Raw genomic sequence first — 112,150 nt, 5'->3', positions numbered from 1 at the left:
CACCTAAACCTGATAAACAACTTCAGTAAAGTGGCTGGATATAAAGCCAACTCAAAAAAAATCAGTAGCCTTCCTCTACTTGAAGGATAAACAGGCCAAGAAAGAAATTAGTGAAGTGACACCCTTCACAATAGTCACAAATAATATAAAATATCTTGGAGTAAATCTAACCAAGCAAGTGAAAGATCTGTATGACAAGAACTTCAAGTCTCTGAAGAAAGACATAGAAGAAGATCTCAGAAGATGGAAAGATTTCCCATGCTCATGGATTGGCAGGATTAATATAGTAAAAATGGCCATCTTGTTAAAAGCAATCTACAGATTCAATGCAATCCCTCTCAAAATTCCAAATCAATTCTTCATAGAGATAGAAAGAGCAATTTGCAGATTCATTTGGAATAACAAAAAACCAAGGATAGTGAGAACTCTTCTCAACAATACAAGAACTTCTGGGGGAATCACCATTCCTGACCTCAAACTGTACTACAGAGCAGTAGTGATAAAAACTGCATGGTATTAATACAGAGACAAGCAGGAAGATCAGTGGAATAGAATTGAAGACCCAGAAATGAACCTGCACACCTATGGTCACTTGATCTTTGAGGAAGGAGCTAAAACCATCCAATGGAAAAAGGACAGCTTTTTCAACAAATGGTGCAGGTTCAACTGGAGGTCAGCATGTACAAGAATGCAAATCATTCCATTCTTATCCCCTTGTACAAAGCTCAAGTCCAAATGGATAAAGGAACTTCACATAAAACCAGATACACTGAAACTAATAGAACAGAAAGTGGAGAAGACCCTTGAATACCTAGGCACAGGGCAAAAGTTCCTGAAGAGAATGCCAATGGCTTATGCTCTAAGATCAAGAATTGACAAATGGGACCTCATAAAATTGCAAAGCTTCTGTAATGCAAAGGACACTGTCAATAGGACAAAATGGCAACCAACAGATTGGGAAAAGATCATTACGAATCCTACATCAGATAGAGGGCTAATATCGAATATATACAAAGAACTCAAGAAATTAGACTCCAGACAACCAAATAACTCTATTACAAAATGGGGTACAGAGCTAAACAAAGAATTCTCAACTGAGGAAACTTGAATGGCTGAGAAGCACCTTAAGAAATGCTCAACATCCTTAGTCATCAGGGAAATGCAAATCAAAACAACCCTGAGATAGCATCTCACAACAGTCAGAATGGCTAAGATAAAAAAATCAGGTGATAGTAGATGCTGGCAAGGATATGGAGAAAGAGGAACACTCCTCCATTGTTGGTGGGATTGCAAGCTGGTACAACTACTCTGGAAATCAGTCTGGCGGTTCCTCAGAAAATTGGACATATCATTACCTGAGGACCCAGCTATACCACTCCTGGGTATATACCCAGAAGATGCTTGAACATATAACAAGGGCATATGCCCCACTATGTTTATAGATGCCTTATTTATAATAGCCAGAAGCTGGAAAGAACCCAGATGCCCTTCAACAGAGGAATGGATACAAAAAATGTGGTACATTTACACAATGGACTATTACTCAGCTATTAAAAACAATGAATTCGAGAAATTCTTAGGTAAATGGATGGAATTAGAAAATATCATCCTGAGTAAATTAACCCAATCACAAAAGAACACACATGGTATTCACTCACTGATAATTGGTTATTAGCCCAAAACCTTGAAATAACCAAGATTCAACTTACAGACTACATGAAGCTCATGAAGAAAGAAGACCAAGTGTGGATACCTCAGTCCTAATTAGAAGAAGTAACAAAATACTCAAGACAGCAAATATGGAGACAAAGTGTAGGACAGAAACTGAAGGAGAAGCCATCTGGAGACCATTCCACCTGGTTATCCATCCCATGTTCAGTTACCAATGTGAAACACTGATGTGGATGTCAGGAAGATTATGCTGATAGAAACCTTATATAGCTGTCTCCTTATAGGTCTACCAGATTCTGACATATTCAGATGCAGATGCTCACAGCTAACCATTGATCTGATCAAGGGATTCCCAATGGAGGAGTTAGAGAGAAGACTGAAGGAGCTGAAAGAGTTTGTGGCCCCATGAGGAGAGCAAGAATACCAACCAACCAGAGCTCCCCAGAGTCTAAACCACCAGCCTGGGAGCACATAGGGAGGGACCCATGACTCCATCTGCATATCTAGGAGAGGATGGCCTTGTCTGGCATAGGTGGGAGAGGAGATCTTTGTTCCCTTGAAGGCTGAACACTGAGTGGGGAAGGGGGGGGGAATTCCAAGGTGGGGAGGTAGGAGTTGGGGGGTAGGTGAAGGCACATCCTCATAGAAGCAGGAGAAGGGGTATGGGATAGGGGGTTCTTGTGTATTGGGAGGAATAGGGTAAGGGTAAAATCTGAAATGTAAATGTAATAGCCAATAAAAAAAGAAAAAATAGGCATGCGAGATGGAGGGAGGGAACTATGTGGGAGAGGGGGTGAGGAGGGGAATGGAAATGAGGGTCAAGTATTGGGAGGGAGTTGGAGAGGGCTTGGAGTGAGAACAGAAATTGGTTGGGGGCACCGCTAGGACTAGTGGGAGACTTGGGGTGGTGTAGGTTCCCAAGAGTCTATGGGAGTGACCCTAGCTGAGACTCCTAGTAGCTGGGGATATGGAGACAGAAGTGGCCACTTCCTGGAGCCAAACTGCCCAAGTCTGACCTTTGTTCTACTATTAGCTGTTCTATGACCTTAGCTCAATATAATCACTTGGTGCTTCAGTCTCTTTATCTGTCCACTGAAGCAAAATCAAATCTCGTGGATTTCGTTGAAGGTAAGTGAGTTATAACTAAATGAGTCATGTGGAAAGTATCAATTCCCTTAAACAAACCATTGGGAAGCTAACTACTCACCCAAGATAACTACTGACTTCTAAAACAAAATGTGGAATTGAGAAATAGCTGGACACTGCAACTTACTAAAAATAAAAGCATACAGTTTCAATATCAGCTACTAATGCACTTTTTAGAGGAACTTCAACAGGATTAAAAACTTCCAACATAATTCAAAGGACAAAAGATGTTGGAAAGGATAATGAAATACATCCTTTATCCATAGTCATCACTGTGCCTCTGTATTCTGTAAGAACTGCACCCTTAAAGTAACCTGCCAGCAGGATTTTGAGCACCTTCTCTTTTTTTCTGGTGGGGGAAAGGGTTGAAAAGGAGTTTCTCTGTGTAGCCCTGGCTGTACTGGATCTCATTATGTAGACAAGAAAGGTCTCAAAATCACAGAGATCCACCTGCCTCTGTCTCTAATTTTGGGAATTAAAGGCATATGCCACCAACACTTAGCTAAGCACCAAGCTCTTGACAAGGGATGGACTATCCACCTAGTCATATATCCAGAAGACCAGTGTCTTACAGACAGCACCAACTGCATTCCAGAATAGATGTGACCAGCAAGTGTCTCTGAGGGATCCAAAGATTGCTTTTGTTTCTTGTCTTTCCAAAAGAAAAGACAAATCTCAGCTAAATAGAAAATGAATTCTGGTCAGGACTTTTCATCTTTCTGGCCTGTGCAACTCTTTCAAAGAATAAGGTAAAATAATTGCACCAATCTTTGTATAGTTTTAAGACTCAAAATACAGAGACCCAGCAGGGAAGCTTTCTAGGTTCTATGTCCTTACACTTCCCTCCTTTAGAAATACCCCTCTCCATGCAGTAGTTGCCCACACCTTTAATCCCAGCACTCAGGAGAGAGAGGCAGGAAGATTTCCGTGAGTTTGGGTCTTCCAGGTCTACAGAAATCTCTTTCCTGTTCAAACACCAACTTCACACCCATCTTGGTCATTTATACCTGCCCTGGCCATTACACAGCCTCCAATCCTTTAATACTTCTACTCTGAAACTTCATAACACTGGTATCTGCTGGCTCTTGGTATAATTATGGTTTGGGTTGTTAAATCTCATTGGATTTTCCTTTCAAGGCAGGAACTACTTCCTACATGCTCTTTCCCACTTTCTTTTTACTTGAAACAAAGAGATACATAGTACCCAGTAAATAACTAGAGAATAGTAAATCTAATGTGTGCCCCAACCCTTATAAAAATATTAAGTCATTATGTTCTGTAGGGAGTGGTTCTGATGCTTTGATCAGGAATCTGCATGTGAATGCTGAAGTTCCTGTTCCCCTATTGGTTCTTGGTCAATCAATAAAGATGCTATCAGCCAATGGCTGGGTAGAAGAGGCAGGACTTCTGGGTTCCCACAGACACACTTGGGGATGAAGAAGGGGAAAGAAGACTCACCATGTTTCATATGGAAAGAGAGTCACCAGCAATGTGAGATCTCCTGTGGAGTGGCCCTGGCCACTTCCCTGACTGGGCCTGTAGTAGCAGGCAGGAGATTAGAAACACAACCAAATTGAGGGCAGATTTAGAGGTGTTTAGCTAGGACTAAAGGTAACTGAGCAACTGAATTGAGGCCAGATTTAGAGGATTAAGCTGGAAATGAAGATATGGGTACATTAGCCACAGGAGGCTTAGAAATACCTGACCATTGAACTAATCCTGCAGGGATCTCCTTAAGCAAAAAAGTAAACAACTCAAAATACCTTAGGAAGTTCCTGGAACTGACCAGAATCACAAGGCCTTTCCCTCCCAAAATAAGTGATAAGACTTCCAAGAGTCTTGTTGCCCTATTAATTAAGATCAAAGTGTACCATTGACTGGATAGCCTTCTGAGCTTGGTGAGCAATGGAGGACTCCCTTCACTGGCAGGACTTCCCCTTTTCTGTCCTTGTCTACAAAGTTCAAAAACAGAGAACTCACACAGACTTTGGTGGCATCTGTATTTTGGCCTGTGTGGATTCCCTATTTGAGGTGAGTGGACAGACATGTATAGTATCTCCTCTGGTAAAGTTTTGTCACACAACACCCACCAAAAATCTTAATAATGAGCCTTTTCCCTTAAAGTGTTCTTCATAAATTAACCCTGTTTTATGTGGCTCCAAATTTAAATCAGTATTTTCTCTTTCCAACTCCAGAGAAGCTCAAGTAACTAAAGAAGGTTTTCCATATTGTGTCCATATTGTGTAGACATAAATAAAAAGGTTTTCTGTCAAAAAAACAAAACAAAACAAAACAAAACAGGCCAGATTAAAATATAGGCAGGTTTATTAGATGCTACTTCCAGGTGGGTTTACTGGTCCCAAAGAATGGGGCAAGGGAGGTCTCACACCTCAGCTAAACCAAGGGGTTTCATAGGCCTTACCCAAGGACTGATGACATGTCAGTCAGGAGCTTGGATTTTGCCTTTATATGGTCAAAAGCTGATCCAATGTGTGGGCACTCTTTGGTGGATTACCAGAAATGCAGAGGTGATGGGTGATAATGTGTTAGCTCAGACATGCCAGCGGGGTTGAGGGAAGGAGATCAGCTGGGTTTTTCCCAGCTTGTGTGAGGCTGAGCAGGGGTTCCAACCAAAGAACACCTAGTGATGAACATGAAAAGGAAATGAATAAGAAGATGAGGAAGAGGAGGCAGGGTTTGAGGGGGAGGGGTAAGGGAAGAGAGAGATAGAAACAGGGAGACTGACTTAAAGGACATTATTCACAATTTTAGAGACAAATTTAGATGAATATATGTAGTCTCCAAATAAACTGAATAGAACAGAAATTGAACTTCAGAGTGTTCCCTAGAGTTTTTTTCCATGAAAAGAAATTAGGAGGAAATATTAATGATTTTAAAAATTCAAAATTTACATCGTAGGAGTCAGTACAGAGATTGGAATGTTGGCATAATGTTATTGTGCATTGTGTAAAGATTATTCTTGTGTTATTCACATGCTGATTTCTCTGCCACTATATCTGGTTGCAATTGTAATGATTATTGTAAGAAACTGTCACAATGTTGTATAAACATTACTCCCACTTATCTCTGATTGGTCAATGAAAAGCTAGTCAGCCAATGACTAGGCAGAGGAGTTAATAAGACAGGACTTATGATTCCAGCCAGGGAATGGATAGTGAGAGGGAAGAAGAAAGGATTTGCCACAAGCTGAGGAAACAGACACTACCATGAGAACACACATGGAGCAGAGAGAGCCAGATCAATCCTAAAAGGTAAGTATCTCAGGGTTTTGTTTTTCCCTTTTTTGTTTATTTTATGTATTGAATATTTTATTTACATTTCAGATGTGATTCCATTTTCCCATCCCCGCACCCACCCAGGAACCCCCTATCCCATCTCTCCTCCTCCTGTTTCTATGAGAATGTGCCACCACACACCCTTCCAATCCCACCTCCCCACCCATGAATTCCCCCACACTGGGGCATCCAACCTTCACTGGACCAAAAACTTCCTCTCCTACCTATGCCAACAATGCCATCCTCCCTTACATATACCTCTTGGTCCCCCTATGTGCTCCCAGGCTGGTGCTGTAGACCCTGGGAGTTCTGGTTGATTGGGATTGTTGGTCTCCCCAAGGGACCACAATCCCTTTCAGCTCCTTTAGTCTTCTCTCTCACTCCTCCATTGGGAACCACATGATCAGTTCAATGGTTAGCTGTGAGCATCTGCCTCTGTATATTTCAGGCTCTGGCAGCCCTCTAAGGAGACAGCTATATAAGACTCCTGTCAACATGCACTCCCTGGCATCCACATCAGCGTCTGTCTTTGGTGACTACACAAGGGATGGACAAGCAGGTGGAGAAGTCTCCGGACGGCCTCTCCTTCAGTTTTTGTTCCACACTTTGTCTCCATATTTGCTCCCTTGAGTATTTTGTCACTCCTTCTAAGAAGGACTGAAGCATCCACACTTTGATCTTCCTTCTTCATGAGCTTCATGTAGTCTGTGACTTGTATCTTGGATATTTTGAACTTTTGGGCCAATATCCACTTATCAGTGAGTGAATACCATGTGTGTTCTTTTGTGATTGGGTTACCTCACTCAGGTTATATTTTCTGGTTCCATCCATTTACCTAAGAATTTCTTGAATTCATTGTTTTTAATAGCTGAGTAATACTCCATTGAGTAAATGTACCACATTTTCTGTGTCCATTCATCTATTGAAGGACATCTAGTTTTTTTCAGCTTCTGGCTATTATAAATAAGGCTGCTATGATCAGAGTGGAGCATATGTGCTTATTATATGTTGGAGCATCTTCTGGGTATATGCCCAGGAGTGGTATAGCTGGGTGCTCAGGTAGTGTTAAGTCCAATTTACTGAGGACCTGCCAGACTGAATTCCAGAATGGTTGTACCAGTTTGTAATCCCACCAACAATGGAGGAATGTTCCTCTTTCTCCACATCCTCTCCAGCATCTGCTATCACCTGAGTTTTTGATTTTAGCCATTCTGACTAGTGTGAGGTGGAATCTCAGGGTTATTTTGATTTGCATTTCCCTGATGATTAAAGATATTGAACATTTCTTTAGATGCTTCTCAGCCATTCAAGTTTCCTCAGTTGAGAATTCTTTGTTTATCTCTGCACCCCATTTTTAATAGGATTATTTGGTTGTCTGGAGTCTAATTTTTTGAGTTCTTTGTATATATTGGATATTAACCCTCTATCTGATGTAGGATTGGTAATGATCTTTTCCCAATCTGTTGGTTGCCATTTTGTCCTATTGACAGTGTCCTTTGCATTACAGAAGCTTTGCAATTTTATGAGGTCCCATTTGTCAATTCTTGATCTTAGAGCATAAGCCATTGGTTTTCTCTTCAGGAACTTTTCCCCTGTGCCTAGGTATTCAAGGGTCTTCCCCACCTTCTCTTCTATTAGTTTCAGTGTATCTGTTTTTATGTGAAGGTCCTTTATCCACTTGGACTTGAGCTTTGTACAAGGAGATAAGAATGGATAGATTTGCATTCTTCTACATGTTGACCTCCAGTTGAGCCAGCACCATTTGTTGAAAATGCTGTCCTTTTCCCACTGGATGGTTTTAGCTCCTTCCTCAAAGATCAAGTGACCATAGGTGTGTGGGTTCATTTCTGGGTATTCAGTTCTATTCCATTGATCTTCCTACCTGTGTTTGTACCAATACCATGCAGTTTTTTTTTTATCACTGTTGTTCTGTAGTAGAGTTTGAGGTCAGGGATGGTGATTCCCCCAGAAGTTCTTTTATTGTTGAGAATAGTTCTCACTATCCTTGGTTTTTTGTTATTCCAAATGAATCTGCAAATTGCCTTTTCTATCTCTATGAAGAATTGATTTGGAATTTTGAGGGGGATTGCATTGAATCTGTAGATTGCTTTTGACAAGATGGCCACTTTTACTATATTAATCCTGCCAATCCATGAGCATGGGAAATCTTTCCATCTTCTGAGATCTTCTTGTATGTCTTTCTTCAGAGACTTGAAGTTCTTGTCATACAGATCTTTCACTTGCTTGGTTAGATTCACTCTGAGATATTTTATATTATTTGTGACTATTGTGAAGGGTGTCACTTCGCTAATTTCTTTCTTGGCCTGTTTATTCTTTGAGTAGAGGAAGGCTACTGATTTGTTTGAGTTGGCTTTATATCCAGCCACTTTACTGAAGTTGTTTATCAGGTTTAGGAGTTTTCTGGTGGAAGTTTCAGGGTCACTTAAGTATACTATCATATCATCTACAAATAGTGATATTTTGACTTCTTCCTTTCCTATTTGTATCCCTTTGCCTTCCTTTTGTTGTCTAATTGCTCTGGCTAGGACTTCCAGTACTATATTGAATAGGTAGGGTGAGAGTAGGCAGCCTTGTCTTGTGCCTGATTTTAGTTGAATTGCTTCAAGTTTCTCTCCATTTAGTTTGATGTTGATACTGGCTTGCTGTATATTGCTTTCATGGAGTCCCACAAGTTTTGGTATGATGTGTCCTCATTTTCATTAAATTCTAAAAAGCTTCTTTAATTTCTTTCTTCATTTTTTCCTTGACCAAGTCATCATTGAGTAGAGTGTTGTTCACTTTCCACATGTATGTGGGCTTTCCATGGTTTCTGACATTATTTAATACCAGCCTTAGACCATGGTGACCTGATAGGGTGCAAGGGATTATTTCAATCTTTTTTGTTATCTGTTGAGTCCTGCTTTGTGACCAATTATATGGTCTATTTTAGAGAAGGTAACCATGAGGTGCTGAGAAAAAAGTTTTTTCTTTTGTTTTAGCATGAAATGTTCTATAGATATCAGTTAAATCCTTTGGCTTATAACTTCTGTTAGTTTGTTTGTGTCTTGATTTAGTTTCTGTTTCCATGTCCTGTCCATTGCTGAGAGTGGGATATTGAAATTCCCCACTATTATTGTGTGAGATGCAATGTATGCTTTGAGCTTTAGTAAAGTTTCTTTAATGTATGTGGGTGCCCTTGCATTTGGGGCATAGATGTTCAAAATTGAGAATTCATCTTGGTAGATTTATTGTTTTGACCAGTATGAAGTGTGCTTTCTTATCTTTTTTGATTACTTTTGGCTGAAAGTCAATTTTATTTGATATTAGAATTGCTACTCCAGCTTGTTTCTTCGGACCATTTGCTTGGAAGATTGTTTTCCATCCTTTTGCTCCGAGGTAGTGTCTGTCTTTTTTGCAGAGGTGGGTTTCCTGTATGCATCAAAATTCTGGGTCCTGTTTATGTATCCAGTCTGATAGTCTACATGTTTTTATTGGAGAATTGAGTTTATTGATACTAAGAGATATTAAGGAAAAATGATTGCTGCTTCCTGTTATTTTTGTTGTTATTAGAGGTGGAATTATGTTTGTGTAACTATCTTCTTTTGGGGATTGTTGGAAGATTACATCCTTGCTTTTTCTAGTTTGTAGTTTCTCTCCTTGTGTGGGAGTTTTCCACAAATTATCCTTTGAAGTGCTGGATTTGCGGGAAGGTATTGTGTAAATTTGGTTTTGTCATGGAATATCTTGGTTTCTCCATCAAGTGTGATTGAGAGTTTTGCTGGGTATAGTAGTCTGGGCTGGCAAATTTGTTCTGTATGATGTCAGTCCAGGATCTTCTGGCTTTTATGGTCTCTGGTGAGAAGTCTGGTGTAATTCTTATAGGTCTGCCTTTATATGTTACTTTACCTTTTCCCCTTACTGCTTTTTAATATTTTTTCTTTGTTTTGTACATTTGATATTTTGATTATTATGTGATGGGAAGTATTTCTTTTCTGGTCTTGTCTATTTGGAGTTCTGTAGGCTTCCTGTATATTCATGGATATCACTTTCTTTAGGTTAGGGAAGTTTTCCTCTATAATTTTGTTGAAGATATTTACTGGCCCTTTAAGTTGGAAATCTTCACCCTCATCTATATCTATATTATCCTTAGGTTTGGCCTTCTCATTGTGTCCTGGGTTTCCTGGATGTTTCAGGTTAGGAGCTTTTTGCATTTTGCATTTTCTTTGACAGTTTTGTCGATGTGTTCCATGGTATCTTCTGCACATGAGATTCCCTCTTGTATCTCTTGAATTCTGTTGGTGATGCTTGTGTCTATGACTCCTGATCTCTTTCCTAGGTTTTCTATCTCCAGGGTAGTCTCCCTTTGAGATTTCTTTTTTGTTTCTATTTCCACTTTTAGATCCATTTTTGAATGTAACAAGAGGAGTGTTGTTGCTCTACATCCTTGCCATCATGTACTGTTACTCGTATTTTTGATCTTAGCCATTCTGATGGGTGTAAGAGAAAGCCTCAGAGTCATTTTGATTTGCATTTCTCTGATGACTAAGTATGTTGAACATTTTTTAAAAATAAAATATATTTATTAATGTATTTAATATAAAACACACACATTTGTCACAATGTCTTTTGGGGGAATGTTTCTGATTTATGACATATAAACCCACACACACTTCTCATTTCCACACCACCAGAAAACTGAACATAAGAGAAAGGACCCAAATAGAAGTTTTGTATTGGGAAAAGAGACATAATTTTGCTCCTTTTTTTTCTTATTTTATTTATATTTAAGATGCCATCCACTTCCCCATTTCCCCTCCCTAGAAAACCCCTGTCCCATGCCCCCCTTTCCTTTTTGCTTTTATACAATTTTTAAAAAAAATGTTAATCAAAGGATTTATAAGTTTGGTAATGCTCAATCAAAAGCGTAACCCAGTACCCAACCTAGATATAAAAACTATCTTTGACTGGTGGAGACCTGTGAACATCTGCCTCCATGCCCCCTCTCTCTTTCTCTCTCTCATCACCTAGCTTCTCCTCTCCTTCATCTTCTCTCCTTACTCCATCTCTTCCTCTCAATACTCCTTCCCACTTAGCTCCTCCTACATATCACTCTTCCTGTTAAAGTAAAACTTTTCTCTCAAAATACAGTTAGAGCATACTTATTCCTAATTGTACCAGTGAGGTACAAGATAGTCCTAATACCCAGTCCATCATTTTGTTGACTAACCAGAACCTCTGTCATCTCTTCTAACTAAAGCACTTACTTTTGATCCTGGCTTTTTTTTTTTGCTTTAGAATGAATGTCAGCTGAAAACTATCTACTCAGATCTTTTCTCTCAAAGTAAATAGCCAGGATTGGCTATGAGACTATGGGTCTTCAACCCCATCAGAAATCTGGAATGACTGAGTTAACTGAAGTTATGGGAAGCACTAAACATAGCTTCTAAAACTTAGCCAATTTATAGAGACCGCTGAACACCTGAGAAGCCCCTATACTACCAAACGTTCGAGCATCAAATCTTCAGCCTTCTGGCCCAGAGTCATCTGACAGACCTTAGTGATGCAGGATTATTAAGGGCTGATTACTCTGTCTAGGCAGATATAATCAGTCGACTATTCTGCATGTGTGTCCTCTTCTGGACAGTAATTTGTCTGTAGATGGAAAGAGGCAATTCTTGCCTAGTGGCTGTCTTACCACACAACTGGAGTAACTCCAAGATGCTCAATTTCTTCTTAGAATCCAATACAGGAAGCTGTCAGGAGCAGACAGTTCTCTAATCAGAATGGACATTAATATATAAATTTTTGTGGCATCAATTCTATGGACTTCTGACGTTTTGAAACATCATGTAAGTCATGTAAGGTCACCTGGACTGTTGTCTGTACACTCCTCTCAGCTATTTCTAAATAAAATATGGGAAACCTCCTAACAATAAACTCAAAGCCATAAATTTGCTATAGTCCCTTAACTCATAGGTTAACCATCCCAAATCAGTTAAAAAAGTTAAGGAAGGACTGGGTCTAGGCCTTGTATTCCTAAATGTGTTATACAGGCACAATGCCCATGAGAGTATCAATATTCATCTCACTTTTATATTAATAAGGAGCTCGTACCAATGAAAATCTTAAATTTGAAATCAAAGTAAATTTTGTACCATTTAAAAAATTATAACTTCATCTTGATAATAATTATACAGATTTCTACCAATAGGTTATGGCTATGCCATAAGTCCTAGCTAATCCTCCCTGTTCCAATAAAACCACTACTTTTCCCTAGAAAGACAGACCATTATTAACCACATTAGTCCCCAAGCCCAGGGAATAGGGGCGCTGACTCTTCTTTAACTTCTTCAAGCTGATTACGGCCGTTGAGATATTAGAAGAGGGGTGGGGGGAAGAGTAAGTTGATAAGCCTCTGATGCTGTGTCTTCACTGAATCCAGATGGAATTCCAGGACATCGGAGGTTTGGGCAGGTCTGCTCAGTATGCTTGATGAGTAGATACACCCAGGCTGAGTATTCTGCAATATACAATTCTCAGAACAAGTTTTAGTATCAAGAAAAAAAATTTCCCCCCACTAGGGGGCTTACATTTTTTTTTAAAAGATGTTGGTTCTAACAACTCTTCTTTTTTCCCCTCTTTCTAAAATTGGTTGTCATATTTACATTTCAGATTTTATCCCCTAACCCCATTTCCTCCCACCACCCAGAAACCTCCCATCCCATCCCCCTGCTCATGTTTCTATGAGGCAGTGACCGCACCTACCCCCCCCACTATCCTCTCCCCACCCTCACATTCCCCCCCACTCTGTGTTTATTTTTTTTATGGGACCAAGAAACTCCTCTTCCACCTATGCCGGACAAGGCCATCCTCCCCTACATATACCTCTGGAGTCTTCGGTCCCTCCCTATGTGTTAACTGGCTGGTGGTTTAGACCCTGGGGGGCTCTGGTTTTTGGTATTGTTGCTTTCCTCCTGGGGTCACAAACCATTTCTGCTCCTTCAGTCCTCTCTCTAAGTTCTCCATTGGGAAACCCCTGATCATATCAGTGGTTAACTGTGAGCATCGTCCTCTGAGTGTGTTAGTCTTTGGCAGACCTCTAAGGAGACAACTATATCATGTTCCTCAGATTATGTACTTCCAGCCATCCACAACAGTGTTTAGCTTAGGTGGCTGTACATGGGATGAATACCGAGGTGGAGTGGTCTCCTGATGGCCCCTCCTTCAGTTTCTGTCCCATGTTTTGTTTCCATATGTGCTCCCTTGAGCATTTTTGTTTCTCGTTCTAAGTAGAACTGAGGCATCCCCTCTTGGTCTTCCTTCTTCATGAGATTCATGTGGTCTGCTGGTTGAGTCTTCGCTAATCCTAGCTTTGGGGCTAACATCTGCTTAACAGTATGTTGAACATTTTTAAAGTGCTTCTTGGTTGTTATAGATTCAGGAGAAAGGGTTGTTGTCTAGGTTGTATGTGGAGAAGAGGTGTAAGAAGATGAATTTACATTAACTTGGGATTTGAATGATGTGCTTGGGAGCCACTGGGTTGGCTTCTGGTCTTCATGCCCCTGCAGCATTCCCTTGCCTTGAGTGTGTGTCAAGCTTTGTTATTTATTTCTAATGATATAGAACACAGCCGACATGACCATTTGTCACATATGAGATTGTGGTTAAAAACCCACATTATTGTCCTTGTTGCATCTGTTTTTCTTCCTTTCGAGTGCTCCCTCTCTTCCTTACTCTTTCCCTTTCTCTCTTGTCCTTTCTTCCTCACCCCCATGTGTTCTAGAAGTCAGCTGCTTTGTTGTAAGCTTCCCTATGAAAAAGTAAACAAGGCAAGAACAGAAGAGGGATACCTCCAGTTGTGACCAGCAAGGAACTGCTGTCTCCAGCTCAATAGCCCTAGAGAAATTAGATCCTGACAAGAACTACGTGTGACCTTGAAAGCAAGTCCTTCCTCATTAAGATTTGAGGAGACCTTGAGACTGAGTCAGCCAACTGAGCTGGATCTGGAGCCTTAGCCAGAGAAACAGTATAAAATACACAAGTGCTTTTGCTTCAAACCGTGTGTGTGCCTGTGTGTGTGTGTGTGTGTAGGGCTGGAATTGACTTAGAACATAAAAGATCTTCCTTCCTGTCAAATTTGTGGCTTGCTTTATTTGTTTTTAAGCCAAGCCACACCTTTAAGACACTGCCTCAAGCTCTCCCAGTCCAGGCCCTCAGCATCAATGTGTGAGGTAGGATTAATGCCTGTCTCTCCAGCAGGACCCAAACAGACAGGTTTGGGGGGGGGCGGGGAAATGAAGATCCTCCACATGACAGGATTCTATGTTGGTTTGTTTGTAAAGGTAAAATTTATGTTGCCGGTTTATGAATAAATGAAATACAAGTACTCAAATTATTCCTACCCTCATTTACTGATAACATTTCAATTTCTGAGTGTTCCTAGAAGAACAAATATCCACAAATCAACAAGTTGAGATCTCTATCTCATAGAAAGACTGAAGAACTTTGCATTCTACAATAACAATCTTCTCACAGAATACCATGATAAGTGAACTGGGCTTCTGTATTTCATTTGAAGTTAACTTTTGATTAGAGACCTGTCTGCTCCTGACAGCTTCCTGTATTGGATTCTAAGAAGAATTTGAGCATCTTTGGAGTTACTCCAGTTGTGGTGAGATAGCCACTAGGCAAGAATTGCCTCTTTTCATCTATAGACAAATTACTGTCCAGAAAAGGACACACTTGCAGAATACTCGACAGATTATATCTGCCAAGACAGAGTAATCAGCCCTTAACAATTCTGCAGCACTAAGGTTTGTCAGATGAACCTGGGCCAGAAGGCTGAAGATCAGATACTCCAAAGTTCTGTAGTATAGGGACTGTCTAGGTGCTCAGTGGTCTCTATAATTTGGCTAAGTTTTAGAAGCTATGCTTTGTGTTTCCCATAATTTCAGTTAACTCAGTCATTCTGGATTTCTGATGGGGTTGAAGACTTACAGTCTCATAGCCAACCCGGCTATTTACTTTGAGAGAAAAGATTTGAGTTGATGATTTTCAGCTGACATTCATTCTAAAGCCAAGAAAAAAAAGCCAGGTTCAGAATTAAGTCTTTTTGTTAAGAGAGATGACAGAGGTTCTGTTTAGTCAGCAAAATGATGGACTGGGTATTAGGCCTATCTTGTATCTTACTGACACAAATTGGTATAGTTATGCTCTAATTGTATTCTAAAAGAAGTTTTTTTTTTTTTTTTTTTAAACAGGAAGGGTGATATGTAGGAGGAGCTAAGGTGGGAGAAGTAAGGAGAGGAAGAAAAGGAGTAAGGAGAGGAGGAGAAGGAGAGGAGGAGCTAGGTGACAAGAAGTGGGGGGACATGGAGGTGGATGTTTGAGTGTCCCTGCCAGTCAAAGATTGTTGATATATCTAGGTTGGGTATTGGGTTACACTTCTGATTGAAATTGAGCATTACCAAACTTATAAAGCCTTTGATTAAAATTTAAAAAATAGTATAAAAGCAAAAAGGAGAAGTGGGGATGGGATAGGGGTTTTTTAGGGAGGGGACACAGGGAAAGGGATGGCATCTGAAATGTAAATAAAATATCCAATAGAGATTTTCACAAAAAAATAAAATAATAAAATAAAATAAAATAAGCCCCCCAAAACAAACAAACAAAAAAGAAAACAAAAAATAGGAACCTAAAAATAAAATAGTACAGTTGAAATATATTTGTGTTTTGTATGTCTGGAATTGGTGAGGTGCCACTAAATTGTGCCTTCTGTGTCTTTCACAGATGATTGTGATCTTACCCAAATTCCTTAAGAGTAAAGAATAAAATGGAGCCAATGATTAAAGCAGAGCTAAATCTAGTAGCAATTAAACCAGTTTTGAAGATCATATCCCCAAACAATTCCTATTTATGCTCAGAGACCTATTGGGGCTGGTCCAGTCAAAAGCCAAGTCAGCCTCTTGGGACTTGATGGATTCAAAGTAGGCAGGGAATTCTGCAGAAATGAGATGAAGGGTGAGAAGAGAGAAACAACCCAGAGTTCCAACTCCACAAACCTCCAAGCCCTATGTTCTTCCCTGGTTAAGGTGTAGTGGGAGAGAGCTGGCACATGGAAATGTATATTGTCCTCAGAGGAAGGCATGTACTCAGAGGTTCATCTTCATGGTTGCCAAGCCATTAGGAGGACCACAGCTTGAGCTTCAGTTAGTCTTGTGCTGAGTATGTAGTCCCATGTTCTTCCTGTGGATGGTAGAAAGGAAGGAGATAGGGGAGAATTGTCTGAGCTGCTGTGTTATCTAGACCCTGTGAATGGGCCAATGAATGCTCTTGAGTTTGGCATATCCTGAGAGGGGCTTTCTGGTGTTGAATCACAGATACATTGGATAATAGTTTAATCTCTTATAGCTAGCTAATGAGGAGTCACCTATTTTGGGTACAAATAGTAACCATCACAAACCAGTCTTTAAAGCAAACATCCTCCCTGCAAGCGACCAGAGGAGAGATCCATTTCTTTAGAACTGTGGTCAGTTCTTAAGTTCAGAAGATAATCAGAAATATATCCTCCCTTGAGGAATGAATGCTGTGTTGCAACAGACAGAAAACATACTGCTTTAATTTACACAGCTTCTAGGTTATGCAATCAAAATTGAATTCTGGGAAAAGGAGAGATTTGTAGATGATGCTTTTGGAAACATATTGGTACTGAATAGTGATACATCAGAGGATGACTTATTGTTAAGGTAATGTGAGAAGACGCCCATAGCTCACCAACCCAACCTTCAAGAGGTAGAGAATTGTGGAGTCACTGAGCCAGTCTGGGAACACCAAAGTTGGATGGCTGCCACCTGCAGCAGAAGCTCACAGTCTTTCACTCTTACTGTTTTACAAAGTCCTCAGAGGAGGAATGAGTCAAGCAGTGGAGCATGGGAGCTTTCTCAGTTATTCATTAATGCCTTGGACCAAGCCAGACAGCCAAGGGTAAGTTTTTATTTCTATGTTTATTATACTTTGGATGCTCTTCAAATTAAAATAACTCATGATGAAATCCCAATCTCCAAATAAAATACATAGGAAAAAAAGTAAAAAACCTGGAATAGAAATATGAATTTAATTTAAATTTGGGCCAAAGTATGTTTAATAATTGGCTATTAAGCTTAGTTTGGGTTTTCTAACAGTTATCACAAAAGGAAAACAAGGTATTTATTGTCAAGTTGGATTGCATATGTATGCATGTCTACTCAAAGGAAATGTGTGTGACTCCAGAGTGTTCTATAAACTTGTTACCTTGGCTCTAAAGTCAATGTGTGTCTCAAAAGCAAAACTACGATGTGTGGTGGTTCATGCCTTTCAATGCTACCAGTTGGGACCTGAGGTAACAAGTTCTCCATGAGATTGAGGCCATCCTGGGCTACATAGTTTCAGCCTGTCTGGGCTACATATTACAGAGTAAGAGCCTGATTCAAAATCAAAAATAAAAACAAACAAAACAAAACCAACCAAAAATTAAACACAATGCAAAACAAACAAGCAGCAAAGAAGTAATAAAGCAAGGAAGAGGAACACTGTGTGGTGTGTGAAGGAGAGGCTTGACACTCATCCTCTTAGTAGATGGCATTTGTTTACAGACATGAAATGCATCCAGGGTTTGAGTCCTAGGCATAGTCTATGTCACGATCCTTTCCCTCTTTGATCTTCTGAGTTTTGAACTTACTTGAAACATGTACAGAGGAGCCTGACTGAGGGATGGAGCTTCCTGGTGCTGAGGTTGAGAGAGCAGACTTAGCTTTGGGGCACAGGTTCCTTGAAGTTGCAGATGCCAGTGGGGAGAACTTGGCTATACACTGAATCAAAAATTGGAAGTCTTCCCGGGATTTCAGAAGGCTTGAGTGTTGACTTAAGCTTTGTTGGCCTTTTTAAAATATTAGTTTTTTCTTATTTTTTGAGAATTTCAGACATGCACACAGTCAAACACAATCATAGTTAAGCTTGAAATCCTTTTCACCATGAACCCCTAAATCTTCATGTCCTTCTTTTCCCATCAGTCCAGTTAGTGGAGCTCGTATATTCATGGGTGTGGAGCCATCCACTGGAGTATGAGATATCTATTAGTGGTTATACATTAAAAAAATCTCCCCAGAGGCTATCACTTGTCAATAGTTCCTCAGTAAGAGATAGGTTGTGGAGATATAGGATAGGAGGGCACCTTCTACATCTGTGCTAGAAGATTGCTTGGATTATCTTGTTCAGGTCTATGCGGATAGCTGTAGCTACTGTGAGTTCACATGTTCAGTAGGCAAGTCAATTCCAGAAGTCTGCATTTCATAGCACCCTGATTTAATTAAGTTTTAAAATAGTGTGCACATGTGTGTGCATGTTTGTTTGTGTTCAGGTGCTGTGTCATGAGTGTGGAAATGTGGAGACAGAGGAGAATTTAGGGGCTTTAGTTATCTCCTAACATGTGGATCCTGGAAATAATATTTAGATTCTAGTACTGGAGGCTGTGAAGTCATCTCACCAGGCCTGCCTACTTTGTGTGGAGTGCTGATTCAGAGCACATCCAAGTCTAAAGGCTTCTATAAAACTGCTGACTTGTTATGCTAGAATGAAAGTCCTGCAATATTATTCAGTGTTAAAGTGAAGACTGACTTTTTCACTGGCCCTAAAAATAAAAGAAGTCTATGTTCTCTCTGTTTTTGTCTCCTTCTCTGTTTCTCTGTCTCTGTCCCCTGCCCCCACCTGTGTGTATGTGTGTGTTTGTGTCTGTAGGTGTCTCTATGGGATAGGCTGAGGCCAGAGCAGCACATTTTCCTTCATCATTGCCTGCCTGATTCCCTTGAGATAGGATCTTTCCCATAACTGGAAGCCTGATGTGTTGGCTAGACTGTCTGGCCAAGAAGCTCTGAGTGTCTGTCCATCTCCGTTTCCCAGGGCTGTGGTTACAGGCTCAACCAGCCACACATGACTTCTTGTGTGGTGTATGGGATTCCAAATCCAGGTTCTCAAGCTGGCAGAACAAGTGCTTTAAACCACTGAGCCACCTCCCCAGGCCTTGTCAATACATCTCCCTCAGTAAGTCTTCAGTATTGTAGTGGTCGCTGCATGATTTAAGAGTGCTAGGCACTGGTTTATGCTTTAAGCATCAGTGAATGTCAAGCAAAGTCATTAATGCTGTTAGGGAGCTTGGAGCCACAGGGGCGTGACTGTAAATAAACAGTGAAGTAAACATGGCATGAAATGGGAAGAGAAACTCTTGTTAGATACAACAGTTCTCTTTATGGGCATTGACTGTTGCCTTTGTGTTTACTCACTGAGAGCAGATGCCAGGGGTGGAAGGTCTGCTAGTTATCCTCAGTGCCCTGCATACAGAGAGAGGGTGGAAAGTGTTTTCTGCTCACATTCAAATCCCGGTCCTCAAGTTTGTAGAACAAGAGCTTTAAACCACTGAGGAATTTCAACATTGGAACCCCCCCCCCCCTTCCCCCGAGACAAAACCTACCCATCCATGTGTTCTCCTATATTTCTTTTTGTAAAAACAAATTTAAGTATTCATACAAGTATATATTGTATGTTGAACATACATCTTCCCTACTTTTTACCTTCCCCCTTCTCACCTCTGTGCCTCTAACCTATATCTGTGTCTCCCTAGACAATTTTACTTCTGCTTTCATGCCCTGTGTACTCCATGATTTTATGTATCTCTATGAAGTCTAATAATCCCAAGAGAAAGCAGGGCATTTGTCTTCCCGAGGTTGATTCATTTAGTGTAATTGTCTTCCGTGGCATCTATTTCAAATAACAGAACTTCATTCTCCTTTATGGCTGAAAAGCTTGTGTTATGTATATGCACCATATTTTCCTCACCTATTCTGCTGTTATAGGGAGCCCAGGTTGGTTTGATAACTTAGCTATTGTGAGCAGTGCTACAGTAAACACTGGTGTGCAATTATCCCTACCTTATGTTCACTTGGAAGCCTTTGGAAATGTACCCAGGAGTGATGCAGCTAGTTCAAAGGGACATTTCCGATTTGTGAGAAAGCACCATCTTGATTTCCACAACATCTAGACTCATTTACATTCCTACCAGGAGTGTGTAAGCGTTCTCTTTGTTTGAGATCTCTGGGAGCCTTGTTGTGGTTTTCCTGCTGGCTGACATTGTCACTGGGTGACATGGGATTTCCATGCAGTTTTGGTTTGCTTTTTTCTCTGATGACTACTGTGGTTGAACATTAAAATTATTTTAAGTTCATTTTTATTCATGTGTGTGTTGTGTGTAGTGTATAATATGTTCACATGTATGTGAGTGTCCACAGGGCCCAGAAGAGGGCATCAGATCCTATGGAGCTGCAGTTACAGATGGTTTTGGGCTGTCCAGAATGGTTGCTAGGAAGCAAACACAGGTCCTCTGCAGGAGCAAGGAGTGCTGTTGATGCCAGCTCTCCCACCTTCTGAGCAGTTTTTTCATAATTTTTTTTTCTTTTCTAAGCTGTCTGTTCCCTTCAATGGCCCATTAATTAATTAATTAATTGGGTTGTTTGATTTCCTGTTGTTTAAGTTTTCTTTCATTTTCTAACTTCCTTACCAGGTATGGCTGTCCAAAATGCCTTGGCAGCATCAGGCAACAGCACCGAGGGAAAAGTCTTTAGAGAGCGGGAACAACACTTTTTCCAACATGGGCTTGAAGTCATATTTTATGACTATACCAAAATATAGAAAAATGTTAAAAACCAAAAAAAAAAAAAAAAAAAAAAAAAAGCTGCAGTCAGTACAAAAACTGTTTGCCCCGTTTTCCATGATGGAAAGAAACAATGTCCTTTCATCACTGTCACATGTACAAAGGTCATAGCATGTCTTCAGACAGGATCACAGCAGATATGGGCAGAGATGCATTCTTCTGGAGATGCTCCTGATACCTTGCAGAGCTGCACTGCTAACTCAGGGAGTGAAGTGCACAATCGTATTCTGTCTGCTATGGAAGATGGGATGCTTTGAACTGTGTGTCTCCATCCAGCCCTGTCCAAATGCTGGTGTTAAACTCTGCAATATGATGCTATTGGTGTGGACCAAGGAGGAAGTAGGTTTAGAGAGAATGTGGTCCTGAAAGCCTGTGGCAGAATTAATGTTGCTCTAGAGGTGGAAGTGAGTACAATTTCTTTTCTGCTATGTGAAGAAGAAGGCAGCAATCTGCCATCCAGAACATTCAGAATTCACTGTGACCCAACCTATGACTTCCTTGAACTTGGAAAATTTCATAGTCAGAATTCTGGACAATAGAAATGTGTAGTCTTGCTACTCAGTCAATGGTATTTTAAAATAACATCCGGAGTGAAGACACATATTTATATACTAGAGAAAGGACAGATAGATGATTGTTCTTGCTTATACAAGGGAAGTGGTGGTGAAGGTATGTGATTGCATATATGCTTCTGTGTATTTATAGTTGTCTATTTCTATTCGCCTAATTTGTTGTTGTAGATACCATGGAAATTTGCAATGAAGTCTGTTTCTATTAATTATAATTAGTTTGTGGAATACTGGGTATTGAGATTTTAAATTAAAACAAGAGATGTCTCTTTAAGCAGCCATTATTTATTCATTATAACCTGTATTATGTAGTTTACTATGGCCAGGCATCTAGTGTTGGGATTATTTACAAAAGCAAGGGAAGACTTCAAGTAGCCCATAAGGGGTAGTGGAGCTCTAAGAGGCAGCAATGGTGGGAAGCTGTTTCTATCTGTGGGACTGCAGTAACATCGTAAGGGAACAGAGTCATTAGAACTCAGTTGTACCTCCCACTATGGAGTTTAGGGCAGACACTCAGAGCTGTGGTCACTGAACCGCAGGGTCGGGGAGAGATGATAGTCTGTGGGAGATGAACACCCTACCTCTTATTGTATAGTTCTTCATTCTCCAGCTAGCTCCCATCTTTGTCTCTTTCCTATACCAGCCATTATCTACCTATTCTTTATTACAAGCAGATGATGTGTGGTTGTATTTAATCCCTCTACTTCTTGAGACCATGTTAATGAAGGTAAACAATTCAATTCCTGAATCAAATAGGTGGTTTTGAGTCCGTCTATGTTGCATCTACATCCATTGGCTACCCCCTTTTCCTGTAAATTCCTCATTTCTTGTCTCAGTGATACCAGTCTATCCTCCCATTTCTCTGGGCACTCCCTTTTCAGTACTTGGAAAGACTGCATTTCCTTACAACAGATCACCCAAGAAAGGTTTTAATGGATATTCAGGTGCTTGTCCTCAGAACTACTTTCCATCCTCCCATGTCCTGTGGAAGGCTGGTTTCTAAGAACTGCATCAGCAGGGCCCATCACCCTATGGCTTCCAGTTAGAACCATATGCTCAAATGTTCAAATACTTGACCCCATTTGGTAGATCTGTTTGGGAAGCATCAGGTATGGCTTTGTTGGAGGAGGTGCATCATGGGGGGTGGGTTTTAGATTTCAAAAGTCTGTGCCATTTCCAATTAGTTCCCCCTACCCTGTGTCTGTCTGTCTGTCTGTCTGTCTGTCTGCTCTAACTCTCTCTGATTAAAAATGTAGACAGATCTCTGTCCTCTCTGACAAAAAAAAAGGAGTTGACTCAGTAGATCAGGAATTGTTGGAATTGATAATACCACTCAACCTCTGGTGTTCCCAATCATAGAATGTTGTGATCTTGTCATGTCTAGTCTGTGTTAGAGATGGTGGACATCACAAAAGGTAGCAAGGTTACAGAAGCATCCAAGGAGCTTAGGATGGGTGTGGATTGGCAGAAGACTAAGAAGAGATGTGTCTGATGTCTTGATTGGATGGGATCAGGAGGGAACCCAAAGGAGACTTTGGGGGAAGCTGGAGGTATCAAGGCAGCCTTGAAGAGATAGAAGCAAACCAGAGATAGAAAAAATATTTTTAGGTTTTAGTTTTGCTCTTCATATATATGTTTGTGCGTGTGCACCACATTTGTACTGTGCCCACAGAGACCAGCAACGGGTGTTGATCCTCTGGGTTTGGAGTTACAGAGAGCTATTAGCTACTCCTACCACATTTCTCCTGACCACAGGTTCTCTGGAACAGCAGTCAGTATTCTTGACAGCTGATCTATTGTTCCAGCCTCCAAAAGAACAATAGTTTTCAATGATTATTATACATGTTCATGGAGATTTATCCACGATTTATAGACAGATTTATCCTCTTAATGTTTCTAAGAGTAGAGTCCTACTGTTCTTTTCCTGGATGAGAAATTAAAGCAGAAGGCATCCATAAGTTGCCTAAGGTCACATTGTTGATTTGTGTATCCTAACACTAGCACCTATCCAGACCAATTTCAGAGACTATCTTTTTGACTACCAGGAGAAGGATTAAAAATGTAGACAGACTTCTGGTATTCTCTGGCTTAAGATTTCAGTGCTGACTTGAAAAGCCACTGGTCTGCTGAATCGTTGCAACATAACTTTCAATGGCCGAGAAAGGGAGAAATTATGCATTCCTGATGAACTGATGAGTGGATAAAAATAACCATGTAATATACATACATGGACACACACACACACACACACACACACATTTCCTACATTCATTTCTTTATCTTTTTATTTTTATGCAATGAGTTTAATTATGTTTTCTTTTTTATTTGTTTGTTTGTTTTGTTTTTATACAAGATTTCTTAGTATAGTCTTGGTTGTCCTGCAACTTACTCTGCAGACCAAACTCACCTTATCTCAAAGACAGTTTGCTTTTGCTTTCTGAGTGTAATGTTCCTTGGACCTTGAAAGTAGTCATATAGATGTTGGCTCAGCACTCAACAGTCATTTAGTCTTAGTGCCATGACTAGCTATGAGTCTCTGTATAGCTACTGTCCACTGCAAAAGATGTTTCTTTGAGCAAGTCTGAGAATAGAACTTGTCTACGGATAGAACTATAAATATTGATAAGACAGGTTTACTACATGCCCATTTATTGAAACAGCAGTAGTAAATCATCCCCCTTCCCCCACACCCTGCCTAAAGAGTCTTTGGGTATCTCAATTGCAGGTTTTTGCCTTTCTGGAATTGTGAAATCTAGCCAGAAGGGAGGAAGCTTCCAATAAAGTTCCAGCTTAATTTCTCTGTGTCTTGCAATCAAAGAATGTGGTGTGTTTTCAGCAATAGGGTCTCACCACTATCTCTTTCTGGTAGGCAACAAAGAACCTGTACTGTTTTGAGAACCTCTGCATCCTCCTGAACCAACAACTCATAGGGAGATATCCCTCCCCTGGTACCGGGATTTTCATTTAAAAGCCTGTGACTTCAGGGAGCATCACCCACAAAAGGTACTTTAGTTCAAACTTTTTAAAAAATGTATTTTGATGTGGATATCCTTTGAAGGACTGTGTTTAATAAACAGAATAATTTCATGTGTTTTGAGGTACCATGAATAGGCAAATTCACAGAGACAGAATGAAAAGCAAGGGTCACTGTGACTCTGTAGAGGAAGATAGAGAGTTATTGTATAATTAGCTAGACTTTTGGGAAAATGACATGATGGATAGAAGTACAGTTATAAAATGAGAGTGTAGTTAATGTTTCATTCCAACAAAATCAGTAGTTAACTGTAATTCTTTGACTAGAAGAGTCACAGAATTGAGCTTCTGAATGTAGGCTAGGTGTAAAAAAACACTTGTATGTGATATGACAAGGGTGGTTGAGGGTAGGAGTCCAGCACATCATTCAGCAAGTGCATCAGGTCCTAACATCTGTCTATCCTTTTGGGGTGGGGGGTTGCTTGTGCCAGTGGAGGACCCAAAGCATTAAGTACATGGAAGAAGCAAATCAGACTCGGATGGTCCTCTTCCACTTCCGACCCTTCTCCAAACTCCCTGAGGTGCAGATGCTGATCTTTGTGCTTTTCCTCATGATGTACCTGGTCAGCATCGGAGGAAACATGTCCATCGTCCTCATCATCTGGATCAATCGGTGTCTCCACACCCCTATGTACTTCTTCCTGGCCAACCTGGCTAGCCTGGAGATCTTCTATTCTTCTACCATAGCCCCCCTGACTCTGGCCAGTACCATGTCCACAGAGAGGACTGTGGTCTCCCTGGCAGGCTGTGGTGCCCAGATGTTCTTCTTCATCTTCCTGGGCAGTGCTGACTGTATTCTGCTGGCTGTCATGGCCTATGACCGGTTTGTGGCCATCTGTCACCCTCTGCGCTACACCCTCATCATGAGCTGGCGCTTGTGTGTCCAGTTGGCCCTGGGGTCCCTGTTGCTGGGTTTCATCTTGGCCATGCAGTTGACTGTGCTCATCTTTCGACTGCCTTTCTGTAGCAGTAAGGAAATCAGTTTGTTCTATTGTGATGTCCTCCCTGTCATGAGACTGGCATGTGCAGACTCCCATGTGCATGAGGCCACTCTGTTTGTGGTCAGCGTCATTGTCCTCACCATCCCTTTCCTCCTCATCACCCTCTCCTATGTCTTCATTGTGGATGCCATCCTGAAGATCCGCTCAGCTGAGGGGAGGCACAAAGCCTTCTCTACCTGTTCTTCCCACCTGACGGTTGTTCTCCTGCAGTATGGATGTGGAAGCCTCATCTACTTGTGTCCCAGCTCCAGCTACTCTCCTGAGCGGGGCCAGGTAGTATCTGTGGTTTATACCTTCATCACTCCTGTGCTGAATCCTTTGATCTACAGCATGAGGAACCGAGAACTCAAGGATGCTTTGAGGAAGGTGGTGATAAAGTTCCTTCTGCTTGAAAAACATTGAGCATTCTGAATGATACTGTAGGGTGTAGTGATGCTGTGTTGATTTAATGAGATGAAGGGTGGGGCTTGCAGACTATAAGTTTGATGCAGTTTGATTTTCCACTCACTTTACTGTTCAACGATGGGGTTTGTTTTCTCTGCTTCAGGGTAGTCATTATTCAACATGGGGATGAAGACTACCTAAAGAATCTAAAAGTTGAGAGCTATGAGGATTAGCAGACATGAGTGCCATAACTTGTAGCTTCAAAACTGAAATGCCACAGTGAACATAGCTGTCCTTTCTCAGTTATATACAACATCTCTCTCATCTTGGGCTTTTCTCCAGATACTGGTCTGGGGTCTATGGAAATCCTGAACATGGGAAAGGTCAAAATTAGCAGCAAGAAATTAGCATTAGGCCCAGAAATTTTTACTCTGACCTCTCTCCCATGATTCCCATTTCAGAAAGTTCCTTTGAGTATTTCATACATGAGTACTGTATTTGCATCATTTCTATCTCTCCCTCTGTAACCTCCAACTCCTCCCATATCCTCCTGCTCAACCCATTCTCAAATTCATGAACTCTTCCCTAATTACTGTTTTACACACACACACACACACACACACACACACAGACACACACTCACACTCACAGAGTGGTTGGCCTCTGTGGCTGGAACGTAGAGAGGTCATCGCCTGAAGGTGGCTTGGTACTTGAAGATCTTCTCCATGGTTCCTCATGGCTGGTCCCAAAGAGGAGAGGTAGTCCAGGACTTAAGATATTTATTGTCATGGCAGAAAATGAATGAAGCTATACCCTGTGAATGAAGCTATACCTTGTATTCTCAGGGCTTCTGAGGTTAAATACCTTTTGCAAGGAGGAGGGTCTGGGAAGGAATCCTTAATTGGCTATGTCCTCTGGCCTTTAGGCCTCTCATGAATATGTAGATGTCTTGTGGCTCTGCTGCCTGTGTCATGCCCTGTACATGTGCTACATGACTAATGATCACAAACCTCTCTTTGGGAGGGGCTGGAGCTATGTGAAAGCAGCCAGGGGTCCAGGAGCAAGACCAAATTCCTCCCATCCCTGGAGGGTCTCTGGGGCTCAAGGCCTATGTGACCAGGTCTCCAGCTGCCTCTCACAGCCCACCACTCCACAACATATAGCCCAAAGCGTCCATTCCATGTGGCTGATTTGTTTTATTATGCAGCTCTAGGGTAGGCATAGTAGATGAATGGAGGTGTGTGATGGAGGGCTTGATGTGCAGTTGGAGCCAACGTTTCTATCTATCTATCTATCTATCTATCTATCTATCTATCTATCACTTTACTGCTCCAATCCTGGTCACCTCCTTCCACAATCCTTTCCCTATTTCTCCTCTCCTTCTTCTCTGACAGGTGGGGCTCCCTGTGTATCCCCCAACCCTGACCCCTGGCACTTCAAGTTTCTGAGAGGCTAAGCGCTTCCCCACCCACTGAGGTCAGACAAAGGCAGCCCATTTGTATTAGTCAGGATTCTCTAGAGTCACAGAACTTATGGGTAGTCTCTATATAGTAAGGGAATTTGTTGATGACTTATAGTTCGTAGTCTAACTTCCCAACAATGGTCAGCAGCAGCTGTGAATGGAAGTCCAAGGATCTAGCAGTTGCTCAGTCCCACAAGGCAAACAGGTGAAGAGAAAAATCTTCCTTCTTCCAATGTCTTTGTAGGTCTCCAGCAGAAGGTGTGGCCCAGATTAAAGGTGAGTGCCACCATGTCTGGATCTGGGACTTGCTTTGTCCCAGATGACCTTTAAGTCAGAGATCTCCTTGCCTTAGTCTCCTGGAATTCATAGCCACCATGCCTCAAGATCTCCATGCCAAGATCCAGGTCAGAAAGTTGTACCTCCCCGCCTTAAGAACAGGATCACAGGTGAGCTTTCCAATTCTGGATTGTAGTTCATTCCAAATATCATCAAGTTGACAACCAGGAATAGCCACTAAACCCTCAGGGGGTGTAAACAACCAACCAGACGAGCATCCCTGACAACATTCACCCTCAGGGACGCTGAGATGCTGAGATATATTGTTCCAGCATCCTGCCTGATCCTACTTCATACTGCCTTAATAGCTGTTTCATTAGAACTTGCCTTCCAGAACATCTTCAAAGAAAGCTGCTCACCTCAGATCGCCTCAATTGTTCCAATCTTACAGACAGATCCAGTCAGGACTTTATTTAAGCCTGAACTTTCTCAGCACACAGAAACTGGACAATAACTGATCATTTTCCTAATTTTTGTGGGCCCACAAGAAAAAAAATGACTCTTCAAATCAGCAGGAAGCAATTTTAAGAAAACTATGCCCTGTTCTCAATATGCAGGATGGATGGTTTTTGGTGGTTCTATAGATAATGAGTCTTTCTTGTCATTTAGGGGGTTGGTTACAAATTGTAACCGTCTTGGATCAGGGTGGAAACAAAGTATACGAGGTTAGACTCAAGGAGTTCTCTTTTTTTTCTTTCCTCTATCTTTCTCTCCTATCCAGAGTTAGGGGAAAAAGGGGGAGAAGAGATAAAAAAAAAAAGGGAGAAATAGGAATTATATAGAAATAATATAAAAGGGATAGATTTAATGAATCTGTTCTCAGACCAAAGACTATTTATTATTAAGCCAAAAATCATACATTGGTATAGGTCTTTGTATATTGACACAAAATTAAGATGATAGTCAGTTATATTTGACTACATCATACTATGTATCAATGCTGTTTAAGATATTGTAGCTATGTAATTCTTAAAAATGCAATGTTTTAGTCCATTTGAAATCTACTGCAAACTGTTTTAGATAAGTAAGAAATGCAAGTTAGTAGTTAGACAATCAATGTTAGAGACTAGTCTGATTTATTGCAGAAATATATCTTCAAAATTGAACAGATAGTAAAAACAGATATGCTATAGATAGATAGTCTTCAAAAAACCTCAGTGATCTACAGGACATGGCATTTAAAGATGTTTTATTATTAAAATTTTTTTTTTTGACCAGGAATTAGGTCTGTTCCTAGCAGCACCCTCATTCCAGGTTATGGCTTGCATACCTTCTACCCTGAACTTTCCCACCTAGGGGCTGGGCCGCCCTTCCCTCAGCAGCTCCTCTCTACATAATCCAGACATTTGGTGACCTACCCTCCCTTTGGCTCCTTTTGTATTTTTGGCCTCCCCCCCAACCCCCATCTCCTCACATGGTTCAGGGTCATGACCACTCTAGACTCCTGGATGTGCCTCTGGCTATTCTCTCTCACATATCTATAATAAACTTCCTCCTCCAGCATACCAGGAACAGTCATGTCCTTTCCTTTTTCTTTCTTTCTCTTTCTTTCTTTCTTTCTTTCTTTCTTTCTTTCTTTCTTTCTTTTCTTCCTTTCTTTTCTTCCTTTTTCATTCAAAGACATGTATTGCAAAACTGAGGAAGCAACCAGGGAAGCAACACTTTGTATGTATACTATCATGTCATCTGCAAATAAAGATGCTTTGATTTCTTCCTTTCCAATTGTATTTCCTTGATCTCCTTCAGTTATTGCTCTAGCTAAGCTTTAAAATGCTTTATTGAGTAGGTACAGAGAGAGTGAACAATCTTGTCTTGTTTCTGATTTTTGCAGGATTGCTGTTGGGGTATACTGTGTAAAGGAATGTCTGTATACTCAATTGTTAATTCTGTACCATCAGAGAGCACCAGCCTCATATTTTGTAAATATTCATTCTTCCTTATCTGCCTAAGGCAATCTAGAATTGTATCTGATTGGCTGTAATAAAGAGCTGACAGTCAATAGCTGGGCAGGAAATGGAGGGCAGACCTTCAGGGCAGAGAGAGGAACATTGAGAAAAGAAATGAGACTAGGGAATTTAGCCAGGGGACATGGAGGTGAACGGAGGGAGGTGAACAGAGAGAGGGACCAGAGTGGAGCAGAGAGGGAGAGCTGGCTGTGGTGGGATATAGTGCCAGGATTAGTCAGGTTTAGAGTAGCTGGGAGATGGCCTAGCTGACAGGCCTAAGCTTTAAAATATTAAAAAGACTCAGTGTCATTATTTATTTTGCTGGTGGGTCCAAGGTAGTCACGCTATAGTTTGCTTTGAGTTTATCTCCATTTATGTTGATGCTGCCTATGGTTTTGCTGTAAACTGTCTTTATTATGTTTAGATATGTCCCTCATATCCCTAATCTCTCTAGGGCTTTTATCATGAAGGGGTGTTAAATTCAGTTTATTTATATGGTGGATTACATTTATCGATTTTTGTATACTGAACCATCCTTGTGTCTCTGGGATGAAGCCTCCTTAATTATGGTGAACGATTTTTTGATGTGTTCTTGGATTCAGTTTGCAAGTTTTTATTGAGAATTTGTGCATCTATGTTCATAAGAGAAATTGGTCTGTAATTCTTGTTCTTTGTATGTCTTTATGCGTAACTGTGGCCTCATACGATGAACTGGGCAATGTTTCTATTTTGTGGAATAATTTGAGGAGGAGTGGCTCAACTGTTCTTTCAAAGTCTGGTAGGATTCTGAACCCAAACCATTTGGCCCTGGGCATTTTTTGGTTTAGAGACTTTAATTTCTGCTTCATCTCCACTAGGGTTATACGTTTGTTTCAGTTGCTCAGCTGATCCGGATTTGAGTTTGGTGAGTGGTACCTAGTGAGAAAATGATCCATTTCTTTTACAGTTTCCAGTTTGGTGGAGTACAGGTTTTTAGAGTAAGTCCTCGTAGTTCTCTGGATTCTTCGGTGTCTCTTGTTATGTCCCCCTTTTCAATTCAAATTTTGTTAATTTGGATACGTTCTCTCTGCCTTTTATTTAATTTGGATAAGGGTTTATCAATCTTACTGATTTTTTTTTCAAAGAACCAACTTTTTGTTTCATTGAATCTCTGTATTGTATTGACTTCGGCCCTGAGTTGGATTATTTATTACTATGTACTCCTTTTGGGTGTAATTTCTTCTTTTTGTTCTAGAGTTTTTAGATGTGCTGCTAAGTAATTAGTCTGAGATGTCTCCAATTTCTTTTATGTGTATGTACTTAGTGTTATACGTTGAGTGGATTCCCTCAATTCTAAGAAATTCCAAGGGTGATGGAGTTCAAGACAGTCATTTATAAAAACACCTTAGGTTTGTTTCCCCTCTCCACTCCCTGCCATTCATTGTTTTTTGAGACAATGTCTTTCACTGGCCTGGAGCTCACAACTAGGTAGAAATGGCTGGCCAGTGAACCCAGGAATTCACCTGTTTCTACTCTCCCAGTTCTGGGATTACTGGTATGTGTTGTTGTGTTGGATTATTATTATTATTATTTTAAGTCTGTTACTGGGAATTGAACTCAGGTCCTCATATTTGTGGAGGAAGCACTTTACTGGCTGAGCTATGTCCTAAGCTCTGATTTATATTTTTAAGTGTCCGGATAAAGGCAAGAGTAATAGCGGAAGTTATAGAGAAGAAAACTTGTTCTGTATAATAACTTTTTAACAGAGTTGGTACCGTTCAGTCATGGAAAATACTACCTTGGGAGTATACAGAAAAACTGAACAAATTAAAATGACCAGTGACCACTAACAAAAAGCTGTTCCATGCTATGTATCCTATGGTGGCCTTATCTAATGCACCTTTCTGATTATATGATAGTCTGTGATTTTCATTGTCTTACAGCTATTGTCCAATCAATAGTAACCAAAGCGCTTCTATTCATGGAGATGAAAAGAACCTTGTCTACAGAAGCAGTTTCTTTTCCCACTTCCCCAGAGCTAGTTTTGTATCAGGTAATCTATTCATTCCAGCATTCCTGCTGTTTGTCTGTGGATCTGAATGAGTTTAACCTCTTGCTGGTTGCTTCATTAATAAACTAAAAAGTTAAAATATATTCATTTTATATTTGCATGAGAGCCACAATTTTTCCCTGTTGAAATCAATTATATCCTTTAAAATAATTTTCTGGGACTTTAATTTTTTTTTTTTTTTTTTTTTTTTTACTTGTATGAATGTTCTTTGCCTGCATATGGCTGTACACCACATGTATGCAGAGCCCAGAAGAGGGCGTTGCATCCCCTGGAACTGTGTGTCACCATGTGGATGCTGGGAATTGAACCCAGGTCCTCCAGTCAGTATTCTTTACCGCAGGGCCATTTTTGCAGCCTAAAAGCAATCACATCTTAACTGGAATCCTTTGTTCTTACTTTGAAATGAAACCATTCTCCTTCCTGACTTCTGTCCAGATTTCAGATGTCTAACACTTCAAGAGTTTTTCACTGAAACCCCTCTTACTGGAGAGGTTGAAACAGGAGAATGTTAAGTTCAAAGCTTGCCTGGGCAATTTAGGGAGATTATGTCTGAAAGTAAGAAAACCAAAGGGCTAAAGCTAGAGAATGAATGAGCTCAGAGGTGGAATGTTTCCCAAGAGACTGCTATGTTCAAGGTTCAAGCCCTAGCCTTAGGGTTTACGACCACCAGGGGGCGTGGAAACTTTCTCAATCCTCGCAGAGCCAGCATCAGGACAGGAGCTGGAGGTCAGAGAGAGGATTAGAGTTGAGAACAGGGCTGGTTCTAACAGCTCAAGGCCTGCCTTACTTGACTATCTTTATGGCAGTGGAGGAAGTCAACAGGAGCATGCACATTGCAGAGAGTAAAGTCCGGTTATAATAAAGAAAGTATTTATGGCCTTTAAAATTGAACGCAAAGCCGAGGATACTTCTCGAATTTGAGACCAAGTCTTCGCTAGTTCCAATTGTTGACCACTACATTCGTTACCCCAAATCAAATAGGGAGGGGAAGGGAATAGGGGCACGGTTGAAAAGGAAAGGGCAGTGAGAGGAACCACACTTTTCTAAACATTCTTCAAATCCCGGGGCTCTTTACAGCAAGGAGGAGAGAGGTGGGCTTAAGTTTTCCAAACCAAATGTCTTTATCCTACAACCCTGCCCGGTAGTTACAAGTCAGTTACTTCTTTTCTCGTACAGGTTTCGCAGCAAATTGCTAAGCAGTTTCTGATTTATATAGCTATGGAAACCGAGTCCTCTAGATTTCCTTAAGTTATTCAAATTGTTAGGAAAAGGTGACTGAACCACCTACATGTCTTCGAGAGGCTCCAAAGCCACTAGCATCATAATCCCCAAATTCCTCGCCGCAACCCGATCCAGGGCATCTCATCTTCAGTTCCCTAGCGGAACAGGTCTCTGAGCCCGGACAGCGCAGATTCAATACCTCGCAGGTCCCTTCTTTAAGGCGGAATATCTCTTGAGCATCTTCGGAACATTTTCCCTTATCAAAGGGAGCAGGAACCAGCTTGTCTTCAACCTGACGAGTCCTCAGAGGGCTGGGCAATAAGAACAGTGAGGAAAATACAGAATCGAAGCCAGACAGATCTCTCTTTCTCTCTGCCTTTGGTGGGGGGTTAGGGGGAGGAGACCTCGAATGCTTCCGGCGTTGGAGAGCGCGCTGGCCCTTTAAGCAGGAGCGCGGGGCGCGGCCCAGGTACGGGGCGGGTCCAGGGGCGGGAGAGCCCAGAGCCGGAGCTGTCTCGCAGCCGGATTTGGAGCGCGGCGCCGGCGGGGGCCGGAGGGGGCGGCGCGGCGGACTTCGGTGGCCTCGGACGCTCCTCCTAGAGAGCGGCCGCCGCCCGCCTCCGCCCGCGCTAGCAGCTCTCTCGCCCGGCCGGCACCCCCGCCGCCGCTCAGTTGGGACGCGCTCACCTGAGACAAGGCGCCCGCCGCCCTCACCTGGGCCAGGATGAAGGACCGGCTGGAGCAGCTGAAGGCCGTGAGTCCGCGGCGTTTGGGGATCAGGCGGGTCCGGGGCTGCGGGGAACCCCCGTCACAAGTGGCGTGGGAGAGGGGCTTCTCCTAGCTCCCCTAACTCAGGCCACAGGGGTGCTCTGCGCGCTAGGCCTCACTCCCCCAAGCCCCCGCCTCATCCCGCGGAGCTTTGCACCTTCCCCTCCCCTGCAGGGTCATGTGCTCGGTGATTCATCACCTAGCTGCGATTTCCCTGGACGCCCGTAACCCTCTTACCCCTGCTCCCCCAAAGCTGGACAGGGTTCTTGCAGAGCTGGACCCACTCGGGTACTGGAAATCAGAGGGTCTAATGGAGAAGTCAGGGGGCTCACCTCACCAGCTGTCTTCTGCCGCCTGGCACTGTGCCCTAAACCGGCCTCCTCTCCTTTTTCTATTTCCCTCCCGGCACCGGGCAGGGCTACTCCATCCCTGGAGTAGCTGAGAGTTCCGGGTGACTTCCGGAGCGGTGAGCCTGTTAGGTGCTGGGATGGGCACCCCTCCTCCCATTCAGTGGTCTGTAATTATTTTGTCTTGCACCCCCTGAGACAGCTGTGGTCGTCGGTCGCACAAAAGCTGAAAAGCTTAGGTCACTTACTCTTTCGAGCCTATTTCCTTGTCGGTTAAGGGAGAATCTTCCTTCCTTATAGGTCTGTTATGAAGATTGAATGACACAACGCGACTTGATATAGGGAAGTGATGAAGCATCAAGTTTTTGAGATATAGATTCATTTAATAAGTCACTGAGTACATCCTAGGGGTCAGGGCTAGTGTGAAACGTTGAGAACCCACCCAGTGATACAGGCTACCACTTAATGGGATGTAAAGTGCAGCCCTGGATACTCACAGTGGAGTGTGCCTCCTAGCTAGCTAGCCAGCCTAGAAGCGCGTCAGCTTAGGCCTCAGACTAGACCTGGTGAAGGTCTCACGGAGTCTTTCCAGGCGATTAATGAGCTCCTTACAGAAGGAAAGTATTAGTCTGCATTAGCACTAGGGCTTTGGCCTGGGCCTACTGCTTACTGGTTACCCTTTAAACTCCAAGCTTAAGTTTTGCTATCCATAACATGAGTAGTTGTGCAAACTAAAATCAAGTGAGGTGCAGAAGAGCCTCTTTGTATGGCATCTAGGACTATGCTAATAACTGTTTTTTGTTTTTTGCTTTTTTTTAAAAATGGAAGTGTTGGTGACAGTGCGTTGGTGTTGTAATTATTTTATTTCCTTTCTCCTCCTTTGCACGGATGAGATCTCCCTCACTCTGTTTGCATGCTTTGGGTCCTGGGCTGTAGAGTAGGTTTGGGAGATGGAGAAACGAGAGAAGGAAGGGACAGTTGCTTGTTGTGGGATCCAGCCTCTGCCCCAAGTTTGTTTTCTCACATTTGAGCCTCAGGACATCCTGCTTAACTGAAGGGCAAACTTTACTTGGCACTCTTTTGTAGTTTGGGGAACCTGGTGGAGTTCACTCTGGATGGGAGGGGTGCCCCCTGTCAAAAAGAGTTCAAAGCTGAACAGCAGTCAGAGGTGGCTATTTCTAGACTAAGATACTCTCTTGCTCTTTTAAGTAGTTGGTTGTCAACAAAGTAGTCTTAAGTGAGCTTTGAGTTCCAAGAATAAGGAGGTATTTTCCAGGGAACTGGAGCAAGTTCCTTTGCCTTTCGGTCCTTAAGGGTTAGCCTCTGAAAAACAGGGTTAATGCAAGTGAGATGCCAGCCTGGAGGTCACTGTCCTGTTTTGAAGCAGTGCAATACAAAGATGACTTGGTTGAGGTTCAGAGGCATCTCTAATTGAGGCCTTGACACTTAATAGCCGGGATCCTTTTGCAACTTCACCGCTGTGCTGCTGCTGTCGCTGATTCTTCTTGATTATTTTCACTTATTCATCGACAATTTCATACACAGATATAATGTGTCTTGATCATATCTGTCCCAAATCCTCCCTCTACTATCCTCAGATAACCTCCAATACATTTAACAGTTTTGTATCTTCATGTCTTCTCTTTTCTTTTCCTCTTTAAAAATTTTAGGCTGGAGAGATGGCTCAGTGGTTAAGAGCACTGACTGCTCTTCCAGAGGCCCTGAGTTCAATTCCCAGCAACCACATGGTGGCTCACAACCATCTGTAATGGGATCTGATGCCTTCTTCTGGTGTGTCTGAAGAGAGCTACAGTGTACCCACATACAATAAAATAAATAAATCTTTAAAAAATTTTTTTACATAACCAACCGAGTCTAGTAAGGACTGCCTGCATGCAAATCAGTCTGGGGCCATCTAGCCTGCCAAGGGGAGATGCTCCAGAAGGGAGGAAAATGATTCCCCCTTTCCTAAAAGCCATCAACTGCCAATAGCTCCTCACATGGGGTGGAGCCTCATGAACCCTCCCCAGTCTGTGATAGAATGTCAAGTGACTAGATTTTGTGCTACAGCCATGCTGTGTCCAGGACGCAGCATTTCACAGTGCTCTTCCGCATCCTCTGGCTCTTCAGTTTTTTCTGCCTCCTCTTCACCGTAGCTCAGGAGTCTCAATGGTGATAGCATAAATACCTCACCTAGGGCTGAGCACCGATCTGCCACTCATCTTCAACATCAAGCAGTTAGGAGTCTCTGCGTTGGCTGTTGCCCACTGTACATAGAAGCTCCTGTGATTAAGTTGAGGGCAGCCCTAACCTATAGGCATAAACATAAATCCTTACAAGGCAGTTTGACAGCACGACCCCTTAGCAGAGCGTCAGCAGCAGGTGCACTCACCTCCAAGCTCCTTGATGCTTCCTTTGTAAAATAGAAAACTCGGTTGGTCTCAAAACATGCTTCTGCCATTATTAACGGTTTCTGTGAAGAACGTTGAGTTTTTTGTGCATTATCAACCATACTGTGGTATATCATCCCCTTCCTCTACACTGCCCTTTACCCCAGGAACCACCTTTTTCTTGGTAACAAGATAGGGTATGATCTGTCTCTGATTCCTGATATCTACCAAGAAGATTTGCCAACCTGCATGCAATACATTTCCCATTGAGCAGCCTGTGCAGTGTCTTCTAAACCCAGGGGAGAGAGGGTGATGGCTGCCTTCAGATAGCTGGGGCTGTGGTATACGCTTGAGGTTAGTTTCACTGTGAGTAGATAGGAGGGGAAGACATGGGGTAGAAATCAGAAATCTTTAAGAAAGTAATGTTTTAAAAATGTAATTAGCTGCTCCAGGATTGGGCAGACCAGCTGAGTAGATTCCTCCAGCGTGAGAGGCAGGCAGGAAGACTTTTGAGGTGTTTATCGCTGTAGGAATTTGAGCATCTCTTGAGGGAGGGAAGATGAAATATAGGAGATTGAAGGCCTCCATGAAGCCCAGGAGTGTATGGTTGTGTGAGATGTGTGTGTGTGTGTGTGATGCTAATTAGTATTATTTGCCTTGCTGTTCTGGAATCCACAAGGATTGAGTCACACCTGTCAAGGTGATCTGATATCAGTCTTTCCCTCAGGGTCTCTGTGCAGGTGAAATGAGATAATCTGTGATGTTCACCTGCTGCAGTACATGTGAACTGTCCACATTTAACTCCCTGGGATCGACGTCTACCCTAAACCACATGTGGTTCTAAGGCTGTGGTCACAGGACCTGACTTAGCTCATCTCCTGACCGCTCCTCCTGAGGGGCTGCCATCAGCGTTTTCTTGTTTATCTAGGAGTTTCCTGGGAATGTGCAGTGATGGCACCCCGCCTTCCTGCGCTTCCGACATACCTCTCAGTAATTGAACTTTGGATCTGCTGGACAATTCCTGACCGAGGAACCTTTTGTGTGGTCCTGTTTTTACTCAGTAAACATTTACTAACTGCCTATTGTATGCCAGGCCCTGCAGAGATGCTGGGTTGTATTAGTGATAAACATTTGTCTCTAGAGCTTAGGAGTTCACAGCTGGGTGTAGAAAGAACAGAGGAGTAGAAGGAATGATGTATAATTCTTGAGATAGAAGCAACCACAGGAAGACACTTTGGACTGGCCTCTGGGAGATAGGCGTTAAGTCCTGGGGTGTCATTTTGAGTAGAGATCCCTCTTCAAATCTAATACAGTCTCTTTAAATGCAAATAGAATTTTTTTTGAAGAACATATGGATCCTAGGTTTTCTCACTTATTCTCCCTTTGATGAGTGCATTTGGTGAACAAAACATTAAGAACATAAAAACATGTAGTGTAACATCAAAAGGAGTGTGTGTGTGTGTTCACACTACATCCTAGCCACCATAATCAGAACTTTTAGAACCATATGTATCTTGCTGCATACAGGTTTGACAGAATTGTACCAAGTCCTTATTTTAAAGAATAGTGGGTCAAATAGGGAAAACAAATGTATTTCATGGAAAGAGAAATGAGATAAAACCTCAGAGTGAAAACAGAGCAGCCAGTGATGTATAGTGTCAAGGTCAAGACTTTGGACCCCCCTACAGACCTACCAAGCAAAACTGAAATGATTTGGACGTATTGGACCTTCTAAGACCAGGACCGTTAGGGAACAGTAATGAATCAGTCACTCTGCAGCCTAGGCTTGGCCTTTAATTCTATCTGCCTTGGTCTTGCTGCTACCTAATGGCTTGCTCATGTTCTTCACAGGAAGTTCAGGGTCTCTGAGGAACAAAGTTCCTCAGGGTAATGCTCTATGGTAATCCCGTGAGAAATAAGGGGCTTCTGCTTTTAAGCTTCCATGCTTGCCCAGTCACACCCAGTGCCAGGTGCCTTGGGTCGTAAGGAATCTTAGCATACCAACTTGCCCTTTGTTGAGATTTTGTCTCTTTTTAGTAATAGGTTTTCTAACCAGTCTGGATTCTGTCCTTGTCTCCTCTCTGTGCCTGGAAGGATTCATTTCCTGGGAGGGATGTTTTGCTGTGGGTAGACGGAAGCAGAATGAGAGTGACAGGGATTGAGTAGGGATTATAGACCCATCAGCTGGAGGCCAGAGAGAAATACTTGGACGAGAGAAGGGGATTAATTTTATTTTTATTCCTGTGAGCTTGGGGGAGGTTAGGACACTGGCAGGAGCGGGTCCATGCTGTGTCCTCTCTCCTCCCAGTGCTTCCTTCCTACCCTTGTTGCTCCTGCCCCACTCCCCAGGCTCATTCTTCACTGGTAGTCACTCCCTAACTGCATCCTAGGATACTTTCCATCCAGTCCTGCCTCTGTGTGTTGTTTTGCAACTAAGTAAGTTAGTGCTTTTAAAAAAAGGTATTACTACAGAGTGGGTTTGAAACCACCTTCTGCTAACTTCTTTATGTTCAAGACAGGGTCTCACAGTATAGTCATGGCTGTCCTGGAACTCACTATGTAGAACAGGCTGGCCTCACACTCAGAGAGAGCTGACTGCCTTTGCCTTCCAAGTGCTGGAATTAACGTCATGTGCCACTGCACCCCGCTTCACTAGCTTCTTAGTGAATTACACTCTGTATTCCATATCGTCTGTTTAAGTAAGACTGGTGACTCAAATATTAGCCATGTGAACTATAGCAAGTATTACTTATTGAGCATATTAATTTTGTCCAGGACTTCAGTTCCATGCCTGACACACCTCTTCAGTCATCTCCATGCTACAAAATGAAATGGTGGTGGTGTATGTCATTTCCCTTTTACAGGCGAGGCATGTGAGGCTTGGATTTGACTGACATCCCACACTGTATCTGACCACCTCTCAATGTGCTGTGTATCCCCTTCCCACAAGCAATAAGGCTTCTGGGGCCCCAGTACCCAGAATTCTGCCCGGCAGTCATATATTATACTTTCTCTGCCTGCTGGTCAGTATCAGCTTGGCTTATACACATCCCTTATTCATATTATACTGGCATTTCTTGTTCTACTCCCTGTGGTTGGTGAGGCTTTACCTGATTGGAGTAGAACATTTACTCAGGGAATCCATAACTTTGTCAATGAAGCCAGAAGTCACTGGCTCATCCCTGAGGTGGATGAATTCCAAGGTATTTCCCTTTATTAAAATTCTAGTTCAGGATGTCACAGAGGCTGTCTTTGATCAGAAAGACAATGACAGATAGACATGGGGATAACTTAAGTGAAAACCCAGCTACCTCATTAGTTTTTCCCTGGTAAAATCCTTTTCATCTTGTAAGGCTGGGCTCTGGTGTCATCACCATGGGAAAGCTTCCCAGACTGAATACATTAACCCTGCATCCCCTGACTTCCACAAATTCTTTATTTTATTGTTACAAAAACAGTCATATAGCTAATATAGTATTATTGTTGTATTAGTTTGCAGTTTGTATACTTTGTATATGTGTGTGTGTGTGTTTTCCAGTTTTCAGTTTCAGAAGCTGTTAGGTCTTGGGCCCTGGAAAAATGCAGGTCACACATACTTCATTTCTTTCTTACCCAGTTGAAGAGTAGAAAGCCGAATACCAAGCCATTCGGTAGGTGAACTGAGTTATGCTGTTGATGAATTTACTTGCAGATTTTGTAGTCCCAGACAGACTTTATCTCTAGCCTCCTTTCTGTACAGCTTTTTCCCACCACTTTTTTTCCTGTTAGGTCACACTGCTTTGTGGCCATTGGCTGTTTCTATGGCAACATTTCCCAGTGTGTATGGAGACAGTGAAGTACAGCAACTGACTAAGAGATTAGTAGAGCGTGTACTGTCTGGGTATGCCAGCTGTCTGGGTTAGGGCAGCTTGGTATAGCATCATTTTTGTTTACTTTTTGTTTTTAAATAATTTCTTTCCTTTGAAATACTTTCGTATTTCAGAGATAGTGCAGAGAGATCCTTTCTACTTGTCTCACTTTTCAATGTACATTCATCAAACAAAGATGATACTGGCACAAGATTCCTCACTAAACACCAGGGTATTTTATCCCACTAAAATCCCTTCTGTTCTAGGGTTTAAGCCAGGACACTGCATTGCACCCACTTGTCATGCTTCCTCTGTCTCCACACAATTTCTCCCTCTTTCCTTGTTTTTCATGACCTTGCTTTACATTCTGCTTGTTGAAAAGCAAGCACTGAAATCCCATCCCTATATGTCGAGATAGCGATTACCTGGTTTTGATTCTCAAGACCTTTGCTAGATCCAGAGTAGAACAGTGAATGTTCTCAAGAGAGGAAGGAGGTAGAGGGAGGCCTTGGGTAGATGCTACAGCTATAAAGTTAGGAAAGTTAATTACTTCGGAGATACTCAGCTAAGGGACAATGCTCATTTTGGACCTCTCTGATGCCTAATGATCCTCATTACTATATGACATTTACATGACATCTGCTTTACATTGTTTTGGAAATGCATGTCCCTAGGTCAGGGCTTCATGCTACAGGGTAGTCTCTTCAACTTGGTCAAGAACAGGCTTCCCTGGCTGGGTACACACTCTTGGCAGGGTAGCTGGCATCTTTCAGCACTAGTCCCTAGATTAGTGTAGGGATTAAATGCCATGGTATAAAGTACACACCTTAGAAAAGTCTTCAGCTTGCCTTGACTGTCAGTCAGTGCTACCTGTTGCAGTGATGATTTGAGTATCACAGAAGGATCATGCTGGAAAGAGGTTAAGGGGCCAGCTGAAAGGAAGGATTCAACAGAGAGTTAGGAGGGAATACGACATTGTCAGTTCCTTCCTCCCTCTCTGTATCTTGGAGAGGTACTCAGTGGCCAGGACTGGGTGGAGAAGAAGCAAATGTCAGAAAAGGAGTGAAGGAGGCTGGGGGAGGGGTCAAAAGACCTAAAGGGAAGCTGAGCTCAGAAGGAGGAAGAAGAAACTATTTTGTGAGTTTTCTCTTACAGCTTCAGTGATGAGAGAGAATGTAGGGTGTGGTCTTCTCACTCAGACTGGTCTTGCTGGAAATTTCCTCTGGGTAAATCTTCAGTTTTCACAGTTTTCTCAAACGTTGCTCTGCAAACATTCTCTTTATAAGCTTCTTATTATAAGCTTCCATCTCTGACACGCTTTCTGAGTTCAGGTGAGGTTGGGCACTCTGTCTTCTCCTGTGTGTAATTTCTCATTATAATTGCTGCCCCCCTCCTCATGAGGTATTATAGTCATATGTTTGCCCAGCTGACTCTGAACGTAGCCAGAGAGAGCTTGGAGAGCCAGGGATGCTGAGTTTGCCCCATGAGTCTCCAGCATTTGAACTGTGACTTGGCAAATGTTAGATGCTCTCCCTGTAGGATGAGTGAAGGAACCCAGATGCCTGTAGGGGAGGAGGAGAGATTTTGGATGTGGAGGTTGATTATGAAACCTTGAGATCCTTCTCTAAGTTAATGTAGTAATGAAGATTAGAAGGTATCAAAGAGAGGTCTAGAATGAGTATTGTTCCTTAGCTGCATGACTCTAAAGGAATTAACCTTCCTAACTTTATTCATAGCTGTAGCATCTACCCATAAGGCCTCCCTCTACTTCCTTCCTCTCTTGAGAACATTCACTGTTCTACTTTGGATCTAGCAAAGGTCTTGAGAATCAAAACCAGGTAGGCACTAACTTGACATGGGATGGGATTTCAGTGTTTGTTTCAACAAGTAGAATGGAAGGTATTTTGAAATATACATAGAAGATTAAGAAATGTTGACCCTATACTAAGACACAAGAAAACCTTCAATTCCACAGCACATGAATTAGTGATAGTCTTAGAATAATAATACAATAATAGTCACCCAGGTTTACCCATTGGAATTTCAAAAACTTCTTTCTAAATAACAGTATAAATCAAAATCAAAAGGCCAACCAAAGCATTAGAAATGATAATAAGAGTAGTAAATTTGTGAGAGTGTAGCTGGAGCATAGTTCAATTTTTAAAAAACTTTCATCAAAGGCTTAAAATAAATGAAATAAATTCTGGTTATATGACTTTCTCTCTTTCTTTGTGACCTCTGAGAACTGTCATTGGAGTCACATGTAATGTGTACCCAGAGTTGCTCTAAACATTTTGTATATAATAGCTGATTTGATCCTCACAGAGTTTTGTGAGCAGAGTATTTTGATCATGTTACAATTGAGGAAACTGAGGCAGAGAGCAACAACTTGTTCAAGATAGCAGCTCACAGCTGTGAGGTTCCATGCTGGGTCTTTACTATAGAAGTCAGATGTACCTGTGTATGTCCATATTTGTGAGCAGAGGTAGGAATACATACATAATATCTCTTTCATTTGAGCTTATAGTGTCATCTTGCTTAGATTTATGGATGTTGTAGCATCCTCTAAAATAGGTGAAGATTTGTCATTGAGATTGGAGAGGCACCTTCAGGCACTAGAGCAGATACAGGTGTGAACTCCCATGACTGCTAGAGTAGAGTCCTAATGATGCTATTTAATAGCTGAATTGCTTTGGATGAATTAATTAACCTAATTAGCATTACCATATCTGTAAGTGAGGAAAGTAATATTTGTCCCTCAGAGGATGATGTGAAACTTGGATAACACGTTTGAAGTCACGGAAGTGCCTGTGATAAATATACATACATATCATGTACTATCATTATTGTGATAGAGTGCCCAGAGTGAATCCTCAGGGACTTTGGCTCTTGTCCTCTGGCTTGCTGGTCTTGGACTAATCTTATAATGACTTTATTCCTCAGGTCTCCTCCTTTTAGGTAGGGCCAATGTTTTGCCTTCAGTTGCTCAGCTAGAACAAGATGTTGAAAGTAAAAGGAGGCTCACTAGGGTATCATTATCAGCCGATTTCCTCTTTATTCACATGACGAGGATGTTGCAGATGATGAGTGAAAAGAGGAAGTGTTTCTAAGGAAGGGTTTTGGTATTAAAGAAAATTATCCTTAGGAGACCTGGGCATTGGAAAAGGGTCATCTGAATCTTCAGTGGGGGAACAGAGAGCACTTGCTGTACCCATTGAGAACCCATATACTCACTTAGAATGTCTGGCTCTTTAAGTCAAAGAAGAGGGACAGAGTACTCAGATTATACCCCACTCTATGTGAGTGTGTATGTGTGTGTGTGTCCATCCACCCATGTGTGTCTATGTGTCTGGTTCTCCATGAATAGTGGTGTCTGTCATTGAGAGTCCACAGACCCTGGTTCTAGAGCCTTAGAGCAGTGGGTAGCAGGGATAAGGAAAAGGGAATATAATTGTCCCTCTGAAATGGGTCAGGAGAAAACTGGGTTTATAAAGAAGAGTCTATGCCTGGAGCAAAGAACTGTTTCAGCCAGGAAGTCTCCTTCCAGAACCCACAGTCCTGTACTAGCCCTCTAAAGGGAATGATAGTGACCAGATGTCTCCTCTCCTCTATTGATTCATGTCTTTTCCTCTCTTCTCCCTCCCTCTCCCTCTTCATCTCTCTAAAGTCCCAGCGAAGGGAACTGCTCCTGCACACTGAAGAGGGTTGTGGGGACCTGGAGCCCACCTGCTGGGCTTCCTTTCTTAACTATGCTGTGTGGTTTCTGAGGCACATTTGAGGTATCCTGGGGTTTTCCCAGACCACAGTGGAGAGCTTAGGTCCTTACTTTGTGAGAAAAACCAATGTTCAACAAAGGCATGTATTGTGTCCAAGTTCTGTAGCTCTAGTCTGTCAGCAAAGGTGCTTCCTGCCTGCCTGAGCTGCCAATTTCATGTTCCAGGCTGCTGCTGGTGGTAGCCTTTGAGTAGGGAGCACTACGATAAGAAGGGTTTAGGACAGAGGGCCTGGGCCCAAGCTGTGCTTTGCAAATCAGCAGCCGTAAGACCTTGATGAATTATAACTTCTGCCATCCAGTGTCTTAGCTACAACATATAGATGGCATTTATCATGCTAAAAGAATGGAGAAGAAGAAGAAGAAGAAGAAGAAGAAGAAGAAGAAGAAGAAGAAGAAGAAGAAGAAGAAGAAGAAGAAGCAGCAGCAGCAGCAGCAGCAGCAGCAGCAGCAGCAGCAGCAGCAGCAGCAGCAGCAGCAGCAGCAGCAGCAGCAGCAGCAGTTATACTGTGGTCAGACACACGGTGATAGAGAAGGCCTCTGAGAAAAAGGCAATCCCCAGAATTACAGGTTAAGTTGCTCCAGGTTGCATTCTGGATGCCTCAACAATCATTACTGTGCAGGAGGAGTCAGCTGTAGCCGTTGTCTTTGAAATTTGGAGTATACTTTAGGCTTGAGGAGGGGAGATAACTGGGTAGCTTGCTGTTGCCAGATTCGTTGCTGGTATCGTTCATCTCCTCACAAGAGAGGCATCAAGAGGAAGTAGCTGGCTGGGCTTGTGGTTCTCCTGCAGCCCCCCCTCCCGCCCCTCCCCCCCGGCTGAACTTTCAGCTACTGTAACATCCTTATTACCACATGCCTTGAGTCTTTGATACTGATGCTGATGTTCTCTTGTTTAAGCTCAGTGATGTGGGCAGAGGATAAAAGGCAGAGTTTGTTTTCCTTGCCCTACTCGGGGAAGGGGGGGAGACGGGGAGACAAAGAGGGGCTTTGGGAACTTGGCACAGCCACCTATAACAGAAGGAAAGGAGCCCCACCCTCTTTCCTTAGATAGTTTGTAGAGGAAGAAGCCAGAGGATAGTTCTGGGTCCAGTGATGTCAGGTAGCATATGACCATGGTCCCTTTTTTGTATTTCCTGATGTGGGTTAAATGTTCTTGTTACTTCATGTATTTAGATGCTAAACATGTGAAGAACCTGAGAAGATGGACATCCAGAATCTAGAGTAATCCCATTAGTGTCAGGCATCCTTAAGGTTGCATTCAGCTCCCAAAATTCTGCTTTACTTTAATGACACATAGAGCCATGGTGGGGCTATTGAGAAGTAGCTCTCATGTACAGTGCTTATTCAGCATATGTGTGTGTGTGTGTGTGTGTGTGTGTGCGTGTTGCGTGTGTGTGTGTTTGTTTCTTTCTATATGTGTATGTTTCTTAGGGTTTTATACTGCTGTAAACAGACACCATGACCAAGGCAACTCTTATAAAGACATTTAATTGGGGCTGGCTTATAGGTTCAGAGGTTTAATCCTTTATCATCAAGGTGGGAACATGGCAGTATTCAGGCAGGCATGGTGCAAGAGGATCTGAGAGTTCTACATCTTCACTTGAAGGCTGATAGAAGACTGGCTTCCAAGCAGCTAGGATAATGTAGTAAAGCTCATGCCCACAGTGACACACCTACTCCAGTAATGCCACACCTCCTAATAGTGCTACTCTCTGAGTTGATCATATTCAAATCACCACAGTATGTATGTATGCATGCACACATGTATGCATGTGTGTGTGTATTTTTATGTATATGTGTGTATGTATGTATATATGTAAAATGAAACTTGAAAGGGTTGCCTAAATTTATGTATGTATAAAGTGGCACAGAGGTAGGGGGCTCCTAATTATGAAGATTTGGCAATGGGAGGGAATGAAGGGCCACAGTGCTAGTAGAAAGCCAGGAACATGACATGTGCAGATATGTAGGGTCAGGTTGGAAGCTTTCCTTGACCCATTCACTGGATAGCTTCTTCCTAATTCTTTAGCATGTATGCTAGTTTGAACACTAAATTCATATCATGTGTGTGTTTTTCTGTTTGTATATGTGTGTATCAGATGTATACTTGAGGTCTCTTTCTTTAGTGGAGTTTCTAGGCCATCTTAGGAGAATGTTCTTGGAACTGGGGAGATGGCTCATCAGTTAAGATCATGCACTGGTATTGCAGAGGATTGTGGTTCCATTCTGAGCATGCTCATGGTGGCTCACAGCTGTCTGTAACTCCAATACCAGTGGATACAACATCCTTTGTTGATGTTTGTGGGCACTGTATACAAGTGGCACATAGGCATTGCAGGCACGCCCACAGACACAAAACAGATTAATAAATAAATCCTTTAAAAACAGGATGTTTTGGACAAAAGTTTCCTAGAGGAAGAATGGCTTTGTGTTTTCTAAGAAATAACCCAGGTGTCTTCCCTGGAGAGAAGATACCATGGAGGCCTCTGAGAGGCTTGGATGTTGAGGGGGCTTGAATAATGGAACATTTTGTCCCAACTTTGGAAACTGATGTGTGAATTTGACTCTGCAGGCTAGTGTGAATGCCAGGTATACATTCAGCTAGAGCTGGTTAATTTTCTGTTAAATACTTGGGAAATATGGAATAAATTATTGACATGTTTCTTAGTCACTCTTCTATTGCTGTGAAGAGACATCATGACCAAGGCAAGTTTTACAAAGAAAGCATTTAATTGTGGGCTTGCTTACAGTTTCAGAGGTTACTATAATTATTAGCATGGCAAGGAGCATGGGAATGCAGGCAGACATAGTGCTGGAGAAGTAGGTGAGAGATCTACACCCAGATTTGCAGGCAGAGAGAGACACACACAGGGGATGGGGAAAGGGGAGGGGACAGAAGAAGAGGGAGAGGGAGGGAGGGACAGAGGGAGGGAAAAGGTGAGAGGGGAGAGATAGAGACAGACAGAGAGATTGGGCCTGGCATAGGCTTCTGAAACATCAAAGCACACACCTAGTGACTCATTTCCTCCAACAAGGCCATACCTCCTAATCCTTCTAATTCTTTCAAATAGTGCCACTTCCTGGTGTCTAAGCATTCAGATATATGAGCCTATGGGGGCCATTATAATCTAAACCACAGGTATGATGTTGCCATTTAATTGCAGGTGATAGAGCTGATTTTGGCTAAATGAACAAAAGTACTGTTGAGCTAAGTGAAAGAATACAAGTTGAGATCTGCAAAATCTGCCTACAGCCAAGGGAAGTTGGGCTCAGGAAAGGAAAGGAAGGGGGCAGCTCTGTTAGCTGCTGTGGTTGGAGTACTAGGCTTCATTCCCTTCAGGCTCTTCTCACAACTCAGATTCCTCAGGGAGCTTTCGTGATCTCAATGGCCTTCCCAAAATCAGGTGGGAAGTGTGAAAGAGCTGTCTACAGAAGGTGCCCTGGGCTGGCAGGCAGATAAATCAGTGAGTGTATTCTAAGAGGTGCACATGGTAACTCTGACCTTCCTGGAAGTTTGTAGTCATTGGATATAGACTGATGAGTAGAGGGGCAAATGACAGTAGGCCATAGAGGTTGATGTGGAAGGTCTTTACAGAGTGGTGGGAGCTTAAGAGAGGTTTGAAAGTTTGCATGGGAGAGACATATATTGGGCTGTCTGAAGTGAATTTTAAAGACGAAAAGATTTCGGTTAGAATTCCTGTGTGTATAGCAGCATGGAAAGAAAGATGCTACATGTAAAGGAATGCTATGTCTGGAAGTGCAGGGCGTTTCAAATGCCTGATCTCAAGAATAAGTTGAGGGAAGAGTGGTGAGGCTGCATGCTAAAGGCCCCATGGGCTTTTCTGGGCCAAAAGACTTTGGTCCTAGGAGATGAGCTGTCATTATGTGACCTTGGGTGTCAGAAGAACATAGAATTTTTTAGGAGATAGCTATAGAATGGGTAGGAGGACCCTCAGATTTAAGGCTCTTGAATGTAGCTATTAAGCTTGGGATGCTGACTGGTCCAGACCAGACAGAAATGAGATGCTGAAGAGACTTCCCACGTGGTTGCAGATTTTGATGGGCATTTATGGATTTGTCAGGGTGGTAACAGGTCACATGAAGCCTGGCTGCTTCCTTGCTTGTGGGGTTCTGAGCCTTTGAGGGTGACATAGTTGATGTGAAGGCTATAAGGCACTGAGGGGTGTAGTGAAGGCAGGTGTAAGGTTCCCTGCCTTCACTTTCAACAGCCAGTGATCTGTGTGCTTAGAAGGCAGCAGTGCCCTGGATAGCACTTGTCTGGGAGAGAGCAGTTAGGAACAATGTGGAGACAGCTCAGGCTTTTGTTGCTGGGTGGGAATGGGGTCACTTCCTCTAGATAGCCATTTTGTAATTCTGAAGAGGAAGGTGAATGAGGTTGAGGAGGCTTGCATTCCCTGAAGTTGCTGGGACTAGTGAAAGAACTTCCCTTTCCTTATAAACATAAGCTCTTGCACAGGGAACCACATGATTTTCGGTGACAAGCACTTTGCTAATGCATGCGAAGGCCTAGGTTTTGATCCCCAGTGTAAAACAAAGCAAAGCAAGACAGACGAACAACAACCAAGGCCTTAACTGTACAGTTACTTAACTGTACAGTGTACTAGGTCCTGTGTACATATGTTTATGTTCATTATCTTCTTTCTCTCTCTCTCTCTCTCTCTCTCTCTCTCTCTCTCTCTCTCTCTCTCTCTCTCTCTCTCTCTCTCTCTCTATCTATCAGGGTTTCTCTGTGTAGCCCTGGTTGTCTGGAACTTGCTTTATAAACCAGGCTGGCCTCAAACTCAGAGATCTACCTGTCTGCCAGACGAGTGCTGGGATTAAAAACATACACTACCACCACCCAGATTATCTCATTTATTTCTTTACTAACTCTATGAAGTAGCACTTTTAGCTTTTGACAGTTAAGGTATCTCAGGTCTGACAGGCTGAATAGTAACTTGCTTGTCCCTTCTTCCCTCACACAAAGTCAGGAGGTAGAGCTTGGATTTAATTACAGGCAACTCCAGATCATTACAACATTAAATTTCTATTAACTTTAAAGAAAACTGTGTGTGCGAACGTGCTTAAATGTAACACCTTCAATTCAGTGGCTGTTGATTGTGTTTTATCCTCACTCTGGCCTGTTCTGGTCTCTTGCAGAAGCAGCTGACGCAGGATGATGACACGGACGAGGTTGAGATTGCTATTGACAACACAGCCTTCATGGATGAATTCTTTTCTGAGGTGGGCAGTGTTCCCATGGTTTTTTGTTTTTTGTTTTTTTTCCTGAATGTACATGAGGAAACACAATTTCCTCAGTAAGAATAAAGAAACCTCAGATCTTTCAATGCTGGCAGAGGAACAGATGGGCAGCCAGAGTAGTTCCAGGGAGATTCTGTTTTTAATTCTTGAGAGTATCTAGACTTTACATCTTATTAAGGAAGTCAGCAGAAAGAGGCCGCAGAGATGGCACAATGGTTAAGAACACTTTGTGTTCTTCTGGAGGAACTGGGTTGGATTTCCAGCACACACGAGGTAACTCACACCATTTGTAATTTCAGTACCAGGGATCCAAGGCCTTCTTCTTGCCCCTGCAGACACCAGGCATGCACATGGTACACACATACATGTAGACAAAACACCCATGCAAATAAAATAAAAATAAAAGATTTTTAAAATTCAGCAGAGGGTAAGTTATATGTAATTAAAGAGACTTGTAACATCTTAAGTACATGACAACATTTTAATGATGTCTTTTCTTATTTAAAGTTACATAATTTAAATACATTGTCAACTATAGGGTCATAGTTAGGAGTAAAAACAAAATTATTGCTTCTTTAGGCCTTTGATTTGTATTGGTGAAATTTGTTGTTTCTTAAAATTTTTCTAATTGCTTTAATTTTGGTGGTGACAGAGAAAACAAGATGCTTCTGGCTTACATTTGTAAAGCCACATGTGCCTACAGATGCATGTGTACTTTTGAACATGAGGTCTTACAGGACTGAGGTATAGTAATACTGAGAGGGGGAAGCATGAGGAGGCAGGAGTGTGTCAAGATGTCATCAGAAATGATGGCTTCTGGGGTTTCTATACTTAGGTTCAGATCTCAGCCTGCTTTTCACCACCTGTTGATTGTGTGACTGTTCCATAACCCACGGAGCCTTGTTCTCTGTAAACTGGGGATGGTTATATAATGATTTTCTACAGGGTTGGATTGGGTCTAATTATGCTCATAAAACATCCTGCATGTTGCCAGGCATGCATGCACTCAGTGAATAGTATTTAACTCCCCTCTCCCTCCACAGTCTTACTGTCACTGAAGTTTCTGTCTCCATTTGCCTTAGTTAGGGTTTTACTGCTGTGAATAGATACCATGACCAAGGTAACTCTTATAAGGACACCATTTAATTGGGGCTGGCTTACAGATTCAGAAGTTCAGTCCATTATCATCAAGGTGGGAGCATGGCAGCATCTAGGCAGTCAGGGTGCAGCAGGAGCTGAGAGTGCTACGTCTTCATCTGAAGGCTGCTGACAGAATACTGGCTTCCAGGCAGCTAGGATGAGGGTTGGGTCTTAAAGCCTGCACCCACAGTGACACACCTACTCCAACAGGGTCATACCTTCTAATAGTGCCATTACCTGGGCCCAGCATATACAATCATCACACTATTTATTTTTTCATTTCCCTGGAAAGAAACCGAGACCTCATTTTCTTTCTGAGGGGTAATTCAGGAGTCTTCCACAATCTGGATTATGGGTGTGGAAAAGTGGACCTCCAAGGTTCCCCTGAATGGAATGGAGTAGAACTTGACAGTTCATGCTCATCTGCTCTATTAAGAACTGCGTTGAATCCTGCTGGGCTGCCTTGTCCAGCCTTGATAGGAGAGGATGTGCCTTGTCTTACTGTAGCTTGATATACCAGGGCTGCTTGATATCCATGAGAGGCTTCCCCTCTTCTGAAGAGAAATGGAGGAGGAGTGAATGTATGGGGGAAGGGAGGGAAGGGTTGGTAGGAGAGAAGGGGGGGGACTGAGGTCAGGATGTAAAATAAATAAATTAAAAAAAGAAAAAACAAACTGTGTTGAAGAGCTAACCTGAGTGTGTGCTGTTCTGACTGGAAAGTTGGCTACAAGCCTCCACAGTGCCTAACTCTGTTTGTGGGTGGGTGCCACCTTTCAGTCAATGACTCAAAGTGAGGTCAAACAACACTTGTGTTGTTCTACTTTGTGGATAGTGGAAGAGAGTGCTCTCGTTCAGTGGTGGAGGTGGACTTGAGTTGATGTCAGAATGTTTCCAGTCACTACAGTCTTTCCCTGGTGACTCACGTGCAGTAAAGAATATCTTGTCTGTGATGAGGCATCTTCTCTAGTACCTCTGTTCTTCCTCTTTTCCTGAACCACAGGAGGGCCCCTAAGAGGCAGGATTCCTTGCAAGTTAGGAAGATGGTGGGCTTTGGTTTGGGAGTAAAGGGTAGAGTCTGTTTTCCTGGTTGGTACTGGGTACCTGGTCATGACCATCCTTTGTTAGAAGGGGCACAGAGTGAGTGCTTCACAGAGATAAGATCACCAGGATTGCCATAGAACCTGGCATAATATGTCCTCTGGGGATGACTACATTGCTGCCCAAACACAGCCATGAACTGTTAGTGAACAGCAGGTCAGGGGTTGGGCGTGGCCGTTTGGTCAGTGAGAGCGCTCATTCTGGATGGCAGTGTGAGATGTCATGAGCTCCTGTGAGCAAGTATTTGAGAAATTGCCTTTTTTCCCCCCATTAGGAATGTGTTTATTTAAAGATGTGTTTGCTTTAAAAAAATTAAGTTACATTTATCGTGTGCCTGTGCGTGTGTATGTGTGTATGTGTGTGTGTGCCTGTGTCTGTGTATGTGTGTGTGCGCACATGGATCTAGGGCACATGTGTAGGTCAGAGGATGACTTGATTTGAGGGAGTTGGTTCTCTCTGGCCAGTGGATCCCAGGGATCTAACTTGGGTGATGGAACTGTCTTTACCCAATGGACCATCTTACTGGCCCCCTCTCAGAGATTTAGGATGCAGGTTATCTTTCTAAAGGCTCCAGGAAGTCCCACAGTGAAGAAACTTGCTTTACTAGGCTCTCTCAGCATTTGGTTCTTCACAGAACTGACATGGAACTTTTTTTATTAAGGAGACTGAGTGACTGCACTTAGGGACAGCCTATAGATAATAGATGTACTTGCTGTGATTTTGGTTTTTTTTTAGCCTAAAAGTATGAGCTCAGGCTACTAGCATCATTGGGTTCTGCTGGGTTCCACTGCCAATGAATGGCTTTGGCATCCATGTGGTGGGTAAACTGAGGCAGGCAGCCATTGATGGGCAATGCTTAGAGATGCTAACTGGGGTGGATCCAGGTACCTACACACGCTGCTGCCAAAGGCAGCCAGTGATTAGAGAAGCTACTCAGCAGACTTTTTATCTGAGAAAACAAAGCTTAATTTACTGGGGCTGGCATTCTCTGTGGTCAGTGGAAAAACTATGAAATCTTTTAACTCCTTGGGGCCGGCAAGGAAGAGAAAGAAAGAGAGAATATTTATATGTATACACGTGTGCATGTGCGCGTACACACACACACACACACACACACACACACACGATGAATGGATGAGACAAAAGGCAGAATCCAATAAATTTATGCACACAAATATACATGCATATATACATACACACATAATACATGTATACAGACCTATAGATAGACATATACATATTGACACATAGAATTTTGCTTTGCTAGAGCAAAGCTCTAGCAAGCAGACTCCAAGTATTCCACATATACATACATAAACACACACAATTGGTGGATGGAAGGAACAGTGTTCTAACCCTCATTCATACAGACTTTATACATACACAGAGTTGATGGATGGGAGAAACAATGTTCCAGCCACATCATACCTTATTCTTTCTTCCATAGCTTATATACCCCAGCAAAATCCTTCAAGCAGTATACAATTATAATGTGAGAACATGTTAGTTTTCTTCTAGTGGATGATTAGAAAAAACAATGTGTTTTTCCATACCTTTACAAGAAATAACATGGCCTGGAGAGATGGCTCAGTGGTTAAGAACACCAGTTTCTCTTCCAGAGGTCCTGAGTTCAATTCCCAGCAACCACATGGTGGCTAATAACCATCTGTAATAGGATTTGATGTCCTCTTCTGGTGTGTCTGAAGACAGCCACAATGTGCTCATATATATATAATAAATCTTTAAAAAAAAAAAAAACCAAAACGGGCAGTGGTGGTGCACACCTTTAATCCCAGCACTTGGGAGGCAGAGGCAGGCGGATTTCTGAGTTTGAGGCCAGCCTGGTTTACAGAGTGAGTTCCAGGACAGCCAGGGCTACACAGAGAAACCCTGTCTTGAACCCATTCCCCCCCCCCCCCCAAAAAAAACCCAAACCAAAAAATAAACAAGAAATAACATTACATAGTAAAGTTATTCTGAAAAATCCACATATATTCATAATCAAGCAACTTATTAACTAAGTGTAAGCAAGCAAGGTAGTTTTCTCAGACAGTTTCTCTTACTGGCAGGCAGCAGTTTGCAAGAAAGGACTAATTATTTTTTTATTATTTATTTTTAAAACTAATCTTGTAAAAATCTTAAAAGAATCACAAGTCTAAATATAAAAATCAGTCATATTTGCCTTAAATCCTCAAAATGCACATCTACACATCAACAGTTCTTATCAGTTATCACCAGTCCAGCCTCAGTGAGAGTCACATCAGCCAGTGCGCCATTGTTCTTGTTCCCTGACCATAAAAGGTCCCTAGCTCAACTAGTAAGAGTGTGCCTTTCTGAACTTCATATTGTTCCCTAAGATTTATTATATCAGAGCCAGTAGTAAAAACATCTCAACCTAGCTTCACTAACAACTTTATTTTCCAAATGTTTTCTAAGGGTGGTAGTCATTGTTGACAGTCTACCTCTTTACATTCTTCTCTACAAGGGTGGTGCTAGGATCATAATCTGCTCCAGCAGCAATGCCTGAAAGAGAGCAAACATTAATACTGTGAATGCCAGAGATACTGCCCATTGAGGGACTGGAAGCCCCCTTAAAGTTTTTATATAACTCTTAGATTAAGAGGGATGTGAGGGCAGTAAGCAGAGTAGAACTCCATAACAGGATAAAGTCCTCAGGACACATAGTTCAAGGCCAGGCCATTCCAAGGCCCACTATATGGTTTCGGTAACCCGTGAGCTGCATTCCATGAGTTCTAAAGCCATTTGTCATTTATCCTGCATGGCCCTTGGCAGGCCTTCTTCTAGATTATAGAGTACTTCAGCTCACAAAGTGGAAAGAGAGCAAAGACAACTAATCCCATTCACAAGGGATCTACCTTCATGACCTAGTAACTTACAGAAGCCTACATTCAAATAGCTTCACATTAAGAATCAATGTATGAGTTTGTGGGGGTACAACATTCAGCTCATTATAGGAATGGGACTATTTTGCTATGTGTATAAAGCATCTCTCTCTGGTGTTTGTGTATGCATGTGTACATGTGTGCATGTACAGGGAGACGGAAGGACAACCTCAGGTGTCAGCCTCAGGAAAATCCATCTCTTTTGAGATATGGTCTCTCACTGGCACAGAACTCACCAGTTAGGCTAAACTGGCTGGTCAGAGATCCACCTATCCCTTCCATTACAGTGCTAGGATTATAGAGTTACCTCTATACCTTGTGTTTTTATCTGGGTTTTGGGAATTAAATTCACCTTCTTAAGTTTACAAGACAAATGCTTTACCAACTGGACCATTTCCCACAGCCTCAAGTATGCTTATTTCTTGAAGTTACTTATAGCCATACATTCACTAAACAGATATTTACAGAGTGACCCTGTTTGTTTTGTGTGAGGGATATCAAGTAGTCTGAGATGAGAAACACAGCCCTAGCATTTGATCTTCACTTAACACCCAGAGTTCTCCAGAGCTGGGCTGGGGCAGGGGTTGGGGTTAGGTAAGGGTGTGTGTAGATGGAGCAGTAGGAGATACAGAGGGACCAATCCTGAATCACAAGGATTTGCTGTTTGGGCTTGAGTTTTGTTAGAGCTAGGACCTTTCAAAGTAACTGTAGTATGGAAATCTAGGCATTAGGGTCAAATCCAGCAGGTTAAGAACTTCTTAACTCTTTCAGTAGGGTATTGCATTGAAGGCGAGTAGGCAAGCTGGTAGATTCTGATGTCTAGGCTCCTCAGTTAGTGAGGCAGGAAGCTTTGGCTAGTCATTTGGCAGTTTGCTTTGACCTGTCTTTCCACCTCCTTTTCTGCACTTTGCTCTTTATTTCTGGGAACTACATTAAAAATGTATATATTATACAGATAAACAGATTTATTTGTCATATATGTATATACTGTGCCCTCCTTGAAGCCACCATCCTTACTGTGCCCTTACTTTCTACTGTGGTCCCTCTTTTAAGTTCTTAATAGTGACTCACCTACTTTCATGTTTTGTGTGTGTGTGTGTGTGTGTGTGTGTGTGTGTGTGTATAAATTCTGTATGAGAGAGAACATACCTTGTTGACTTCTGAGACTGTTTTAACATGTTTTTTCCCCTTTAACATGATAACCTCTAGTTCCATCCACTTTCCTACAAATGACAATATTTTATTCTTTCTGTCTCAATAATGTTCTTATATGTACACATTTTTATCCATTTATCAGCTCACAGATACTCGGGCTCTTTCTATATCTTGGTAATTGTGAATATTGCAGCAGTAAACATGGGTGTGTGGTGTCTCTGCTGCATGCTGACATCATTTCCGTCAGGTGTATTTGTAGGAGTGGTGCAGCAGGGTCATACATAAGTCTGACTTCAGCTTTTAAGGAACCTCCATACTGGTTTCTATAGTGGCTATACTAACTACAGCCCCTCAACTTTGTATCTCCTTATTCACCGTGTTCTTTTTATGATAGACATTCTGATTAAGGAAGATGAGTGTTTCAACTTACTTGATTTGAGAATATTGTCTTAGAAAATTTGTTTTTATTGGTCAGCACAACTCTGAGGTCATTGTTTTCACTCATTAAAAAGAAGTTGGAACATTAATCTAAGTCTTGATAAAACCCTTTAGGGGCTTGGGAGGTTAGGAGAGGCAGAGATTAATTTTTTTTTGTTTTATTTTACTTTTTTTTTTCCTTCTCTATTATTACGTCCTGACAACAGTTTCCCCACCTTTCCCTCCTTCAGCCTCTTTAACTGGACTCCACTCTTCCCCAAGTCTCCCTCCCTCTCTCCACCTCTCCTTAGAAAAGAGCAGGCCTCCCAGGAAAATCAACCAGACATGGCATAACAAGCTACAATAAGACCTGGCACATACCATCTCATCAAGGCTGAGCAAGGCAACCCAGCAGGAGAAAAGGGGCTCCACAAGTAGGCAAAGATTCCGGGACAGCTGCTGCTCCCACTGTTAGGATTTCCACAAGAACACTAAGCTACTTAGCCATACCATGCATGCAGAGGACTTGGGTCAGACCCCTACAGTTTCACTGATCTCTCAAGTTCCCATGAGTCCCAGGCAGTTGATTCTGTGTGCTGTGTTCTTGTGGAGTATGCTAGACCCCTCTAGTTCTTCCAATCCTCCCTTCCCATCCTCTACAGGATTCCCTAAGCTCTACCTAATGTTTGCCTGTGGGATTCTGCATCTGTTCCCACCAGTTCCTGGATGAAGTCTAGGCAGAGTCTGATTTTTAAGCAGAATAAGCTAAACATTTTGCATTTCCTTTCACCTTACCCAGCCACAGTCTGCCAGGACTTTCTCTGCTTTCTTCTTTCTAATTGCATTCTACCAGAGAATTAAGTCCAGGGGAAGGGGCCATTATGCCTGCTATGAAGAGATGACTTGGTGGTTAAAGCACTTGCCACACAAGCATGAAGATACAGCTCAGATTCTCAGAACCCATGTAAATGCCATGTAGATATGATTTCCACCTGGAATTTCAGCCTCAGAAGACAGAGCTGGGGATCTCTAGAGTAAGCAGCTATGTCCATGAACACAAAATTTGCCTGAGTGACCCTGCCTCAATGAATAAGGTGTTTTAGGGATTGAAGGTGATTCTCAACATCCATCCCAGGCTTCCACACATGTTCACACATGCGCATCTGTACCCCATAGTGGCTTGAATATGCTTGGAAGTGGCACTATTAAGAGGTATGGCCTTATTGGAGTAAGTGTGTCATTGTGTAGGTGGGGCTTTAAAGTTACACACACACACACACTCCCACCCCCACCCCCACCCCCAAGTTTGGCTAGTGTGATCCAGACCCTCTTCCTGGCTGCCTGCAGAAGACAGTTTCCTCCTGGCTTTCTTCAGATCAAGATGTAGAACTCTTGGTTCCTCCAGCACCAAGTCTGCCTTCACATTACCATGCTTCTTCTCATGATGATAATGAACTGACCTTCTAAAAGTGTAGGCCAGCCTAGTTAAATGTTTGCCTTTATAAGAGTTGCCTTGGCCATGGTATCTCTTCACAGCAATAAAATCCTAAGACACGCCCATATATGCTCAGACACTTGCAAACACATGTACACATAACACACATATATGTGTGGAAATGGAAAAAGATAAAAACCAACTTCCTCTTTTCAGTTGGATGAGCCTGGTTAGTATCAAGTGGTCATTCTAATTGGCAGCACCTACCATCAAGAGTGGGTGATCTGATATCCTTAGGTCTCTATAAATGGCTACTGAGACTCTGGGATTGCTGTGAGATTAAACAAGACTTACTTTTACAGGTATAGCATAGTGCCTGGCATATAACAAATGAGAGTTTATTATTGCTGTTTCTGTTTAGTGTTATCATTTAACATTCATTATGTACTTGATGTGGCGTAAGCTTGTTCAACATCATAAAACTGCTAAGAGGTGGAGCTGAACCCTGAACCTGTTCTGCTTGCTATTTTTAAATTGTATCATATAGAGTCTCATGTTGCTGACAGATCATTGGTAGATAGTCTGGAAATCAATATATAGTAAAAAGGCACTGGAAATGAATTTAGCCTTGAATTTAGTGGTGATTTGAAAAACTCACTTTTGGGTTTTTCCGAACCCATCAGCAATGCTTCTGTTCTCTGTATAAAAAGCTTCTGATAGGGAGTTGTGGTCAGACAGAGAAGTAAGGTACAACATGATCTCTGCAAAATGCTGCTATAACCAACATGTGTGCTCTCTCTCTTTTCTCTCTCATCCATGAACATGCATGTATAAGTCAGAGCAGGATGTGAGTGTTGTCCTTTGTTACTCTCTGGCTTTGCAGAATGAATCTTACAGGATATGGGTTGGACATGTATATCAACCTGATGTAGGACAAATGAATGCACATGAGCTTAACAGAGAAGGAGTCTTTCACTGTGGTCCTCACCTGGTTGAGGAGACAGGGTCTGGATGCTTGGTTCAAACCTCAGTTTGCTCTTGTTTGAAGGCTGGCTTGAAGCCTCTGCATCAGTTCTTTTGCATGAAAGGACACAGTGATGCTGACCTCACAAAATTACTGCAAAGGGCTGAGCATTGAGTAAATATATGATAATGTAATGTCAAGCACATGCTTTTAAGATTAAGTTCTTATCAGTTCCTACACAGTTTCTCCCCACCCAATGATTGTTTGATGATCTGGTGAATGCACAAGAGGAAATCACATGTAGCTGTCACCAAGAGATACTCTGAAATTCAGAAGTTCATCCTTCAGGAAGATGAACATTTTCAAGAAAAAGCTGACTCAAAGCTCAAGGAGAGAAAGGGGAAGGATAGGGGTGGGTGGTCTAGAGACTACCAGTGTTCATAGGCAATAACATATGTGATCACACCTGGTAAGACCTATAACTTATTAAACTTTAGTTTTCTAATATGAATAATAATACTAATATACTCTTAAATCTTTTTAAAACTATTAAATGCTGTATGAATACTGGAGTAGTTACACAAGTTTATACTCTAATATGATTACACTAATAAACTATGGTACATCTAAGCCGGCATATTAATAGAGGGAAACATTCTTTGGCAAAATACTGATATGAAGGATAGAAAAGTCATGTTTGATTTTTGCTGTTTTTTGGGGGAGCACTTTAATTAGGTTTTTAAAAAGACATAATCCATCCATTGGAGAAAAGGGACACTGGAAGCCACCTAATGTTTCGAATCTGCATTCCATATGTTAAGATTATATTGTGAGGCTGGAGAGATGGCTCAGTGGTTAAGAGCACTGACTGTTCTTCCAGAGGTCCTGAGTTCAGTTCTCAGCAACCACACGTTGGCTCACAACCATCTGTCATGGAATCTGATGCCCTCTTCTGGTGTGTCTGACAGCTACAGTGTAGTACTCTTAAATAAAATATATTTAAAAAGAAAAGGTTGTTTTTTTTTTTTTTTTTGTTTTGTTTTTTTTAGAAAAGATTGTGTTGTGTCAGTGACAATGTTCTTGTTGGTTAATTGTTGCAGTGCTAATGTCCTCTTCACTTTAGGGTGAGGCAGATAGGCACATTGGGTGCTGAGGTCTCAGACTTCTGTATCTGCTGTTCCTACTGTGATCTGCCTCAGGGCCTATGGTGACCAGGCAGCTGGTGACTGTGGAGGGAGCTGAGGTACATTTAGTGCTCATGCAACAGTGTCCTCTGATGGTGTTCTGTCATAAACCATAATGCTTTATGGCACACACCTGTGCAGGCTGGAACCTTAAAATTTGTAGAAATGGCCCAAGGCTGTAATTCTGATCAGCGCCGGGGTTAGCTTGTAAGTGTAGGTTCACAGAAACATGTGTCCAGGAGGAACCTAGCTGTGTTCTGATATTGCCTTGCTGAGTTTCTTTCTTTCCCCCAACCTCTGTCTTCTTCATCTGCCTCTCTTCTCTCTTACTCCTTTCTCTGGTTTTCATTTTCTATTCTTGTTCTGTTCTCTTTGATTGTTTTCCTTCCTCCCTGCCCCATCCTCATTCTCTTCTACTTTCACTTGGGGCCTCTTCCTCATACTGTTTGCAGTTACTTCTCCTGGTTGTCTCTACTAGTTCCCTCAAGGTGAGTGTGGAGGGGAGGAGGAGTGTGGATTTTAATGACTGTTCTTTTTGGACTAATTTACTGGTCAGTGGAGATGGCACTCTCTGGGCAGCTGAAGATTTTTTAAATGCTCTCCACAAACACAGAAGGTAGATAGCTTGTAGCAGGAAGCTCTGCTAGGCATTCCTTTCAGGAGTGGGTATATTTTCCCTCTTTGATGGTGAAGGATGTTGTCTTTTTGATTATAGATTGAGGAAACACGGCTCAATATTGACAAGATCTCAGAGAATGTGGAGGAAGCTAAGAAACTCTACAGTATCATTCTGTCTGCACCGATCCCAGAGCCAAGTGAGTGTTGACTGAGTTGAGTTACTGTATTGACGATTGGCATTGGGGGTGAGACGGGCTTGTTTTCCTCTGTTCTGGGAACATACACATTCCCTTGTGCTAATGTACAAGTCTCTTTGTCTGTCTGTCTGTCTGTCTGTCTGTCTCTTTCTCTCTCTCTCTGTGTCTCTCTCTCTCTGTGTCTCTCTGTCTCTCTCTCTCTGTCTCTCTCTCTGTCTCTCTCTCTCTCTCTCTCTCTCTCTCTCTCTCTCTCACACACACACACACACACACACACACACACACACACACACACACACTTCTGGGCTCTTATTACGAGCCTCTACCAGCTCTTCCCTTCCTAGTCCCACTGGAACCATTGGCCAGGCTCTACTTCACAGCTTGTACCTCTCCTGACTAGCAGTCCTCTTGCTGCTCCTCACACACCCCAAGCTCCATCCCAGCTTTGTGCCTTGGTTTCTGTTCTTCTGACTTGAGTGCATTTTGAGGCCCCCTTCCAGAATCCTACCAGACCAAGTACATTTTTATTCATTCTTTTCCTTATGAAGTATTCTGGAATGGTTAGAATAAGTCCCATCTGTCTCTTACCTTGCATGTGTTACTGCTGCCGAGGTAAACTTTTGTTCTATATTTGGTGAATACAGTTTAGCACTGTATTTATGTTCCTAAGAAAAGAGACTATTCAGTTGCTCTCTAGTTCCTGAGGGTTAAAATCAAAACACTTCAGCAGAGCATATGGGAATCGTCCCCTCAAATTCCTACCTTCCTCTCCACCTTACCCCTGCCACCCCGTCCATCCTGCTAACTTTACTTACATTAACCTCTGGCCCTCTGGCTATTTCTCCAACATTCCTTGTTCCTCATGCTCTTTATTTATCATTTCTTCTCCTTGGGATTCCTGCTTAGTTTCCTTGGCTACCTAGCTAAGCTATAGTCTTTCTTTTGACTATCTAGCTATCTAGCTAACTAACACACTATTTTTTTTTTTTTAATACCATTTGCTAACCTATAGTTTTTGTTGAGACTCAGTTCTTCTATGTCTCTATCGCTGTTCTTTGGGGCACTTCCAAGTTCCTTGAGGCTGTGCTAGGATTTCTTCCTAATCATCCCATACACACCTTCACCTTATGCCATGTATCAAGACTTCTGATTAACTCCCTCCTCATCCCCTGCCAGGCTCAGCTCCTTAATGGCTGAATCTATATCTTCTCTCTGGTCCCTTAATTTCTCATTCAGTTACAAGAGTGTAAGTACCAAAGGATGGTTCTGGAATGAATGATCATAGATCTTGTTAATTTTGTTCTACATTCCCTCCATGAGTACAGTGCTCCATGCATGCATCAGCTGGGACAGCTCTGGGCACATAGTAGGTACATCATAAATACTTGCCTTATTTAAATTAATGGGCTTTGGTTGAAATTTCTTTTCCCCAGAACTTCCATGGAATCCTCTCCTATCTCCTGAGATTGAGCTCACATGGTAAACAAGTTAATTCCTCTAAAAGCATGACTTGGATTGAGGAGGCTTGTTTTGAAATCCTATGCTCTAACCCTGTATTTGGTTCTTTAGGTCTGGAATAGGGTACCGAAGTATGTCTTTTAATTTAATTAATAATTTTGTTTTGAATATGAGGGATTGTATATAGGGCTTGGTGCATGCTAAGCATGTGATCTACCACTGTGCTATTTTCTTTGTCTGAAAATGCTTTAAAAAAAAAAAAACAATTCTTTGAGACTGTAGTTGTAGACTCTAAAAAGCACATTGAGATGAACACTGATGGCAACCGGCATCTGAGAGTGTCTGCTTCATCTGCTGACTGATGTAGCTTGCAGAGCAGTTTGCCCTCTTTTCTAACTGAGCCTGCCTCTTATGTTTACCCAGAAACCAAAGATGACCTTGAACAGCTCACAACTGAGATCAAGAAAAGGGCCAACAACGTCCGGAACAAGCTGAAGAGTAAGAAGGGAACATAGAAATAAGCCAGTCTCCACCACAGCCAGATACAGCCTCTCAGGGCTCACCTCTCACCTGCCAGTCATCCCAACGCGAGTGACATCACTTGTCTATTTTTACTGGAGGCTTGGGCACTGTCCCTGGACTGACCTTCTGTATCCTTAGACATTTATCCCCTCTTGAGTTCTCACTGTAGTTAAAAACTACACTTCCAGCACTGCAGTTAGGAAGTAGGAGTAATGGTATGCTTCCCACCACTGCGTGGTGATTTTAGCTTAGTCCTTCAGTTCTCTCCTGCTGCATCCCTAGCACCCATGTACATTTGAGAGGTAACTGCAGAGACATAGGTTCAGGGTCTGTCACTCAGTCAGCAGACGTTTCTTTGTGTATACCTTCTCATTCCTGCTTCCCTTCCTGGTTTTGGAGCACAGATCAGTAAAGCCACTGTCACAGATTTAATCCTGCTGGGGAATCTCAAACCCTTGCTTAGTTCCATAGATGGAGTCCATACTCTCGTCAAAGCACTTGCTGAATATGTGCTATGGGTCAGAGAGGAAATCAGTATTACTTCTTTCTTCCCTAGTAAATTACAACAGTTACTTCACTGGCTAGCGAGGGGAAGGCAGCTTCCAAAGCCAGTGTTAATGTGACTGCCCTTGTTAAGCAGTCTGCTCCATCTTTGCATTGGTATTTTAAGGAGGTTCAGGTTGAGCACACTTACTCCAAAATTTCAAATTCAAAATATTCCAAAATCTGAAACTTTTTGAGCATGCACATGACACTATAAGTAGAAAATTTCATAATAAGCCTCACAAGTACACTAAAATGTAGTTTTAAATTATCTCTAAGCTCCAAGGTATATATGAAGCATAAATGAGTCCTGTGTGCCCTCACTAACATTACATATATGTAAATATTCCAGTACTGACAATCTGAAACACTCCTGTTCTAAGCATTTCACACAAAGGGTACCCAGCCTCTGTTACTGCTTTTTCCAACATATAAACAAGAGGATAGATAGTTGAAAGAGTTACATGGTTTTCCCCTCGTCACACAGCTAGTCCATGGCAGGGTCGGGATCTAAGTCTCAGTCCCTTGACGGCCTGAACTGAACTATTAGTGGTGTTGCTTGAGACCTGGCAACAGCACAGGCCTGATGAAGTCAAGTGTGTAGCTTGTTGGGGTGGACACTGATCTTTTGTGATTGGATCTCCCTGTTGGTCTTCATAGCCTCTGTGTATGAGGATGGGTAAGGAGGTCTGTGTAAAATAGGGTCTCTCATAGAAGGAAGGACGGATGTGTTGCTAGAATAACCCTCCCACTGCAGGCATGGAGAAGCATATTGAGGAAGATGAGGTCCGGTCATCAGCAGACCTTCGGATACGAAAGTCCCAGGTAACTTTGTTTCTAGTTTAACAATCATTTTCACCACTTTTTAAAAATTATTATTAATTTTTTTTTTACTATATGCATTTAAAAAAAAAGATTCTATTGTATTGGAACTCAATTTGAAGAACTGGGAAAGGGGAACCATCTAGGCTGAAGCAGTGTCCAGGGCCCACTGTTCCCCTTTGGCCTTCTCTCACATTCTAAAGGCGGCCCCTGAAGTGCTCCCCCTGACTCTTCAGAGCACGCCTTCAGCACTGCCTTGCTTTATAGGCCGGTGTGGAGTCAGGCACTTTGGAGCCATCAAAAACATGATCCTTTAAGTATGAGAACCTGGGTGTGGTGGGTGGCTGCCTCACGTAATCCCAACACTTTTGAGGCTGAGGCAAGAGGACTGCCTAGACTTCAAGGATACCCTGCCTGAGCTATAGTTTGAAAACATTAAAAAACAAAAATAGAACAAGAAAAAAAGGAGGGAGGAGTCTGACATGATGTTTAAGTGGTACAGTAAACATTGTATAGCAGGAAAGCAATGTAAGAAGACAATTAAATCCATGTCCATGGTCATTGCATCATTGAAAGATCTCATGGGGCATTGGCGGTGGCCTTGGGTAAGCAGGAGTGCCAGTGTAGACAGGCTCAGGAGGCAGAGCTTCCTTTTTTTTTTTGAAATAGAAAATAGGATTAGGAGTGTGTGTGTGTGTGTGTGTGTGTGTGTGTGTGTGTGTGTGTATTTGTGTTGGCAGCGCAGCAGCACAGAGTGGTGTTGGTGACAATGGTAGGAAGGTGGCAGCAGCAGTATTGGGATGAATTCAGGACAGATGTAATGGGAATAACCTACCTGGAGAAAAGAGTGTGTTGTTGGGTAGCAGATGCTAAATTCCCAGTAGATAACACAGTGTCACACTCCAAAGGTCTTTAAATACTAGTTGAGGGAATTTGGAGCTGATTCAGTAGCTGCGAGTCATTTGTTTCAGTCTACAGTGTGCTAGGGGGAATATGACAGTCCTTTGGATATGAATGGGAAAGAGGAAGGAGGCTAGGAGGTCCCCAGTTAGGCTTCTGCAATGATTTAGTCTGAATTTCATGGTAGTAGTGTGTTTGGTAAAAAGAGGAATACGTAGTATGCTTGATGCTGTGATTGGGGCAAGGAATAAAAGTTATTATTAAGGTCTGTTGAGAGAAAATGTTTATTTGTAAGCAAGAAACCTTGAGGTTGTTATTTGGCATATAAACTGAAGGGTCTTTGGCAGGCACTGCTTGTGGGAAGTGTAGTCGACAACTTTAGCCAAGGTTATGGTGGAAAATGCTACTGGGCTTTCCCGTGACTTCATAAAAGCAGGAACTAAGTAATGGAGATTGCACATTGAGAGTGGCAGTGGGTGCTTCCCACACACTAGGAAAACAAAACTGGGTTTTGCATTTTGGTCTTTTGGTTCTAAGCCCAGAACTGCTATAGACTAGGCTGTGTCAAGGTGGGATAGAGTTTTACACCATCTCCTGGGGGTCTTCTCACTTAACATTGTTCCCACAGCACTCCGTCCTCTCCCGGAAGTTTGTGGAGGTGATGACAAAGTACAATGAGGCTCAGGTGGACTTCCGTGAACGCAGCAAAGGGCGCATCCAACGGCAGCTTGAAATTAGTATGTGTTTGAAGTCGGGCCATGTCTGTCCCCACCTTTTCCTGCTATGTGGTTGTCCATCCTGAGTCCTGGGAGAAGCAACAGTGACCCTGCTGCTTGTGTCTTCTTTATTCTACTTGGCACTCAAACACAGAATAGATGCTATGGATTGATAGATCTGTAATACAGCATCCTAGCACATTTATTGAGCCAAGGAATTTTATTGTTTATGGGATCCAGCACTTACCTGACCTTCAGGGGAACCCACTAAATAGTTATTCTCCTGAGAACTCATTACATCATTTTGCTGTTAAATGAAAAAGTACATTTATGAAAAATGGTGTAGTGCTAGTTGCTGTGAGGAATTAAAAAATTAATAAAGCTATATTGTTTAGGAATTTAGTGATATGGAAGAGTAGACACTACAAGGTAAACGGCTTCAAGTTCAAGAAGCTGTGTGAACAAAGATGCTATCAAGAGAACACAGCTGTGTTTGTTTAGAAGCGGCAAGTTGTCTAGAGTCGGAAGGAGGGCGTGTTTGAAGCTGCAGTGTAAGGTTGAAGGAGGGCCCACAAATTGTGCACTGTCATGAGGCCCTTGGGCTCTGTGGTATGGTAGTTGGGTTAATAAGCAGTCTGAGCTGGAGTATGTGCTTAGGGTGGAGATTATTGCTGATAATGTTAAAGATGGATTGAATTGGGTGAGATGTCAGAAGAGTTGAGAGGTTGTTGGGGGCAGTGTTTAAGAGGAAATTGTAAGTGGAATTGTACTTTGAGCTTATATTTCATGGATTTCTTTTGTTATATAGCTGGCAAGAAGACAACAGATGAGGAGCTGGAAGAGATGTTAGAGAGTGGCAACCCAGCCATCTTCACTTCTGGGGTGAGTGACCAAAGCACTCACTTCAGTGGACAGGGATGAGCCCATGTGGGCTGCACTTGCAGCTCTGCAGGGGAGGGAATGTATGTGGACTCTTGAGGGCTGTGCAGAGGCCAGTCTGTTACTAGGGTGGTTGACAGCCTGTCTGTATGGGACCTTTTGTAGATCATTGACTCCCAGATTTCCAAGCAAGCCCTCAGCGAGATTGAGGGTCGGCACAAGGACATCGTGAGGCTGGAGAGCAGCATCAAGGAGCTCCATGACATGTTTATGGACATCGCCATGCTGGTGGAGAATCAGGTAGCTGGCACGTAGAAAAGCAGACATTTCCTTGAGAACCACAAATGGCATTTTGGAGGTCAGGTGGGGCAGGGGATAGAGAATTTTCCTCATGGGGCAACAGAATTCTACTGTCTGAGGCCCAGGTGTGTATTCTTACTTATCAAGTGCTGGCACCTTGAGCCACCTCAGTCTTGTTCTTGCTTGTACATTCACAGTGATTCTAGTTAGTAGTGAAGTTTCATGTCATGACAGAACCTAGTTTGATCAGACATATCACTGTTTTCTGCATAAACCAAGCATGGCGACACTATAATTTCAGCACTTAGGAGCTAGAGGCAGGAGGATCAGGAGCTCAAGGTTATCTTCTAATACAGAACAAGTTTGAGAGGCAGCCTGGGCTTCATTAGACCTACCCTTCCTAAAAAAAATAAAAAGCAGGTCTTATTGGCAATGACTTGACAGTTAGTCTACTGATATGAACTATTTTACTGAAAGCTTTTAATTTCCCTCTAATTTACCTTAGAAGTTAAAACCAAGTTAATGAATTTTTCCAGTTCTTCTTTTACACTTCTCTTTTCCTGAGCATTTTGGCACTTTTAGCTAAGAATCAACAATAGACATGATTATAGAATTTCTTATTAAAAGGGTATTTTAGTGAACGAATATAGAAACACTTGAAACACTTACAGTACTTGACAATTCATCCCCAGGCATGCCTGCTTAGGAGTGGAATTCGATATTGCTTGCATATGGCATTCATTTCTGTCAGATTGTTGGTCCCTGGTTCTTGGGATAGAATTAGGTGTCATGCAGGGTCACAGTGCTAAGCAGCTTTCACCAGGAACTCCCAGCTGTTCAGCCATTGGGACAGAATTGGAAACTCTTGCTGGGTGGGTGGACCACAGAATGTAGTTGAAGTTTGAGCACTAGCTAGCCAAGTTTTCATGAGTTCTCTGCCCTTTGGTGCGTTCCTTCCATTCCCCTTTCTGGCCTTTGAGACCCCTTTCTCAATCCCTCCATTCCCACTTTTCTTTTTTTCTCACCACACTGCCTTGCTGAGGATCTGGTTTGAGTTTCAAGCGATGGTAAGTGCCTTGCTGTGTTTATTGAGAGTCCTATGGCGACGGGGTGGGGATGAGAAAGGTATAGATGGGTGAGGGGAATTCACAACTTTAGATTCCCAGGAAGTAACTGGAGTGACCAAACTTTAAAGGAAGTAAAAGCTGGGAAATGATCAGGAATCTTATCAAAAGATGAGTGTCTAGAGGAAGATACAACCAATAGCATGTGTAGATCCAACATCTGCTTAAGGGGCTTGTAATTTCTCTTGAAGGACCTAAGTACTTTCTACTGTTGCCAACCTGATAATTACTGAATACCTTTTATGTACCAGACACTATTTCACAGTAGTGAGTAAACTCAGCTTAGGTTGAATGAACTTGGTTTGGGTTTGAATGGCCAAGAATGGGCCAGCATTCTGGTGATATTCTAAAAATATGAGGTTTTCTTATTTTGGTTCATCCCTGTATGCTTAAAAAAAAAAAAGAAAATTAAAGAAAAATGTGGGAGAGGGAGTCTTTTTGTGTATAATTTACACATAGTTACTAAGCATCTAGAAAAACTGCTTCAGATGTCTGGTATAATTTCAAGGAAGTAATCCAGTAGTTACTGAATGAGTGACCACGGTTATTATAGGTCATCACATGGAAAATGGGAACGTTTGCTGTACAGAAGGCTGTGTTCTAAGGTTTCTGTATGTGCCTTGGCACTGAAGACTGTACAGTCCTTCCCACATCAGCTGGGCTGTTGTGAGGTCTAACAGGTGTGACTTGTGTCTTCTTTTCAGGGTGAGATGTTAGACAACATAGAGTTGAATGTCATGCACACAGTGGACCATGTGGAGAAGGCACGGGATGAAACTAAAAGAGCCATGAAGTATCAGGGTCAGGCTCGGAAGGTGAGGTTTTCCTTCTGTCTTCAGACAAGAGAGTTCATTTTGTTTGCTACTGTGCTTTCTCTCTCCTCTCTTCCTGTCTTTTTCTGTTGCCACCACATCTTGCATCTGGGGAAAGGGAGCCATGATTGACCGTATTGAGAACAACATGGACCAGTCAGTAGGCTTTGTGGAACGGGCTGTGGCAGATACCAAAAAGGCGGTCAAGTATCAGAGTGAAGCCCGGAGGGTGAGCGCCTCAGTCTCTGCTTGTTGTACCTTCTCTTCCTGTCTTTTGTCACCTCTACACTCTGCTCTCGAGCCCATGTCTTTTGTCTCTTTCCTAGCCTTAGCCTCTTCTAAGCCCCTGCCTTAGCCTTCCCTAGACTTCCTTCCTTCCCAGGGTTCTGTGCATGGATCTGGCTCTCACATGCTTTTGGCCCAAGAACCCACACTTGAGCAGCCTGGTAGGTTGGCTACATGGCCTAGATCTTGTCACTAATCTCCTGAATGTAGCTTGTGAACACTTAACACATTACATGGCTTATTGGAACTCTGAAGAACACAGTCTTCCACTTTGCCCACCATTCTTTTTCTTTTTCTCTAACTTGAAATTAGCACAGTTGCTAATTGTTATGTAAAAGTTATCATACGTTCATAGAATCACTTCCTTTGTCTACTTCTGGATGAAGTAATTTGAGGGTGAAGAGGATAAGCTGGCTTCAGGCCACTCAGTAGTAGTACAGGAGGTGGACCTGGCAGTCACATCCCACTAGTATATTCTTCGTGTCTGCCTTCCCTCCTGGCCTAGGCTCAAGAACTTTGAAGCTTCTATCTTTGACTGTGGATGTCCAGTTATGGCAACCTCTGCCTTTTTTGGTTCTTTGTTTCTCTTGAACTCTGAGATTTTCATTCTTTAGTTTGTTCTCTTCCAACTGCACCTATTGCTTGTACAATTATTGAGGGAGTTGGCAAATTGTTTTTCATCTGAATCTACGCTTAATTGTACTTTGGACCTATTCAGTATATGTAGTGTGTGGTATAAACCTGGGCTTTTAAAAGGACAGATGAATACAAGTTGCTAATCAGAACTGTGTTGCAAACATTTTATGGATTGGTGAGGTGCCGCTTGGAGACCTCATGATACTGATTGCCATGAGTTCACATGTGCAAGCGTGTGAACTAAGAGCTGTAGGTGCTCCACATTTCCATTTGCTGGCAGTGCTAGGCAAGAAGAAATGTAAGAAATGTAAAACATCCATGAGAACATTTTTATAGAGAGATGTATACTTATGTGGGTTGAGATTATTTTTTCATTGTAAAAGAGATGAGAAACGCTAAATTTTAGATGAGTTGCTATTGCTTTTTTTTTGTAATAATGATTTTATTTTTATTTCTTATTCCTTTCTCCAGAAATTGATAATTATCATTGTGGTAGTAGTTGTGTTGCTGGGCATTTTAGCGTTGATTATTGGACTGTCCGTTGGGCTGAAATAAGAGTGGCCTAAGGGGCTGCTGCACTGAAATGTAAGTAGATGAATGGTTCTGGATTGGCTTCTCCTGAGGAATTACTCTGGGATTTCATAATTCTACTCTTTTCTAATGACTCCCACAATGGGCTTTGAAACTGTTGGTTGCTTTAATTCTTTAATTTCCTTAAAATTCCATTCTTGGGTTCTGGCTGCCGGATATGGGTCAGGTCTTTTGTTTTTTTTTTTTTGTTTTTTTTTTTTGAGTCTGATTGTTTGTTTCTACTTTGTCTTGTCACTTAGAACATTTAGCACCTCATTCTGACTGCCTGTACCTAGGAAGTATAGGTAGATGTTGGAAGTGATCTGGGATCCATCTTCTAAATTCTTCATGGCTTTCACGGATGCTGGGCTTAGCTTAGCGTTCCTTGTCCTTTTTCAATATAACTGAAGCTTTATACCACAGCCTCAGACTTGAAGAGTTATGTCTGTGGCTGAATGTTAGTTCTTGAATGAGGTACTTGATAACGTTGTAAAGTGTTGAGTCCTGTCAGAGAGACTGATAAACACCTTATATATAGCTAACAGAATCCTCACAACAGTCTTATGGGACAGGTAATATTATTTTAGAAGTAGAAAAACTTAAATCTTAGAGAAGGGTCAAATTCACACAGCTAATAGTGTACCCAGGAGAGTGCTTTACTACATCTTAATTTCTTTTTGTAAAGTAAGTAGTGTTTATTATTGTCTACAAAGTTCAGTGAACTTTAAGCTATCACCAGAATTTATTAAGTAAGGTACAGCTGGCCAGTAAATTAGGCTTAGTAATAGCGAGCATGGTGAAGACGATGTAGCAGTCCTGCAGACGTAAGAACCTTTGTGGGTCTTTTTCTGGATAAAATAGAGTAATGTTATTTTTAAAAGTGTTTAAGATACAGACAAGTGAAAGCTACCTTGTAATGTTATTTTTCTTAATATGTGGCAGGCTCACACACTTACTTTTGCATAGTTCAGACTATATTAATTATATAGTGCTTTTATCTAGTTAGAAAATCATAAGGATCATTCTTTATCACTAAAATCTTGTTGAAAGCTAATTCTCAATGTGAGGATATTAGCATTTCCTCAGTGTTGGAGTTTATATTATTTTGCTATCATTGAGTGTGGTGAAATTTATACTTTTCTTTTGTCTTACTATAAATTCAGAAACTAGATTACTAAAGTAACAGGCAGGAACCTCTTTGAGAGTTGATGCAGACTTGCATGTTGACATCGGGGCTGATCCTTCATTTTACTTCAGCGGTGCCCCAGTGTGTCACTGCATTTTCCCCTGTCCATGTGGCTGGAGGATCTGGAACTGAGATTATTAAATCTTAAGTGTTCAACTTGAGAGATAACAATGATGAGGCAATCACGCTCTCAGGTTCCCCTTCTCTTTCTCTTGCTGTCATTCAAGTCCTTGATGACTTGTTTATAAAATTTCAGTTTTGTGCTCAGTCTTGACTATCTCAATGAAAAGTATGGTAAAATAATAATAATAAAGATGTATTAGTTGTTATCTTTCTATATCCTCAAATGAAAGATGCCTTGCAAATTCATGGTGCTTTTCAACACTTATTTCTAATGCCAAGAATTCAGAATGTAGAAGACTCATTTTTGAAGAGTCTAACATTATTTTTAGTTGACTAACCAGATCATGTAACATTGTGACTTACTACACATTGTTCAATATTCCCTAGTAAAAGCAAGGTTGATTGGCACCTAGGCTTACCTGTCTTCCATGCTAACCTATGACCGAGGGCAATCTGTGTTTGCAGTTGCCTGCCAGCTATGACACTGAGATGCCATTAGTCCCCTAACTTACAGATGTAGGAGCACTTTGAAAGCCACTGAAGAAACTTGCCCACACAGCACTTCTAAGATGAAACAGCCATAGTAGAACACCTGAGATTTCCTGTAGTCTTTTAATTTTGCCTGTCTGCTTCCTAAGTGAAGGGGAGGCTCCTGGAGAAGATTTTGGAATAGGATGCTTCTGAAGCCTGAATTCAAGGAGAGGTACCACATGGGAGGCAGAGAACAGGTGTTTTCAATTAGTGATTGATTGTGCCTCCCCATGTCCTTCCACAGGTGACAAGTTTCTGGCACAAAGGCTTATAAAGGGGCTAGATTTATTTTTGGCCCTACTTTAAATAACTGAAACATTTTTAAAATTAGCATACAGAGTAATGGGGTTCATCATGTCATGTCTGTGGTTCTGGTTGGTCCTCTGACCCACCTCCTGCTGGATCCTCAATCCTAGCAGCTCTTTGTTCAACTTTCATGTCACATGTCATCTATCGTCAGTGCCCCATCTCCATTACCACCATCATGGTCCCTTTACCCAGAGTAACAGTTTTCAGTTTGTGGTTCATGATGCCCAAAGATCTACATCACGATTACAGGAGCAAAATTAGTTATGAAGTAGCAGTGAAAATAATTTTGTGATCGTGGGTCACCATAACATTAGGAACTGTTTTAAAGGGTTAAAGCATTAGGAAGGCTGAGAATCACTGACCTAGAGGTTTTCTTAGTTTTTTTCACAATAGCCTTCTCTTATTTCACATGTCCAGCCTTGGGTTTTGACTCTGGGCTATTTCAATTTAGTGGTGACTTCTGCATGCTCTTTTTTGTAGGCATTTCTCATCTTTGATCTCCACATTTGGGGTTTGTGACTAATTTCCCTTGTTCCTTAATATTGTTCTGTATACTGATCAGCTTCCCTTTTCCCCACCTTTCTTACAACCAGATTTCACTCCAGCTTGGCCTGACCACTCTTGTCTCCAGATGGGAACAGAGTTTGAATGGCCTTCCTGAGAATGAGGGGTACCTGTTCCTTTATTTCCTTGTAACAGTCATCCTTGGACCTGGCTCAACAATCAATCTACCCCCAGAGGAATCTAACCTACCTAATGCAGCCCTGAGTTCTCCTCAAAACCACCTCCCATCCTAGCAGCTGCAGTACCCTCTTCTGGACTGTGTGAAGCAACCAGTGTGTTGGTGTCAGTTATGCCTTGTGCCTTGGAAAATCCCCGTGAGACCAGCCAAGGTGCTGTATTTCTACCTCATGGAGTATTCTCCTGGAACATACTTTGTAGTGGAGTACTAACAAAGTAGAGAGGTTCTTCTAAGTTTAGCAGTAGTATGGCTATGATCAGAGGCCCTAGCTGGCAAGATGCTAATTCTTTGTTGTCTCATGTCCTGAAAACACAAAAGACTAATAGATGCCATTTTGGTCTTATAAGTTGGCTTATTTGAAATTCACCTTTTAATTAAGCTCTAACTTCAACGTGGGCCACATTGATTTATCTCTATATTCGCTCTTGTTTACTCAGAGAGACCAGGGCGATGAGGCCTCTGAAGCTACCATTGGCAAAGACTGAGGTTATAGAATTAGCTTCCATGTCTGAGTCTTGGAATCTGGCTAGTCACTGTTAAAGAATTGCTCTTTATGAAGACATTACTTTGAGGCCAAACAGAATCAGGGATTTAAAACTGGTCTAGGGTCAAGGTGCTACCGTCTCAGGCTCTGGAAATGTCAGTTATTTGTGTGTTCCAGGTGTACTTTTGTAACTATGTATGTGAGATATGTACATAATTGTCTGCCTCTCAGGAAGTAGGAAAACTAGAAGGTACTATGACCTCAAAAAAAATGAGAAAGAGAAAGAGAGAGAGAGAGAGAGAGAGAGAGAGACAGACAGACAGATAGACAGACAAACAAACAAAGGTAAACAGAGCTTGCCTAACACCAGGTAAGGAATATATACTTACCTCAAGTGAATCATTGTAGAAATGTGATTTTTTTTTTTCCTCTTGCCATCACGCTTGTTTTCTGGATGGCTGCTGATAAGGGAATCAAATGAGACCTTTGGAGTAAGGACTAAATTGATTCCCACTGAAGTTTTCTACATAGCAGACAGTGTGTAATATTTATTTACCTCTATCTGCTGCTTACAGAGTTGTCCAGAGAACACCTCACGACTGTCTGATGTTATTTACACTATCCATGTGATGTTTCTGGTGGGAGACTAGGGAGGCTACAAAGCAGTGCTTCCTGCTTTCTTTTGTCTCCTGTGGTTCTTATCATGGAGGCAATAGCCTGGAAATCTTTGTTAGTGATTGCAACCCAGTGGCAAGCCTTAGACCTTTGGTGGTCCCTGCCAGTATCCCTGATTTTGGGTATTTAAGCCCCCAATTTAATGTTTCTGTGGGACAGGATGAGTACTCTAGTCTAGGCACTGCCTATGAGCTTCCTTTGTAAAGGCGCCTCTTCAGTCACCCAGCACTCAAGATGGGAGCTGCAGGGATGCCCTCCTCCCTATGGCTGTGATGTCTTGCAGGACTGGCTCCAGTTAGGAGAGGAAACAACCCTTAGTGCAGGCCTTTTCTTTCCTCCTTCAGGCCAGGGGCTGAAAGTTTGAAATGCCACATGTGAAGGGCTTTTGTTGTTTATAATTTTTTAAATGTAAACTTGATTATTTTATTGCTAATTTAAAAATAAATGACTTTATACTGATTGCAAAACAGCTCTGGGGCCATCTCTTTGCAAAATGTTTTGGTGATTTGGTGCCACCATGTGGTGACTTTTGGTGCCCCAGAAGCAATTGTTACTTGCTCTAGAAGGAAGTACATCTGTTAGAATGCTATCCAGAAGGCAGAGAGGACAACACACATCCTTGTGGGTCTGATTCTAAGTCCCTAACTTGGAAATATTCTCTGTACAAGCCAGATCCATCCATTTTCCTTCTGCATTCCCTGTCCCTTCTGTCCCTCCTCCATGTCTGGTCACATCTGTCTCCTTTTTGTCAAAATGTATATTTACACAGTGATGCCATTTCTCATGTATTTCTCTCTTCTTGTGATGAGCAGAAGAAGATCATGATCATGATCTGCTGTATTATCCTTGCCATCATCTTGGCTTCTACAATTGGGGGCATATTTGCCTGAAAAAGGTGAGCTTTCTGGGAGGGCCAGGCTGCTGTCGCTTACTTGACACACTGTATTTTGGGTGCTCTGGGTGTCACCAGGTTGCATAATAAGGGGTTGGGTGAGGGCTGGACACTGGAATAGCTGAATGGTGGAGAAAACCAAGGAAAAGGGATGTTTTGGAGAGAAGTAAGTGAACAATTGGGAGTAGGTAATTAGTGGGTGAGGTAGGGAAATAAGGTAACAGTCTACCCCAGGACTGAGCCTGGCAGTATAGTTTCTCTCAACAGTGAGGGATGTTCACCCCTGTTGTAAAATCTTGAGCCCTTGTATCTGGAAATAGTAAGAGAATTAATTTTTGCATTGAACTTGTCTTAAAATCCCCTGCTTCCAAGGTTAGGACAAGCTAGTTTAGTTTTGAGAGTAGTTTCTCATCCCTGCAGAAGAGAGTTGGTATCCTGGCCATGAACACCATGCTGTGCAATATATGATTTTTCTTTCCATTTTCTGTTACTTCCTTCTGCTGTCACAGATGGGATCTCAACGGGCATCTCCAATCTTCCACCTCTTTGGTGCCATCATGTCTCCCCTTCAGTCTTCCTCAGATATGTCTCTTTTCATTAGGAAACTTAAAACACAGGACACCAGTCAATTGCTTATTAAATGTTACACCAAGTTTGAACAAATTAATGAAAATGTGGAATTGAAAGGGTTGGGGATGAAGGAACAGGGTGCACAGCAATATACAATTGGTTTAGACGGCCTTAAAGGGCAGGCCTGCATGGTAGAAAAGCACAATGGGTCCCTGTGTAGGGTACAACACACAGAGCCTGAAGGCCAGGATGGTGGTGAAGAGGCAGGTATCACAACATGCCCAATGCCACAGGGTCTTAATTGAACTTTGTGAGGCCGTCTCTCAGATCACGGTACTCCCTACTTTTATTCTAATGGCTCTTCTAGGCTACACTCTTAACCAACCAGATGTCAGCTTCCTCTTTCAGGGTTCAAGAATAGTTTTTAATTCATAGAGTGTTTAAGGATAGGCACTATGCCTATCTCAAACACTACCATGTCCCTACTGCTTAGCACATACAGTGCCTGCCACTTTCAGATATCTGCTTACTTCTAGTCAAGCTTTGATTTCATTCATGGATGAGCTTGGCTTTTAAACTCTTTAAGGTATCATTGAGAACATGATTTATTATTAATCAGAGGCATATAGAAAAATATGGCAACACCCCTATTACCACACCATACACTTCAGAGTGTTTCGTTCTGAGGGATGGTGGTTAAATAGAAGTTGGGTTTCTATTGGTGGTATAAATTTCTATCAGTAGACTCTATTTGTCAGAGATGATTGTTGGTCTTGGGATGGAGGTTCATTCAGTAAATTCATCCCTCCAACAAAAGAAAGAAGGTTATACTATGGCCCATCTCCCAAACCAACACACCATGTTATCTAGAACAATGGAAGGCAAGGGGATAAAGTTTAATGAGGCTGCTGCTTCAGCCCTTACCAGGTCTGCGTTAGCAAAAGCTGCAGGTCAGTGAAATGTGCAAAAAACTGGTCCAAAGACATTCCTAATTCAAGGTGTCATTATGTTTCACTTTAGAGGTTATTACATCTTACATTTATTAAAAATAAATGAAAAACTGGGTCTAACTTTTGAAATGAAGTGAAATACTTCTGTTCTTTGCTGGATCTTATTTTTTAAAAAGCTGTATAAAAAACCCAATATTTTACCAGTATGATGTTTTCTACTCACCTTCAAAAGCAAGTGGTTTATACTTCTGTCAGCTCCTATTTCCCTGAATTTGAATAAGGAATGCTGGTTCCCTCAGAAAAACTGATTAATCTTGTTATGGATGAATGAAGCTGGCACCATGAAGTTTTGGATCACACGGGACCCTCATTTACCCAGCAATGTGTGTGCTTCACATACATTAGCTCCTAAAGGGACAGAGAGCCAAAATGCCCCTCCTTAGACAGCTTTAGATCTAGGAAGCACCAAACGGGTTTCAACTTTTGTTATCAGTTCTTTTGCTAAATTCCTTGTCGTATTCCATGTTTCCCCTTCTGAGATGGACAGAAGACACCTGGGCATTAATAAATATCTGTTGAACCCTCTAGTCTAGGTACTGTTGTTTTTATCTTTATTATTCCAAAAAATACATTTGTAATGAGCAAAATGTCATAGACTAGGTAGTATACACATTTACATTTCCAGAGCTGTGAGATGCAAAGACAAATTTCAGTTCTGGAGCTATGCCAAGTCTTTTTTTTTTTTGCTTGTAGATGTGACTAGCCTTGAACACAATTGAGATCCACCCATCTTTGCCTCCTGAGTGCTGGGACAGTTGGCTATGTCAAACTGTCCTTAATCCTTTAAGCAACTAAAACTGACCAAAGAGAAGTTGTACCCTGAGGTTACATTCAAACTTTAATTAGAATCAATCAGATGACATAGTTTTTCAGAAGTCACTTACTCACATGCTTAGTTAGGATCCAAGAACCACCAAAGACCCTAGCTAAGGACAGTAAAGGTGTGGATTCTCGCTCAGGAGTCTGAGCACATGTTCTTGCACTTTCACTACACACGCTTAGGCATGTAGAATTTGCCCCAATATCGCCCTTTCTGCGTCAAGTCATATGGGCTCAGGAATTTCCGTATGCCAAACATGTTGGCAGTGGCTATGTGCTCAAAGGTCCAAGGATTTTGGTTGTTAAGTTCTCTTTCTTTTTGATTTTGGTGCATCTGTTCTAGAGTCTTACGGCTCACAGCCTTTGCTGGAAAGGGTAACTTGTGAGCAACTTGGTTCAGGATACCCTTTACCTCTTCAAATTCACAGCGTCCACCCATCTCTACTACGAGGCTGCCAGTCTTCACAGGTGTCACATAGTGGTCAATGGCACCTTTACCTCCTCCCATGCGCTGCCCAACACCTTTGCGAGTGATGGGCTTGAAAGGGGCTGGTACTCGCCATATGGCAAACATGTTCTTGGGATCCATAAAGCGGTTGATTGTCAAGCGCATCATTTCAAAATGGCCCCAGTGGAGATAACCACCTCCAAGTGCCTAAAAATGAACAGAAAAATTAGAACACAGGGATTTAAAAATTATGGAGTCTACTATCATGTCTCTTTTATAGTAACCAGCTTTAATGAAAAATAAACATTTAAGTTGTGATTAGTAATATGGAGGAAACACCCAGGCTACAGTAACAAAAGACAGCAAGAGTGGAATCACTACCATGGAGAGCCCAGGGAGGACTTTTTACAGATATGACACTGAAAGCTGAGAAGAGGATCCTAAGAACCAGTCAGAAAAGAAGAGGAGGGTCCCAGGTGGAAAAACATTGCTGTAAAAACATTGCTGTAAATGCCCTAACACAACAAAGGGCTTGGTGAGTTTAAGTAGAACCAGTGTAGCTGGGACAGAGGAGGAATGCAGAGTGGGCATAAGGTTCTGAGAGGTCAGCACCAGCACTCAAGGGTACAGTACAGGCCAGGGAAGAAGACTTTACAACCTTCACTGTGGTTGCCAGAACTGCTGTTACATACCATGTGTGTAGCACTGACATTAATCTTTACAGAAACCACTTTACAGAAACAGTAATGATGCAGGGGTTCTCATTCTCAACCACAAACACTTCATTTTTTACCAGAGGCTTACCGCCTCTGTAGTTCCAACCCATCTGAAATAAGAATTGGAGACCCTTCTGTAAATAACTTACAATTTTCAACAAAAGCTAAATGTTTTTGGAGTAGCAAGATAAAAATCTAACATCACCTTTTAGATTTTTGCTAACACAATTTCACCTGGATCTGAACCCTCTGCCTGTTCAGTGTATACCTGTTGTATAGGATACCTGCTTGTTGGGTGCTTAGTGGCCACTAGGTTATCCGACCCACTGATACATTATCACAGGGCATATAGACAGAATTTAGTGCAAACTCTGAAGCATCTAGTATGGGACTCCTGTGTTTTCAGTCCTAGACTGAAGAAAGACATATAACTTATGTTTCCTTGGGAACCCAGTAGCCTCGATCTCCATCTACTGAAAGAGCAATTGGAATGTGGATGTAGGTAGTTCTAATGTGGAGGAAAAGACTAGAATCAACTCAAAGGGAAGAAAACTTTGTTAATCTCTTATCACTCACCAGAATTGCAAAATTGCCTTCTGTGAAGTCAGTGGCTTCAGCTGAAGGCCCTCGTATGTCCTTCAAATTTTTAGGTTCTCTTCTTACTTTTGGCACAAGTGGGACTCTTTCAACAAATTTAAGCTTGGGCCTTTCAGGAATGGAGACATCTAGCAGGAGCAAAGACAACTGAGTATGAGTGAAAGTAAGGAGCTGCTTCCTCCCATGGAAATTCCCAACAATCAAACAGGAGCCTTAGGCTAATGAGTAATAATCCCAGTGGTTATTATTTGCCCGTGGATGCTTCTAGTGATAGTGGAATCTTTCAGCTACAGCAATGCTTATGCAAATGTATCTAAACCAAATTCACTTGTTATCCCCACTTCTAAATTATTACTTCATTCACTGTTAGAGCAGCTTTGGTATTTTGAGACTGTCTTTTAAATACAAAACCCCAAAACCATCCCAACTGCAGTCTCCGCTCTACCGCCATGCCAATTTACTCACTCCTGTTTCTATTCAGAAAAGGGCAGGCCTCCCATGAGTATCAACCAAATGTGGCATATCAAGTTGCAGTACGACTAGGCACCTCCTGTTGTATTAAGGCTGGATGAAGCAACCCAGAATGAGGAAAAGGGTCTCAAAAGCTGTCAAGAGAGCCAGAGACAGCCCCCTGTTAGGAGTCCCACAAGAGGACTTCGCTATACAACCATAAGATGTATGCAGAGGGTTGAGACAGTCTTCATGGGTGTCATATGATCACTGTGTAACCTTGAACCTGGAAGAAGTGCTGGACTGAGTGTTGTGTCACAATACCTGGCAACCTTTATAATTTTTTAGGGCTTCAGCACTAAACAGACAAAAGGGGTAAATGCAAAGCGAAGCATTAGAAATTGAAAACAAGGGACCCATGAGATGTCTCAACCAGTAAAAAGCACTGCTTGCCCATCTGAGTTGGATCCTTAGGGCCCACATGGTGGAGAGAACTGACTCCCGTAAGTAGTCTGCTGACCTTCACATATATGCCATGACAGATATGCACTCACACAAGTACATGGATGCAAAATAAATAAAAGTAAAAATAAAAAAGAAATTGAAAACAGAACATAATTTTCACCTTGGACAGGTGGTATTCTAATCTCCACTTTAAAGAAGAGGAACGTAAGGTGTAGAGACATTTCACAATTGACTCAGTTAAAACTTCAAAGCCAGAAGCATGTACTAAAAAAATAAAAATTAAATTAAAAAAAAAAAAGCCACTCTTTTTTTTTTGGGGGGGGGGGCAGAATACTATATTGTAAAAAAAGAAAAAAGTTCTTTAATTCTGTTGTATTTTTCTTGGTGAACTTACAAACAAGGATTTTTCTGGTCAGTATTTTAACATCTTGATCTATATGGCAACTTGGGAAAAATAATCGTGATTCATAGAAAAATAAATATAAAAAAGAATGGCTCCATGATAGAAATAAACAAGACAGGAAGCCTCAACGAGTCATCAGATTATCAGTGGAATTATAAAGCTGTTCCAAGTTATAAAACCCACTTTCCCCCACTGACTTCTATGGGCAGCTACTATGAAACCTGGTAATGCTTTCTTTCACTTGCAATTTAGTATTCACGTCTAAGAGCACACAGCACTTTATTAAAAATTTTGAATGTTTTGTCTGCATGTATTGATGTGCAGAAAAGGCTGTAGGAATCCCTGAAGCTGGAGTCACAGATGGTTATGAACCATCTTGCAGGTTCTGAGAACTGAACCTGGGTTTTCTGCAAAGCAACAAGTGTTATTAACTGCCGAGCCATTGCTCCAGCCCACACAGTAGTTTAACAGTTATGTGCAGAAGACCCTCAGATGTCCAGGCCGTTTGCAATTTTTGGAGTTTTTAGTATATTAACGAGTAAGTTAGAATTACAGGACTGCAGTGCACCTGGTTACTATTGCTAAGTGTCTGCATATATGTACTATTTACAGAGAAGATAAAAAATCTAATAAATGCCCAGTTAGTGCTAACTGGGTAGATCATGGGCCACACATATTAGTGGTAGAATGCCTGGGGACTAGCCCACTAGTTATTTGCTTTGCAACAGCGAGGGACTTCTATGGTTTCTTTTGTTCTTTGCTTCTAATGCTTGGAACACTTCTTGATAGCACAGTTCACCTTCCTTACATATATTTGTTGAATCACTCAGTGAAGGCAGGAAGTTCAAGTACACCTACGATGTCTTTTATCGGAATAAAAAAGTGGAAATGACAAGTACTCACCTTCAAAAGTTGGAACTGGGAGGAGCGTCTTCAGACCAGCACTGGTGGGAAGGGCTGCCCAAGAATCTACAAAAACAAATCAAACCATTATTGTTACACTCCGGATCACTCTTGACAGAGACGTCTAGAAGTATGGGGGTACGAGTTCCACTAAATGGGCTCCCAAGGAAACAACTAGGATCACGGAGCACCTCTCCCTCACATGACCAGGACTCTGGTATCCGCATAGTGGAGGTGGAGGAAGGAAAGCGGCAGGTCCTATCAGAGTAAGCATTTACTTTGGAATGTGGGGAGGAAGAACAGGGAGATACCTTTTTAAAAGATCAAACAGGTTTTCTGACCTGGAAATTGCATCCGCAGGAGCGGCGCGGGGACGCGCGTCAGCAGCCTCCACATGGCCACGAGAGTGCAGCCGCGTCAGGTTTCTCTCCGCGACAACGGTAGCTTTACTCAATTCAGCGCCTGGTCGACCCGCGGACACAAGGCCGGAAGTGACGTTATTCTGTGCCTTTTTTTACAGAGTCCTGGCGGAAGTAAAGGAAACGTGAGCCCAGCACCTGGTTCCGGAGCAGATGTCTGCGGGTTACAGATCCCGCACTCCAAGCCACGCCCAAGGTGTTCCAAGTTTCCAAGAGGGTCTTCATTTTTTTTTTTTTTTTCTGCTTAATGATTGCTCTGGGTTTTCTCCTTGGGGTAGAAAGCTGTGAAAGCCGGAGGTTTCATAGGCAAGTTCTTCCCTTAACTTTCCCTATATTTATGTCCCTTCTCTAGGAACATAGAAAGATGCCATTGATTTGTCATTGGCTTATTTACTGTGCGTTTACTGAGTTTGGTCTTGACAAATCAGAAGAGCTGTAGCTGGAGTTTTCAAAGTAAAAGCACTGACTTGAATAGTCCCAACCGGCTAGGTACGATCACCTGTCCTCAATATGCTAATTAAAAGAAAGTAATGGCTAAAAGCCATTCATTTAAGGTGGCTTCATTTGGAATAACAGATGACAGGCTCCAAAGACCATTCGAGGCTGTCTTCATGACTGATATGATCTTTAAGTTATTTATGTATTTATTTATGTATTTATTTATGTATTTATTTATTTATTTGAGACAGAATCTCCATGTAGTTCTGGCTGTCCTAGAACTCACTATGTAGATCAGGCTGGCCTCGAACTCATCGAAAGCTGCCTGCCTCAATCTCCTCAGTGTGGGATCAAAGGCATGTACCACCACACCTGGCATCTTTAAATTTAACTAGAGGATGAATTGAGGCATCGAGTGGGGAGTAGGCTAAAAAGTATGCATAATTTTGCAGTCCTGATCTAGGTGTCTGGTTGATCATTGCTTCAGTTACGGTTTGGCACGGTGGTCATCTCAAGCTGGCATAGTTTGACAGAATTAATCTATTTTTATAAATAAATATAAATATTTATATTTATAAATATAAATTTTTATAAATCTATTTTTATAAATCAGTTCGGTTTCAAAATTTAGCTTTGTCTTCACAGAAGAGGGGCAGTGTTCTGTTTTCAAAATTTTACCTCCAAGAAATCCAAGAAAAGGAATCAGAGAGATGGCTGGGTAGTAAGGGGATTAGCTGCTGTTCCAGAGGATGGGAGTTAGTGAATGCACCACACCATAACTTAATAACAAAGGGAAATGAAATAATGTATAATTATTTTTCTGGAAATGTTGAGCACATTACTTTTCCTGAGGCTAGAGCTTTGTTATCATTCAAACAAGAGGATTTGTATCCAAACTTTTAGGAGACAAACGGGATTAGCAAATGAGACTGATGTCTGTTGTGTTTAAGTCATGTTAAATCTGTGTGCCCTTAAGAATTAATTTCACAAACAGTAAGTACAACCTACAATGCTTGTAGATAAGATATACTGGGGATATTGCTTATAAATCTATACACCTGTGCAGTACAGCTGCTTTCCAATTATTAATAGACTTTACAAATCCACCCTAAGGACATAATTTTAACTTGTTTACCTTTGTGAAGACCATGTTCCCCCTTCTGCCCTGGCAAAAGGCCACATTTTGAAGGACCAGAGAGGGGTCAGGACTCCAACTCCCCTCTTTTAAAAAGAGATGTAATCCATTCCACAACAGGTGCCACCCATCCCAGGAAGGTCAAGAAAGGTGCTTGATCAGAGGCAAGCACCTTGATTGAGAGGAGTCTAAAAATGAAGAAATAGAGAACCCCATCCTTCCTGTCTTATTTTCACTATTGTCTCTCTACTTAAAACAGCACTGAGCCAAGGGTCAGTTTCCCCCTAAATTTAATTCAGTGTTGTATTATGTAGTATTGGGCATTTAGATTTTGAAATTATGTTCTCTGTAACATTAAGGGACAATTTTTCAAGACATTTGCGTGTATGTGCAGGTGCCCACACTGGCCAGAAGAGGGAGCTGTAGTTGCTACCCAGGTGCTTGTGAACTGCCTATAGGCGTCTGAAAAGAAGGTCCTCTGAAAGAACAGCAATTGCTCTTAACAGTTAGTTAAGCCATCTCTCTAGCCACTAGCAGTTGCTATTTTTAAGTGGGAGAGTAATGAAGAAACACAATAGCAGCCATAAACAGCAAAATATCAGCCCAACACTTTCTGGATAAAGGTAGTGAACAAAAGCTGGGTGAAATAGTTGACTAAAGTTGATGTCTGATAACATCTTCCAGTCTAATCTATTATAAGTCACACAGTGGTAATATGTCAGTTCTCATTTCTTCATTGATGAATGATATCTAGCTTCCCCTCATGCTTTTGATTTTAATGTTTGTGATTTGCTTGTATGTATGCTAGTTTGTTTGTTTTTACATGCACTTGTTCACTTTTCCTTTATCAATTCAAAACTGCTTGCTATGCCTCATAGGCAGATTCCTGGTTTTAATTTGTGCATGTTGTGCTGAAACTAGAAAGGGGACCAATGGGAGGAGAAGTCTTAAGAGAGAGAGAGTTGGGGAAGGCAGAACGAGAAGACAAAAAGGGTAATGGAATACATGTGACATGAAAGGATAAGAGGGAAATGGAAAGGTACCAGCAGGGGATGGGGCAGGGAGAGGATTAAGAAGAATAAACTATCTGCAAACACCTCATAACAAAGCTCATTACTATGTATACTAATTTTAAAAGAATGCTTATTTTAAAACCTTTTGTTATGTGTTGGGTTTCCTAATTACTGCCTAGTTTTATAGATGGAAATCATCTTTCCCACTCTGCAGACGTGCTTTTTCTGTGTCTCCACCGGAAGGGGTAGAAGGTTTCATCTATTTAGTTCCAGTTTCTTTAGAGGGTGTTGTACTTGTACTTGCACTTACCATGGGTCACTTACACTTCTTACTTGGGGAAAACATCTTCCTTTCTGTCTTCCCGGCATTACAAAAATATATGTGACTGGCTACTCCTCTCAAGTTTAAGCTTTACTATCTGTAGCCATTAGAGGGCCCAATATGCCTGTATAATCAGACACCCAAGCCAAGTGCATTCTTGAGTGTTATGAATGATGTAATCATGAGCTTATGCATGTGTTTGTGATCTGCTGGGGCAGTTACATTTGAATTCACTTTTTAAAATTCCATCCAGTATGTTTTTGTTATTGTTATATTATTATGAACAATTTACATATCTTAAAGGGTTCTCTTTCCTCTTTCTCAATGTATATCCCAGTCTGGCTCAAACTTTGGATTCTGCACCCTCCTATGTGTTGGGATTGCAGGTGGGCACCACCATGCCTGCTATGCTGACAATTCTTTAACCTTTTCTAAACTAAGAATAGACCAGGCTCCTCATTTTGCCAAAGAGGAAACTGTTTTAGTTGGATACCTGCCCAGGTGAGCCATTGCATTTATTACATGCATGATCAGAATGGTGGCTCAGTCTTTTGTTTCCCAGTCCAGATTTCTTCTCACACTGTTTGAAGACTATTGCTTTATTTTTGGGTATGTTTGGCTTAGGTGGGTGTACATTTTTGGATGTGCTTGTCCATGTACACACATGTGGAGGTCAGAGACCAACATCAGGTGTTTCCTAGAGTGTGCTCCATCTTAGTCTTTGAGATAGGGCCTTTAACTGAAACTGGATCCTGTTGTTTAGTTAGACTGCCTGACAAGTAAACCTCCAGAACTTGCTTATTTCTCTTGCCCCAGTGCTGGTGTTGTGGATGTTCACATGATCCCAAGTCTGACTATTTTATGTGGGTGCTGGGGAACCAGACTGAGTTCTTCATGATTGTACAACATGCATTTTATCTACCAATCAACTTCTTGATCCTTAGGAACATCTTTACTTTTTAGATTTTATTTTATGTATGTGTGTTTTTTTGTGTTTTTATGTATGTGCATGTATGTCTGTGTATCATGTACATACAGTGGCCAGAAGAGGATTTTGGATTGCCCGGGATTGGAGGTACAAACAGTTGTGTAAGAACATTTTTTAAATTCATTTTTCCTTTTCAGCACCAGCTCCTGGAATGACAACTCTGAGACTAATTATTTAGTATTAAATGTCTAGGCCACAAGCTTTAGCTCATTCTCTGACTAGCTCTTAATTTATTTAACCCATTTAAAGTATTCTATGTCTACCATGTGGTTAGTTATCTTTTCTTCAGTCTTGGCCTGCTTCTTCCTGTGTGTCTCCTCAGTATCTCTCTCATCATCTCTCTGAGTTCATCTACCTTCTGGTTTATGTCGATCTCCTCATGGCTCTCTCTTCCTCATTCTCTAAAATCTCTCTTTTACACTCTATTTCCCAGAAACCTCTCTCTTTTCGTGCCAGTGTCCCACCTCCTATTTCTTGCCTTAGCTCATTGGCCATCAGCCTTTTTATTGACAGGTGATGCTTATAAGAGATTCCCTTTACACAGTTGTGAGCTGCCATATGGGTGCTCACATTGAAGGGCAGCCAAGCACTCTCACCTGCCAACAAAGCCATCTCTCTGGCCTCCTTCACAACCATGAAACAATTTAAAACATGATTTTACCTAGAAAAACTAAAAGTTATGACATCATTTACTGAGGTAAAAATCATGCTAGAATTATATATGGAATGATTTTGTTCATTTAATACAAATGCATCTGCATATGTATCTGCATTTGGTGAGTTGTAAAGGAACACTTAGTATAAAAAACCCAAAGAGGAGTTTTAATAGTTCACCTGTATATGTACTTATATCATTTAGTCCAGAAAACTGTGTTGATCTCCCCAAATATCACTGAGGCTTTCATTCTCCCTTGTGATTGGTATAAATGACAACAGACAGTCTGTTTTGAGAAGCCAGAAACTTTATTTCATGAGTCACAATGGTGTACCCCAGGAACCTACGTCACTTATCCCACACAGTGGCTCAGGAATAGAGTAGCATTGTTAATATCCATTTTTCTTGGCACAGATTTGAAATGATAGGAACAAAAACCAAACCATCCTTTGGTCATATGTAACAGAAGATACACCTTCTCAGTATTGGGTGAAGTTGGCTGTGATGTGCTCGTAGTTGAAGGGAATATAGTAAGCAACCCCTGGAACAAGGCAGAGGATAACACGTGTTCACGGTGCACATAAACTTTCCATGCCAAACATCAGCCCATTAACATTGTTGAAGGGGTAAGATCACCATAGAGAGAAGTGGGCAGAAAGGTGAGCTTTGAATGTTTAAAGACTTCTTTTAAAATATATTTATTATTGTTATTTGTTTGTGTGTCTGTGTGTGGATGCATGCATGTGAAGCTCAGAGGCCAACTTGTGAGAGTTGATTCTTACTTTCCATCATGTGAGTCCCAGGAATCAAACTCCAGCCATTAAGCTAGGTGCCAGATATTTTTACCAGCTCTTGCTAAACCTGTTTAGGGATTTCTTTCTTTCTTTTAAAAATAAGAACTCATAAAAACATGATATGTTACAAAAGCATGTTGTAAAGCATGCTGGAGCTCAGAATGAGTTATCAGCAAGACCCTGCTAAATGACATCTACTGATGCCTCATATAAATAGAAAAACTAAACCTTAGCTTACATGAAACTGCTAAAATGAGAGAAGAGCTTCCATGTCTCATTAAAAGAAATGATGATGTCAGTTGAATGCCACAAATTCTGTGCATCCAAGTCAATATATACATGGTGAAAAATGGTAAAATTTTAAGCAAAATTCTGTCATTAAATGAGATTAAACAAAATTATTTATTATTATTATTATTATTATTATTATTATTATTATTATTATTATTGTGTGTGTGTATGCATGCATGTGCACCACATATGTGAAGGTACTCGTGGAGGACAGGAGAAGGAACTGGGATTACAGGCTGTTATTAGGCACTTGGTGGGTGCTGGGTCCTTTGTAAGAGAACTAGGTGCCTTTAACTGTGAAGCCATCTCTCTAGTCCCTACGGCATATTCATTCTCTCTCTCTCTCTCTCTCTCTCTCTCTCTCTCTCTCTCTCTCTCTCTCTGTCTGTCTCTGTCTCTCTCTCTCTCTCATCAAGATAGTGTATTCCTCTTGTATTTGCTTTATATATTGCTGTACAAATATCTATGGATTTATAATTTTCAGCTTTTAGGTTACCATTTTGTGGAGTATGTTTTTTGGGAATAACCCCTTCTCTCATGTAGAAAAGTTTTGTTAATTTTTTTCTGAAATGGTATCTTTAATATTAGAAGCAGTATCTGGCACATAGGAACCATTTGATAAATGTTCAAACTAAAATCTTTAAGGGAGGATCTCACTTATTTTTGGAACATTGTTTTTGTAAGAAATAGGAAGGGCAATAGGCTGAGAATCTTTCAGGATAAGAAAGAGAGATGATGTTGATATTTTTTATCTTTTAGGTAGTTCTGTCAACAGGAAACATGGGTTTCATACCCAAATGGTTTTGAATTGGATATCTTTATTTTTACTGTCTTTGCTCCCAGAGAAAGGAAGTTATTTGCAGACATGAGGAATAAACCCCTTTAAAAATTCAGAGTAATTTCTTGAGATCAATGTGGTGGAAGAAATAACAATGACAGTAAGCATTTTGAACACATACTCTGCAAAAAGATACAGCAGTGAATAACTTTAAACATTTTTTTAATCCTCACAATAACCCATGGACTGATATTTCCATTTTATAGCCGATGAGACTGATTTCTGATTTGTGTACTGTAAATTGTGATTATGAGAGGAGCTTTTTACAAAGCCTGGTGCTGCAGCCCATGAATTCTGACTGCACAGCTTTACCTAACTATACGGTAGATGGCAAGCAAACCATTTTCCTGTGGTAAAATTGGAGAACTGAGCCTTCAAGATACAGCCTTGGCCTCCTGTGACTCTGTTAGGGTTCACAGTCCTCTTCATAGTGACAATCCATGTCAGGTTAACATGATCCCTACACAAAACCATGCCCAGTGCTCTTTAAGTGGGAAGAAGTTTCAGTGCTTATGCAAAACATTTCAGAAACATTAATTTGCTGCAGTCTGAGTTTCATTCTTGCCATGTTTATTCCATAAATGCATAGTTATAATCATTCCTTTATCAGAGACTAAACAGAAGGCGAGGCTGAAGTTTTGATGAAGCTATGTTAGAAAGCTCACTTGTCCTAGAGTTGGGAAACCTGGACTCGATTTCTGTTCTATCAAACTCTAGGCTCATTTTTCAAACAGGTGCCTTTGACATCTTGTGGTGATGCAATATTCTGAAATATCTCTTACATTCTAAGAGACTGGGACTTTTGCTGGACCCCTGCAAGGTTAGTACTATACCTTGAGGTTATTTATGACTTAATTGTGTACTCAGCCTTTTTGCTTAACCTGCCTTTAAGAGAGGTGTAAGAATTAAATCCTTGCCTTGAATTCTCTATGGAATCAACTTTTACAACCTAAGATAATACATAGGTATAATCTTAAGTTCTTATTATGTACTCTTTCCAGACCCAGGCCCAGAGCAATACATGTATATCGTTTGCTGAGAGCAGCAAATACATAAGATGAAAGCAACTTTCTGAAATATTTGAAAGTATCTATTTATGAAAATTGGTTGATAAACACTGGTGTTTATAGGACTGTTAAATATTTCTGTAAAGTATCCCATTCCTTTCCTATGTGATGCTCTCTGTGCTGTTCAATAAAGACACAGTAAAGCCTTTGTGAAGGACACATAGCCAAATAACAGACACATGGCAGGTACACACAGTCACACACAGAGCCAGACACATTGATAAGACAGCCTTCTTACAGCAGGCACAGATTCAGACACATGCAAAAAAAAGACAGAGAATGGAAGGCACAGGTATGATGAAGTAGAAAATTCAAATCTGGACTGGCTTTTGGTGAAATGGCCCCAAGGGGAAGTGGAAGTGTTTTTATTTCTTTCCTTAATGTTATAACGATCACTCTTGGTGTCTTAATGTTAACCACCAATGTATAATCCATTTCTTATCTCTTGAATTTAGAGCCACTAATAATTGCAGAGTATTTATATAATGATTATCTATGACACTCAGTTTCTATACATATCGCTATTATAGGCATGCACATTATCATACTAGCCAAGCACATTAATTAAAGAATTAGTAAATGTTGCCTTCCACCTGGAAGAAAAAGACATTCCTTTACTTTTCTTACCTTCATCCAAAGGTGTTTTGCCACTAAGGAACTCCCAGTATGTCCTGTGATTAACATTTTCAGCTATATTGTTGATAGAAGACACAATAAGGCCCCAGGATGTCATTGTGGTTTCAAATCTAAGAATAAAATGTAGACAACCTTGGTTGAAGCCAGGCAACAGGAGGCAAGATGGAGGGACAGATGTTCAAATGCTTTAAAGAACAGATAAAAACAATGTTCAGAAGAGAAGATAGATACAAATGACTAGTGAGCATGGAATCATGCTGCTTAAAGTAGAATTTCAATAAATAGCATCTGAAGGGTTTTGGTTAATGTTTTCAGTTGAGTGGGTTGAAATACTATATTTAGGTATTCATGTTTTATGGATATGCATTTGGAACAAACACTTTGTCTTGCACAGTACGTATTTGCCAGATTCCATGGGTTTATTTCTGTTTGGTATGTCGAGGACTCCAGGCGAAGGAGTGCCTCCATGTATGTACAATTAAGTGTCTCTGCTCCTTACATCACACATATCTCCATGGTTCAGTTGAAGTCCAAGGTTTTCTTGTATAGAATATTGCATGGCAGTAAAAGGAGTAGCCATCATAGAGGACAGTGTGCACAAGGATCATATGGGGTGCACTCTGTTAATGATCAACTCTAGTGATGTCCAAATTCTTAGAGGACTTTACACAATGGATCATGGGATTTGGTGCCTCTGCCCTCCATAGGTACCTGTACTCACATGCACATACCTGCTCTACACATCAGTAAAAATAAAATAAATCATAGAAAATAAGGGACACAAATTTTAGAGAAAAGTATTTCAGTCCATGAATCTGATGAATCACACCTGTTTGTATTATGTGTAGAAAAATATTCTACAAGATTATTAAATAACTGATTATATTGTGATTGTGGAGGCAGTTGATTCTTTGTATTTTTCTCTCCAAGTTTCTACTATGTGTCACATGTCATTTTTATATGTATAGACAGAAGAAAAGTTGGGCAATATTAAATGCTAAACTTGTAAAGTATATCCATCCAGAGTGTTTGGGTGTCAAATGTCCTCTTTCTTTTTCATGCATTCACATGGTCCTTTGACTCCTTCTATCTTCCTCTGTGACCTCCCTCTCTTCCTCCATAGCTTCCTCTTTTTTCAAACAGTTGGCATTTCCCAACATTTACACACTCCTCTGTGATCCATTTCCATGTTCTACTCTTTCCTAACAGGATAGTGGGTAAAATGTAAATTTCAAAAGCAGACAAATCCACGAATAGCTCTGAACTCTACTAGTTACCCAATATGTGATCTTTGGAGAAAGAGGATGGGGAGGAGACTATAGGAATTTGAGTCAGACTTAGGGAGGGCAACACTGCTTGTACCACTCACTTGAACATGGAGTTTTTGCGCTGTGCTTCTTCTAGGACAGCAAGTAGCACAGATCCACTTTTCACACTAACCTCGATGGTCACATTGAAAAGCAGATCAACTCCCCTTAGTTGGTTGTTTATGGTATATATGACGATGATGTTAGATAATGAAGTGGGGGCTGGGGTAGGATAGTCAGTTAAAGTTGGTGGCACTTCATGATCTGTGAGGAGCAAAAAGGTTAAGTTTATCAAAGGTTTTGTGATTTGAGTTATGGATGCAAAAGTCATTGCTAATGACAATGTATCCCAGAAAAGATTTCAAGAAAATAGTAACCTTTAAATTATTTAATAAAATACTTGGACAACTACTCTAGAGTCCTGGCAAAGACTTCATTTAAACGTGTGATGTCACTGGGAAGCAGCTTAGGCAGTGAGGCCAAGGTAGCAATGCTTCATATGATGGCAATGGGTTTGCTTGACTTTGGCTCCTGTAGATTCAGCACTGAAGTCTATGAAGAGTCTATCATTTCTTCCAGTCATATGAAGCTGGTGAGTTCAGGAGGAAGTATTTGTAAAGAAAAAAATAATTGAAGGAATTGATTTTAGAGATTTTTTTTTTGAAGTGAAAAAAGTTTTAGGAAGGCTCCACATGGGCAATCTGAATTTTAAATATTTCAGTATTATATTAGATTGAATACAAAGATGCTATAAAGTAACATGTTAAGTTTCTAACCTATCCTGTTGGTGCTCTGTGAGTGTCAGGCTGTCATTATTAGATCTTAAAGATCTAATAAAATGAATTAGAATAGAATTAGATCTTGGATGAATTTCATCTGTGCCTTTTAAGCCCAAGTAAAATCAACAATTGGTAATTAGTCTCCTCCCCCTTTTCTTCTTTTGCTTTTACAATGTAGATGGCATTGATTTGTATTTAATACTGATTTTGTTACTGTAAAAACTGTAGTTTTGTCTGTATGTCTGTTTTGTGACTTTGAAAAGAGCAGAGGAGACATAGTGATGCTTGGCAGTACATTTGTGGAATGAATGAAGCTCCTTTTGGTGACTGTGGGCCTTCTACCTCCTTAAAGTAGGTGTTTAGTGTAAGGAGATGAATTCTGAAGGCTAGACACTGTGGTTGTGTCCTCATACACATTATTAGGATTGGAGACCAGTTGTAGCTATATCCATGTGGGGTAAATTGGCAAAACAATCTTATATGTTACTCAACATCAAGCCATATGCTGTTGTACTATAAATAACAAATTTATGATGTAAAAAAGGGAGGTCATTGAAAAGTACTTACCAGGACCACAAGTTACATGGGGCACATCCAGGTAAGTCTTGCCTTTCAAGGAAGGGAGAATTTGGGCAATGGACATGGGGTTTTGGAATTTCCCCTGTTTAATCTCATTGAGTATCGTATGCATAGTCTTCTCACAGTCCCACTCCTTGGTAGGTTGCTCAGGTGTCACAGAGAGAGCCTAGGATGGGCATGAACAAGCAGAGAGAAAGAGAGGAAAGATTAGGTATAGTGGGGGAGTTGGCTCTTATGAGGGGTGAACTTTATTGCTAATCTTTATAATCTTCCAGAATCTAAACTGAAGCAGACAAGGTTTGGAACTGCATTTGTCTTTCACAGCATCTGTCCTATGATAGTTATAGAAGGAGTGGAGGGCAGCACAGTGGTAAAAGCATTTGCCTAGCATGAATGAGGTTGTGGGTACAGTTTTCTAGCTAACAGTAACAAACAAATGCTTATTTAAAGAATTATTTAAATGAGGGGCTGAGAGATGGATCAGTGGTTAGATTATTGTCTAGTCTTCCTGGAGACCTTGGCTTAATTCACAGAACCCACATAGCAGCTCACAACCATCTGTAAGTCCACTTCCAGGGGATCTCTCATCCACTTATGGCCTCCTCAGGTACTAGGCATGCATGTGAGGCATGGACATATATGTAGGCAAAATACCTTATACATATAAGATAAGATAAAATGACAACAACAGCTTTTGGCTGGGGCAGACACCTAGCTGGTCTGCTCTCGTGAAGACGCGATATCCTAAGACATACTAGAGGAGCCACTGCACTCAGAACAGCAGGTAAGAACCTTCTCCCACTACCCTATGCCCCAGAATTACAACTGGGAGCCCGAGGAGCTCAGGACCCATCAGCCACCCAAACCTCCCCCCTCCGGTATAACACTCCTCTTCTGCCCCTTACTTGGTCCTTTTGGCTGGGGCAGACACCTAGCTGGTCTGCTCCTGTGAAGACACCATATCCTTAGCCATCCTAGAGGAACCACTACACTCAGAGAAGCAGGATTTCAGCATCCTAGAGGTGGCCTGAGTCCCAGGAGTTCTTCCTCCCAGGAGCTCAGGATCACAGGATCACAGGATCACAGAGACATCTGGACTCTGAGGAATTCTGACACAAGCAAGATAACTGGACAGACAGGCTCCAGTCAGAGACAGTGAGTGCAGGTAGCACTAGAGTTAACCAGATGGCTAAAAGCAAACACAAGAACATAAGCAACAGAAACCAGTTACTTGGCATCACCAGAACCCAGTTCTCCCACTATAGCAAGCCCTGGACACCCAATCACACTGGAAAAGTAGGATTCAGAATTAAAATCACTTCTCATGATGATGATAGAGGACTTTAAGAAGGACATGAATAACTCCCTTAAAAAAGTACAGGAGAACACAGGTAAACAGGTAGAAGCCCTTAAAGAGGAAACACAAAAATCCCTTAAAGAATTACAAGAAAACACAACCAAACAGGTGAAGGAATGAAACAAAACAATCCAGGATCTAAAAATGGAAGTAGAAACAATAAAGAAATCTCAAAGGGAGACTACCCTGGAAATAGAAAACCTAGGAAAGAGATCAGGAGTCATAGACACAAGCATCACCAACAGAATACAAGAGGTAGAAGAGAGAATCTCAGGGGCAGAAGATACCATGGAAAACATTGACACAACTGTCAAAGAAATTGCAAAATGCAGAAAGCTCCTAACCTAAAACATCCAGGAAATCCAGGACACAATGAGAAGACCAAACCTAAGGGTAATAGGTATAGAAGAGAGTGAAGATTCCCAATTTAAAGGGCAAGTAAATATCTTCAACAAAATTATAGAAGAAAACTTCCCTAACCTAAAGAAAGAGATGTCCATGATCATACAAGAAGTCTACAGAACTCCATATAGACTAGACCAGAAAAGAAATATCTCCCATCACATAATAATCAAACTAGCAAATGCACAAAACAAAAAAAAAAAAATATACTAAAAGCAGTAAGGGAAAAAGATCAAGTAACATATAAAGGCAGACCTATAAGAATTACACCAGACTTCTCACCAGAGACTATGAAAGCCAGAAGATCCTGGACTGATTCATACAGATCCTAAAAGAACACAAATGCCAGCCCAGACTACTATACCCAGCAAAACTCTCAATTACTATATATGGAGACACTAAGGTATTCCATGACAAAACCAAGTTTATACAATATCTTCCCACAAATCCAGCACTTCAAAGGATAATTGATAGAAAACTCCAACACAAGGAGGGAAACTACAACCTAGAAAAAGCAAGGAAGTAATCTTCCAACAACCCCAAAAGAAGATAGCTACACAAACATAATGCTACCTCTAATAGCAAAAATAACAGGAAGCAACGATCATTTTTTAATATCTCTTAGCACCAATGGACTCAACTCTCCAATAAAAAGACTTAGACTATCAGACTGGATACATAAACAGGACCCAGAATTTTGCTGCATACAGGAAATGCACCTCAGTGACAAAGACAGACAATACCTCAGAGTAAAAGGATGGAAAACAATTTTCCAAGCAAATGGTCCCAAGAAACAAGTTGGAGTAGCAATTCTAATATCAAATAAAATTGACTTTCAAACAAAGGTAATCAAAAAAAGATCAGGAAGGACACTTCATACTTATCAAAGGAAAAATCTACCAAGATGAACTCTCAATTCTGAACATGTATGCTCCAAATGCAAGGGTACCCACATACATAAAAGAAACTTTACTAAAGCTCAAAGCACACATTGTACCTCACACAATAATAGTGGGGGATTTAAATAACTCACTCTCATCAATGGACAGATCATGGAAACAGAAACTAAACAGAGACACAATGAAATTAACAAAAGTTATGAACCAACTGGATTTAACCAATATCTATAGAACATTTTATCCTAAAACAAAAGAATATACCTTTTTCTCAGAACCTCATGGTACCTTCTCCAAAATAGACCATATAATTGGTCACAAAACAAGCCTCAACAGATACAAAAAGATTGAAATAATCCCTTGCATCCTATCAGATCATCACAGACAAAGGCTGGTATTCAATAATGGCAAAAACAAGGGAAAGCCCACATACATGTGGAAACTGAACAAAGCTCTACTCAATGATGACTCTTGGTCAAGGAAGAAATAAAGAAAGAAATTAAAGACTTTTTAGAATTTCATGAAAATGAGGACACATTATACCAAAACTTGTGGGATTCCATGAAAGCAGTGCTAAGAGGAAAACTCATAGCTCTAAGTGCCTACAAAAAGAAACTGGAGAGAGCATACACTAACAACTTGACAGCACACCTGAAAGCTCTAGAACAAAAAGAAGGAAATACACCCAAAAGGAGTAGACAGCAGGAAATAATCAAACTCAATGCTGAAATCAACCAAGTAGAAACAGAAAGAACTATACAAAATATCAACAAAACCAGGAGCTGGTTCTTTGAGAAAATCAACAAGATAGATAAATCCTTAACCAGACTAACCAGAGGGCAGAGAGACAGTATCCAAATTAATAAAATCAGAACTGAAAGGGGAGACATAACAACAGAAATTGAGGAAATTAAAAAAATCAGATCCTACTACAAAGGTCTATACTCAACAAACCTGGCAAATCTGGATGAAATGGACAATTTTCTAGATAGATACCAGGTACCAAAGTTAAATCAGGAGCAAATAAACCATCTAAACAGTCCCATAACCCCTAAAGAAATAGCAGTCATTAAAAGTCTCCACACCAAAAAAAGTCCAGGACCAGATGGTTTTAGTGCAGAATTCTATCAGACCTTCAAGGAAGACCTAATACCAATTTTATTCAAACTATTCCACAAAATAGAAACAGAAGGGACACTACCCAATTCATTCTATGAAGCCACACTCACAATCATAGCTAAACCTCACAAAGACCCAACAAAGAAAGAGAACTTCAGACCAATCTCCTGTATAATACAAAAATACTCAATAAAATTCTCAAAAACTGAATCCAAGAACACATCAGAACAATCATCCATCATGATCAAGTAGGCTTTATCCCAGGAATGCAGGGATGGTTCAATATTCCATCAATGTAATCCACTATATAAACAAATAAAAAAAAAAAACCCACATGATCATCTCACTAGATGCTGAGAAAGCCTTTGACAAAATTCATGGTAAAAGTCTTGGAAAGATCAGAAATTCAAGGTCCATACCTAAACATAGTAAAAGCAATATACAGCAAGCCAGTAGCCAACATCCAACTAAATGGAGAGAAACTTGAAGCAATCCCACTAAGATCAGGGACTAGACAAGGCTGCCCACTCTCACCCTACCTATTCAATATAGTACTGGAAGTCCTAGCCAGAGCAATTAGACAACAAAAAGAAGTCAAAATATCACTATTTGCAGATGATATGATAGTATACTTAAGTGACCCTACAACTTCCACCAGAGAACTCCTAAACCTGATTAAAAAAAAAAAGACTTCAGCAAAGTGGCTGGATATAAAACCAACTCAAATAAATCAGTAGCCTTCCTCTACTCAAAAGACAAACAGGCTGAGAAAGAAATTAGGGAAATGACACCCTTCACAATAGTCACAAATAATATAACATACCTTTGTGTGACTATAACCAAGCAAGTAAAAGATCTTTATGACAAGAACTTCAAGTCTCTGAAGAAAGAAATCAAAGAAGATCTCAGAAGATGGAAAGATCTCCCATGTTCATGGATTGGTAGGATTAATAGAGTATAAATGGCTGTCTTGCCAAAAGCAATCTATAGATTCAATGCAATCCCCATTAAAATCCCAACTCAATTCTTCACAGAGTTAGAAAGAGAAATTCTCAAATTCATTTGAAATAACAAGAAACCCAGAATAGTGAGAACTATACTCAACAATGAAAGAACTTCTCGGGGAATCACCTTCCTTGATGTCAAGCTGTACTACAGAGCAATAGTGATAAAAAAAAAAAAACCTGCATGGTGTTGGTACAGAGAGAGGCAGGAAGATCAATGGAATAGAATTGAAGACCCAGAAATGAACCCACATATCTATGGTCACTTGATCTTTGACAAAGGAGCTAAAACAGTCCAGTGGAAAAAGGACAGCATTTTTAACAAATGGTGCTGTTTCAACTGAAAAACAACATGTAGAAGAATGCAAATCAATCCATTGTTATCTCCTTGTACAAAGCTCAAGTGGATAAAGGACCGTCACATAAAACCAGAGACATTGAAACTAATAGAAGAGAAGATGGGAAAGAACCTTGAATATCTGGACACAGGGGAAAAGTTCCTGAATAGAACACCAATAACTTATGCTCTAAGATCAAGAGTTGACAAATGGGACCTCATAAAATTGCAAAGTTTCTGTAAGGCAAAGGACATTGTCAGTAGGACAAAACGGCGACCATTAGACTGGAAAAAGATCTTTACCAATCCTACATCAGATAGAGGGCTCATATACAATATATACAAAGAACTCAAGAAATTAGACTCCAGACAACCAAATAACCCTATTAAAATGGGGTATAGAGCTAAACAAAGAATTCTCAACTGAGGAAACTTGAATGGCCGAGAAGCACCTAAAGAAATGTTTAGCATCCTTAGTCATCAGGGAAATGCAAAACAACCCTGAGATTCCACCTCACATCAGTAAGAATGGCTAAAATTAAAAACTCAGGTGATAGTAGATGCTGGAGAGGATGTGGAGAAAGAACATTCCTCAGTTGTTGGTGGGATTGCAGGATGGTGCAACCACTCTGCAAATCATTCTGGTGGTTCCTCAGAAAATTGGACATAGCACTACCTGAAGATCCAGCTATACCACTCCTGGGCATATACCCAGAAGATGCTCCAACATATAACAAGGACACATGCTCCACTATGTTCATAGCAGCCTTATTTATAATAGCCAGAAGCTGGAAAGAACCCAGATGTTCTTCAACAGAGGAATGGATACAAAAAATGTGGTACATTTACACAATGGAGTATTACTTAGCTATGAAAAACAATAAATTCAAGAAATTCTTAGGTAAATGGATGGAACTAGAAAATATTATCCTGAAAGAGGTAACCCAATCACAAAAGAACACACATGGTATGCACTCACTGATAAGTGGATATCAGCCCAGAAGCTTGAAATAGCCAAGATTCAACTCACAGACCACATGAAGCTCATGAAGAAGGAAGACTAAGTGTGGATGCCTCAGTTCTACTTAGAAGGAGTAACAAAATACTCAAGGGAGCAAATATGGAGACAAAATGTGGGACAAAAACTGAAGGACGGGCCATCTGGAGACCATTCTACCTGTGTATTCATCTCATGTGCAGTTGCCAAACAGATGCTGATGTGGATGGCAGGAAGTGCATGCTGACAGATGCCTGATATAGCTGTCTCCTTAGAGGTCTGCCAGAGTCTGACATATTCAGAGTCGGATGCTTATAGCTAATCATTGAAGTGATCCAGGGGTTCCTGATGGGGGAGTGAGGGAGAAGACTGAAGGAGCTGAAAGGGTTGGTGGCCCCATGAGGAGAGCAACAATACCAACCAACCAGAGCTTCCAAGGTCTAACCCACCAGCCTGGGAGCATATAGGGATGGATGCATGGCTCCAGCTGTATATATGTAGGGGAGGGGGTCCTTATTGGCATAGGTGGGAGAGGAGATCCTTGGTCCCATGAAGGCTGGATGCCCAGTGAGGGGGGGGGGAATTTGAGGGTAGGGAGGTGGGAGTGGGTGGGTGGGTGAGGGTACATCTTCATAGAAGCAGGAGGAAGGGGCATGTGTCGGGAGTTCCTGGGCGGGGGGGTGGGGGGGGAGAAATGGGGTAAGGGGATAACATCTGAAATGTAAATAAAATATTCGATAAAAAATTAACAACAACAAAATAACCACAGAGCAATTATCTGGTCGATGATGAGAGGCAGGGAAAACTGCCAGGGCTGCTGTACTCATGAATAGTTTTTAGCTGTAGAACAAGAATAATAAAGCAAGCCTCAGAAGGAGCTGTAGTCCAGGGCAACCTGGACTGGCACATGCAGTACACTGCTTTTGATTTGTGTTGTCACACACAGCTTTCGGTGAACTTCTCCCAAAGCCTGTGACTATGTCAGGACTATTAGTCATAGTCTCCACAGCCCTGGCCTTGTTATGGAGTTATGGCCTGAGTTGTACTGCTCTCCTTGGGGACAGTGACTGGTGGATTCATGCACCAATTGGTTCTTCCCTGATACATCTGTACTGAAAGAAAAAACATGTTTCCTGCTTGTGTATTTCAGTTGTGACTGTATGAATAAACATCAAGCTGTCATTAACCATCTTAAATTCCACACAGCAGGAGAGAATGAGTGAAACCAGGAATGAGAGACTACTAAGAGTGGTCCCTGATGTATCATTTGATCTTTTTATTCTGGTTATTCTTGAAACCACTTCATTTACCCTTGGACATCCCCAGGTATGTGAATTATTAAATTGTCATTTTAAAATTGGGCTTCTGGTACTTGTAAAACAAGTCTGGATTACTATACCAAGCAATTCACTTACTCTGACAAAGTTTTCTGTCTCTTAGGGCTAAATTAGAAAGTATAAATCATGCTTGTTTTTGAGGGGTCATCATTTGAGGGTCCAGTGGGCCAGTTTGGGAAAGCATTTTGTAAGGCATGATGTGGAAACTATCATTGCATCCTCTCTTTCTTTAACAGTTATGCTAACTAGAGTCCCCAAGTGTGGTAGTGAGCTTCGTTGGCCAATGACAAGTTTGCATGAAGTTGGGAAGAGAAAATGGGAGGAGGATGGTCAGAGATGGTTGTCTCAGCTAGGTAGAGCAGAGTGGACACTTGGACATTTGTGACAGGTATGGTCACTGTGTTAACTTCAGGAAATGCAGACGGCAACTCTCCATAGATGCTATTTAACAAGGCAGGTTTGTCTAAGAGTACCAGCTAGATATGCCTCAGCAACAGCAGCTTCTGCTGTGATATAGTTTTTCCTGGGAACGAAACATTAATTCCAACATGGTAGAGCATTGAGCCACCAGAAACAATTGCTAACCGTGTATGAAGACTTTTACCAGACTTCTTGTCAAGGTCAGTTCCTACCAGAGGAAACTTGGGTGCAGTAGATGGTGATGGAAGGATGAGAAGTGTCAGGGTAGAAGCGCCTTTAGGAAGGGCGAGAGTGTCTCAGGTCATGCAAGGACTGTCATTTAGGAAGAAGGTGAGTGAGCAAAGGCCGAAAGGTTTATAGCACTCTTGCTCTGCTTAGAGTCCATGGGCACTGAGTGGGCATGGCACTGTACTTGCGATGTTTTTGTATATCACATGTCATTCAACGTGGTTATAGCCTGGCTCTTATGGGGGAAATGAAACTCAGGAAAGTCAACATTTGTCCTAGATTGGGGAAGACTTGAAATTCAAACCCTTTGATCTCAACAGCACAACTTTTCAGATTAGATAATGGTTATAGATTAGACACCTGTTGTTCTGACTCTTCAGGCTTTCTGGGTAAACTCCAGGTGCATGTGTAGACAGGCAGGTAGGGAGAAGTTATGTGCCGTAAGTGACAAGAAATCTACATGGAGAGTGGTATCTGGAAAAGCTTTTGTTCTCAGGTATAATCTACCAGAGTACCTAGAAAGTCATGAAATCCCAAATAGAATTCATAAGCCAAATTGGCAAAGTAAATGGTTCTGCATCTGGCACTAAACCAATCAGAAACCTGAAATAAGGTTAAGTGAGGATCCCACCCTGGCAAACCCAATTTTAAGCTCATTCCTTCAGGCTGCCTACTTTCCACAGAAGTTTCTAGGCCTGAGTTCTGGAGATGCTGTTTTATGGTTCAGCATTGGGAAATGGTTTTGTTTCATGACAAAATTGTGGTGACCATGACAAGAAGCAGCTTTGCTCTAAGACATTTCCACATATGGTATTTTGGATTGGTGATCTGTCTTCATTCTTACATGTGACATTGACTATTACATATGCTCTGTGGATTCTTTTCTCATTTTCAGTGTGAGGATACCAGCAACAGTCTCTTTTTTTTTTCCCCTCTCAGGAGATGACTGCCTTCTGATTGTAGCCCAGAGCTACACAAAGCTTAGGGCTCCAGCCCTCTCCCTTTCTTGGGGTTTCTGAGGTTTGGAATCTATGATGCAGTTTTCTCTTAATTTCCTAAGATATTTAGACCCTTTAGATCATGAATATCTCATTATGGCTAGAGGATTTGACCACCTGTGACCTTATAATTTATGATAATCTCTCATTGAGTACATCTATTTTCTGTGTAGGATTCTTGCCCTAGTAAACAGGGGCTGGAGGATGGTGACAGATTTGGGACCATCAAGAAGCATCTTTCCCTGGTGGGCCAGGATGTGAATAGGAACACCACAGGAAGACCAAAAGAATCAACCAACCTGAACCCTTGGGGCTCTCAGAGACTGAACCATCAACCAAAGAGCATATACCGACTGGATCTAGACAACCCCCCTCACATATGTAGCAGATGTGCAGCTTTGTCTTCATGTGTGTCCTGAACAACTGGAGCAGGGGCTATCCCAAAAGCTGTTGCCTGTATGTGGGATATGTTCTTCTAGCTGGGCTGCTTTGTCTGGCTTTAGTGGGAGAGGATGTGGCTAGCCTCACAGAGACTTGAAGTGCCAGGGTGGAGGGATACCCAGGGGAGGCCCTACGTACTCACAGGAGAAGGGGAGGGGGAATGGGAGGAAGGATTGTGGTAGGGGGTCACCAGGAGAGGGGCAGTGAGCAGGATGTAAAGTAAATAAGTTAAAAAATTAGTTGGCATGTCAAACGGAGGCAGGAAAGGGATACAATTACATTTTAGTTAAAAACATACTTTTTTTGGGGGGACTAGGACAGGGAAGTAGGCTCAGATATTTTGGTCATCCTGATAAGACCTTAGAAACAGTGATCGTGGGAGTGATCACAGGACTTTGTTTATTGTCTTGCTTGTTCCTTGACTATTTGCATCTATTGTATTGTTAGTTCCTTAACCTAGAACTAACCTTAATACTTGCATGTAATTAAAATGGTACAAAAGCAGACTGGGAAAAACAAAACATACTTTTTAAAAAGAAGAAAAAAGAAGCATTTTTTCCCAATTCAAGCCTGGGGATAAGTGAGGGAAACAGAGTGGCCTACAGACTCAGCTGAGATACAGGCTTGGCTCTACTGTTTACTAGATCATTTTTATTATTTGTGTGTGTGTGTGTGTGTGTGTGTGTGTGTGTGTGTGTCTAAGTCAACTTTATATTACGTACATTAATAATTTTAAATACAAACCAACTTTTTGTGGATAAAGATAACAGGAAAAAAAAGAACACTTTCCTGATAAGTTTTAAGCATAAAATTCCATCAATATTTTGGGAAGACCTGCTTTCATATCAGTATGTGTACATCAAACATTCAGTAGTATATGGCTGTTAGTAGTAAACTGGTCACTATTGATAGTAAACCCTCAAAAGTCTTGATTTATTTGTTTCATTTTTTCCAAGGAAGGAAAAATAAATTCTTTTAGGTTTGTCTTTACATTTTATTTATTAGCTAGCAAACACCTGCATTTTCTTAGTGGAGAAACTGAGGCAAGGTAGTTCAGGAGTTAACCCCAAATCACATTAGGTAGACTTCCCTAGGCTTGTTAGTAGATGCACAGTCCCTTGGCCTTACAGTCCAAGGTTATTAGTCTGTCCTAGACCAGGAGCATAGAGGATATGGTTACCTGCATGGCAAGGCCGGTGCTGTAGATGTCTCCAATGATGCCATCAGCTTTGATCCTCAAGCTGATATTCTCCACAATAGCCTTCAGTGCCTGGCCAAACAGGTCTCTGTAGTTTTCCTGAGAACCCACGGGAATCCTGTTGTACATGCAGGTCAGGGCCAAGGTTGCCACTGCTCCTGTGTCTGTGGCAGAAGGGAGACAGACGAACACCACAATCACCACCACAGCCAGTGTTCATCATCAGGTGATTATTGTAATCTAGTTATAGGACCTCCTGTAGCTCTTGGGACGGCCTGTGGAACATGACCTATCTTCATTTAAGACATGAGGAAGTAGGAGCTCAGAGCAGTGAAGTAACTGCCCAAGGCCACACAGCCAATGAGCAGCAGACTTAGAAACACTTGTATACAACTCAACAGCTCCAGATGTGTGTTCAGTCTCACTTCTCTCATCTCCATGTCAGCAGTTCTGGAAGACCCAGCTGTCAGCTGCTCAGGGAAGCCATCTTGGTCTTCCCAGCACAGCAGTCTGAGTTTCTAGCAGCTGCTTTCTATGTCTGTTTTGCTGTCAGTGTTCTGTGTCATGTGTTGTGGCTTCTGGGCTCGGTAAATGCTTGGGCAGTGGTGACTCTATATCCCTCATAGCACCCAGTACAGGGACTTTTTGTTATTTGCATATGATAAACATTTGTGGACCAAAGGAGCAAACTCTGATAAGACCAGAACAAGAAAAACGTTAGCAAGTGGCCGCTTCCCCCCCCCCCCCCCCCCCCCCGCCTTCCCGCCTCATCTGCATTCTTAGAGCGCCATTACAGGTGACAGTGTTATTGACAGCTGAAGACAAAGAAGTCCACCATATGTCCTGAACTGACAGAGATGTCCCAACCATGTGTGAGATTCCAGATGAAAAGGAATACCAGTCTGTTCTTGATCTGGGAAGAGACCCAGACTGTATCTACCTACTTGTTTGATAGTAAAAGGAAGAAGCTTGCCACAGAGGCCTGTGGAGTGAGCAAAAGCCTGACTTGATATTATGGCTTAGAGGGTGGCAGAGGGCTCCATGCCAGGGGCCTAACATGAGGGATCAGTACACACAGAAAGGCCAAGCACAGGAAAGAACATCAGGCAGGAAAAGGATTCCATTCACAGGCAGTCCAGTGCGAGTGAAGCAAAGGAATAAGAAGGTCCCTGTGTTGGTTTCAGAAAGTAGCTGATAATGGAAAGGGCATTTGGATGGCAAAAGGAGAAACATCTTAAAACAATGTGAGAGAATCAGTAACAATTAAGGAGTGCAAGGTAGGGTTGAGGCAAGACATCGCCATTTTGTTTGAAAGTAACTTACGACTTGTGTGATATGTTTATTGTCCCAATGGAGGTCTGTTCTTAACTCACATGTCTAACAAACATTTGTTCAATGTTTTCAACCTCGGCCACCTGCCTAACTCTCAGCACTACCTCCTCTCCTTTATATCCCCCTCCATCTCCACTTCTCATCCACTGTGACCCTGATACTCTCGGCCTGAGTCAGTGTCTGATGACAACAGCTTACCTACATTGAAGGGAGAGGATTCCATCATCAGGGTCTTAGCGAAGCGCACCGCAATGGGTAAGGTTGCCTCTGAGTTCTTTTGGCACAGTGCGAGGATTGCCAGACCAGGCCCATAAAAGGCTGAGGATTCAGCACCGGGGCCTCGGAAGAGACAGAACCATCACTAGATTAACACTTACTACACTGGAGACTTTTTGAGTAACATGGACCAAAGGTTTTAAATAAAAATTTAAAAAAACAAAAACCTGTTGTCATAGAAAGACACAGTACTGGCAAAGGAAGATGTCAGTGTTTTTCAGAATAAGAGTGTCATCTGCCATCCAAAGAGAAGGGGGATGGTGCTGATGCTAGGTGGATGGTGGCTGCCTAGTCTGCGCCTGGGGAATCTTTCTCTAGTTCATTTTGGCTGAGAAGTGAGACTTGTGGGGGTTGGAGTGGGGGAACTGTCATAACAGAGGGGATCTCATGTCTCCTCCCTGACTTTTCACTCTTTCCACTCCCATAATTTGCTTTTCTGGTTTGAAAATTCTCCGGAAGGACTCCCCCCATCCCCTTTCCTTCTCATGCAGTCATTGAGTCACACAGACAGCACTAGATTCAATGAGATCTTACTTGAAGGTGCCCAGTTCTCCATTTCCTTTTGTAGAATGGACACTTTACTTCCAGGGTCTCGGCAGGAGGAGGTGAGAGCCATGATGGTGAGGGCGAGCTGCCCACTTGTCAGGTCTGCAGAAGAGAGAACAGAATGATGAGGGCAGGCATTCTCAGGCAAAGCGCTGCTACGTGCTACACTGGCCATTGCACTTGCTTTTTAAACCTAAAACATATGTTTATTATTATTACTGTATGTCTGTGCGCACACATGTGTGCATGTGTGTGTGCGTGCATATGTGCACAAGCACAAAAAGCCACAACATACACGTGGAGGTCAAAAGGCCTCTTTGTGGAGTCAGTTATTTTCTCTATTGATATATGGATTCTGGGGATTGAATTTAGACTGTGAAACCTGCATAGCCACTGCCTTTACCCAAGGAGCCTTGTACCCGAGAGCAGGTTCACTAGCCCATTTCCCAGCTGTCCGCCCCCGCCCTTTAAATTTTTGCGACAATGTTTCACTCTATATCCCTGGCTGGTCCAGAACTCACAGAGATGCTCCTGCTGAGCTCTGGGGTTACAGGTGAATGTCAGTACACACAGCATGCCCCAGCTTCACATCTGGGATTTAGACTTTCCAACAGTACGCTCACATCATTTTAAAATCTCCTTTTTCCAAAAGAGATATGGAAACAAATCCTCAAGGAAACATTGAATCTAGTGTTGTCTGTGTGACTCAATGATTACATAATAAAACTCATTATTTAATATAATTAATATATACTAAAGAAGAATCCCTGGCATCTGTTTAGAAAAGAAATGAGAATGTCTGTACAAGCCCATGGAAGCTTACAGGCAGAAAGTAAACTTGGTTATGCACTTTGAACCTTCAGGCAATTCCTGTGAAGTAAGTCGACCCCAAACTTTGTTGTTACTGTCACTTATTATTGTTTTTGTCCTTAGAGGGCAAAGGTGGGTAAGTGACATCTGGTGACTTATTCATAAGCAGCAGGTCTGGAACCACTTTCTTCCCTGAATCTGGTGTACCCTGGGCATCCCTGCCCCCTTTCCTGATTATCCTGCTCTCATAAGTCTAGTTACAGATGCTCAGCTGCTGTGTATAAATGAAGTGCCATTGGAGACAGCACTGGGGTGAGCGATGACACAGAGCTAGGGTCTGGGAGTGACCTGTGTGGGGAAGATTCAGGCTGCAGGGAGGGGCTCCAGTGTCTAACCTGCACTGTCACTGTCCATGAGCTGGTAAGTCAGGAGCTTCTGCACTTCCAGGTTGTAGGTGCCGGCCAGATTCATGGCAATCAGGATGCTGGGGTTCGGGAAGTCTGACTTAGTCACAGAGTTCTCCATGAGTACTTGTAGGCCATCAACCCAGGGCTGCTGATCTGGGGGGACAACTGAGAAGAGGAGAGCCACTTGGCACAAAATCATCAATCATCCCTCTTTTCCTCAGCCCTCAGCCCCTTTCCCAGAAACATAATTCCTGTGTCTGTTAGACCTTTTAGCAGAAGGCTCGAGAGCTTTGGGGATCAAGTGATGGAAGAGGAATACAGAAAATATCAACATTTTTCTTTAGAGGTGCATTAGTCCTTATACTTTCTTCAGTGAGCTCTATTTTTAAAGTGAATTTTCCTGTGCTAACTTTGAGCAGTACAGCTCAGAGGTAATTAACATGATTTCTAACCACTTCCCAGAAGTCACTGATGTCTGTTACATTCATTTCCCTCTACTCTTCCCTCTATGTGAAGATTCTTGATAATTTGAGACAAAATTTGCTCTCAGCAAATATTCAAACCTCCCATGGGTTCTCAGTTACCACTAAGTTTTAACCTTGTTCCAGCAACCAGCATTCCTACAGTCATAATTCAGTCTCTTAATAAAAAATTCATTGACCTCTCAGAGAACTGTGCTCTGAAGTCATGACAGATGACTTCCATGGAAGACAGTCCATGGAACATGCCTCTGCCCTGACTTATGCCCACCTCTTTGGCACTTCTATAGTGATTGCTGTTTTGCTTCCTTTTCATCAGCACAACTGTGCCTGAAATCTCTGCCTCTGGAGGTTACCACTCCTTTCCCATCAGAACAATCACTATACTCACAGCAAGAGCTCTGGACACGGGTACTGGTTCCTGCCACAGCCCAGAGAACACATAGGAGGTAGAGGGTAAGCCAAGCCATGCCTGTCCGCGGCTCCCTTTCCATGAACACTAGTGTGCTAGTGAAGTGTTCCTCTACCTTCTCCTGTGTGCACTTATTTTTATAAGTCTGCTCTAGAGCCAGCCACTTTTAGCTACCCATGCTGGCCCTTCCCACCTTGATACAACTCATTCCCATTTGCCTATCTGAGTTTACTTACTGTCTAGGCCCTCCATGGTATGTAAGGTGACTTCTAAGTAGCAGAATGATATAAGAACCTGAAGGTTGGGTAATGCAGCAAAGAAAATGAGTATCTCTTAAATTCCTAATTACAGGTAGGAAATCTGGCTAGTGTGTGATTACAGACAGGACTTCTATACCAATAACCTCTGGATGCTTATCTGCAATGATTTTATTAAGGCTTAGGTGTTTGGTATGCATCAGCTCGTTTCAATGTTCAGGACACATTTTTTAGGCTCTCTGGTGGAGATACATCTCCAAGTAGATATGCTGACTATATGCAATTCAGTCAACCTGGACCCGAGTTCCAGTCAAGACTCCTGAAGTTGTTTTGATTTTTAAGACAGGGGGTGGAGTTTAATTTTCTGGAAATCGTTTTGTTTAATTTTATTTTTTCTACCCAGGGATAAACATAGACTCTGCTACCTGTAGCTTTCACATACAACACGTTTTATTTTTAAAAGCTTTAATTAATTTATGCATATATGTGTGAGTGTATATATGCACTCATACATACATACATACATAATACATACATACATACATATGGGTATGTGTACATTTGTGTGTGTGTGTGTGTACACAGAGGCCAGGAGAGGGTGTCAGTTGTCATTCTCCCTCACTTTCCTTTTTTCCTTGGAGACAGAAGTATCTTCCTCAACCTTGAGTTTGTGTGTGTGTTTTTTTTTCTGCTAGTCTGGAAGCCAGAAAACCCCAGTGATCCTTCCTTTTCTCTTCCCTTTGAAACACTTGTGAAGACACATGTCTTGTTATGTGCATGCTGAGATCTGAATTCTGGTCCTGATGATTTTGGAATGAGTGGTCTTAACCCCATGCTATCTTTCTTTCTTTTTTGTTTCACCACAATCTTAATTTTTTTCCTTTTTTATTGGATATTATAATTACATTTCAAATTTTACCTCTTATCCCATTCCCCCCACCACCCAGGAACCCCTTATGGCATCCCCCTTCTCCTGCTTCTATGAGGGTGTGTCCCCACCTACCCCCGACTCCAACCTCCCTACCCTCAATTCCCCCCCCCCAACACACTCAGTGTTCAGCCTTCATGGGACCAAAGATCTCCTCTCCCACCTATGCCCAACAAGGCCATCCTCCCCTACATATACAGCTGGAGTCATGGGTCCCTCCCTATGTGCTCCTAGGCTGGTGGTTTAGACCCTGGGGAGCTCTGGTTGGTTGGTATTGTTGCTCTCCTCATGAGGCCACCAACCCTTTCGGTTCCTTCAGTCTTCTCTCTAACTTCTCCATTGGGAACCCTTGATCAGATCAATGGTTACCTGTGAGCATCTGCCTCTGGGTATGTCAGACTCTGGGAGACCTCTAAGGAGACAGCCATATCAGGCTCCTGTCAGCATGCACTTCCTGACATCCATATCAGCATCTATCTTTGGTGACTGCACATGGGATGAATACCCAGGTGGAATGGTTTCCAGATGACCCCTCCTTCAGTTTCTGTCCCACACTTTGTCTCCATATTTGCTCCCTTGAGTATTTTGTTACTCCTTCTAAGTAAGACCTAGGCATCCACACTTGTTCTTCCTTCTTCATAAGCTTCATGTGGTCTGTTAGTTGAATCTTGGCTGTTTCAAGCTTTTGGGCTAATATCCACTTATCAGTGAGTAAATACCATGTGTGTTCTTTTGTGATTAGGTTACCTCACTCAGGATGATATTTTCTAGTTCCATCCATTTACCTAAGAATTTCTCGAATTCATTATGTTTAATAGCTGAGTAATATTCCATTGTGTAAATGTACCACATTTTTTTGTATCCATTGCTCTGTTGAAGGACATTTGGGTTCTTTCCAGCTTCTGGCTATTATAAATAAGGCTGCTATGAACATAGTGGAGCATGTGTCCTTGTTATATGTTGGAGCATTTTCTGGGTATATGCTCAGGAGTGGTATAGCTGGGTCTTCAGGTAGTGCTATGTCCAATTTTCTGAGGAACCACCAGACTGATTTCCAGTGTGGTTGTACCAGCTTGCAACACCACCAACAATGGAGGAGTGTTCCTCTTTCTCCACATCCTCTCCAGCATCTACTATCACTTGAGTTTTTGATCTTAGCCATTCTGACTGGTGTGAGGTGGTATCTCAGGGTTGTTTTGATTTGCATTTCCCTGATGACTAAGGATGTTGAGCATTTGTTAATGCTCTAAGATCAAGAATTGACAAATGGGACCTCATCAAATTGCAAAGCTTCTGTAAGGCAAAGGACACTGTTAATAAGACAAAATGGCAACCAACAGATTGGGAAAAGGTAATTACTAATCCTACATCCGATAGAGGGTTAATATCGAATATATACAAAGAACTCAAGAAATTAGACTCCAGACAACCAAATAACCCTATTAAAAATGGGGAACAGAGCTAAACAAAGAATTCTCAACTGAGGAAACTAGAATGGCCGAGAGAGAAGCACCATGCTATCTTCCTAACTCCAGTACTGTTTGTAAGGTAATTAGGAAATGGAGGCTCAGTGAGCCATAGGAAGCATGCTACTTTTTCCACTGACTGACACAGTCACATTGTGATGCAAGGTGAACTCCCCTACTCACAGAACTGGACCTAGTGTTCTGAGGCACCAAGGGGATGATTTGTTTCTAAGTTTTAAGTCACTGTCCTTAAGGGAGAGATCATCATGCAGTGGCTCCAGGGTTGACTGAAGTCAGCCTGTTAATCACTGGTGAGGCTCTGCAATGTGCTGGCTTCCTTTGTAATCATACTGCAACACTTTTCTCTGTACTCATCGCCTGCATGAAGTCAGCATCACTGACTTGAAACCATATCTCAGAGAGCTCGCTCTCTGAACAAGTGCATGGTTGATGTCATTGGCTGCTGCTGCAGTACTAGACCTATGCACATATTACATATGCAATATGTCCTCATATTTCCCAGTTGTCCATATTGTGTACAAACAATGGAGGAAGCTACATCAGAACACAGTTTAGTCTTGTTTCAATTCCGTTCTAATTACTTCGAATCTTAAAAAAGGAGACTAAACATAGCCTTTTGTGCAGTAGTTTGTAGTTTTTGAAAAAATTAGAAAGAGGAGACTCCTCTTACAGGGGTTGTGACAAATGAAAAGGAAGACAGGAACCCAAACTCTACATAGAGGCCTACTGGCCAGGGTCTGAGCTGGTTAGTATTTCCTCCAGCGAACTTCCAGGTGTTCTCCATTTTGGACAACATAATTTCTGACTCCTGTAAGAAGAAGAAAGGGAACTGAGTCAAATTATCTGGCCAAAGAATGACCAAATCACAAGTACAATTTCTCCAACCCCTTTGTTTCATTTTTCTCATACACAAATGCTCTGGATCTTTTGGGCACATTTCTTCTTTACCTTGCCTCAGTGGTAGAGGTGGCCAAATATCTTCTGGTATGGTGCCTGAGTGTAATGCAGACATATCTTCTTCTGGCAAGGCCTGAGGAGCCGGGTCCCCACATGGTAAGTACCTGGGGAGATATTCAGGCAGAATCTCCTGACCACTCCTGAGGGAATGCCTGGTTCACTTTTGCCTTGTGTTTGCATTTGTGTTCCTTCCCCAGAACCAGAAAAAGAAAGCGTGGACTATGATCTACTCTTGTTTGTTTCTGAGGATTGTGGGAGTAGAATAGATCACTATTTCTCTGTTTGTTAATAATGGTGATGTGGTTGAGTCAGCACAAGGCCCTGATCTGAGTCCATCAGCTAACATCTGGATTTTTATTTCTGATGGGTATTTAGTTCTGAAAACAATCTGACCACCAGCTTGTTCTAAACAAGTTGATTATCAACAGCTAGATGATTATCAACAGGTTAGGAAGGTCTTGCTGGATTGTTAGTTCCAAGACCTAATAGAAACATCTGGAGGTGAGCCAAGCAAGGATGAGAAACTGACTCAGGTTACTAATTTGCTGAGAGCCCTGGGCATTAGAGGAATTATATCTGATTAGGATATGGGGCGATGCATGGTGCCAATAATTAAATCAGAATTTCCTGGGTATGTAGTCTACCATCTGTCTATACTGTAATTGCAATTACTACCAGCCACAGTCACCTGGTTATGTACCAGTGTGCTGGATTAGATATTAACTACTTGCTAAAGCGATGTTTCCTCTTTCTTGATACAGTTCATGGGTTAGCAGGAAACTGTGGAGACTGGGAAGGAGAAGGAAGGGAAAAAGTACAGTGTGCACATTATTGCTAAATATAGGAAGTTCTTAAAAGAGATTGTATATGAGAAAATGAGAAAAGGTATGTAAAACCTTTTCAGCTGTCAAAAACTAGATGTGTAAATAAAGGTGGCCTGAGTTGTCTCAGTGCCAGTGTGTGAGCTGCACTGCTTGGTCCAAGCCTTCTTCCCCCATTCCACAATTTCTCCTTCAGGTTC

General features: G+C 41.7%; 4 protein-coding genes and 1 long non-coding RNA gene across 11 annotated transcripts; 2 read left to right on the top strand and 3 right to left on the bottom strand.

Annotated features, from left to right (window-relative positions):
* Positions 1-16,020: 16,020 nt before the first annotated feature.
* LOC117696006 (olfactory receptor 10V1-like) lies at positions 16,021-29,353 on the top strand. Its single transcript, XM_076917576.1, has 3 exons — positions 16,021-17,096; positions 24,289-24,422; positions 24,884-29,353. The coding sequence occupies exon 3, from the start codon at positions 24,908-24,910 to the stop codon at positions 25,853-25,855; it is 948 nt and encodes a 315-aa protein (XP_076773691.1). The 5' UTR covers positions 16,021-17,096; positions 24,289-24,422; positions 24,884-24,907; the 3' UTR covers positions 25,856-29,353.
* A 3,123-nt stretch (positions 29,354-32,476) lies between these two features.
* Positions 32,477-34,563, bottom strand: LOC143435383 (uncharacterized). The gene is made up of 2 exons (XR_013105620.1): positions 33,953-34,563; positions 32,477-33,644 (listed from the first exon to the last, which is right to left on the bottom strand). It is a non-coding gene; the product is annotated as an uncharacterized LOC143435383 (long non-coding RNA).
* Stx3 (syntaxin 3) lies at positions 33,282-76,969 on the top strand. Of its 7 annotated transcripts, XM_076917573.1 has the most exons (12): positions 33,319-33,606; positions 49,141-49,224; positions 60,254-60,353; positions 61,787-61,832; positions 62,235-62,309; positions 63,634-63,701; positions 65,227-65,335; positions 66,123-66,196; positions 66,359-66,493; positions 68,548-68,658; positions 74,783-74,865; positions 75,372-76,969. In XM_076917573.1, exons 2-11 carry the CDS (start codon positions 49,157-49,159, stop codon positions 74,858-74,860), a joined length of 864 nt encoding a protein of 287 aa, XP_076773688.1. In that variant the 5' UTR covers positions 33,319-33,606; positions 49,141-49,156; the 3' UTR covers positions 74,861-74,865; positions 75,372-76,969. The 7 variants fall into 7 exon arrangements, with proteins under 7 accessions (XP_076773657.1, XP_034343698.1, XP_076773677.1 ...); XM_076917542.1 differs by lacking the exons at positions 68,548-68,658; positions 74,783-74,865; positions 75,372-76,969 and adding exons at positions 68,322-68,432; positions 72,663-74,437 and having other exon boundaries at positions 33,282-33,606; XM_076917562.1 differs by lacking the exons at positions 61,787-61,832; positions 68,548-68,658; positions 74,783-74,865; positions 75,372-76,969 and adding exons at positions 68,322-68,432; positions 69,822-69,935; positions 72,769-74,437 and having other exon boundaries at positions 33,305-33,606.
* A 298-nt stretch (positions 76,970-77,267) lies between these two features.
* On the bottom strand, positions 77,268-81,755 carry Mrpl16 (mitochondrial ribosomal protein L16). The gene is made up of 4 exons (XM_034487839.2): positions 81,585-81,755; positions 81,244-81,309; positions 79,002-79,150; positions 77,268-77,916 (listed from the first exon to the last, which is right to left on the bottom strand). Exons 1-4 carry the CDS (start codon positions 81,637-81,639, stop codon positions 77,431-77,433), a joined length of 756 nt encoding a protein of 251 aa, XP_034343730.1. The 5' UTR covers positions 81,640-81,755; the 3' UTR covers positions 77,268-77,430.
* Positions 81,756-86,668: 4,913 nt separating this feature from the next.
* Positions 86,669-107,629, bottom strand: Cblif (cobalamin binding intrinsic factor). Its single transcript, XM_034523010.2, has 9 exons — positions 107,480-107,629; positions 106,598-106,774; positions 105,381-105,494; positions 104,769-104,909; positions 103,221-103,402; positions 92,493-92,670; positions 91,209-91,410; positions 89,831-89,949; positions 86,669-86,754 (listed from the first exon to the last, which is right to left on the bottom strand). The coding sequence occupies exons 1-9, from the start codon at positions 107,580-107,582 to the stop codon at positions 86,693-86,695; spliced, it is 1,278 nt and encodes a 425-aa protein (XP_034378901.1). The 5' UTR covers positions 107,583-107,629; the 3' UTR covers positions 86,669-86,692.
* Positions 107,630-112,150: the final 4,521 nt, after the last annotated feature.

The sequence above is a fragment of the Arvicanthis niloticus genome, chromosome 1 (genome assembly GCF_011762505.2).
Source record: "Arvicanthis niloticus isolate mArvNil1 chromosome 1, mArvNil1.pat.X, whole genome shotgun sequence".
NCBI classification, from domain to species: domain Eukaryota; kingdom Metazoa; phylum Chordata; class Mammalia; order Rodentia; family Muridae; genus Arvicanthis; species Arvicanthis niloticus.
This window is presented reverse-complemented; position numbering and strand designations above follow the sequence as displayed.

Excerpts from the sequence above, each read along its gene's own strand:
- LOC117696006 (XM_076917576.1), top strand. The coding sequence starts at position 24,908 with ATGGAAGAAGCAAATCAGACTCGGATGGTCCTCTTCCACTTCCGACCC.
- Stx3 (XM_076917542.1), top strand. The coding sequence starts at position 49,157 with ATGATGACACGGACGAGGTTGAGATTGCTATTGACAACACAGCCTTCA. Across the intron at positions 61,833-62,234 it reads CCTGAGATTGAGCTCACATG|AAACCAAAGATGACCTTGAA; the intron begins GTAAACAAGTTA and ends ATGTTTACCCAG. Across the intron at positions 66,494-68,321 it reads CCATGCTGGTGGAGAATCAG|GGTGAGATGTTAGACAACAT; the intron begins GTAGCTGGCACG and ends TCTTCTTTTCAG.
- Mrpl16 (XM_034487839.2), bottom strand. The coding sequence starts at position 81,639 with ATGTGGAGGCTGCTGACGCGCGTCCCCGCGCCGCTCCTGCGGATGCAA. Across the intron at positions 79,151-81,243 it reads CCCAGTTCCAACTTTTGAAG|ATGTCTCCATTCCTGAAAGG; the intron begins GTGAGTACTTGT and ends TGCTCCTGCTAG. Across the intron at positions 77,917-79,001 it reads AAGGCAATTTTGCAATTCTG|GCACTTGGAGGTGGTTATCT; the intron begins GTGAGTGATAAG and ends GTTCATTTTTAG.
- Cblif (XM_034523010.2), bottom strand. The coding sequence starts at position 107,582 with ATGGAAAGGGAGCCGCGGACAGGCATGGCTTGGCTTACCCTCTACCTC. Across the intron at positions 104,910-105,380 it reads GGAGAACTGGGCACCTTCAA|GCCCCGGTGCTGAATCCTCA; the intron begins GTAAGATCTCAT and ends GTCTCTTCCGAG. Across the intron at positions 92,671-103,220 it reads GCACCGGCCTTGCCATGCAG|GCTCTCTCTGTGACACCTGA; the intron begins GTAACCATATCC and ends TGCCCATCCTAG.